The sequence below is a fragment of the Marmota monax genome, unplaced genomic scaffold (genome assembly GCF_021218885.2).
Source record: "Marmota monax isolate L192 unplaced genomic scaffold, Marmota_monax_Labrador192_F-V1.1 WCK01_AAM20220418_F8-fsc00038, whole genome shotgun sequence".
In the NCBI taxonomy this organism is placed as follows: Eukaryota; Metazoa; Chordata; class Mammalia; order Rodentia; family Sciuridae; genus Marmota; species Marmota monax.
In genome coordinates this window covers 9,086,009-9,230,187 of record NW_026692498.1, presented here as the reverse complement: position 1 = coordinate 9,230,187, position 144,179 = coordinate 9,086,009, and the positions used below count along the sequence as shown (strand labels likewise).

Below are 144,179 nucleotides of genomic sequence, written 5' to 3'. Positions count from 1 at the left end.
AGAGATGAAAAGTGGAGTAAGGGAATAAAAGCCTTCCTAGTTGACACTGCCCTCATGCCCCAGCACCCTGCCATTTGGTATCCACACACATTGGGGTACACTGAAAGAGTTAAAGAAGGCAGTAAAAGAGGATGGGCTCCGTGGGCCATTTGCAGAGCAAATACTCGAATCACTCAGTCTTGAACTTAATTGCCCTCAGGACTGGAAAGACATAGCTAGAGTGGCTCTTGAGCCCACAACATTTTTTAAGTAGGAGGCATTTTTCTATGATGAATGTGAAGAGTAGTGGAATTGTAACCACATCATAAATGTTAACCTCCCAGATGAATGCTTGCAAGGAGCAGGAATCTACAGTTCCCCTGTGTAAAAGCCACAGATGCACCAAATTATTTTGATAAGGTGTGGCTCTGTGCTTTAAGAGCCTGAGGAAATTACCAGCTGTCAGAGGTACATTTTCTAATCAAGGTTCAAGACAAAAAGCCACTGAAGTCTTACCACAGTTTATTGACAGAGTAAGCAAGGCAGAAGAAGGGAACATGTCTCATGAAAAAGCTAGGGCAGCCCTAGACAAGGAATTGATCTGAGATGGTCTAAATAAGGAGCATACAGCAGAAGTTGTGCCAGCACAAAATGGCACACTGGATGACTGGATTTTGGCCACCCAGGATATAGGGACACAAGCAGCTCACACCTTCCTGCTGGAATCAGCCATGGCAGTTGCATAAAAGCAGGAATAAGGAGGCTTACAAACAGCTAATAAAAAAATTGGGGAAAAAAAGTGAACATTTTATTCCGATTGACCCTTTACAACCTGCTGGAGGGAATCCCCATGACTTAAAATCTAATGCTTTATGACAAATAGATGTCCGTCATTGTGCACCTTTTGGAAATTTAAAATATGTAGTCATTGATACCTATAGAGGCTGTATAATGGCCACGGCCTCCACAGGAGAAACCACAAAAAAGGCCATTCCCCATTTATCCAAATAGTTCTGGAAGTGAGGGAAGACATTACAGGTTTTCAGCTTTTCCCATGTTTGAACACGTTAACAGAAAAACCAGCATGACCATGTGCAGACTGCACTTCCTCTTAAGGAGCTAAAAAATGCTTGCTGTACTTACGGTCCCAATTCAGCCTTCATTCAAAGTCTGCTTGAATCCTTATGTAATGAGCCCTTACCCCTGCATGATTGGATTTCTCTGGCCAATTCTTGTTTATCAGGGGGTGACTATCTGCTTTGGTGATCTCACTGGACTGATAATTGCACTGAACAGGCTGGGAGAAACCAGAGGCAAGGCTTTGATGCCCCTTTAGACATGTTAACTGGAATTGGAAATTTTGCAGATTTGAAAAGGCACCTAAATTATGATCTGGCAATTTATGATCAAATTGCTGCATGTACCAAAAAGGCATGGAGGGAACTACTTAATAGAGATGAATTAGCTTTGGCTTTTAATAAGATACACCAGGGATCAAAGGAGTGGTTCTCAGATTTCATGGCATAACTCTACCAGGCAACAAACAGAACAATAGGAGTCTTGAATGCCTCTGAGTTCCTGGTCAAGCAGTTAGCATTTGAAAATGCTAATAAAGTTTGTCAGGAGATACTCTGACCCCATGGAAAAAGGGGGACTGTTTCCAAATTAATTTGCCTTTGTGTGGATGTGTGTCCCATGCAGCTACAGGGTTTAATTCTTGCTGTGGCTCTGAAACAGGTACTATGACCTCAGTCTTCAAGATGCCATTCTCAAGGGCAGTTTTTCAACTGTGGTAGAACTGGGCATATCGCTTGGAACCACAGGTCTCTGTGCAACAGGGCAGGGACCTCTCCTGGTTTGTGTAGATATTGCTACCAGAGAGATAATCACATGGCATGGGGGAACTCCAAAAGATATGGAGGGGGCAGCTGGACACCATTTCTAACCTCACTTCTGCCTTCTTTGCTGCCAGGGAACTGGGATCAAGGCCTTCCCTGGCCCAATAAAACAGTAGGGGCATTACAGTATGCATCGGAAGAAAAGTCAAAGACTCAGACGTCATCAGGGCAGGCAATGTCAGCTCGTCATTATTACCAGCTGGCTCTGCAGAGACATTACAGTTACAACCTGCCATGGGAATAACCCTAACCCCTGAATTGGGGCCACAACAAATTTCTACTGGGATTCATGGGCCACTAGCTCCACATACCATAGGCCTGATTTGGGGGCAAAACAATTTACAAAGGGAATCTAGGTACTGCCAGAAGTGCTTGATCCAAACTTTGGAGGAGAAATAAAATCATTGTACAGTCAAATTTCACTACTGAGCTCTCTTCAAGAGATATATATGGGTGCACCTAATATTCTTTACTTACCACTCTATAAATGGCCCAGGTAAGAGCTCAACTTCCCGGTCCCTGGACCAAATGTATTGGGATCAGTTAGTTCAGAAAGAGTGCTGAATATTAAAATAAATATCTGCTGGATATTAAAATAAATCATAAAATAATTCAGGGTATTGTGGATACTGGAACCTATAGGTCTATTCTATCTAGCAGATTCTGGCCTAAGAGCTGTCCTTTCCATATTGTAGGGGATTAATCAGATCTCTCAGCCTGCATAAAGTGCTCAGTATCTTTGATGGAAAAATAAAGATGGTAACTCTGGAATTTTTAAGCCTTATGTCTTAGAAACCTTTCCAGTAAATTTGTGGGGCCAAGATATTCTAAGCAGCCTAGGTTTGTTATTAATAACTCCAAATTCTATCATGCCATCTGAGGGACTTCATAAAAAAAATTATTTCTAGAGAAATTGAGGGAAATTTACAAGAAGGGTATTTACCTATAACCCAGTCCTCCCAGCAAAGACTAATTAATTCACCCAACCAAAATTCTTTGGTAGGGGCCCTGACTTTATCCCTAACCCAGAGAACAGCTGAAAAAGTCAGTTGGCTCACAGAAGAGCCAATCTGGGTTAGTCAGTGGCCCTTAACAGGGGACAAATTAAAATAGCCCACATGCTAGTTCAGGAACAACTTCAGGCTGGACATTTATCACCTACGCTCAGTCCTTGGAACACACCCATCCTTGTAATTAAGAAAAAATCTGGCAACTGGAGGTTATTACAAGATCTCAGGCAATTAATTATGTTACTGAGCCCATGGGAGCCTTACAACAAGGGCTTTCTTCTCCTACAGCTATCCCTTTGAATTATCATTTAATAGTAATAGATTTAAAGATTGTTTCTTTTCTATACTTTTGCACTCAGACAACTGTAAAAGGTTTGCCTTCAGTGTCCTGGCAATAAATTTAAAAGGACCAGTTAAAAGATACTGATGGAAAGTGTTGCCACAGGGGATGTGTAACAGCCCTACTCTATGTCAAAATTTTATGACAAAGGCCATTATGCCTGTGAGGAAGAAAGTTCCTGATGCATATGTTATTCATTTTATGGATAATATATTTTTAGCTCATGCTAACCATATGTACTTTTAAAAGTCCTTTCCCAATTAGAAACTTCACTCACAGTAATGGGCTTGTGCATTGCACCTAAAAAGGTACAGAGGACATCTACTTTCCAATATCTAGGTCTTCTAATTGAAGGACACATAATCCATCCTCAAAATTTACAAATAAGAGTCAAGGAACTACACACTCTTAATGATTGTCAAAAAATATTAGGTGATATGAGTTGGCTAAGACTATCTTGGAAGCTAACTACTGCAGATTTAAGTCCCTTATTTCAAATATTACAGGGAGATCCTTCTCCAACTTCTTCTCATCAGGTCACAACATAACTGAGAACAGCTTTGAGAAAAGTTGAAATTGCTACTAAAAAGACACAGCACAGTAGAATTAACCCACAAGAGTCTATATATTTATTAATATTCCCAACTGCTGATGCTTCTACAGGAGAGATATGGCAATCATTGGAAGTTATTTAATGGATTCGTTTAGTCCCCTCTCCTCAAAAGTCATTAACTCCTTTTCATGATTCTGTTTCTCCATTAGTTACTAGGGGAAGAATGTGATTTTACAGCTGGTTGGATCAGAACCTAATATTATAATCATTCAATTTTCTGCTCAACAAAATGATTGGCTTTTCCAAACTTCTAATACTTGGCAAGTAGCATTTGCTAATATTCCTGGTAATATATAAAGCCATTATCCTCATGATAAAATTATTCAATTTGCCTTGGTAGCTGCATTTGATGATGGGAAGATTTACAGAAACCCATATTACTCCCATCCATGGGACTGTATTTAATTATTCTGGCTATAGGGCTCAACACATTACCTATGTGTTGTTTCTGTGATATACATGCTGGCTGTCAAAAGTATCCTTTGAGGAAAAGACAGCAGTTGGGGAACCTAGACCAGATAATTGTGCTATTCTGGGAGACTCAAAGTCTTAGATCAGATCAGTTATTAAAATGGGACTTCATCATAACAAGCAGTCATTTCAGCAGAACGTCCACTAATACCTCATTGTCCTAACCATTCTGTGACAGAAATTGGCACCTTTCCTAAGTGGATGGATTGTATAAATACTTTCCCAGTACAGCACAAGGTGTCTAGAAATAGTGGGTACTTTGTGGACTGGTCTCCTAGAATTGACAAAAAGTAAGTATGCAAAGGTGCTGCCATTACCCTTGGAGGATTTGTTAGTAACATGCTGACCTTCAGCAAAGGTGGCATTCAGAAAGATGTCTGGTGCTTAATTGCTGCCTCAGAATTCTTACATTTTACTGACAAGACTTTACCGGACTTTGTAGGCAAAAACTCTAAGGAGGGTTTCTATTATGGCCTACAGGCAAGTGTTCAGTCTCCTTATGTTTAAATTATTGGAAATGTGAAAGTTAAAATAAAACATGATAGATATCTTGTAGCATGTAATAAATGCAATTTAACTAATTGCATCACCAGATATAATAGAGGGGAACAAACACTAATACTTCATCAGCCCTCTTTTGTCTTATTGCCAGCTAATATTTCAGAGCTATGGTGCACTGATGCTGGTTTTAAAAAAATACATGCCCACCTAGTGAAATATAAACATGCTCTTGGACTCATATGTAGTATTGGGAGTAGTTGCCTTAGTTTCCTTTATTTCTTCAATGGTCACAGCTTCAGTGGCCATATCTCAAGATACTTAACATGCAGATTTTCTTAATAATTTGGCTAAGAAAAATTTCAAAGATCTTCATAATGCAATAAATATTGATGCAAGGATTGAGACTACACTAAATGTCTTAGAAGCTACTGTCACAAATATTTATAATGAACTTTCAGCTTTGAAATTCAAGAAAGACTTTAATGTCACACTGACTATAAGTATGCATGTGTTACTGCTGCCAAATACAATGCTTCCCAATTGGCTTGGGAGAAGGTTAAAAACCATTTTTTAGGTATTTAGCAGAACAATAATAAGAGCTTGGATCTTTTGGAGTTACATCATCATATTCAATATATACAAAAAAGGAAGATTGATTTTTCAGACCCTATTTCTTTAGCTGACAAAATACTTAGAGAGTTAAATGGCTTTAACCCTGGAAACATTCTTAAACACTCTACATGCTATATCCCTGAATTGTTCTCTTTGCTATTAATTCTGTCTTTTGTTGTAATTGTAGAATGTTGTGCCTTCAGAACAAGAATTCGGAGACTCAAGATTGTGACCCATCACTTGCTTTTTCAAAGAAAGAAAGGGGAATATGTGGGGAGCCACACTGAATGAACACCTCTTCCAGTCCTGATGCCTCAGGCTCTGACCAACCATTGTATTCACTGTGGCTTGGGCAGAGACCCTCTGGTTAGTAAGGAGGTCTTCTTTGTGGGTGTGCCCCTAGGGTTGATTTATATTCACCTGTTCCCTTATAGTCCTGAACCATCTGCCTTTTTATGGTTAGAACCTTCTAAGAACAGAGTCCCTCTAATAAAAGCTTCTTCCCAAAAGTGCTTCCTCTCAATATCACATCATTTCTTAAGAAGATCATCAACTACTTTAATGTCAAATTGATTATGTTAGAGCCTGGCATAGTGTTGTATGCCTATAATCCCAGTGGCTCAGGAGGCTGAGGCAAGAGGATCACATGTACAAAACCAGCCTCCTGGCTTGAGGTGAGGCAGAACATCATGGCTATTTATGGTGGATAGGGGATAGGAGCAAGATGTTTTTTAATTGGAACCTCTGAAACCATAAGATCTCAAATAAACTTTTCATCCTATACAATTGTTCTGGTGAGTTTTTTTAGTTACATCAATGAAAATGCTGACTAAAACAATTACCTATTATGCAGAAACATGTCTAACTCAGGGGCTCTCAACCACTGAACCACATATCCAGACATTTTTTTTACATTTTATTTAGAAACAGGGACTCATTGTTTTCCTTAGGCCACTCCTCCTGGTCTGCTCTTTTTCAGGGTTGTGTTAGCAGGGGTCCTGAGAATCTGAGTTGTTGTGTTTTGTTTCTAGATGATTGTATTCTCTCAGGAGAAAATTTCAGGCAAAACCAAAAATATAGTAAAAGTTTAAAATTTATTAGAAAGGAAAGAAAATATGTTGTTATGGGATTTGGTAGGTCAGCAGAAAGAAAAGGGTGATGATACCTCTTTTCCCTAGTTTTGTATTGGAATCTTGGGGAAGTTTCTAGAGAGTCTTGGTAGGTGCTAACTCTCAACTTTTGATGGACAGGAGGTTTGCCTTAAATTTTTAAGTCCCTACTGTGCATATTTTTACCTAATATTACCCAAGCAAAACCCATGGAGTTTACCTACTATAATGAGACTAACATGACAAAATAAATAACTAAAGACAACTCTCAGTAATATTCCTGCCATGCATGTCTATCTGGTACCTATCAGTTTGGATTGTAATTTTTCTCTAATAACTCATGTTCTTGGTACCCAGAGTTGCAATGTTCAGAAGTGGGGCTTTAGGGAAATGATAAATCACAAAAACTTGGATATCTTCACTGATTATTTAATGAATTGCTACCAAGTGTTGAAACCTGTAGGCAGGTGGCATGGTCAGAGGAAACAGGTCACTGGAGGTGTGTTGAGGGCAGCAAGAGCTGCCCTATTGCTGGACAGTAAAGGTCTATATACAATTGAACACACAGCTTAACATATCCATCATCATCTCAATGGCTCACTGTCATCACCTCTCAACCACTCCCTTCTGGCAAAATGCCATGCATCATCCTGACTCGGCTATGGCCCTCAACATCTCCCCCCTTCTGTTTAATTAATGTGGCCCTCAGAAGAGGTGTACACTTGGGGATTATTATGGTTCAGATCTGAAATGTATCCCTTAAAGCCTATGTGTCCAAAATATGGTCCACAATGTAGAAATGATCAGAGGTGGGGCTTTTCAGAAATGTTTGGATCCTGATGGCTATATTTCATCAAATAATTTGAATGGACTATTGATGGTAACTGTAGACATCTGAAACATTACTGGAGGAAACAGATCACTGGGAGCATGCCTTTTGGAGCTGTCTTGTTCCTGGCCTCTCCCCCACTTGGCTGCCATGTGCCAAGCATCTTTTCTCTGTCTTTCCTTTATTCCATGATGTTTCAGCTTGGAACCCGCTGACCACAAAAAGAAATCTTGGTCCAAAATAAATTTTTCCTCCTCAAAGTTCTTTTTTTTAATCACAGCAATGAAAAACTGACTAACAAAGTCTACTAGACCTGGATTATGAGTACATCAAACTGATTTTAGCAGAGAATGATGATGAGTAACAATTACAGACTTGATTTCACCTTTAGTAGTGAGTATAGAAGTTGATCAGTCAAACTTCTCTTGGAAGTTGTCCTTGAAGGAGCCATCCCCTACTGAATTGAACATTCTATTCTAAGAAAATGCATTCTTTCCCCTAACTGCTAGCCAAAGACTGGCCCCTCTCTGCTCTCTGCCTTTTTGTCTTACTATGTGACTTCTCCCACTGGCATGTGATTTTACTATGATGCCATCTGCATGAAAGGACACAACCTGAGGGATGATCACTAGAGCTGGAACCATTCAGTTAGGATTCTCATTCTCCAAATCTATCAAATGGATAATACATCCTTGGGCATTTTGTTATAATGATGGAAAAGAACTAATAAACTTACATGGCCCAAAGCCCAAACTATACACCATTACTTTTAATAGGTAAGATACTCTGAAGAGGTATATCTACCACAGAGCAGTAACAAGGCTCTCCTTTGCTTGGAATGGGCAGAGTTTGAGGATCCCAAATCACTGAGTTAACACTTCATTACACAAAATTAGAACTTGAATATTATTTCTTCATTTTGTTTTGAAACCATATCAGGTCAAAAATGCTACAAATTTTCTTCTGATTTTACCATGGTGATGAGGATATATTTGGTAGACAGAATTAGCTGATTTTTCTGGAGAAATTTTTGAGTGAATGAATAAAAGAAAGTTAAGGGCTCAACTCTAAGTATATTTCTTGGGTGACTAGATAAACAGGAGTTCAATTTATAATGATATCAATAAAATCAAGCAATAATAAGGGACAGAGTATCAAAAGAGGTTAAAATCATTGGTGATTCTCTTAAAGTATTCTATATATCTATTTTTGTCACATATATATGCATGCATACACAAGGATATGTGTACACATGTTAATAGTATCAAAGTACATTTATATACCTTCACCTTACTGACCTATAAGTTCCTTGAAATTTCTCTTCTACTTACCATATTTCTGCTATTAGAACAGAAAATAGACTCATGAATGCTATCTGACTGAATCATCAAGGCAGTAAAACTGTGAGGTTACCACTGACTGACTCCTTTATGCACAATCACCTTCTCCATTTCACCACTCTGAGAAATTTACTTTCAGTGGTAATTGGTAAAGTGATTTAAAAGTCATTTTTTTTCATTTTATTGTAATTATTAGTGTGTATTAATTATACAAATAATGGGTTTCATTGTGACACTTTCATACATGACTCTAATATACTTGAACATATCCATCCTCACTATTATCTTTCCTTAATCTCCTCTCCCTGACTCCCTTCCCATTCTCTAGCAATCCTTCTACTCTTTATTTATTCCACATGAGAGAAAACATGGGATGTTAGTCTGAGTCTGACTTATTTCCTTTACCTGATGATTTTCAGTACCGTTTATTTTCCTACAAATGGCATGATTTTGTTCTTCTTTATGGTTGAGTATTACTACATTTTGTGGCTACAAAATACAAACACATTTTTACCCATTCATCTGATGATTGACATCTAGGCAGGTTCCGTATATCTTGAATATTGTGAGTAGTGCTGCAATAACATGGGTATGCACGTGTCTCTTTTGTATGCTGGTTTCATTTCCTTCAGGTACACACATGAGTGGTATGGCTGGATCATATGTTGGTTCTATTTTAAGTTCTCTGAGGAACCACCATAGTGGCTACACAGATTTCCATTCCCAACAAGAGTGTGTAAGTGTTCCTTTTTCAAGCACTCTCAACAAATTTTGTGGTTTTGGGTTTTATTTTTTATTTGTTCTTATTAGTTACATATTACAGTAGAATATGTTGCTATATTATACATATATGGAGTATAACTTCTCATTATTTTGGTTGTACATGATGTAGAATTACATTGATTGTATAATCATATGGGCACACAGGAAAGTAATGACCAATTCATTCTACTATCTTTCCTATTTCCATTCCTTCTCCCTTCCATGTGTTCCCCATTTTCTAATTTAAAAAACTTCTATTTTTCCTACTTCATCCCTTATTGTGGACTCATTATTCCAATCTCTGCCTCTATAATCATATGACATTCTCCCCAGGTCTGTATCTAAATCTGAGGTCTTAGTGAATTGGGCACTTTGATATGCAACATAATACAAATTATTCCTTTCCTGAATAGCTAGTTCCTCTGGTAGTTGGCCCCTGCCTCTCTTTATAGCCTCATGCCACTTGCCTCTTAGCAACCCACACACTGGTAATACTTCTTTAAGTTCTTCACATTTACTTGGCTCACCCTCATCCCAGAACCTTCATCAGTCTCTTCTTCCCATGCGACTTTCACTTGTGTTTTTCTTTATACCCACAACTCCCTTGATTTCATTAATTGATACACATTCTTTTGGTTTTAGCTTAAAAATAATTTCATCTAGGAGAGATTTTCATTAACTGATGTGTTAGTTAACTTTTCAACTAACCTGATGTGTTAGTCATCTATGACAAAATACCTGAGATAACTTAAAGGAGGAAAGGCTTATTTTAGCTCATGGTTTCAGAGATTTCAGGCCAGAGTCACCAGGCTTTGTTGTTTCTGGGCCTAGGATGAGCCATGAATATCATGGCTGTACACTTCTGATGATTAGGGAATCATTTCAGGATGTACATGTAAAATTTCAAGCCTTCAGTAGAGAAATATTCAAAATCATGAAAATAGCAGATTAAGAAAAATTTTTGATCTCTAGGTGTTAAACATATTAAGCTTCACAATTACTTTGTATTCTTTCTAAGCATATCATTGTTTACTTTTTATTCTACCTAAAATAGTCTTTCCTCACTCTTTCACCCAACTTTTCTTTGTTTCAGGAAGTCACTTTCGTCCTTCAATGCCTGACTCAAAGTTCACTTTTACAGTAGAATGTTTTGTGTCCTTTGTCATCTACACAGGAAACATTAAATAATTTTTCTAGTACTCAGTGGATATGGTGAATTCACCATATATAACCCTCATTACTATCATTTATCTTTTAATGGGTATAGCATTTGTAAGGACAATGAACTTCTTCTTCATGTTACTCTGTCTCTGAGTAGATTAATATGTTCTTTGAATAATAACCTGGAGAATTAAATTTTCATACCAGTTGAGTTATTCTTTTACCATGACCTTACTTGGCATGACTCTTCTTCTTGTTTTCCAATTTATTGGAACTCAAAATCACTGAGTTAGCAGTGGTTATATTGGCAATGAAGCAGAACCTCTGTTACTAATTGAGTCATTTTTTTCATTACTGTCTCTGCTCCACATCCATCCATCAGTTTTGATTTGTGATCCTGGTGCTGGAAATAAGCAAAGCAAGTTTCTGTTTTTCTGGTTGGGCCCTGTTAGGCATTTCCAGAAAGGAGCTCAGAGGGTTTCCTGACTTCTTTCTGTGGGGTTTCTTCCTGTCTGTTGCTCTTTGATGACTCTTCTCACAGTGGCTGTAGTTCTTCCTTCTAGAAGTAACCAACTCCTGTTTGGATATTTTCCCAACAAATACAGAGTAAGCCTCATCATGCATTATCCTCTCTTCTTCAGAGAAATAAGTACCAGGTGTTAGAAATGCTTTTCCTCATAGATCAGATCATGGTGAGCTTCCTGCATGCTAAGAGGAACAAGCACTATGTACAAGTGCCCAACCTGATAATTTCAGATCTTTCCATTTTAATTCTTATCATTTCAGGTGGTGGCTTCTTCTCTAAATTATAATTTTTTTCTCTCTTTTTATCTTTCTGATTATGTATGACCTTTAACCTAAGAATTCTTCATGATTCTTCTCTGGAAAACCAACAGGAATAATTTCTCTCCATCATTGGAACATAATGAAAAACCAAAAGCTTACACTGAACATTGTACTTTGCTTTATTTTAACTCAATGGTTTCTATAAACTTTAAAAAACAGAATAAATTTTAACTAACATCTGGTTTGGGCTCATTATTCTCTCAAGTGGAAAATCCCATGTCTTCCACACTTTTATTTCTCTTTTTCCTTGAATTTTTAGTTTTATTTTTTGCTTGTGTTTAAGGTGTACTACACAATGTGTTTGATGCATATAGTGAAATGATTGCAAAATAACATATCCATCACTTTCCATGGGTACTTTTTTCTTTCCTGGGATAAATCCCACTTGATCATGGTCAAACTCCTTGCACTGTGCTATTGGATTTAGTTTGCTAGTATTTTGTTGAGGATTATTGCACTGATGTTCATCAAGGATGTTGACCTATAACCTTCTTTCTTGGTTTTCTTTGGTGTAGAGTAATGTTGACATTGTAAAATGAGTTTGGGAGTATTCTCTTTGAATCAGGTTTTTGAAAAGTTTGAGAAGTTTTGGTATTAGTTCTTTAAATTTTTGTTGAATTTAACAATAAAGACTTCAGGTCCTGGACTTCTATTTGATGAGATGTCTAAAAACATTTGTATTTCAATCTCCAAATTCGTTATTGGCCTATTCAGACTTCCCATTCTTACATGATTCAGTCTTGGTAGGTTGCATGTGTCTAGGATTTTATTTCATTTCTTTTAGGTTATCCAACTGGTTGGAATAATGTAGTAGTCTCTTATGCTTATTTTTTTCTGTATTATCAGTTGTAAAATCTCCTCCTTCATATCTGACTTTATTTGAATCTTTTCTCTTTTTATTTGTTTTTTGTCTAGTTAAGAGTTTTCAATTTTGTTTGTCTTTTCAAAAACCAACTCAAAGTCATCAATTCTTTCTATTGTATTTCTAGATTTAATTTTATGTATTTGTATTCTGAACTTGGTTATTATATGTTTTGATCACCATTAGCTTAAGCTATTCTCCTTTTTAATCCTTTAGATAGAAAGCTATGCTGTTTGTTCAAGAATTTTTTTTCTCTTTATTAGGAATTTATTGGTAAATCTTCCCTTTAAAAATGTCTTTTTCTGGGCTGGGGCTGTATCTCAGTGCACAGAGTTGTTGCCTAGTATATGCAAGGCACTGGATTCAATCTTCAGCACCATATAAAAAATAAACACATAAAATAAAGGCATTCTGTCCATATACAACTACAAAAAATAAAAAAGAATGTCCTTTTCTGCATCCCACAAGTTTGGTATTTTGTGTATCAATTTCCATTTATCTCAATGTTTAAAAAATTTCTGGTTTAATTTCTTGTTTGACTCATTGGTTCTTCAGGAGCACATTGATTAATTTTTCTTATGTTCTACTTCTACCACCTTGACATCCCTAAACTCCTAACTCAGATACAAAAATCAACATATTGAAAATCAAGAGATTTCTGTGTGACAACTAGAAATTAACTAAACAAGAAGTAAGGAAAGCAATTTCATTCACAACAGTCTCATGGAAAAACTAAAATAAAATATAAAGTAAAATAAAATAAATCAAATTCTAGGAACAATTCTAACTAAAGATATAAAAGGTATAAAAGACTGAGGGAAGAAATTGAGAAAGAAGTTAGAGTTAGAAAGATCTCCCTTATTTTTGGATAGTCAGAATTTATATTGTTAAAATGGGCATATTACCAAAAGTGATCTACTATTCAATGTGATTCCCCTCAAGATGCCAATTACATTCATCACATAACTAGAAAATAAAACAGTTTTTAATGTTCATATGAAAGAATAAAAGACTCAGAATAGACAATGCAATTATAAGGAGGGCAGGAGCAATGCTAGATGTATCCTAATTTCCTACTTCATATTACACTATACAACTACAGTAACAAAACTTGCATGGTGAGACTGGAGGAAGAAGCCCAGCCCCGGGCCCATGTGGCAGACCTGAGGAGGAAGCACGGCCCCCGGCCCTCGTGCGCCAGACCAGAGGAGGAAGCACTTCCCGGCCAGCATGCACCAGACCAGAGAAAGCCCATCAACCCTTAAAACCCATCAACTGAGGACATGGCTACCAGCACGGTTCTGTGGCTGATTCAGAGATTTTGGAGGTATATAAGAGCCATATAAATATATAATGGGAAGATCATTAACACAACAGTTTCACAAAGCTAGAAAGAAACATGAGCAGTATGAAAAGACAAGGAAAGGAAAGACCACAAACAATGCAGGTCAATTCAACATTAGAAGAGGTAATATCTGCAGCAGATGGAATGTCAGATAAAGAGTTCAGGATATACATGCTTCAGATGATCTGGAGTCTCAAGGAAGACATTAGACAGCAAAATTGGACAATGAAAGATTGCTTTGACAATGAATTACATAAACAAATCCAAGAAGCAAAAGATCAACTCTACAAGAGATAGAGGTTATACAAAACAAACAAACAGAAATCCTGGAAATGAAGGAAACAATAAACCAAATTAAAAACTCAAATGAGAGTATTACCAGCAAAGTAGAACACTTAGAAGATAGAACATCAGACAATTAAGACAAAGTATTTCAACTTGAAAATAACATAGACAGCTCAGTGATAATGTTAACAAACCATGAGCAGAACATCCAAGAAATATGGGATAACATAAAGAGACCAAATTTAAGAGTTATTGGGATACAGGAGGGTATAGAGTTCCAAACAAAAGGAATGAGCAATCTATTCAATGAAATAATACTAGAAAACTTCCCAGACTTGAAGAATGAAACAGAAATTCAAATCCTAGAAGCCTACAGGTCGCTGAATGTGCAAAATCATGAGATCCACACCAAGACATATTATAATGAAGATGCACAACATACAGAATAAGGAGAGAATCTTAAAAGCCACAAGAGAAAGGAAGCAGATTACATTTAGGGGTAAATCAAACAGATTAATAGCTGATCTTTCAACACAGACTCTGAAAGCTAGAAGATCCTGCAACAACATATTTCAAATGCTGAAAGAAAATGGGTTCCAACCAAGAATCATGTATCCAGCCAAATTAAGCTTCAGGATTGAAGATGAAATAAAAATCTTCCATGATAAACAAAAGTTAAAAGAATTTGCAACTAGAAAACCAGCCTTTCAAAACATCCTTGCCAAAACATTACATGAAGAGGAAATGAAAAATAACAATGAAAACCAACAGCGGGAGGTAGTACAGTAAAGGATAAACTAATCATGTTAAATAACATAAATAAACAAATATGGCTGGAAGTACAAACCATATCTCAATAGGAACCCTAAATATTAATTGTGGGAAGCCATTCTCACACATGATTGGGCACCTCCCTGATTGGGTGTGAGGCGTTCCAGCCAAGCTGTGTCAGAACCTATCCCCACCCTTTTCAGGTGCGAGAGCCTTTCCGTATGGGGGTGTGACTGACCATTGACCCTGAGACCAATCACTGACCCTGACCTTGGAATGCTATCCCCCTCAACCTTCATTGGATGGAATTTTCCCCTGAATTTCTTGTTCCCCAATAAAATGCCACTCTCCGGCATGCCCCTTCCTCTGTCCTGCTAGTCTCTCATGTAAACCTCACTACCCCACCAGGTGGCTCGAGGCAGGAGCCAAGGGGTCCATGTCTGACCTGGTCAAGAAAAAGGTAAATTGAGTTTATGTGTGTTTATTTTGAACTTACTAGTTAACTTCTATGCTTGGGACCTCTAGTATGAAGCTAGCGTGCTGGTCGTGCGGCAGAGTTAATGGCTTAAATGCACCAATCAAAAGACATAGTCTAGTAGACTGGATTTAAAAAAGATCCAACAATATGCTGCCTACAGGAGACTCATCTGATAGGAAAAGACATACACAGACTGAAGGTGAAAGGTTGGGAAAAATCATACCACTCACATGGACCTCAGAAACAAGCAGGGGTGTCCATACTCAAAACAAATAAAATAGTCTTCAAGCCAAAGTTAATCAAAAGGGATAAAGAAGGACACTACATACTGCTCAAGGGAATGATACACCAACAAGACTTAATGGTCAGTAATATATGTGCCCCAAACAATGGTGCAGCTACGTTCATCAAACAAACTCTTCTCAAGTTCAAGAGTCAAATAGACCACAACACTATACTCATGGGAGATTTTAACACACCTCTCTCACCACTGGACAGATTTTCCAAACAAAAGTTGAATAAAGAAACTATAAGACCACAGAGGAAGCCAGTGGCCACCATCTTGGAGAGCTGACGTCACCATCCCTGTTTTCAACTGATCGCAGCTCATTCAGCTACAGAACAGGTAATTTCAGGCTGCCACTCACCTGCGTCTTGCAGACAAATTACTCAGGCTCAGTGCTAAAGAACCCATGGAAACTGCTTCTTGGAGCCTGCTCCTATCAGAGCATACACCAAGCCCGGAGCGGCCGAATTCTGGTTCCCGGAACTGCTCTGGCCCAGGGCTAAAGAACCCGCGGAAACTGCTTCTCGGTCCGGGTCCTGCTGAATACTGTGGAGGTAAATACCAACCAAGCCTTCGTAGGCAGTGGCAACAGGATTGAGACGGGGCTTGTGAGGGCCGGTCAGGACCCACCCGTTACTTTGGTCACCCGGCAAAGGGAACGAAATGCTGCCATTCACATGGGATACCAACATGGCAGAGATGTGATGTCATCAGAAAGCGGGGAGGAGATAACTTCATCGATACCAGAGGGGACAGAAACAGTTGGTCTCCTGGTAAAGAAAGTGAGTCACAAACACCTGAGTCTCTCTCACCTTGTCATCAAGCCAGAGGGGCAGAGCAGAGCCGCCACCCGCGCCTGGAACAGGCCCAGCGACCCGCCGGCGTGGTAGTCACGTCACCCCCATTGGAGTAGGGGCAGAGCAGAGCTGCCGCCTGCGCCCACAACATAGGAAGACCTGCAACTGACCAGCGGAACAGGTCCAATGGCCTGCCAGCGTGGTAGACACATCACCCCAATTGGAGTAGGGGCAGAGGAGAGCCTTTGCCCATGCCCAGAAGAGGCCCAGAGGCCTGCCAGCGTGGTAGTCACATCACCCCAATTGCAGTAGGGGCAGAGCTGAGCCACCACCCGCACCCGCAAGGTAGGCAGACCTGCGACCGACTGGCAGAACAGGACCAGGGGTCCGCGGGCATGGTAGACATGTCACACCAATTGGAGGAGGGGCAGATCAGAGCCTTCACCCGGGCCCGGAACAGGCCCAGCGACCTGCCGGCGTGGTAGTCAAGACACCACAATGGGAGTAGGGGCAGAGCAGAGCCGCCGCCTGCGCCGACAACATAGGCAGACCTGCGACTGACCAGCGGAACAGGCCCAGCGGCCCACCTGCGTGGTAGTCATGTCACCCCAATTGGAGTAGGGGCAGAGCAGACCTGCCGCCCGCGCCTGGAACAGGCCCAGAAACCTGCCGGCGTGGTAGTCACGACACCCCAAAGGGAGTAGGGGCAGAGCAGAGCTGCCGCCCGCACCCGGAACAGGCCCAGCGACCCGCCTACATGGTAGACACGTCACCCCAATTGGAGTAAGGGCAGAGCAGAGATGCCGACTGTGCCTGCAAGGTAGGCAGACCTGCGACAGACCAGAACAGGCCCAGCGGCCCGTCAGCGTGGTAGACAGATCACCCCAATTGGAGGAGGAGCACAGCCAACGCCCGACCCTGCAAGGGAGACTTTTCAACTATACAAGAGCAATATAAATATACAGGGGGAAAATTTCAATAACACAACAGTCTCACCAAGCAGAAAGAAACACGAACAGTATGAAAAGACAAGGAAAGAAAGGACCACAAGGAATGCAGTTCAACTCAACTTTAGAAGAGGTAATAGCTGCAGCAGATGGAATGTCAGATAAAGAATTCAGGATATACATGCTTCAGATTATCTGGAGTATCAAGGAAGACATTAGACAGCAAAATCAGACAATAAAAGATCACTTTGACAATGAATTACATAAACAAATCCAAGAAGAAAAAGATCAACTATACAGGGAGATAGAGGTTATAAAAAACAAACAAACAGAAATCCTAGAAATGCAGGAAGCAATAAACCAACTTAAAAACTCAATTGAGAATACTACCAGCAGAATAGAACACTTAGAAGATAGAACATCAGACAATGAAGACAAAGTATTTCAACTTGAAAAGAACACAGACAGCTCAGCAAGACTGTTAAGAAACCATGAGCAGAACATCCAAGAAATATGGGATAACATAAAGAGACCAAACTTAAGAGTCATTGGGATACAGGAAGGTATAGAGGTCCAAACCAAAGGAATGAGCAATCTATTCAATGAAATAATATGAGAAAACTTCCCAGACTTGAAGAATGAGACAGAATCCCAAATCCTAGAAGCCTACAGGATGCCGAATGTGCAAAATCATAAGAGATCCACACCTAGACACATTATAATGAAGATGCCCAACATACAGAATAAGGAGAGAATTTTAAAAGCTACAAGAGAAAGGAAGCAGATCACATTTAGGGGTAAACCAATCAGGATAACAGCTGATCTTTCAACACAGACTCTGAAAGCTAGAAGATCCTGGAATAACATATTTCAAACACTGAAAGAAAATGGGTTCCAACCAAGAATTGGGTATCCAGCGAAATTAAGCTTCAGGATGGAATATGAAATTAAAACCTTCCACAATAAACAAAAGTTAAAAGAATTTGCAGCTAGAAAAACATCTCTTCAAAACATCCTCGGCAAAACATTACAGGAACAGGAAATGGAAAATAACAATGAAAACCAACAGTGGGAAGTAGGACAGTAAAGGGGGGAAAAATGATCAAAGAGGAAAAAAAAACATGTTTATTAACATAAATAAACAAATATGGCTGGAAGAACAACCCATATCTCAATAATAACCCTAAATGTTAATGGCTTAAACTCACCAATTAAGAGACACAGGCTAGTAGAATGGATCACAAAACAAGACCCAACAATATGCTGCCTACAGGAGACGCATTTGATAGGAAAAGACATACATAGACTGAAGGTGAAAGGTTGGGAAAAATCATATCACTCATATGGACTTCAGAAACAAGCAGGAGTGTCTATACTCATATCAAATAATATAGATTTCAAGCCAAAGTTAATAAAAAGGGATAAAGAGGGACACTACATACTGCTCAAGGGAACCATACACCAACAAGACATAACAATCATAAATATATATGCCCCAAACAATGGTGCAGCGATGTTCATCAAACAAACTCTTCTCAAGTTCAAGAGTCTAATAGACCACCATACAATAATTATGGGAGACTTCAACACACCTCTCTCACCACTGGACAGATCTTCCAAACAAAAGTTGAATAAGGAAACTATAGAACTCAATAACACAATTAATAACCTAGACTTAATTGACATATATAGAGTATACCACCCAACATCAAGCAGTTACACTTTTTTCTCAGCAGCACATGGATCCTTCTCAAAAATAGATCATATATTATGTCACAGGGCAACTCTTAGACAATATAAAGGAGTAGAGATAATACCATGCATCTTATCTGATCATAATGGAATGAAACTGAAAATCAACAATAAAATAAGGAAGGAAAAATCATGCATCACTTGGAGAATGAACAATAGGTTACTGAATGATCAATGAGTTATAGAAGACATCAAGGAGGAAATTAAAAAATTCTTAGAGATAAATGAAAACACAGACACAACATATCGGAATCTATGGGACACATTGAAAGCAGTTCTAAGAGGAAAATTCATTGTTGGAGTTCATTCCTTAAAAAAAGAAAAAACCAACAAATAAATGATCTCATACTTCACTTCAAAATCCTAGAAAAAGAAGAGCAAAACAACAGCAAAAGAAGTAGAAGGCAAGAAATAATTAAAATCAGAGCTGAAATTAATGAAATCGAAACAAAAGAAACAATTGAAAAAATTGACAAAACAAAAAGTTGGATCTTTGAAAAAATAAACAAAATCAACAGACCCTTAGCCATGCTAATGAAGAGAAGAAGAGAGAGAACTCAAATTACTGGCATACAGGATGAAAAAGGCAATATCACAACAGACACTTCAGAGATACAGAAGATAATCAGAAATTATTTTGAATCCTTATACTCCAATAAAATAGAAGGTAGTGAAGTCATCGATAAATTTCTTAAGGCATATGATCTGCCCAGATTGAGTCAGGAGGATATAGACAACCTAAACAGACCAATATCAATTGAGGAAATAGAAGAAACCATCAAAAGACTACCAACTAAAAAAAAGCCCAGGACCGGATGTGTATACAACAGAGTTTTACAAAACCTTTAAAGAGGGACTAATACCAATACTTTTCAAGCTATTTCAGGAAATAGAAAAAGAGGGAGAACTTCCAAATTCATTCTACGAGGCCAACATCACCCTGATTCCTAAACCAGACAAACACACTTCAAAGAAAGAAAACTACAGACCAATATCTCTAATGAACCTAGATGCAAAAATCCTCAATAAAATTCTGGCAAATCGGATACAAAAACATATCAAAAAAATTGTGCACCATGATCAAGTAGAATTCATCCCTGGGATGCAAGGCTGGTTCAATATACGGAAATCAATAAATGTTATTCACCCCATCAATAGACTTAAAAATAAGAACCATATGATCATCTCAATAGATGCAGAAAAAGCATTCGACAAAATACAGCATCACTTTATGTTCAAAACTCTAGAAAAACTAGGGATAACAGGAACATACCTCAATATTGTAAAAGCAATCTATGCTAAGCCTCAGGCTAGCATCATTCTGAATGGAGAAAAATTGAAGGCATTCCCTCTAAAATCTGGAACAAGACAGAGATGCCCTCTCTCACCACTTCTGTTCAACATAATTCTCGAAACACTGGCCAGAGCAATTAGACAGACGAAAGAAATTAAAGGCATAAAAATAGGAAAGGAAGAACTTTACTTTACTCAAACTAAAAAGTTTTTTCTCAGTAAGAGAAACAATAAGAGAGGTAAATAGGGAGCCTACATCCTGGGAACAAATCTTTACTTCTCACACTTCAGATAGAGCCCTAATATCTAGAGTATACAAAGAACTCAAAACATTACACAATAAGAAAACAAATAACCCAATCAATAAATGGGCCAAGGGCCTGAACAGACACTTCTCAGAGGAGGACATACAATCAATCAATAAGTACATGAAAAAATGCTCACCATCCCTAGCAGTCAGAGAAATGCAAATCAAAACCACCCTAAGATACCATCTCACTCCAGTAAGATTGGCAGCCATTATGAAGTCAAACAACAACAAGTGCTGGCGAGGATGTGGGGAAAAGGGTACACTTGTACATTGCTGGTGGGACTGCAAATTGGTGCAGCCAATTTGGAAAGCAGTATGGAGATTTCTTGGAAAGCTCGGAATGGAACCACCATTTGACCCAGCTATTCCCCTTCTCGGTCTATTCCCTAAAGACCTAAAAAGAGCATGCTACAGGGACACTGCTACATCGATGTTCATAGCAGCACAATTCACAATAGCAAGACTGTGGAACCAACCTAGATGCCCTTCAATAGATGAACGGATAAAAAAAAATGTGGCATTTATACACAATGGAGTATTACTCTGCATTAAACAATGACAAAATCATAGAATTTGCAGGGAAATGGAATGCATTAGAGCAGATTATGCTAGGTGAAGCTAGCCAATCCCTAAAAAAGAAATGCCAAATGTCTTCTTTGATATAAGGAGAGTGACTAAGAACAGATTAGGGATGAAGAGCATGAGAAGAAGAAAAAAAAGAAAAAAAAAAACAAAGAAACCACTGAGCCACATTCCCAACTCTATTTGTTTCTTTTTTTATTCATCCACTTTTTTATTTGTTTTGAGACAGGATCTTGCTAAGTTGCTTAAGGGCTTGCTTATTTTCTGAGGCTGGCCTCAGTCCTGCAATCCTCCTGGCCTACCTTTCCAAGCTGTAACACCCAACCTTTGTGCCCTTTTGTACATACTCTCCTTCTATCACTCTCAGTCTCTGAATCCACTGATCTGATTCTTGTTCCTAGTTTAACATTTTCCTGAATGTCAACAGATCATGTAGTATAGAGCACTTTGTGTGTCTGGTTTCTTTTTCTTTGCACATGGTCTTGAATTTCACCCATACTGTTGCACATATTAGGAGTTTTATTCCTTTAAATGCCTTCATAATATTAAATTGTATGGATGTAAAAAAAAGAAACTATAGTGCTCAATAATACAATTAATAGCTTAGACTTAATTGACATATATAGAATATACCACCCAACACCAAGTGGATACACTTTTTACTCAGTACCACATGGATCCTTCTCAAAAATAGACCATATATTATGTCACAGGGCAAATATTAGCAAATACAAAGGAGTAGGGATACTACCATGAATTTTTCTGATCATAATGGAATGAAATTGGAAATCAATGATAAAATTAGGAAGAAAAATTCTTACATCACATGGAGAATAAACAATGTGCTACTGAATGAACAAAGGGTTACAGAAGACATCAAAAAGAAAATTTAAAATTTCTTAGAGGTAAATGAAATCTCAGACACAACATATTGAAATCTCTGGGGCACTAAGAATGCAGTACTCAGAGGAAAATTCATTTCATGGAGTTCATTTCTTAAAAGAAGAAAAAGCCAACAAATAAATGACCTCACACTACATCTTGAAGCCCTAGAAAAAGAAGAACAAATCAGCATCAAATAAAGTAGAAGGCAAGAAATAATTAAAATCAGAGCTGAAATCAATAAAATTGAAACAAAAGAAACAATTGAAAAAATTGACAAAACTAAAAGTTGGTACTTTGAAAAAATAAATAAGATTGATAGATCACTAACGATGCTAACAAAGAGAAGGAGAGAGAGAATCCAAAATACTAGTTTATGGGATGAAAAAGGCAACATCACAACAGACACTTCAGAAATACAGAAGATAATTAGAAATTATTTTGAAACCCTATACTCTAATAAAATAGAGGATAGTGAAGGCATCGATAAATTCCTTAAGTCATATGATCTACCCAGATTGAGTCAGTTTGATATACACAACCTAAAAGATCAATATCAAGTAGGAAATAGAAGAAGCCATCAAAAGATTACCAACGAAGAAAAGCCGGATGTACAGCAGAGTTTTACAAGACCTTTAAAGAAGAACTAATACCAATACTCTTAAATCTATTTCAGGAAATAGAAAAAGAGGGAGTACTTCCAAATTCATTCTACAAGGCCAACATCACCCTGATTCCAAAACCAGATAAAGACACTTCAAAGAAAGAAAACTTCAGACCAATATCCCTAATGAATATATATGCAAAAATCCTCAATAAAATTCTGGAAAATTGGATACAAAAACATATCAAAAAGATCATCCACCATGACCAAGTAGGATTCATCCCTTGGCTGCAAGGCTGGTTCAATATATGGAAATCAATAAACATAATTCACCACATCAATAGACTCAAATATAAGAACCATATGATCATCTCAATAGATGCAGAAAAAGCATTTGACAAAATACAGCATCCCTTTATGTTCAAAACACTAGAAAACTTAGGGATAACAGGAAATTACCTCAATATGGTAAAAGATATATATGCTAAGCTTCAGGCTAGCATCATTCTAAATGGAGAAAAATTGATGGCATTCCCTCTAAAATCTGGAACAAGACAGGGATTCCCTCTCTCACCACTTCTATTCAACATTGTTCTTGAAACACTACCCAGAGCAATTAGACAGATGAAAGAAATTAAAGGAATAAATATAGGAAAAGAAGAACTTAAATTAGCACTATTTGCTGATGACATGACACTATACCTAGCAGACCCAAAAAGTTAAACCAAGAAACTTCTAAAACTAGTAAATGAATTCAGCAAGGTTGCAGGATATAAAATTAATACCCATAAATCAAAGGCATTCCTGTATATCAGTGACAAACCCTCTGAAATGGAAATAAGGACAACTACCCCATTCACAATATCCTCAAAAAAATAAAATAAAATACCTGGGAATCAACCTAACAAAAGAAGTGAAAGATCTATACAATGAAAACTACAGAACCCTAAAGAAAGAAATAGAAGAAGACGTTCATGGATAGCAGAATTAATGTTATTAAAATAGCCATATTACCAAAACCACTTTACAGATTCAACGCATCTCCCATCAAAATCCCAATGGCATTCCTTGCAGAAATATAAAAAGCAATCATGAAATTCATCTGGAAAAATAAGAGATCCAGAATAGCTAAAGTAATTCTAAGCAGGAAGAGTGAAGCTGGTGGTATCGCGATTCCAGATTTTAAACTATACTACAGAACCTATTTTGGTACCAAAAGAGGCAGGTAGACCAATGGTACAGAATAGAGGACACAGAGACCAATCCACAAAATTACAACTACCTCATATTAGACAAAGGTGCTAAAAACATGCAATGGAGAAAGGATAGCATCGTCAATAAATGGTGCTGGGAGAACTGGAAATCCATATGCAACAAAATGAAATTGAATCCCTTTCTCTCACAAAAGTTAACTCAAATGGATCAAGGAGCTAGGAATCAAACCAGAGACTCTGTGTCTAATGGAAAATAAAGTTGGCCCTAATCTTCATCACGTGGGGGCAGGCCCCAAATTCCTTAATAAGACATCTATAGCACAAGAGTTAAAACCAAGAATCAACAAATTAGATGAATTCAAACTAAAAAGTTTTTTTTTCTCAGCAAGAGAAATAATATGTGAGGTGAATAGGGAGCCTACATCCTAGGAACAAATTTTTACCCCTCACACACATCAGATAGAGCTCTAATCTCTAGAGTATATAAAGAACTCAAAAAGTTAAACAAGAAAAAAACAAATAACCCAATCAACAAATGGGCCAAGGACCTGAACAGACACTTCTCAGAAAAGGATATACAATCAATCAACAAATACATGAAAAAATGCTCACCATCTCTAGCAATCAGAGAAATGCAAATTAAAACTACTCTAAGATACCATCTCAATCCAATAAGAATGGCAGCCATTATGAAGTCAAACAACAGTAAGTGCTGGCGAGGATGCAGGGAAAAAGGTACACTCATACATTGCTGGTGGGACTGCAAATTGGTGCAGCCAATTTGGAAAGCAGTATGGAGATTCCTTGGAAAGCTGGGAATGGAACCATCATTTGACCCTGATATTCCCCTTCTTGGACAATACCCAAAAGACCTAAAAAGAGCATACTACAGGGACACAGCCACATCAATGTTTATAGCAGCACAATTCACAATAGCTAGACTATGGAACCAACCTAGATGTCCTTCAAGAAATGAATGGATTAAAAAATGTGGCATTTATACACAATGGAATATTACTCAGCACTAAAAAATAACAAGATCATGGAATTTGCAGGGAAATGCATTGCATTAGAGCAGATTATGCTAAGTGAAGTTAGCCAATCCCTAAAAACAAATGCCAAATGTCTTCTCTAATATAAGGGGGGTGTCTCAAAATAGGATAGGGAGGAAGGGCATGAGAAGAAGATTACCACTAAATAGGGAAGAGAGGTGGGAGGGAAAAGGAGGGAGAATGGGAGTTGCATGGAAGATGGAAGGAGACCCTCATTGTTATACAGAATACATGTATGATGTTGTGAGGAGAAAAAGAAAAAAAAGTGTGTCACATTAGATTGGATAGAGAGAAGTGATGGGAGGGGAGGGGAGGGGAAGGGGGGATAGAAAAGGCAGCAGAATACAATAGACATTATGATTGCTGTATGTATATAAGTGACTGTATGACCAATGTGATTCTGCAATCTGTACAATCAGAAAAATGAGAAATTATACCCCAATTGATTCAAATGTATGAATTGCCAAGATCATTGTAATGTCCATGTGTAGCTAATTAAAAAAGTACTGGCATTTGGAAGGAAGGTGAAAAAATACTTACTCTACAAGTAATAATATATGTTGGGAAGGATGTGGGGAGAAAAGAACACTCATACATTGCTGGGGAGACTGAAAATTGGTTCAACCACTCTGGAAAGCAATATGGAGATTCCTCAGAAAACTTTGAATGGAACCACCATTTGACTGAGTTATTCCACTTCTCAGCATATACCCAAAGGAATTAAAAGCAGCATACCACAGTGACCTGGCCATATCAATGTTTATAGCAGCTCAATTCACAATACCAAAGATATGGAATAAACCTAGGTGTCCTTCAATGGGATGAAAGGATAAAGAAACTGTGGTATATATACACAATGGAATATTACTCAGCCTTAAAGAGCAATGAAAATGTGGCATTTGCCAGTAAATGGATGAAACTGGAGGCTATCATGCTAAGTGAAATAAGCCAAACCCAAAAACCAAAAGGCCAAAGGTTCTCTCTGATATGTGGCTAATACATAATAAGGGTCTGGGGGGTAGAAGTTCACTGGATTAGACAAAGGGGAATAAAGGGGAGGAGTATGGCAATAGGAAGACAGTATAATGAATTGGACATAATTTTCTTATATTCAGATATGAATACATGAGCAGTATACCAGCACATCATATACAACCACAATAATGGGAAGTTTTACTCCATGAATATATAACATGTCAAAATATACTCTACTGTGATGTATATCTAAAAAGAACAAATAAAAAAATACATTGTCATCAACAACAACAAAAAAGTGAGAGGGGGCTGGGGTTGTGGCTCAACGGCAGAGTGCTTGCCTTGCAAATTTGAGACACTGAGTTCAATCCTCAGCACCACATAAAAATAAGTAAGCAAAATAAAAATATTGTGTCCATGTAAAAAAAAAGTTGCATGGTACTAGCACAAAAAAGACATGTATGATGGAATAGACTATATGACACTGAGACATACACTGATAGTTATTTGATTCTTGATAAAAGGGCCACAAGAACAGTTTGGAGAAAAGAAAGAATTTTAAACAAATTATGCTGGAAAACTGGATAGCTATATATAGAAGAATGAAACATGATTCCTGCCTCTTAGTCTGCACTAAAGTCAACACCAAGTGAATCAATGACTTAAAAATAAGACTAGAAACTCTGCAATTGATAAAAGAAAAAAAGTTTCAAAGGTCCAACATATAAGTGCAGGCATCAACTTCCTCTAAAGACTCCTAAAGCTCAGGAAATAAACACCAGGAGTAATAAATGGGATAGCATAGAATTTACAAGTTTCTTCACAGAAAAGGGGAAAAAAGCATGAAGAGAGAATTCACACAATTGGGACAAAAATTTTTTCCAGTCAGATTTTTCACAAGGGATTAATATCCAAAATATAAAACGAACTAAAAAGAAAATGCCACCAGAAAACCATATAATCCATCAATATATGAACAAAATAAACAGACATTTTGCAAAAGAAGAAATACAAATAAGTGATCAAAAAATAAATGAAACTATGTTCAACATCATTAGCAATCAGGGAAATGCAAATCAAAAGTACACTGAAATTTCATCTCACTCTAGTTAGAATGGTAATCATTAAGATTACAAGAACTAATACTGATGAGGATACAGAGACAGAAAGGGGAACTTATTCAATGTTGATGGAACTTTAAATTAATATAAGCATTATAAAATTCAATATGGAAGTTCTTTGTAAGTAAATTAAAAGGAGACAGAGAGGCAAGATGCAGAGGCAGGAAAGAAAGGTGGCAGAGTGGCAGAAGGGCCAAGCTGCCAAGTATTATTTATGTCAATTGGCTACTTTAGGTCATTGGCATCATTAGTACATATTGTTCATTGTATTAATAGGCAGCTTACAGACTTAGCAACATTATGCAGCTTATTGCTCATTTACATACTAAGTTGCAATTTGCAATGTTAAGAGGCTTGTGTATCTCTCAAGAAAGTCCATTGTATAAAGTTCTGGTTATGTGGACAAATTATGTTCTGTGAAACATTGTGGTTTTCTAACAAGAGAGACCCTATATCCCAGAAGATGTGTGCCTGAGATCAAAGTTCAGGCTGATAGGACTCTAACATGGAACTTCATCATGAAGGACATTGCTACAGTAGTCAGGTGTCCTGTGTCTTTGCACAGAAGTTTTTCCTGCAGCCAGGTATACTGTGTCTTGCACAGAAACTTCCTATCAGCCAGGTATTCTGGGTCTTTCCACATAAACTTCCTAGCCACCAGGCATTCCACAGTCATGAAGCTATCAGAGACCTCAATCCCAAACACAGAACCCCTACACTTCCTCAAAAGATTAGGAATGAAACCACTGTGTAAGCCAGCTATACTACTTGATATTTATCCAGAAAAACTAAAGTTAGGATATTATAGTGATATTTGAATACTTATGTTTTAGCAACACAATTCAAAAAGCCAAATACCATAGCTTGAGAATGAGGCACAGTCCACCCCAACACTGATACAATGCCCACATATGATTTTCATTTCAGACAAAGGTGGGCCTTTAAAATTAATTTCAGTAGATGTCCACTTACCGAGCAAACTACTAATGGATATGATAGTCAAGGCCAAAAATTCTGCCAGAAAGAAGAGAGAGCAGTAAATGTTAAGTGTGGAAATAAAGGTCTCAGTGATGTCCAGATGGAGAAAACACCTTTTAGACATCAATTTCTGCCCATTGCTAAGAAACAAGCAAACACAGTAATTTCAGTAATATTCTACCTTTTCTTCCTTCTGTCTCTCTAACTCTTTATTCTCAATAAAGCAGCCAGAGTAATGCTTAAAAATTATATCATAAACTTTGCAGCAGAAATCTTTTGGCTTTCCAGTCTGCTTAGAATACAACTTGGACTCCTTATGCCCTACAATATCTTAGTATTCATGCATCTGGCCTCTCCATTCAATTGTCTCATCATCTCCTCTTCCCCTCTCCTCTGATCACACTTTCTCTTTCTGCTTCCATCATGAAGCTGGTCCTTTCCTTGGAGAATGTCCATCTGCTGTTTCCTTTGCCCCTTGTTGTTTTAAGCTATCAAGTTAGTAGCACTTAAGAAATCAATGTTGAATTTAGTGGTGAGAATGCTGTTATAAAAAATTCCTAAAAATGTGAAGATGTAATTGGAATCCAGTAAGAAGTAGAGGATATAAGAGTTTTGAGGTTTATAGTAGAAAAATTCTAGATTCTCTGGGAGAAAAACAAAGATGTTAAATTTGGTCTTGATGAAGGCTAAGATAGATGTAAAGAGAACAGAGAAAGCTTCCGTCACCATAACCAGAATGTTGGTATCTAGAAATATGAATAGTAAAGCTTCTGCTTGGTGAGGTTTCTTCTTTACTTGGTCAGTCATGCAGTGATCCTGCTGGTAAAATTATCAAAAACCTTCTTAGGTCTCTATAAGTGTCAAGGAGTGCCATATTATTAGACATTATCCATAAACACTGTTTGGGTAATGCCATTTCTATTTCTGTCTTCTGCTGAATGTCTAATGGATCCATTAATCACACATTAATGCTAAACTACTAGAAGGCAATCATTTTTATAAAGTGTCAGAAAATTTGGCCAAGTTGAGTTCTACTGTTGGGGTCAAAGTAGAATTTGTAAGGGATGGACTTGGATATTTAGCAGAAGAAATTTCCATGCTATGAGAAGCTTGTTTTGTTTTTGCTACTTAAGGCAAAATGTGAGAAGAAAGAGGCAAATCAAGGATTGACCTTTTAGATCCAACATGGCGGCGGGCGCTGAGAGATCAATTCTGTGACCTCTTCAACTGCACGGGCAAAGGGAGTCTTAAACTGACTGAATGCTGTTTGCTCAGAATCAGTTGGCAATGCTGGGCTGATGTGGACCTAATGCGAGCAGTTTGCACCCCTCAGAGCCCACACCGAGCCTGGAGCAGTGAATTCAGGCTCCCCGTATGCAGTTTCTGGCTGATTGTCTGCGTCTAGCCGCCAAACCGCCGTGACTCACTGCTACAGACGCTCCCGTGGAATAGAGAAACAACTCTTTGGTTCCTCCGTGAACATTTTGAGGTGATACCAACTGAACCTTCACAGGCAGCAGGCCCAGAATTAGGATGGGACCTGGGAGAGTCGGACCAGACCCACCCTTCACATTGAACACCCAGCAAAGAGAACAAACGGCCGCCCTTCACATTGGACACCATCATGGCAGAGAATTGACATCACCAGAATTCAGTGGAGAGGATACCTTCATTAAAACTGGGGACTGCAGGTGTGTGACCCCCAGGCCCATCATCTCCACACAGCAGGGAAATCTCAAGGGCCCCCCCCAGCTATCCCATGAGCACAATTGTCAGACCGAGGGAGTCTGGAGTGGCACCTGACCCCCGGCTACTGCTCCCACCAGTGCTGACAACCGAGGTCTCTTGTGCCAGCTCCCCAGGGTGTGGCTACCTGAGGGTAGGCAGAATAAGCTGATGGTTCCCAGCCCTGTGCTGCACAACCTTAGGGTCTGGGGGAATGGCAAACAGAGAGAGTGTGCCCATTCATTCAAGAAAATAGGGCTCCCGGGTACAGCAGACCTGGCGTATAGCCAGTTTTGTGGTGAACATCACTGGTGAGTGGGGCCTGGCTGGAGGAAAAGTGGGTAAGTGACTGAGACCAGGAAAGGCCCTGGGCGCCCAGGATTAGAGAACCACCCAGTGGGGGAGGAGGAGCCGCCTCATAGGGATTGGTTCCTGCCTATGAAGGGGAGAAGCTTGGCCCGGTTGGCACAGCACCACCTACTGGAAGAGAAGTTAATCAAACTCTAAGACTGCATTTTTTAAATTTTTTAAAATTTATTTTTATTTTATTTTATTTTTTATTTTTTATATTTTTTATTTTTTATTTTTTGTCTTTTCATTTCTTTTCAATTTCCCTATTCCACTTTTCTTGAATTCTACCTATTTACTCTCATTCTCTTTAGTGACTTCTTCCCTCCCCTTCTAATACTTTTCCTCCCAAGCATTATGATGCTGTTTATGTGTAATTTACTAAATGTGTATAGGTAAATGTTCCTAGGCATTATAGAGTGCTACCAATTCCCTAGCTATCCCCAAATACTCTGGACCATTCTCCTGTTAATATCCCTCTTCAGTAGAGCAATCTTCCAAGGTTGCCAAGATATATACTATCACATCACTTGACCTAAACATAAGTCCCAAGACCAAACTGCAGATTGCTATATGCCATCAGAATCCGTGCGCATTTTGTGAAATTAATGAATCTGCTTTAAAGTGCAATAAAATTCATCATCTCTAGTCATAGTCTCCTGCTGGTAGCAGGCCCGCCCTGGCCCCTGGGGACTCAACCCCCAGTTCTTTGTTATGCATGTCAATGTGGCCAGCTCACAAGGCCGTGATGCGGGCTTGTGGTTCCCTTTTTATCTGCCTGGAGCATATGTGTCTCTCGGGAACATCTTGACCTGTTCGAGCCTCCTGATAGGGAACGGTGACGTGATGGTAACCCAAGGACGCAGTTATTACTCTTCCCTCCTCACTTTTGAGTAATTTCTCGCAGCTGTTAAAAAGATATATAAGGGGAACAAATTTGGCAATAAAGCGCACACACGCTCCCTCCTGGATGAAGAACCTTGGTGTCCCATGTATTTTTAACCCCGCCGTCCCTCACCGGACTCAGCTCCGTTAGCTGGATGTGGCATCTGGAGGTTCCAACTGAGATCTGGAAAGTAGGGGTAAGCATACGGGGCTCACCTTCTAAAGGTAGAAGGGGGAGGATTGGTTTAAAGATAATTTAAAGAGACAAGGTATGTACCATGGGTAACTCAACAGCAAAGGTTCGTCTGGCCAACAAACTAAAAGAGCTGTTAAATACACAAGGAACAGGAATAAAAACTAAGACTGCAACCGAATTCGTTGAAGTTATCGCCCAGGCTTGTCCTTGGTTTCTGACAGGAGGCTTTCTCAATAACAATGATTGGGATTTGGTTTGGCAACAGCTTTGCAGGGCTGTGTTATCTGGAGGGGATTTCTTATTGTGGAAAAGTGAATATCATGAAAGGTGCTGCGAGCTGGCTCAGATTAACCTGAATGCGGGCCATCAACGGCGTAACCTTGAAATGTTAACAGGCTTGGGACAATATGCTGTCATAAATCAGCAAATTAATTATGACCCTGGGATCTATGCTCAGATAGCCACAGCAGCTATTCAGGCCTGGAAGGCTCTACCTGTTTCAAATGCTGAAACAAAAATTTCCAAGATCTCTCAAGGGCCCTCTGAACCTTATTCGGACTTTATAGCCCGCCTAATGCAGGCGGCTGGAAAAATATTCCCTAATCTGGAACAGGCTATGCCACTTATTAGACAACTGGCATATGAAAACGCTAACACTTACTGCCAAAATGCTATTAAGTCCTCCCGGGCCAAAAGTATAGATGACATGATTCGAGCATGCAAAGATATAGATGGGCCTCATATTACTGGTCAGGTTTTGGCTGCTGCCCTTAAGACTGGAATGCAAAAATCTGATAACAGGGGAACCCGCTCTAAGGGGTGTTTTAAGTGTGGGAAAGAGGGACATATAAGGAGAAACTGCCCGGAAAGGAGCGAGGGTGCTGGCAGAGGGATGCTTGGAATTTGTCCTCGATGTCATAAAGGAAATCATTGGAGTAGTGAGTGCAGGTCAAAATTTGACATCCAGGGTAACCCAATACCGTCGGGAAACGGGAGCAGGGGCCCACCCTGGGCCCCGGAAGCCAAAGTGTACGGGGCAGTACAGGGACTAAACAGTGCCCCGGGGAGTGGGCGTCTCCACCATCTCCCCCTGACCAACCCCTTTCTATCTGGGAACTCCCCAGGGGAACGCCGGGAAGTGCAGGATTGGACCTCAGTTCCACCTCCCGAGCAGTACTGACTCCGCAGATGGGTCCCCAGACCCTGCCGACTGGAGCCTTTGGCCCTTTGCCGGAGGGAATTGTGGGACTGATACTGGGAAGAGGCAGCACTCTGCATAAAGGGCTCAGAATTCTTACAGGTGTGGTTGATGGTGATTACCACGGGGAGTTAAAAATTGTTGCCAAGGCTACCCAAGGGATCGTTATTATTCCTCCCGGAGAACGCATAGCACAATTATTGCTGCTGTCGGCGGCGTCCCTACCCAGCCGCGCCCTACAGGCAGCCCTGGGTAATGGCAGTTTTGGTTCCACCGGCACCCCTCAAACCTTTTGGGTAGCACACTTGGACTCCCGACCACAGTTAACCATTAAAATACAGGATAAAATCTTCAAGGGGATATTAGATTCAGGAGCTGATGTCTCTATTATCTCTAAGAAACAATGGCCATCTGCTTGGCCTCTCCAAGATCCCTCAGCTGTATTACAGGGGATTGGGCAGACAAGACCAGAGAAAAGTGCCTCCTTTCTAAAATGGAGAGATGAGGAAGGACACAGTGGTTATTTTCAGCCTTACGTAGTGGCTGGACTCCCCACAAACCTTTGGGGAAGGGACCTACTTCAACAAATGGGAGCTATCCTCACCACTCAGACCCTAAAAGGGAGTAATAAATTTGTTAATGACATCATGTTAGATATGGGATGGCTTCCCGGAAAAGGACTGGGGAAAAGACATGAGGGAAGGGCAATGCCTGTGGACCCTACAGAAGAAATTACCAGAAGTGGAGGAGATCGGAGGGGGCTAGGAATTTTATCCTAGGGGCCACTGAAATGCGGCCACGTCCTCTATCTATTACTTGGTTATCAGATGACCCTGTGTGGATAGAACAGTGGCCCCTAACTAAGGACAAATTGCAGGCCGCGACCCTTCTGGTTCAGGAACAGCTTAGGGTGGGGCATATAGTGCCTTCCACTTCCCCCTGGAACACTCCTATTTTTGTCATAAGAAAGGGGTCTGGAAAATGGAGGCTTCTCCAAGACCTGCGGGCTATTAATAATACCATGCAACCCATAGGACCTTTACAGCCAGGACTACCCTTCCCCACAGCTATCCCTAAAGATTGGCATCTTATTATTTTGGACCTAAAAGATTGCTTCTTTTCTATTCCCCTGGCCCCCCAGGATCGCAAACGTTTTGCTTTCTCTTTACCTTCAATAAATTTTAGGGAACCCTATCAGCGGTTTGAATGGACTGTCTTACCTCAAGGAATGGCCAATAGCCCTACTATGTGTCAGTACTTTATAGCAAAAATTCTGCAACCCTTTAGACAACAATTCCCAAACTTTTACCTCGTCCATTATATGGATGATATATTGTTGGCAGGCCCTGATAGGAAAGCACTTTTCCGGTCTTATTAAGTCCTCCAGTCCCTGTTAAAGGGGGCCGGACTGATTATAGCCCCAGAGAAGATGCAGATTCAGTATCCTTATAACTATCTAGGATATACTATTCACAAGGTAGGGATCACTTCCCAGAGGCCTCAATTTCAGGTGAACCAGCTCAAAACCCTGCACCAATGGCAGACATTTCTGGGGGAAATCCAATGGCTGCGGCCTTCCCTCCATGTCCCTACTCGTGAACTTAAACCCCTGTATGACCTTTTGAGAGGAGACCCCTCACCCACCTCCCCATGAAAACCTACTCCAGAAGCCTTGAAGGTGCTTAGATTGATAGAGACAGCCTTACAAGAAATGCAGGTGATGCAGGTGGACTACTCCCAGTCCTTGTTATTCATTGTTCTGCCGTCAAAACTCACCCCGACTGGAGTCTTTTGGCAGACTGGTCCTATTTATTGGATTCACTTACCTGCATCCCCCTCCTGGGTCTTGATACCTTTCCATGATCTGGTAATACAATTAGTTTGGAAAGCAAAATATCTAGGAGATGCCTTGTTTGGGAAAACCTTTGATGTTCTCATATTACCATATAATCAAGACATTCTTTCTAAATTAAGACAGGAACATGATCTCTGGTGTCTTTTCTTCTGTAGTTTCATGGGACAGGTTGACAATCACTACCCTAAAAGCAGGCTCCTTGAAAGTCTAAAATAATTTTCCCATAGATCCTAAAAAAGGATCCTCTCCCGGGGGCACAAACCGTCTTCACTGACGGGGCCAAAAATGGGTTTGCTTTCGTTCCAGATGGGACCCAAGTCATCCACAAGAAAGTGGCCGATTGTTCAGCCCAAAAAGCGGAGGTTGCAGCCTTAATATTGGCCTTACAGACCTATAGCTCGGTGCCCCTTAATGTTTTCACAGTCTCTATATCGCCAGGCTCGCATCCGCGATTGAGATGGCACCTTATATTGGAAAACAATCCACTATCATGGATCAACTACAAACAGTGCAGCTTCTTATATGGGCTAGGGCAGACCCCCTCTTCATAGGTCACATTAGAAGTCATTCCAGACTTCCAGGTCCTCTGGTGGCGGGCAACGCCATGGCAGACACTGCCACACATGCCACTAATTTTATATATACAATAACTGAGTATGATAAGGCCCTACAACTTCATAATAAATTTCATCTAAACGCACAAACTTTGCGCTTCCGCTCAGGATGTTCCCAGGATCAAGCTTTAAAAATTGTCTCCCTATGTCCTACTTGTGCACCTTTTATCCATTCCCCTTATCTGGGAGTCAACCCAAGGGGCCTTCAGCCAAACGACATCTGGTAAACTGATGTAACTCATATTCCTAGTTTTGGAAAACTGTCTTATGTGCATGTCAGTATAGACACGTTCTCTGGTTTTATCTCTGCTACTTTACATTCAGGAGAAAAGGCTAAGGACATGATACAGCACTATGTTAAAACCTTTTCCTTTATGGGAACCCCTCGATGTATAAAAACAGATAATGGCCCAGCTTATATTAGTCAAACCTTCCAAAAATTTTGCTCACAGTGGGATATTATACGCAAAACAGGAATCCCATATAACCCCCAAGGACAGGCCATTGTTGAATGGGCCCATCAACATCTTAAAACCTATTTGCAAAAAAAAAAAAAGAGGGGGAGATATACCAGAATTGTCAGGGACCACAAGCACTCCTAAGCATAACTCTATTCACTTTAAATTTTTTGCTCACTGATGCCAAAGGCCATGCAGCGGCGCAGCATCACTCTTCCCCTCCCACCATACAAAAAGCACAGAGAAGATGGAAGGATCTGGCTACAGGGAAGTGGCAACCCCCTGCTCCACTCTTGGCTAGAGTGAGAGGAGCTGTATGTGTCTTCCCTCCAGGGACGGAAAAACCCATTTGGATCCCGGAGCGCTGCACCAGACCGGTGAATGAAAATTCAAGACAAAATGAAGTTCCCAAGATGGCTGATTCTGCCGCTGTTGTTCCCACCCCTTCAAGTGAGTGCCGAGACACACCTCATGAGCTGGACCCCGCTTGTGGCATTCCTTCTGGACAGGTTTGTTGAAGGAGGGCTTGACCCCCCACCTGGGAATATTCATGAATATCTTTTTGGAGCCCCTTGTGAGTGTAAGGGAGGGCCCCGGCACTCGGCCCCCTCTGGTTATATCCAGAGCGTTGATTGTGGAACTAAAGTAGCCTATATGGCGGCTGAACTCAATCAAAACATCGGAGGATTTAAGCAACCAAAATGGGTATGTGTTAATAAGCCCGGACTTGTTGTCCCTAATCTGACCGAGACTCTTGGAAGCTGTTCCGCCACTTGTCATTACACACCGGCGATGCACATCTCCTGTTATACATCAGCCTCAATTTGTGTTAATAATCAAGGAAAACAGTATTTTGAGGCCATCCTAACTAACACCCGTGGAGAAGGGGGGACCACTTATAATTTTATTCCTTTTCTTGGTGACCGGGGAGGAGAAGGCATCACGACTCAGTTAACGGAGGCATGATGTGAGGGCGTCGTGGGTAAACCCTCCTGCTGGACCATGCAGGCCCCCATCGGAGTCTCTGATGGAGGGGGACCCACTGATGCTATCAAACACCTTCAGGTGATTAAGCTCTTAAAGCCAGAGATCCCTAAGCCTACATACCACCCCTTGATATTGCCCAAATCCCAGCTTCCTGATTTAGATGACAATACATTAGATATCCTAGAAACTACCTTTTCTTTACTTAACAGTTCCAATCCTACCCTTGCTGGTGATTGCTGGCTCTGCATGATGGCAGGTGCAGTCATGCCATTGGCAGTCCCCATTAATTATACCATTGATGATGACAACACATGTCAATCTGGGCTACCCTTTAAGGTGCAGCCTCTAGGTGGTTTTATGTCTTGCCTTCTGGGCATGATGCAAAATAATACCTATGATGTTGATGTTGGAGTCTCTTCCTTTGGGAACTGCTCATTAGTAAAGAATTATTCTTCACCTACTCCGCCCATTTGCCCCCCTAATGGTACAGTTTTTATGTGTGGTGGAAATTTAGCTTTTCCCAGGCTCCCAGCAAATTGGACTGGCGGTTGCGTTCTGGCATTACTGCTTCCTGATATCACGATTATCTCAGGAGATGAACCCCTACCCATTCCTAGCCTAGACACCCTAGTTAGAAGACACAAGAGAGCTGTTCAGGCCTTACCACTCCTTGTTGGCCTTGGAATAACCACTGCTGTGGGCACAGGCATGGCGGGATTGGAAACGGCTATACATTCTTACCGCCGTCTATCTCAGCAGCTTATAGATGATGTGCAGACCCTATCTGGCACTATTAGGGACCTAAAAGACCAAATTGACTCTTTGGCAGAAGTGGTCCTCCAAAATAGGCGAGGTCTAGACTTACTGACTGCTAATCAGGGGGGAATCTGTTTAGCCTTAGGAGAAAGGTGCTGCTTCTATGCCAATAAATCAGGCATAGTTCGCACTAAAATCAAGGAGCTTCAAGAAGACCTAGAGAAAAGGAGAAAAGAATTATTCGAGAACCCTCTTTTGACTGGGATGAATGGGTTCCTGCCCTACCTTCTTCCCCTCCTGAGGCCCTTACTGGGTCTTCTTTTGATTGCAACCTTGGGACCTTGTGTTGCAAATAGGATAACTCAATTCATTAAGGACCAGATTAACATTTTAACCTCCAAGCCAATACAGGTTCACTACCAACGCCTGGAGATGGACGACTCCGCCCACGAGGTGTACTTACGACCCATCCGGAGATGAGATGTAACTGGACAGGAGCCAATACCCGAGCCCTCCTATGTATGCCTGCTTTTTCCCAGGTCCCTAATTACCCTGCCGACTTGGTGCCGTCATCCCAGACCCTTATGTTCAGAAAGCTCCCTGGTCATAGCTATCCCACTGGCAAAGATGATGACTGGGATCCGCAGTTGTGTCCTGCTGGCCATGACAGCCTAACTGAAAAGTTCCGTTTACGTAGGACAAGAGCTGATCTTGTAGTACCCAGTGACGGGCAACTTCCACGCTTGCACTGCAACCTAAGCCAGGGGAATGGGGCCTCCCCAGAGACGGATAAGCAGTGCAGGGGCGGTGGATGACCTAAGACAGGGGCTACTTGATTCCCATTGACATGTAAAAACAAAAAAAGGGGGACTTGCTGGTAGCAGGCCCGCCCTAGCCCCTGGGGACTCAACCCCCAGTTCTTTGTTATGCATGTCAATGTGGCCAGCTCACAAGGCCATGACGCGGGCTTGCGGTTCCCTGTTTATCTGCCTGGAGCATACGTGTCTCTCGGGAACATCTTGACCTGTTCGAGCTTCCTGATAGGGAACGGTGACGTGACGGTAACCCAAGGACGCAGTTATTACTCTTCCCTCCTCACTTTTGAGTAATTTCTCGCAGCTGTTAAAAAGATATATAAGGGGAACAAATTTGGCAATAAAGCGCACACATGCTCCCTCCTGGATGAAGAACCTTGGTGTCCTGTGTATTTTTAACCCCGCCGTCCCTGGCCGGACTCGGCTCCGTTAGCTGGACGCGGCAGTCTCCCATCACAAAGGAGAGACCCTGGAGATACACAAAACCAAAATAAATTTATAGGAGTAAACAGTAACTAAGCAGTCAAACAGAACAAGAAGTAACATGAGCAGCATGAAAAAGCAAGGAAGAAAAGGAGTACAAACAATGCAGGACAGCGTAAATGTACAGGAAAACCTAGAGGCATCAGAAAAATGGTCAAATAAAGAACTCAAGGAATACCTTATACAGATGGAATAGAATCTTAAGAGGACATGAGACAGCAAATTCAAACAATGAAAGAACACATTGAAAATGAATTACATAAACAGATAAAAGAAGCAAATAAGCATCTTTATCAGGTGATAGAGATTATAAAAAAATCAAACAATAATCCTAGAAATGAAGGAAACTATAAACCAAATTAAAAACTCAAATGAGAGTATCACTAGCAGAGTGTAGCAAGTAGAAGTCAGAACATCAGACAATGAAGACAAAATATATCATCTTGAAAAGAATCTAGCCAACTCAGAAAGGCTGGTAAGAAACCACAAGAAAAACATCCAAGAGATATGGGATAACATAAAAAAACCAAACTTAAGAGTCATTGGGATAGAGGAAGGTACAGAGGTCCAAACCAAGGGAATGAGGAATCTGTTGAATGAAATAATTTTAGGAAATTTTCCAGATATAATAAAGGAAACGGATGTACAAATTCTAGATGCATACAGGACACTGACCATACAAAATCACAGTAGACCAACACCAAGACACATTATTATGAAGATATCCAATACACAGAACACAAAGAAAATATTAAAAGCTACAGGAGAAAGGAGGCAGATTACATTCAGTGGTAAACCAATAAGGTTAATGGCTGATTTTTCATCACAGATGCTGTAAGCAAGAAGATCCTGGAACCACGTATTTCAAACACTGAAAGACAATGGATGCCAACCAAGAATTTTGTTTCCAGCAAAAATAAGCTTCAGGTATGACAACAAAATAAAAATCTTTCATGATAAACAAAAGTTAAAAGAATTTGCAGCCAAAAAACCAGCATTGCAAAGCATCTTAAGCAAAACACTACACAAGGAAGAAATGAAAAACAACAACCAAAACCAACAGTGGGAAGTGCTTTAGTAAAGCCAGAGTGGAGGCAAAACAAAAGCTAATCTTGGAGAAACAAACCAAATTTAAAAAAAAGATAAATAATCAAACATGGCTGGAAGTACAAACCATATATCAATAGTAACCCTAAACGTTAATGGCTTAAACTCACCAATAAAGCAACATAGGATGGTAACCTGGATTAAAAAAACAGATCCAACAATATGCTGCCTTCAGGAGACACATCTGATTGGAAAGACATACACAGGCTAAAGGTGAAAGGTTGGGAAAAATCATTCCACGCACAAGGTCCTTGGAAGCAAGCAGGGGTGGCCATCCTCATATTGAATAAAATCAACTTAAAGACTAAGTTAATCAAAAGGGATAAGGAAGGACATTTTATACTGTTAAAAGGAATCATTCACCAACAAGACATAATAATTACCCATATTTATGCACCATATAATGGTGCTGTAGTGTTCATAAAACAAACTCTCCTCAAGTTCAAGAATCAAATAGACCACAACACAATAATTATGGGTGACATCAACACACCTCTCTCACCATTGGACAGATCCTACAAACAAAAGTTGAATAAAGAAACTATAGAACTCAATAACACAATCAATACCCTAGACTTAACACACATATCTAGAATATATCTACCATCATCAAATGGATATACATTTTTCTCAGTAGCACATGGATCCTTCTCAAAAATAGACCATATATTATGTCATAGGGCAACCCTTAGTAAATATAAAGGTGTGGAGATAATACCATGCATCTTATCTGATCATAATGGAATGAAACTGGAAATCAATGGTAAAAGAAGGAAGGAAAAATTCTACATCACTTGGAAAACGAATAATATGTTACTGAATGATCACTGGGTTATAGAAGACATAAAGGAGGAAATCCAAAAATTCTTAGAGATAAATGAAAATATAGACACAACATATCGGAATCTATGCGACACAATGAAAGCAGTTTTAAATAAATGAGCTCACACTTCATCTCAAAACCCTAGAAAAGGAAGAGCAAAAGAACAGCAAATGTACCAGAAGGCAAGAAATAATTAAAATCAGAGCAGAAATCAACAAAATTGAAACAAACAAAAAAAACTATTGAAAAATTTGACAAAACTAAAAATTGGTTCTTTAAAAAAATAAATAAGATCAACAGCCATACTAATGAAGAGAAGAAGAGAGAGAACTCAAATTACTAACAAACGGGATGAAAAAGGCAATATCAAAACAGACACTACAGAAATACAGAAGATAATTAGAAATTATTTTGAAACCCTATATTCCAATAAAATAGAAGATAGTGAAGACATCGATAAATTCCTTAAGTCATATGATTTGCCCAGATTGAGTCAAGAGGATGCACACAATTTAAATAGACCAATATCAATGGAGGAAATAGAAGAAGCCATCAAAAGACTACCAAGCAAGAAAACCCAAGGCCGGATGGGTATACAGCAAAGTTTTACAAAATCTTTAGAGAAGAATTAATACCAATACTTTTCAAGTTATTTCAGGAAATAGAAAAAGAGGGAGCTCTTCCAAATTCTTTCTATGAGGCCAACATCATCCTGATTCTGAAACCAGTAAAAGACACTTCAAAGAAAGAAAACTACAGACCAATATCTCTAATGAAACTAGATACAAAAATCCTCAATAAAATGTTGGCAAATTGGATACAAAAACATATCAAAAAATTTGTGCACCATGATCAAGTAGGATTCATCCCTGGGATGCAAGCCTGGTTCAATATATGGAAATCAATAAATGTTATTCACCACATCAATAGACTTAAAGATAAGAACCATATGATCATCTCGATAGACACAGAAAAAGCATTCAACAAAGTATAGCATCCCTTTATGTTCAAAACACTAGAAAAACTAGGGATAACATGAACTTACCTCAACATTGTAAAAGCTATATATGCTAAGCCTCAGGCTAGCATCATACTAAATGGAGAAAAACTGAAGGCATTCCCTCTAAAATCTGGAACAAGACAGGGATGCCCTCTCTCACCACTTCTATTCAATATAGTTCTCGAAATACTGGCCAGAGCAATTAGACAGATGAAAGAAATTAAAGACATAAACATAGGAAAAGAAGAACATAAATTATCACTATTTGCGGTGACATGACACTATACCTAGCAGACCCAAAAGGGTCTACAAAGAAACTACTAGAGCTAATAAATGAATTCAGCAAAGTGGCAGGATATAAAATCAACACGCATAAATCAAAGGCATTCCTGCATATCAGTGACAAATCTTCTGAAATGGAAATGAGGACAACCACCCCATTCACAATATCCTAAAAAATAAAATAAACTACTTGGGAATCAACCTAACAAAAGAGGTGAAAGATTTATACAATGAAAACTATAGAACCCTAAAGAGAGAAATAGAAGATGATCTTAGAAGATGGAAAAATATACCCTGTTCATGGATAGACAGAACTAACATTATCAAAATGGCAATATTACCAAAAGTTCTCTATAGGTTTAATGCAATGCCAATCAAAATCGCAACAGCATTTCTTGTAGAAATAGAAAAAGCAATCATGAAATTCATATGGAAAAAAAGACCCAGAATAGCAAAAGCAATTCTAAGAAGGAAGAGTGAAACAGGCAGTATAGCGATATCAGATTTCAAAGTATACTACAGAGCAATAGTAACAAAAACAGCATGGTACTGGTACCAAAACAGGCAGGTGGACCAATGGTACAGAATAGAGGACACAGAGACCAATCCACAAAATTACAATTATCTTATATTTGACAAAGCTAAAAGTATGCAATGGAGAAAGGATAGCATCTTCAACAAATGGTGCTGGGAAAACTGGAAATCCATATGCAACAAAATGAATCTGAATCCCTTTCTCTCGCCATGCACAAAAGTTAACTCAAAATGGATCAAGGAGCTTGATATCAAAACAGAGACTCAGTGTCTGATAGAAGAAAAATTTGGCTCTAATCTACATATTGTGGAGTCGGGCTCCAAATTCCTTAATAGGACACCCATAGCACAAGAGTTAATAACTAGAATCAACAAATGGGACTTACTCAAACTAAAAAGTTTTTTATCAGCAAGAGAAACAAAAAGAGAGGTGAATAGGGAGCTCACATCCTGGGAACAAAATTTTACTCCTCACACTTCAGATAGAGCCCTAATATCCAGAGTATACAAAGACCTCAAAAAATTAAACAATAAGAAAACAAATAACCCAATCAAAAAATGAGCCAAGGACCTGAACAGACACTTCTCAGAGGAGGACATACAATCAATCAACATGTACATGAAAAAATGCTCACCATCTCTAGCAGTCAGAGAAATGCAAATTAAAACCACCCTAAGATACCATCTCACTCCAGTAAGAATGGCAGCCATTATGAAGTCAAACATCAACAAGTGCTGGCGAGGATGTGGGGAAAAGGTTACACTTATACATTGCTGGTGGGACTGCAAATTGGTGTGGCCAATTTGGAAAGCAGTATGGAGCTTCCTGGGAAAGCTGGGAATGGAACCACCATTTGACCCAGCTCTTCCCCTTCTCGGACTATTCCCCCAAAGACCTTAAAAGAGCGTACTATAGGGATACAGCTACCTCGATGTTCATAGCAGCACAATTCACAATAGCTACACTGTGGAACCAACCTAGATGCCCTTCAATAGATGAATGGATTTTTAAAAATGTGGCATTTATACACAATGGAGTGTTACTCAGCACTAAAAAATGACAAAATCATGGCATTTGCAGGGAAATGGATGGCATTAGAGCAGATTATGTAAATGAAGCTAGCCAATCCCTAAAAAACAAATGCCAAATGTCTTCTTTGATATAACGAGAGCAACTAAGAACAGAGCAGGGAGGAAGAGCATGAGAAGAAGATTACCATTAAACAGGGACGAGAGGTGGGAGGGAAATGGAGAGAGAAGGGAAATTGCATGGAAATGGAAGGAGACTCTCATTGTTATACAAAATTACATATAAGAGGAAGTGAAGGGAAAGGGAAAAAACAAGAGAGAGAAATTAATTACAGTAGATGTGGTAGAGAGAGAAGATGGGAGGGGAGGGGAGGTGAGGAGGGATAGTAGAGGATAGGAAAGGCAGCAGAATACAACAGACACTAGTATGGCAGTATGTAAAAACGTGGATGTGTAACCGATGTGATTCTGCAATCTGTATACGGGGTAAAAATGGGAGTTCATAACCCACTTGAATCAAATGTATGAAATATGTTATGTCAAGAGCTTTGTAATGTTCTGAACAACTAATAATAAAAAAGATGGACCTTTTAACCAAAAAAGGAACCAGCACTTGATAGATAAAAAAAAAATCTGAGCATGTTCACATAGCATGTTCTGGAAATAGAATCCTGGATGTGGCTGAACAATCTTTGTCAAAGAGAATATGCATGTGACTTGTTGATATAATCAGACTTTCAGCAGAAGCCAGGAATAAAGCTGTGTTTATCTGGGAAGTATTTGTGAATAACACTTTTGTCTGATGATGTGAAACTTCTTGACACCTGTGCAAAACCACAAGGGGTTTTTTGGGGGGTGGTAGGGTGGGGATTTGACCAGCAGGAAAACTGTCAGATTGGATGGAAAGGAACAGGATCAGGAAAAAAAGAGAAGTGAACAAAGGGAGAGCCACTAATGTGAAAGCTAGGGTTTGGACTGCTGCAATGAAGGGATCAGAGGACAGAGGACTGAGCCCCCAGAGAATTATTCTCAGGCCTTAAAACCTAGTAGAATTTACTCTTCTGTATCCCAAATATATTTTAGATTAGTAATAGCTTCATTCCTCTCATTCTCTGCCTTTTAAAAAATGTTTCAGTTGTAGAAGGACCTTTATTTTATTTATTTATATGTGGTGCTGAGGTTTGAACCCAGTGCCACATAGATGCTAGGCAAGTGCTCTATCACAATCACAGCCCCTCATTCTGATCCTTTTGGAATGAGAATATCTATCCTGTGTCTGGTCCATCATTGTATTTTGGAAGCAGAAAACTTTTCCCCTAGTCTTTCAGGTCTCTCCCCCATTTCTAATTTAGATGATAAAATGATAAAGTTTGGGACTTTTTGAGTTGATGTTTAGTTAAAATTTTGGAAATAGAGTTGACTCTGTAATGGGTCATGACATTTGGGGATATCAAAATGGGATGAATGCACATGGAAAGAATATGAATTCAGGGATGTCAGAGGGTGGGTTGTTGTGAATTCAACTGTACAATCTAAAGATATATGTTGAATCCTAAACTTGGGGACCCATGAGTGAGGCCTTGTTTGGATATAGGTTTTTTGCAGATAGAATCAAATTAAGAAGTCAATACTGATTATATTATACCCTTCCAAAGACTGTTGTCCTTATTGGAAGAGAACTTTGGACACTGATATATAGGTAGAACATCATGAGATGATGGAGGTGGAAATTTGAGGTTTTGTACAAGCCAAAGGAATCCGATAATTTTCAGTTAAGAAGAGGCAATGAGTGATCTTCCCATAGAGCTGTCAAAGGGAGCATCACCCTGATGACACCTTGATTTTTGACTACTCAACTCCAAAATCATGAAGGAATGAATTTACATTGTTTAAAGTCACTAAACTTGTAGTACTTTATGACAGCCATAGGAAACTAAGATGGCCCCATTTCTTCCCATCCTTTTCTTTGGGTGCTTTCTTGGGAATACCACACTCAAAAAATTACTGAAATTCTATCAGATTTTAAACTGCTCCAGACTCTTTCTCACCTACTGGGTTTTAAGCAATCTTCTTATCTCATCTGAATAGCATATTTTGTTAGTTATTACACAATTAACTCTCAGTAGTTCAACAATTGATAAACATCCATTAAGTGTCACCTGAAACATAACATTCTCCAGGATGCTCTCTTGACCCTGTACATTATAATAGGACTCCTGCTTCACCATTATTTTACTCTCCTTTCATCATTTAGTACAATGGCTCTTAACTTGGCACTCAAGTAAATTCCCAAAGTTCAAATTCCTGGGCCATGCACAGAATTACTTATTTAGCTGGTCTGTGTGGAATGATCTGGTTTCTTTTACTCATTCATGTGTGTGAAAAATCCCCAGCTGGGCTGGGGTTGTGGCTCAGTTGTAGAGCACTCGAGTAGCATGTGTGAAGCCCTGGTTTCAATCCTTAGCACCATATAAAAATAAATAAACAAAATAAAGGTACTGTGTCTAACTACAACTAAAAAATAAAATATGAAAAAAAGATGTAGGAGATGCTCCTGAGTGTGGAGGATATTATAACAGTCACATGACTCCAGTTTTTTATTGAGTGTGATGCAAATTCACTTGAGGGCATTTGGGATTATGATCCCAGTGACATTAGCAAAAAAAAAAATCATGGTCCAGGAAGTGAATTCTGTCAGCAATAACTAGGAAAGTTTTTGCTGCAGTTCTTCAAAAAAATGTGAGGGCACATTACCTTGATAGAGGTAAGAAGAAAGCCATTTGAAGGTTTGGAATTTTCCTATGCTTCCAGCTTGATTTAGGGGCTGCTTAAAGTCTATCAGGTTTGAACAGGTAAAGAATGTCTTTATGGAGATAGAACATATCTCCTGCCACTAATGCACAAACCCAGCATGAATCCTAACATCACTTATCCATCAACATTTCCTTCCCCAATGCTTTAGAAAAGTAGTGTTAACAGTTTCTTGGGTTTTTTTTTTTTTTAGTTCAGGCAGAGACATTTTTCAATAGAGTCACAGGGGGAATTATTTAAAATGTTTTTTCTAATAACTGATAAATGCACATATTAAATTCCCCTTCTGGAAATTTCCCTGACTTCAGGGGACAACTAGAAAACCAGAAGGAACTTGTAGTTTAATAAAGTAAGTAAACAAAAGTATACCTGCTTAAGGGTCTATAGCAGTATACTATAGTTTTTGTGCCAAGCTCAGAACTCCCAGGTCAGCCCTGGACCTAAGAGATTCTCCTCCTTCCCTATCTGCAATAAGTCTTATTTGGGCTGGAAGCAGGCCTCCAGCTTTCATAGCAGCTTCTTGGACTCCAAATTCCAAGATCATAGAGGAAAATAAAGCCTGTTTCTGGCTGCTCTATGACATGAAACCAAGAAAGCAGACAGGCAAGTTCCCCACAAGGTCTTGCCTAGGTAGAATACAACATCTCAGAGAGTGTGAGAAGACCCCTATACAGTGGATTTTAGCAGAAATCACAAGTGCTGCAACCACCTGCACAGAAATCAGAGCCTCTGGGCTCAAATAAGTCTCCAGACTCCAGACCCAAAGCCTGCAGTTCTAGCTCACACAGGACTCACAAGCAGATTAGCAGAAACACTTACCAGCACTTCTGCAGAACTCCAGACTGTGCTCAGCTCCCACGCAAGTCACTCAGATGCTACATATCCGCAGCACAAGGCCATTGCCCAGCTCCCCCCCCCACATCAACAGACACCCCACTACATAAAAAATCCAAGATGCAAAAGATCACCTCAACAGTGAGATAGAGGTTCTAAAAAAATGAAAGAACTAATAAACCAAATTAAAAACTCAAATGAAAGCATCCCCAACAGGGTAGACCACTTAGAAGATAGGACATCAGACAATAAAGATCAAATAGATCATCTTGAAAAGAACATAGACCACACAGCCAAAATGATAAGGATCTATAACAATTTTCCTCTAAAGTGAAAATGTTGATACAGGTTCAAGCTTTTTTGTTTGTTTGTTAGAAAGAATAAAGGGTGAGTCTTTAGTTAGTGTTACATTTTGGTTAAAAGACTTAGTTAAAACAATTAATTAAATTAAATCCAGATGGAATGCTTAACATAAAATATAAATTTTATTAACTGAAGATTTACCTCAATGGACATCTAACCAGGAGCTCAGAATGACTTTAAATTTATGGAAATTGGGAAATGGATTTGGGGCTGAGAGTGGAGGCATGGGAGAATTAGTATTCCTTCTGATAAAGCAGTCTACTTTCTTAATCATATTTTCATTTATTTAACATATTTTTAAAACATCATCTGTGCTTGCTAGGAACACAGAGTTCAAAGAACATATTAAGGATTCATAATGGTCTCATATTTCTTCAAAAAAGGAAGAGTTCAGTTTGTGAGGGCAGGATGTACAACATGCTATAGAAGAATAAATAAGATGGTGTTTGTAGTACTTAGTAAATGCAAAGTAAGGAAGTCTCAGCTGTAGAGATGAGGATTCAACCAGGTATCCAAGGATGAGTGAGCCCTCCAGAGTAAAAGAATGGTGGGTGGAATTAAACACTGGGAAAATATCATTCCAGGCAGAGTAGGAACAAGCACAATTATGAACAGAGGGGCAGAGGAACATGGGATCATTGTGCAATTAGTGCTTTCTTAACATAGTCAGATATTCAAGAGGGTACATATCTGGAGAAGAGATTTTAAAGGAATAAACAAAAGAATCAACTTTATCCTGAAGATCACATGTTGATTCCTCAGTTTCTTAATAACTGCCCAAATTGAGGAAATGGTAATGAGCCTCTGTTCTGGAAGTGATTATGAGGCAGGGCTCAAAATTCAGATGTGAAGAATCTTGTATCATGGATTGGCAGATGTTTTCTGTAAGGTCTAGGAAATGACCTTTAGATAATAAATAGTTTAAGATCTGTAGGCCAAGATGCAAAGTTGAAGCTATTACATAGGTATTTATTTAACAAAATAAAAAGCAAATTTCCATATTTTTTGTTATTTTCCATAATTCATTTCCCTAATTAGTTTTAAAAATTTATTTATTTATTCTAATTTGCAATATATGACAGCAGAATGTATTTCAATTCATTGTACATATATAGAGCACAATTTTTCATGTCTCTGGTTGTATACAAAGTAGAGTCACACAATTTGTGTCTTCATACATGTACTTAGGGTCATGACATCATTCTCATTTCACCCTCTTTCCCACCCCTTTCCTCTACCTAAAGTTCCTCCATTCCTCCCAAACTCCCCCTCCCCTTCCCCATTATGGATCAGCATCCTCATATCAGAGAAAACATTCAGCATTTGTTTGTGTGTGTGTGTGTTTGGCTCACTTCACTTTGCATAATATTCTCCAACTCCATCCATTTACCTGAAAACACCATAATTTTATTTTCTTTTAATGCTGAGTAATATTCCATTTTGTATATATACCACATTTTTTCATCCATTCATCTACTGAAGGACATCTAGGTTGGCTCCACAATTTAGCTATTGTGAATTATGCTGCTATAAACATTGATGTGGCTACATCATTATAGTGTGGTGTTTTTAAGTCCTTTGGGTATAAACCGAGGAGTGGGATAGCTGGGTCAAATGGGGGTTCCTTTCAAGTTTTCAAAGGAATCTTCAAACTGCTTTCCAGATTGGCGGTAACAATTTGCAGTCCCACAAGCAATATGTGAGTGTGCCTTGTTCCCCTCATCCTCACCAACAATCATTATTGCTTGTATTTTTAATAACTGCCATTCTGACTGGAGTGAGATGAAATCTTAATTTTCATTAGCATTTCTCAAATTGCTAGAGACGTTGAACATGTTATTCAAAAATTTGCTGATTGATTGTATATCATCTTCTAAGAAATCTTCCTTCAATTTCTTAGCCCATTTATTGATTTGGTTATTTGCTTTTTCAGTGTTAAGATTTTGGGGTTCTTTATATATCCTAGAGATTAATCCTTTGTCTGATGTGCATATGGTTAAAATTTGCTCTGATTTTTAGGCTTTCTATTTACCTCACTGATTGTTTCTTTTGCTTAGAAGAAACTTTTTAGTTTAAATCCATCCCATTTATTGATTTTTTTATTTTATTTCTTTATCTATAGGACTCTTACTAAGGAAATCAGGGCCTAATTAGACATGATGAAAATTTGGCAGTACTTTTTTTCTATTAGGCACAGGGTCTTGGTCCTTGATACACATTGAGTTGAGTTTTGTGCATGGTGATAGATAGGGGCTTAATTTCATTTTATTGCATATGGATTTCCAGTTTTCCCAGCACTATTTGTTGAAGAGGCTGTTCTTTCTCAAATATATGTTTTTGGTGGGCTTGTCTAATATGAGATAACTGCATTTATGTGGTTTTGTCTCTGTGTCATCTATTCTGCACCATGAGTCTACAAACCTATTTTGGTGCCCATACTGTGCCTTATTTGTTACTGTTTCTCTGTAGTATAATTTAGGTCTGATACAATGATGCCACTCACTTCACTCTTCTTGCTATGAATTGCTTTAGCTATTCTGGGCTCTTATTTTTCCAGGTGAATTTCATGACCACTTTTTCTATTTCTATGAGGAATGTCTTTGGGATTTCAATTGGAAATGCATTAAATCTGTATAGTGGTCTTGGGAGTATGGTCATTTTTACAATAGTAATTCTGCCTGTCCAAGAACAAGGGAGATCTTTCATCTTCTATGACCTTCTTTAATTTCTTTATTTACCATTCTGTAGTGTTCATTGTAGAGGTCTTTAACCTCTCTCATTAAGTTGATTCCCAAGGTTTGTTTATTTGTTTGTTTGTTTGTTGAGGCTATTGGAAATAGGGTGGTTTTTCGAGTTTCTTTTTCAGAGGGTTTGTTACTGATGTACAGAAATGCCTTTGATTTAGGAGAGTTGATTTTATATCCTGCTACTTTGATGCATTCATTTAACAGATCTAGAGGTTTTCTGCTGGAACTTTTTGGATCTTCTAAGAATAGAATTATATAATTAGAAAATAATGACAAATTGAATTCTTCTTTTTTGATCTATGTCCCTTTAAGTTTTTTGTTTTTTCAACTATCTAATTACTCTGGCTAGAGTATAAGTGTTCTCATTTACCTTTAGAAATTTTTAATCTACTCTTTGATGTCTTTTGCAACACATTGTTCTCTTTTAAATAGAAGTGATAAAAGAGGGCATCCCTGTCTTGTTCCAGGTTTCAGAAGGAACACTTTAAATTTTTCTCCATTTAGAATGATGTTGGCCTTGGGCTTATCATAGATAGATTTTATGGCACTGAGATATGTTCTTGTTATCCGTAGTTTTTCTAGTATTGTGAACATCAAGGGGTGCTGTATTTTGTGAAATGTTTTCTCTGCATTTATTTAGATGATCATATACAAATGATCATACGGTATCTCTATTTTCTTGTATTTGCTAGGAGTTAATTTGTGGCATAAAATATTGTCTGTTTTAGAGATGAATTCATGTGCTGCTGAGAAAAAAGTGTATTCATTTGTTGATGGATGAAATATTCTGTATATGTCTCTTAAGTCTAAATTATTGATTGCATGATTGATTTTTATCAATTATTGGTTTAGATTTGTCTGAAAGATCAATCCAATAGTGAAAGAGGTATGTTAAAATCAGCCAGAATTATTGTGTTGTGATCTGACACTTGGACTTGAGAAGAGTTTGTTTGGTTAATATAGATGCTCCATTTTGGGGGGATATATATATATATATATATATATATATATATATATATATAATTGTTATGTCTTGATGATGAATGGTTCCCTTAAGCAGTGTGAATGTCCTTCTTTATCCTTTTTGATTAACTTTGGCTTGAAGTCCACATTATTTAATATGGGGATGGAAAACCCTGCTTGTTTCCACAGTCCACATGAGTGGGATGTTTTTTTCCAACTTTTTACCTTCAGTTTGTGGATTTTTTTCCTATGAGATCAGTCTCTTGAAGGCAGCATATTGTGGGGTCTTTTTTAAAATCTAGACTGCCAGTCTATGTCTTTTGGTTATTGAATTTAGGCCATTAAATTAAGGGTTTTTATTGAGACATGATTTATATTCCTGGTAATATTTGTTTATTTTGGGTATTTAACTTGACTTGGTTTTTCCTTTGATTAGTATTTTCTTTGGTGTAATACATACCTTTGCTGATTTTCATTGTTGTTTTTCATTTCCTCCTTATGGAATATTTTGTGATGAATGTTCTGTGATGTATGCTTTCTAGTTGTAAATTTTTTAATTTTTGTTTATCACAAAGGTTTTTATCTCATCATCAAATCTAAATTTTCATTTTGCTAGATATAAGATTCTTAGTTGGCATTCATTTTCTTTCAGAGCTTGATATGTGTTTTTCCAGGATCTTCTAGCTTTCAGCATCTGAATTGACAAATCTGCAGATATCCTAATTGGTTTCCCCCTCTATGTAGTCTGACTCATTTTTCTTGTGCCTTTTAAAATTCTCTTCTTTTTCTGTATGCTACTCATTTTCGTTATAATGTGCCTTGGTGTAGATCTGTTGTGGTTTTGTACATTTGGTGACCTGTAAGCCTCTTGTATTTGATTTTCCAATTCATTCTCCATTTTTGGAAATTTGTCTGATATTATTTTATTGAACAGATTGTTGATTCCTTTGGTTTGGAACTCTATAACTTCCCCTATCCCAGTAATTCCTAAATTTGGACTTTTTTATCATCCCATAATTCTTGAATATTCTGCTTATGGTGTCTTACTATTTTCACTGTGTGGTTAACATTCTTTTCAAGATTATATATTTTGTCTTTATTGTCTGAGATCCTGTCTTCCAAGTGATCTAATGTGTTGGTGATGTTTTCTGTTGAGCTTTTAATTTTGTTTGTTGTTTGTTTCATTTCAAGAATTTCTGTTTGAGTTTATTTTCAGAACCTCCATCTCCTATTGAAGTAATCTTTTGCTTCCAGTCTTGGCTTATGTTTATTTAAATGATCCTTTTTTCTGTATTTATTCTCTTACAACATCATTAATTCAGAGAACATTTTAATTATGTACATCCTGAACTCCTTCTCTGTCATTTTTATCTGTAGTTCTGGCCTTGGATTCTAATAATGTAATATCTTGGTTTGTTTAGGGTACTATCTTCCCTTGATTTTTCATGATATTCTTGTGTTTTCCCTTGTGACACTGTGGATCTGAAGTGTTATAGTGTCTGAAGGCTAATAGTGTCCCTTCAGGTTTCCAATACCTCTCCTTCAAGGAGGGAACAATAAAAACAGACCCCAATACAAAGAATACACAGCCTTAAACCACATAGCTGCTATTAAGACATTTACAGTTTTGTCACAATAAACAGAAATGGTAAGTCCAAATATTATCTATAATAAAAACAGTAGGTTTGCAAAAGGATCTACAGATTCTGATGGAGAACAAAGAACCATGGATGAGGTGTAGGTTGAGATGTTGAGGAGGAAGGAGGTAAGGATATAGAGTTATTATATCTTAGAAAGCATGAAAGATTACATATTTTGCCTTCATTGTCTGAGGTCCTGCCTTCCACGTAATTTAAAGCGTTGGTGATGCTTTCTGTTGAGCTTTTAATTTGGTTTATGGTTTCTTTCATTTCACGAATTTCTGTTTGAGTTTATTTTCAGAACCTCTATCTGCTAATTGAAGTAATATTCTCTGTCATTTCTTCTATGGCACTGGCCTTGGATTCTAATAATGTAATATCTGGTTTTTAGGGAGCACTATCTTCCCTTGTTTTTTTTTGTATTGTTTTTGTGTCTTCCTTTCTAACACAAAAGAAGTTATTAGTAGCAGGAGAAGATAGAAAAATTAATTTGGGGGAAACAAGTAAGTGGGAAGACAGTAGAATACTAAAAATAAACAAACAAATATTTAGAAACATTAAAAATGTAAAAATAGGAGATAAAGAATATACACACCATTGCAATATATTATTTTGACATCCCAGTCCTATAGAGCCTAATTCATGAAAACTATTTGGTTTCAGAAATTTAGGGGATATGAGATCAGGAGGAAAGAGAAAAATTCTCAAGGGAAGATACAAAGATTGTTTTTGTTGGAGATCAGTATCTTTCCAGCTTCCCTTCTCATCCAATAGGTGGGGTTGTCTGTTGCTTGCTGGTTTCTCCACCCTCAGGATGGTGAAGGTTATTAGGGTGAGAGGATTGCTTTTGGGGGCATGGCTTCTGGAGGTAGGGTTTAGCACTTGCCCATCCCCGATAGAAGACTGCACACCAAGGATCTTCTTTAGGACCACTCTTGTGATGTGGGCACTTGGTATTATCTCCTTATATTGTCTGTAGACCTCACAATTCCTGATCTCTAATTATGTCTCTAAACTGTATCTTTCTCTCCTCCACCCTTTCTATTTCCCAATCATGAACTTTTCTCTCCAGAGGTCTTGTGGGCTGTGTTCTAGGGGATGCAAACATGTTAAGAAGAGATGTTTTATACTGGACAGTTCAGGACCCAGTTTTGTGAGCTACAGATCAGCCTCATAGCTGAAAGCACTGTGCCAGATTAGCAGCTGCCAAGGAGAGGGGAATTGGCGAGTTTTGGCACCTTGAAATTGCTTCTAAGACCTAGCCAGTGTTACAAGCTGGGATTTCACCCAGGTAAATAAGGTGATGAAGGTGTCCCAAGATGCAGGTGGCTGCTTTCAGCAATGGGGTGTCAGGTCAGGTGGGGCTAGGCAGTGGCATTGAGCAGCATGTTCAGAGATGCAGCTCTGTGGCAGTATTCTGACTGGCAGCTGTCTCCAGAAAACAACTCCGGTTGCAATGTACCAAGATGGAGGCAACTGGGGGATCCCGACATTACTAGACGGGGGTCCACACAGGAATGGTGGCCAGATTTCCAGCCCATGGGCTATGACCAGGTTTCTTGCATGGGTGCTAATGCTGGTGGTCCTACTCGGTTACCAAGAGGTCCTCTGCAGACAAGTAGCTGGGAGTCCGCACTGACACTGAGGCCTAGAGACATTGTTCAACATGGCAGGTATAATTCCTCTCTAATTAGTTTTTTGACAAGACTAAACTATAACAATAATTGAGTATGAATTTTTGTATTAAAAGCCTGACAATGAGAATTAAATTATTTTTCTTTTGAGACATTTTATTTATTTATTTGCATATTTAATCTTTGAAATTGTCTTTTCACATAAGTAGGTAATACTAAAAACTGATATTAATTCATGGGCATATCTATTGCATGAAGTCACTTAAAGAATTTTATTAGAGTTTTCTCTAGATATTAGGTTACACAGAAGCTCCTGGATTGCAAAGCAGCATATTATTTGCATAAGAAGAGACACATTGATCAATGGAACTAAAAGGAACTCAGAAATAAATCAATGCATTGACTGTCAACTAATCATTGTCAAATGTGCCAAGAGCACACATTAGTAAAAAATGAAAGGAAGGAAAGAAAGAAAGAAAGAAAGAAAGAAAGAAAGAAAGAAAGAAAGAAAGAAAGAAAGAAAGAAGAAAGAAAAGAAAAAGAAAAATGTCTTCAATAAATGCTGCTGAGAGAATTAGATGTCCACATGTAGAAGAACAAAACCAGATCTCTCTCTCCTATCACACAAAAATATCAACTCAAAATGAATTACAGACATAAATGTAATACCAAAGACTAGGTAGTTTCTAGAGAAAAACATACATGAAATACTTAAATATGGAGTTGGGGTTCTAGCTCAGTGGTAAAGTGTTTACTTAGCCTGTATGAGACTCTGGGTTCGATCCTTAGCACCACATAAAAATAAACAAATAAAATAAAGGCATTATGTCCATCTACAACTACGAAAAATTTAAGAAAGAAATATTTCAATATGGTGGACAGGACAAGAAGTTTTTTGGATATGATCCCCAAAGCACAGGCAACAAAAGCAAAACTAGACAAACAGCAAAACATCAAAGTGTAAAGTTTCAGCACAGCAAATGGAACAATCAACATCCTGAAGACAACTTACAGAATGGGAGGAAGTCTTCTCAAGCTATACACTGGACAAGGGGCTGATGTCTATACCACATTAGGAACTCCAACAACTCAAGAGCAAAGCAAACAAACAAATAACACAAACCTAAATAAAAACTGGCAATAGATTTTATTATGGATTTGGTGTTGTCTGTCTCCCCAGAGTTTCTTCTTTTACGAACTTGGCTGTAGTATTGGGAGGTGGTGGACCCTTTAAGTTGTGAGGTCTAGTAGGATGTCGTTAGCTCACTGGGGACCTGTCCCTGGAAGGGAATATTGGTCTCCTTGAGTGAATTCTCACAAGAGTCAAAATGCTTTTTGTTGAAAATTTGTGTGGTATTAAGGTTCTTGCCTTTTGCATGAACATTAGACAGTACAGGAATTATATAAAGCAGCTGACATCGCTTTTTATTCAAAAAATACTATTTGTAATCTGAGTGACTTTGGTGTATTATAAGGTTCACCTCTCAGTGATATTTTGACTTATAATTTTAGACTGAACTCATAAAGAAACATTATAGAGTTAAAAGCACAATCTACTTTCCAAGCCATTCTGTGTATGATAATAGAGGATGGTTCTTTGCATTCAGAAAAACATTAATCCTGCCTCTGACTTCAAAATAATCGTAATAAAATTTACTATGGTTAATATTTGCATTTTAAAATTCTTAATGAAGACAAAAATCACTATGAAAGAAGTAGACAATATTAACAGTCTCATATATCTACTAAAAATAAAGTTTGTAGATAAAACAATCTTAATTCCACCTTTAAAAAAAGACAAATGAAATAAAATTAAAAACTACAGTGGCAGATAGATTCACTGGTGAATTCTATGAAAAAGAAACCCAAACATCATGACCAAGTTTGTGTTATTGTAGAATTACAAGGGTGCTTCAACATTTGAAAAGTCATCGCTGTACTTTTCCATACTTGGAAAGTAAAAAGAAAGAAAACATATCATCTCAATAGATCTGGCAAATTATAGCATCTGTTTTGTAAAAATTAATTTTATTTTTTATAATTGGCATGTATTTGTGCTCATTATGGTGTACAGTATTGTAACTCTCTCTCTCTCTCTCTCTCTCTCTCTATATATATATATATATATATATATATATATATATATATATATATATATATATACATACACACACTGTATGACAATCAAATCAGGTAGTTAGCATTTTCATGGCTTTGAATATTGTCATATTTATGTGTTGGAACCTTCAAATTCTTGTTCTCTAGCTATATTGGAATATGTACCTAATTGCCATAGACTGCATAAACTGTAGTTGTCCTATCACACTACATGATATTAGAGCTACTCCCCCAGTGTAGTTTATAACTTAGGTGTTCCCCCACAGCTCATGTGTGAAGGCTTGCACTCTAGAAGATGGAGGGGAGGGAGAGGTGGCTATTTGGATGGTGGCTTTAGGAGGTAGAACCTAGTTGAAAGCAATTGGGTCACTGGGACTGTGCTCCTAAAGAAGATTGGGATCCCAACTCATTTCTATCACTTTCTGCTTCCCAGTCACCAAGAGATGAGCAGCTTTGCTCTACCAAGCACTCCCTGCCATGGTGAACTACCGTGCTGACAAAGCAACAGGAACAAGCAACCATGGAAAAATTGTGAGCCAAAATATATATTTTACCCACTTAAGTTGATTTTCTCAGATATATTTTCACAGTGACAGAAAGGTGACCAAACTTCCCCTTCCTAACCTTTGGTGACTTCTATACTCTCTACTGCTATGGGATTAACTATTTTTGGTTTTCACAAATGAATGAAAACATTCACAAGTTGTCTTTCTTATTCCAGTAATTGCCTGACATATTTCACATAACCTCATTTTCTCTAGTTGCTGGAAATGACCAGAGTTCATTCTTTTTATGGCTGAATAATATTCCATTGTGTATGTATGCATCTTTTTCTCAAGTTTTTTCCTTTTTATTTCCTTCTTTATTAAGAGTCACTAAGTGATTTTGGGTCTTGATTGGTATATTATAGAAAGTCTGAGGAAAAGAACAAAATGGAACTTCCCACCAATGACAGTACCTATCTTTTTAGGGTTATAACAAAGGAAATTATTAATTTTTTGTTATCTGCTTTTCTTTAGAACATAAATCAAAGCCACTAACTTGAATTTGAGGTGTATACATAATACATACACAATAATATGTGAAGTACTTTATATATAAATAGTTACTACATTTTCAAGTACTGGAAACAATATCTGTGCTAAGATTTATTTTGACTGAATGGAACAAGAAGGGATCAACCTTCAACTAAATAGGGTTATACTGATAACAAATCTCTTAATGTAAAAAATATATTCCTTTCAATTTTTATTTGCTGCAGGCTACACCATGTCCTGAATAGATTCATTATGGGGAAACTGTCAAACACAGCTTTACTATCTTACTTTGAAAGGAAATAAGAGAAAATAAATTGGAAGGTAAGACTTCATCTTTGTTTTCATATAAGTAATGTTGATTTTTCTTCCTATCAAAAAATTTAAATCAACTTATAATAAATATATCCACCAAAAAATTTAGATCAGTTTATGATAAATATATCTAAACCATTAGATAAATATATTTAATTTTGTTTGTTGGTGGGGATTGAACCCAAGGCCTTGTGCATGTGGGGAAAGAACTCTACCAACTGAGCTATATCCTCAGCCCAGATAAATATATCTAAGCCATTCATCTATATATATGTATTTATCAACTTCTAATAAGAGTCCCCATTGACATGGTGATTCTTGAATGGATGATATCACGTACAAAGATGAGAAGTTCTCTAGTGTCCTATTTCCAAAGACTTTTTTGTGTGGTGCTGGGTATTGAGTCCAGATCCTTGTGCATGCAAGGTAAGCACTCTACCAGCTAAGTTGTATACCCAGCCCTTTCCATAGACTCTTTATCCATAAAAGGCTGGGCTTTACCAAAGGGCTGCAAAAGTTAATGGTTTACGTATATTTATCATAAACTGTTCTAAACCTTTTCAAAAGGAAGAAAATTTAATCTCACTTATTTCAAAAAGTGAGAGATTTATGCTAAAGCCTTGAATTCTTTAACATCTTGATTGTTAACAAAAATTAATAATCCTAGTTATTTTTAGGTTCTGATGCACTGAACATTTTTATGGAGTTCTTCTCTAGTTATAGAAGTCCTCTTTATGTCCACAACAGCTATTACAAACTCCATGTTAACATAATAAGTGTTCCAGGTAAAATGAATTGATCATCTGGTCATCAATATCCAACATCGGTAATGTGTATTTTTAACCATCCTCTCTTCTACATTACCTTTTATGGTAATATTTACAACTTAACTCACAGAAAATTTGTAAAGAATGTTGGTTTTCCCTGCACTAGCCAACTCAACAATGATAACAGTGCTCCTGGCAATTAAATTATCTCCATGTCTGAGTGAATAGAATTCCCATTCTTGAGCAGTGGACCCCTCTCCAGCCACCCGACTTGCCTGTCCTCCTTTGGCCCAGGCTGAGGTTGGGGAGATACACCTCTGATTTTCTGCTTCAGTGCTAGGTGCCACCTGCTTCTAAGGAAGCAAAAGCCTAGGCCACCTTGCTTCTGGCCAGACCCCATCTGTAGCATCCATCTGACTCAGGGACATCACTGCTACATGGTTGGCAGTGAGCCTCATAGACCACCATACTTCCCCAGATCTCCTCATTTAAAATTCCATTCAAATGATTATCTTTGACATCTTGCTAAGTCCATAACTTGTCTATTGTGAATAGTGTTGTAGTAAACATAAGCATGCAGATATCTCATTGATAGAATGATATCCTTAGCTTTGGATATATATTCCTAGTGGTGAGATTACTGGATCATGGGATAATTCTACTTTTAGTTTTTGAGCACTCACCACGCCATTTTTCACAATGGCTATACTAGTTAATATTCCCATCAACAGTGTATGAAATTTAACCCTTCTCTGGATCTTGGCTAGCATTTGTAATTTTTGTCTTTTTGATAATATCCACTTTAACTGGGATGAGATGATATCTTATTGTAGTTTTGATTTGCAGTTCCTTAATGACTAGTGTTGGCCATTTGAAAAACATCTATTTAGACCATTTGCCTATTTTGAAATCAGTTTTTTGTTGTTATTTAGTGGTTATCACCCAATCATCACTGTTGGGTGTGTGGGAGACTCCCCACCGAAGTTAAATTTCAGTCTTGCGTAATCCCTTACCCCTCCCCTCCTCTCTGAAGGGTGCAAAGCCAAAGAGCAGTCAAATTTAAACATTTCCTCCACCAATCCCCATAAGACACAGTGTCTGCTAGCAGTTTCTGAGTCACCTTGCCAATCAGCACCCACCATGTCACCTATGCAACACTTCTTAGGCCGAGGCTTGCAAGCTCACACTCCCTGGCCTCTTTCTCTTCTTTATCTCCTCTCTTTACTCTCTTTCTCTGTCTCTGCTCTCTTCCTCTCTGCCCTCCTCCCCTCCTTTCTCTGCTCTCTGCCTCTCCTTTTCTTCCCCTTCAGCAGACCCCAATAAATCTCTTGGTTGAATCTCCGTCTCAGATGCGTCACTCACCTTTCAATCATCACTTTTTTGATGAATAGTTTATAAATATTTTCTCCCATTCTGTAGGTTGCCTTGACTCTGTTGACTGATTCCTTTCCTGTGCAGAAACTTCTTGGTTTGATATTATCTTATCTAGTTTTGTTTTCACTGTTGGTGCATTGGGAGGATCTATCAAAAAATTGGGTTTTTTTTTTCAGTTTCAATGTTTTCAAGTGTTTTCCTTAAGACTTCTTTTAGTAGTTTCATAGTTTCAGCACTTACATTTAGATCCTTGATCCACTTTGAGTTGATTTTTGTGTGTAATGAGAAGTAGGATGTAGTTTCATTCTTCTATATGTGTATATCCAGTTTTTCCAGCATGGTTTGTTAAAGTGATGATCTTTTCTTCAAGGTGTGTTCTTGGTGCCTTTGTAAAACATCAGATGTCTATAAATATGGGAATTAATTTCTGGATTTTCTGTTCTGTTTCAATGCTGTGTGCTTCTGTTTTTATACCAGTACCATATTCTTTTGATCACTATGGCTTTGCAATTTGTATTGAGATAATGTGTTGTATGAATTTTTATTTACTGTAGCAGAATAAATAATAGGATTAAGAATTTTTGTTATTTTGGCAAGTGAAAGTTGGTATTTCATTTTAGTGTATATTTATTTGATCACAAATTTAGAAATATTTTCTTATACTTATTTTTATGTGGCTTTTTCCCTCTGAGAATTATTTGCTCTTGCTTTTGCCCACTTTTGCATTGAAGTATAATTTTATTCCTAATTATATGTTAAACACATATATATATGTATGTGTTGAATTCATCAATCATATAAATAGTGATTTAGTGTCTGACAATATTTATAATATTATAAAGTGATTCATATTAGTGGTTTAAAGTGTGAAGCCAGAAAGATTCCAGGGGAAAAACAATAAAATATTATCACAAATAGAGTCATTGCAAATATTTTTGTAAATTTATTCCCAGATAGCTAATCAATACTATTTATTACAGAATATTTCAATTGATAAGTGTTTTTTTGGTGCCAAAAATTTCATATATTAAGTGTTGATTTATACACAGTATGTTTTTTGGAATTATTATGATTTGTGGTGGCATTTACTATTACTCTTTGGATTCCTGTAATTTGATAAAATGTAGCACATGTTTCATGATATATGAGCCAGCCTCTTTGTTACTCCTTTTCCTTTTCTTGCTTTCAAATTTTATCTATTCAAAGTGACATACAAAATTATATGTATTTATTTTGTGCAACATGATGTTTTGCAGTACATGTGCATTGTGTAATGGTTAAATGTAGCTTATTAACCCATGCATTGCCTCATTTATTTGTGGCAATAGCACTCAGCCATCCTTTCAGCATTTTTCAAGAATACAATATGCTGTCATTAACTATAGTCAATATGTTGCACAACAGATCTTTTTTACTTACTTCTCCTACCTAATTGTAATTTTGCATCTTTTGAACATCTTACATTCACTCCCCCTACCCAAGTGCTCCAGTCTCTAGAAATCACCAACCTACTGTATTTTGAGATCAACATTTTCAGGGTTCATATATGAGTGAGTTATGTGGTATTTGTCATTCTCTGTTTGTACTTCCTACATCCCTTATCATAATCTCCTCCCTGTTCATTTGTGTTATTGCAAATTGCAGAATGTTCTTCATTTATATGGTTGAGTAGTGTTCCATTTCATGTAATATAAAACACTTTCTTAAAATATTCATCCTTTGAAGGACAATGAGGTGTGCTACAATTAACATGGAAGTGCAGGTATCTCTTTGGCATACAAACTCTATCTCTTTTGGATGTATTCAAAGTAATGGGATTGCTGGATCATGGAAACAAGGCTTCTTTTTCTATTATTAATTTCAAGATGAACTTCAAACTATTTGCAATGTCTTCCTTCAAACCAACAATTGTTTGGTGAGATTACAAAATCTCATAAATTATTTTGAGAAAATTTGTATATTGAGAGATTTTAGGTGGCATCCATTTGTCCATTAAATTTTTGACTAGTTTCATTGGCATAAAGAAGAATCTTGACTTTTTACTTCTTATTTTATTCTTCTTTGGATCAACTCTTGGGAAGTTGTTAAAACTGTGTTACTTTTGTGGAAGTATCTTCCTGCTTTACATTTCTTGAATATTTTGTGCTGGGAAGAAGAATAAAAAAAGAAGCAAAGGTGTAGAATAAGTGCACATATCCTCCATGCTAAATGATGAGCTTTGTAACAAGTTCTACTTGATATTGTTCTATCTCAATACTTGCTAGACACCATTGTGCTGGGAAAGGCCTTGATATCTGGGAATGCCTGGGAAGACAGTGTTGAGTATTGATACTCTTACCTTGTCAATTTATACATTTGGTTAATGACATTTTGGGGGGAAAAAGTCAAAGTGAAATTAAGAATTTCTGAGGGCATTTTTTCATTTTTCCTCATTTCAAATTCTGTCATTCCACTTTTTCAATTTCTCCTTAAAATTTTCACTATACATGGCTTTAAATTGGATTAAATCTTATAGGATCTACTTCCTTTAGATATATTGTCATATTTATAAGTAAGGTTGTTCTGTTTTAGTCCTATAATCCTTTCAGACTTAAGCAGTAATCAACTTTGTATCTTTGAGGCATGCCATTTCCTCCCCATAATATATTGAGCACTCATTGGACTGATGCCTGATAACACCAAAAGTATGAGAATTAAGTATTTGAGTCTTCACATATTTACAAGAAAACACCAGAAGTGTGCTTTCCTTAAGGGCAGAGAGTGTGTGCCCTTCACCGTAGGACTAATTTTGACCTTTTCACTATTAAAGGACTGGTGCAAGATGGTCTGTGTGATGTAGTCTCAAAAGGAGTGATACAGCTTTGTGGGTAGAGGAGAGCTACTACTGAATTAAAGACATGGGTCAAGCAGAAATAGCTCAGATCTGAGTCTATGTGTAGGACAGATGGCTGCAAATGGTCATTTGCTTCTTCATCACAGAGCTATAGAACATAGTCACTTCCTACTCAGGTGATGACCAGGACATTTGCTTACTTATTTTCCACATCCTGGATGGTGTTAGCAAGAGGCTGATTCCTGGTTTCTGGAAGGGGCAAGATAACAAGGCCAGCAAGGAGGGTGATGACTCCATAGATGATCCAGGGCAGACGGAGAGAATACCCCAGTAAGGTCATCAGGAGAGGAGCCACTATTGCCCCTATTCTGTGGAATCCTGAAATGATGCCCATCAGTATTGACCTTAGGATGAAAATAACAAAACAAAGGAAATCTTTTACAAATCTGTATATATGTTGTCACTTGTCAACTCCATTTTCATTTGGGAAGACAAAACGGCAGTGTTATTGAACATATGGGCTTTGACAACCAGGTCTTAATTGTGATATTGACCACTATTGATTTCTAATTAATCATTTTCATCATAATTAAAACAAGAATATTAATAGCACCAATCCTGTAGAGTGGCTCTTCAGATTAAGTGAAAAACTGCAGTAAAAGACTTGGCACATTGTGAGGCATAAAGTCTGTTTTAAATAATTGTGGATTATTAGTTGCTTTTAAAATTTGTATTACAATTCATGTCTTGGACACATCAGCAGCCTCATTTTTATTCCTGTATTAAGTGTCAATTAGTTCAGAAAGTCCTGTTTGGAAAGCAGATAGAAGGTCTTTGAGCTCTTGTACCTGAATACAGTGGGGAGGAGCTCAATTTGGTGAAGAACATAACCAGTCATGGCAGCAGAAACAAATCCAATTCCCAAAGTTGCTAAAGATACACGCAGAGTCTGCATTTCTGGAGAGAAAGGACCAGGAAGAATAAAAAATCTTGGCTGAAGAAATATGCTATCTCTAACTAATTGTGAGGTGATTCTGTTGTAGTGTTTGCAGGTGAGAAACAAATGACAGACAAAATGCAACCCCTCAGAGATGATGGAGAGGTTGATGAGCATCTGAACACTGGGCTGAAACACTAAACAAAAGGATCTAAATCTCTTGCCTCAATTTTCTCTGCACATGTGTGTATTGCTCATAATGGTGGGAATAGAGAAATCAGGAAATATTTGTTTTATTAATTCTGTCAATGTTTTTCAGGGCATTTTCTGAAGGGCCTAGAACTATATGTGAACAAAAACTGAGGAGTTTATGACCCATGTCTTGAATAGCTTAGAACTAAGGTTATGAGAACAATGTGTGATGTGGGGCAGGTCCTCCTCCACATAGGGACAACGAGATTGGACAATCTGAAAAGAGGCAAGTTCTAGGCAATAATTCAGGATTTTAAAGGCCTGGTATTAGAAAGTCTGTTCAGAAGTGAATAATGTCATCCTGGGTATTAATCACATACTTTTGAATTACAGAATTAACAGAGGTTAAACAGATTATCTTTAATTCACTAAAATAATCAAAATAGGACTTTAAAAGAATACAGATTGTTCTCCTGTATGGCAGAAAACTTCTTTTGGGAGAAGAATGGAAACTTCCAGTCTGAAATCCTACAAAATATTTTCCTCCTCTGGGAACATGGTGGAGCATGGTGACCACAGAAATCCTACAATCATTAATGAGATCATTTGGGTAAATTAGTAAAATAGGTTGGGTTGTATTCTTAATCTGTTTCTAGTGTTTTTCCTAGTGCATTATTGCTATACATTATAGTGGGGTTCGTTGTGATACATTCATAAGTGCATATGACATAATTTGTTCCATTTCAACCCCTAGTACTTCCCCTTTCACTCTCTTCCTCCATCTCCCTGATCCTCTATTCTACTGATCTTCCTTTCATTTATTTATTGTTTTTAATTGGTGCATTATAATTACATGTAAAAGTAGAAGTCATTATTCATTTCTTCTCTAAGGACAAATTACAAAACAGATTAGAAGACATATTAAGATTAAATGATTCCCTTACTCCTGCTGTGCTCTTGCTTTCTGTCTGAAGACAAAGGATTTTTATTTCACTGAATACAAGAAACCTTTCCTAATAATATTATGAGTTAGGGAGGCCTTAAAAATAAGGAAGAGTCTCAGGGAGAGTATCACATGCCCACTTGGAGATGCAGTTGCAAGGCCTACATCCTCCAGGATTATTATGAAAATTGTCATTAGCCAGAGGCATTAGCTCCTCTTCTAAAGACACTGTTTTGTACCATTGGAACTGCTGTTCAGGTTCATCTTGGATGTGGTCAGGACAGCTTTGTGTCTGAACCATACCTTAAGGACATAGGCACAGTTGGAGCCTAAGTCCTTCCAAGAGCTTGCCATAATCCATTTCAAATCTTCATATTAACTACAAAGAATCCTTGGCTTTTAATGATATTCTTGTGCATCAGGCAGGTAACATAATTTAATTCCTAAGGAATGAGGGAAACACTTTCTTTCCCCAAACCTTGTTCTCTCTCACCTTGGGGCAAAAATGTGTTGACTAGAATGGAAACTCCAGCCAGGAATGAGAACAATATCTGGTTTGTCCGACGACCCATGTAATTCAGAGTCCAAAGGGAAAGAAAGCTGGCTGTGAGCATGATGGCTCCAAAGAGAACCTGGAACAGGAAGATATTGCTCCCCAGGTGCTGCAGGTTGAGTACGAGGCCATAAAAGGATACAGCATTTGAAAATCTGAAGTGAAAGGAGAAGAGACATCTAATAACATTTAGAGCCTAAGGAACATTCCCTAAGATTTTGAAGGAGATTCCTACATGATAATTATATTGGCTCAAGATGGTAAATATTCAGTGATAATTGTAGAATGGAATAATAGAACAATTGTTTTTAAGGCAGTGATCTTAAATTACCATAGATTACCATGGGCTCTTTATTGTATAATTTTTACTGAGGCCACAAAAGAATATATAGCAGATACACACATATTCCAGTAAAAGTTAATTTTTGAACTGCTTAATTCTAGGCAGAAAAAGGTAATTTGAAATCTGAGCTAATCATTCAATTTAAGGGGATAAAGGAATGAACATAGATAGGGGTAGACATTCGAAATTAGGTAAATTGTTTCTTTGCAACAGTGAGTCTCTCTAGTTTGATCCCTGGTATGGAGTCCTTTTTCACCTTAATCCTAGTAAGTAAGGGTGCAGGGCACTAGGGAGAAGAGTTTTCCATGTGTTTCCTGGTTTTTAAGAGTATAACGACCTAGGCAGCTGCAGAGGTGTCCACCTAGCAATCCCAGTGACTCAGGAGACGAAGGAAGGAGCATTGCAAGTTCAAGGCCACTTTGGGCAACTTAGTGAGAGAATTACATTTATTGATTTGTATATGCTGAAACTAATTTGCATCCTGGGATTAATTCAACTTGATCACAGTGTACAATCCCCTTAGTGTGTTTTCAAATTCATTTTTCTAATATTTTTAGTAAGGATTTTTGTGTCTATATTCATCAGAGATGTTGGTCTGTATTTTTTCCCTCATGGTTTTGGCATCAGGATAATACTGATACTGGTTTCAAGGAATTAATTTGGAAGTATTCCCTCACTTTCTATTTTATGATATAATTTGATGATGATTGACATTAGTTGTCTGTTGAAAGTTTCCTTTATGTCTTCAATCTCATTCCCTGATATTGTTCTATTCATGTTTCCCATATTCTCTTTTCTCAGTATGAGTAAGTGATAGATGTCTAGAAATTGTCATTATCTTCTAGATTTAAAAATTTATTGGAATATAAATTTTTAAAGTAGTCCCTAATGATCCGCTTGATTTCAAAAATGTTTGTGGTGATATCGCCTTTCTCATCTCTAGTTTTATTAACTTGGTCTCTAAACTCTTTCTTTTGGCTAGTTTGCCTAAGGGTTTATCAATCTTTGAACTTTTTAAGGAATGAAGTATTTGTTACATTGATCCTCCCCCCACTCAACCCCACACTATTTCATTTATTTGTCTCTAAACTTTTTTCTCATTTTGGAGTTAGTTTTTTTTCCTGATTTTATGGCACATTGAGATATAATATTGGATCATTTATTTGGGACTTGTTTCTCTTTTTTTAATGTAGGCATCTACTTCTATAAAATTCCTCTCAGCAACAACTCTGCATAATGTCCCAGAACTTTTTAATGTTGTATTACTATTCTTGTTTGATTCTAGAAATTTATAAACTTTCTCTTATCATTTAATCTAAGACCCTTTTCTTTTCAAAAGAGAATTATTTATTCCCCATGTGCTTATGTAATTTCATGTTTATTTCTAATTGAATTCCATTATGATCTGATCAAAGGGATTATATTGATTATTTTGTATTTTCAAACACCTATAACTTAAAATATGGTCTATTTTGGAGAATGTTCAGTGAGCTATTGAGAGAAGGTGAATTTGCTTGTTATTGGATGAAATAGCCTATAATTTTCTGTTGGGTGCATTCAATTTATGGTATTATTTAGATCAGAAGGGTTGTGTTTGTTGTTTTTGTTGCTGTAAGCAAAATACCTGACTAGAAAAATTTAGAGGAATAAAAGCTTACTTAGTCTCATAGTTTCAGAGGTTCAGTCCATGGTCAGCTGTCTCCATTGCTCTGGGCCCAAGATAAGGCAGAAAGAACATTATGACGGAATATTGTTCACATTGTGGTAATCAGGAAACACAGAGAGACAAAGAGGGGCCAGGGAAACCAGATATAGTTTCCAAGGTCACACCCTCAGAGATCTACTTCCTCCAGCCACATCCCATCTACCTATTAGTAACACCCAGTTAGTCCATTCAAATTATTACCCAGATAGGGGGGTGGCACATGCCTATAATCACAGCTGCATGGGAGGCTGAGGCAAGAGGATCATGATTTCAAAGCCTGCAAAAGCAAAAGCAATGTACTAAACAACTCAGTGAGACACTGCTTCTAAATAAAATACAAAATAGGGCTGAGGATATGGCTCAATGGTCAAGTGCTCCTGAGTTCAATCCCCAGTACCCCCAAAATAAAAAAAATTATTAATCCATCAAATGAATGAATCCTATGATAAGGTTACAGCTCTCATAATTAAATCATTCCACCTCAGAACATTAACACAAGAGTTTTGGCGGGGCACCTCATCCCCAAGCCATAACATATCTGTTGATTTTATATCTTATGAGAGGGACATGTTGAAATCACCAGTATTATTCCATTCAGGTCTATCTTAGACTTAATGTCAAGAAGAATTTATTTCATGTAATTAGGTGCACTGATATTTACTTTAGCCATAAATATCGCTATGATTATCTCTTCTTATTGGATTGTTCCCTTTACAAGTGTGTACTAACCTTCTTTGTCTCATCTGATTAACTTTTGCTTGAAATCTCTTTGTTACACATGAGTATAGTGACAACTACTTTTTTAACCCCATTAGCATAGAATATAATTTTCTTTCTTCCTCTATCAGCTTATGGCTATCTTTGTTGATGAATTTGCAAACAGCATATACCTGGGTCTTGTTTTTAAATACATTCTGTTTGTCTACAACTAGCAGAAGTTGAGCCCTTTTATTCAGAGTTCTTATGAAGAGATCATAATTATTTTCTGCCATTTTGATTTGTTTCATGTATTTAAATTTAAAAATTAGTAACTGCTCCTCTAGTGAGTGTAATCAATTGCAGAGCTTTGTAGTTTGTTTGCAAGTTCTTTTGTGTGTAGTATTTCTTTTTTAAAAAATTCTAAGTTGTTATATATGACAACAAAATGCATTACAATTCATATTCACATATAAAGCACAATTTTTTATATCTATGATTGTATACAAAATATATTTACACCATTCCTGTCTTTATACACGTACTTAGGGTAATGATGTTCATCTCATTTCACCATCTTTTTATACTGCCGTATGCCTTCCCTTATATCCATTCCCCTTTTCCCTATCTGGAGTTTGTCTAATCCACCCATGTTTTCCCTCCCAGCCCCACAATTAATCAGTCTCCTTATATCAGAGAAAACATTCAGCATTTTTTTGAGATTTGTTTACTTCACCTAGCATTATATTCTCCAGCTCCATCCATTTTCCTGCAAATGCCATGATTTTATTCTCTTTTATTGTTGAGTAATATACCATTATCTATATATACCACATTTTCTTTATCCATTCATTTATTGAAGGGCATCTAGATTGGTTCCACAATTTAGTTATTGTGAATTGTGCTGCTATGAACATTGATATGTCTATTTCCCTGTAGTATGTAGTTTTTAAGTCCTTTGGGTATAGACCAAGGAGTTGGATAGCTGGATCAAATGGTGGTTCCATTCCCAATTTTCCAAGGAGTCTCCATACTGCTTTTCATATTGGTTGCACCAATTTGCAGTCCCGCCAGCAATGTATGAGTATGCCTTTCCCCCCACATCCTCACCAACACTTATTGTTGTTTGTCTTCTTAATAGCTGCTATTCTGACTGCAGTGAGATGAAATCTCACGTAGTTTTGATTTGCATTTCTCTAATTGCTTCAGATGTTGAACTTTCTTTGTATATTTGTTGATTGATTGTATATCATCTTTTGAGAGGTGTCTGTTCAGTTCCTTGGCCCATTTATTCATTGGGCTATTTGTTTGTTGTTGTTGTTGTTGTTGTTTTGTTTTGTTTTGTTTTTGTTTTTTGGGTTTTTTTTTTTTGGTGTTTAGCTTTTTGAGTTCCTTATATACCCTAGAGATTAGTACTCTATCCATTGTAAGAGTGGTAAAAATTTGCTCCCAAGATGTTTCTTTTGCTCAGAAGAAGCTTTTGAATCCATCCTATTTATTAATTGTTAAATTTTAATTCTTGCATTATAGGAGTATTATTAAAGAAGTTGGGGCCTAATCTGACATGATAGAGATTTGGGCCTACTTTAACTTTTAATAGGCACAGTGTCTCTGATTTAATTCCTAGGTCCTTGATCCACTTTGAGTTGAGTTTTGTGAATGGTGAGAGATAGGGCTTTAATTTCATTTTGTTGCATATGGATTTCCAGTTTTCCTAGAACCATTTGTTGAAGACACTATCTTTTCTCCAATATGTTTTGGCAACTTTGTATAATATAACGGTAATTATGTGGGACAGTCTCTGTGCCCTCTATTCTGTACCACTGGTCTACCATTGTATTTTGGTGCCAATAGCATGGTGTTTTTGTTAGTATTGTTCTGTAGTATAGTTTAAGATCTTGTATATTGATACCATCTGCCTCACTCTTCCTGCTAAGGATTGCTTTAGTGATTCTGGGTCTCTTATTTTTTCCAGATGAATTTCATGACCACTTTTTCTATTTCTATGAGAAATTTCATTGGGGTTTTGATTGGAATTCCATTAAATCTGTATAGTGCTTTTGGTAATATGGTCATTTTGATAATATTAATTTTGCCTATCCAAGAACAATGGAGATTTTTCCATCTTCTAAAGATTTCTTTAATTTCTTTCTTTAGCCTTCTATTGTTTTTGTTGTAGTGGTCTTTAACCTCTTTTGTTAGGTTAATTCCCAAGTATTTTATTTTGGGAGGAGGCTATCACAAATGGGGTAGTTTTCCTCATTTCCTTTTCAGAGTATTTGTCACTGATGTACAGAAATCCCTTTGATTTATGATTTTGTATCCTGCTACTTTGATGAACTCATTTACTAGTTCTAGAATTTTTCTGTTTAAATTTTTGGTCTTCTATATGTAGAGTCATATTATCAGCAATTAGTGCTAATTTGAGTTCTTATTTTTACTATCCATATTCTTTTAATTTCTTTCTTCTCTCTAATTGCTCTGGCCAGTTTTTCAAGAACCATGTTAAAAAGAAGTGGTGAAAGAGGGCATTCCTTTCTTGTTTCAGTTTTTAGATGGAGTGCTTTCAGTTTTTCTCCATTTAGAATGTTGTTGGCCTAGGGTCTAGCATAGATAGCTTTTACAATGTTGAGATATGTTCCTTTTATCCCCAGTTTTTATAGTGCTTTGAATATGAATGGGTTCTGTATTTTGTCAAATGCTTTTTCTGCAACTATTGAGATGATCATATGATTCTTATCTTCAAGTTTATTAATGTGATGAATTACATTTATTGATTTCCATATGTTGAACCAACCTTGCATCCCTAGGATGAACCTCACTTGATAAAGGGGCACTATCATTTGGATATGTTTTTGTATTTGATTTGCCAGAATTTTATTGAGAATTTTTACATCTATGTTTATTAGAGATATTGGCCTGAAGTTTTCTTTCCTTGTTGTGTCTTTGTCTGGTTTTGGTATCCGGGTGATATTAGCCTCATATAATGAATTTGGAAATTCTCCCTCTTTTTATATTTCACAATATAATTTGAAGAGTATAGGTATTATTTCTTCTTTATAGGTCCTGTAGAATTCAGCTGTGTATCCATCTAGTCTGGGCTTTTCTTAATTGGTAGGCTTCTGATGGTGTCTTCTATTTCACTGCTTAAAAATGATCTGTTTAAATTGTTTATATTATCCTGATTCAATTTGGGCAAATCATATGATTCTAGAAATTTGTCAATGCCTATAATATTCTCTATTTTATTGGAGCACAAGTTTTCAAAATAATTTCTAATCGTATAGTGTATTTCTGTGGTGTCTGTTTTAATATTTCTTTTTCATGAGTATGTTAGTGATTTGAGTCTTCTGTCTCTTTCTCTTTGTTAGCATGGCTAAGGGGTTTTTTCAGTTTTTTCTTTTGTTTAAATTTTATTGATTTTAGCTCTGATTTTAATTACTTCTGTCTTCTACTGCTTTCAACGTTGATTTGTTCTTCTTTTTCTAGGGCTTTAAAATGCAATGTTAGGTCATTCATTTGTTGACTTTTTCTTCCTTTAAGGAATAAACTCCATGCAATGAAATTTCCTTTTAGTACTGCCTTCATAGTGTCCCAGAGATTTCAATATGTTGTATGAATGTTCTCATTTACTTCTAAGAATTTTTTAGTCTCCTCCTTGATGTCTTTTGCAACCCATTGTTCATTCAGTAGCATATTATTTAGTCTCCAAGTGTTGGGGCAGATTTTATTCTTAATTTTACCATTGATTTCTAATTTTATTCCAATGATGTGTGATAGAATGCAGGGTAGTGTCTACTTTTTGTATTTGTTAAGAGTTTCTTTGTGGCATAATATATGGTCTATTTTAGAGAAGGATCCATGTGCTGCTTAGAAGAAAGTGCATTCACTCAGTGAAGGATGAAATATTTTATATATATATATATATATATATATATATATATATATATATATATCAATTATGTCTATGTAATTCAATGTATTATTGAGTTCTATAGTTTCTTTGTTCACCTTTCTTGGAAGATCTATACAATGTGAAAGAGGTATGTTAATGTCACACAGAATTATTGTATTGTGGTCAGCTTGACAATTGAGCTTGAGACGAGGTTGTTTGATGAACAATAATGGAGCATATATATTTATAATTGTTATGTCTTGTTTGTGTATGGTTCCCTTGAGCGGTATGAATTGTCCTTCTTATCCTTTTTGATTAAATTTAGCTTAAGCCTACTTTATTTGAAATGAGATTAGAAACCTCTGCTTGCTTCTGCAGTCCACATGTATGTTATGATTTTTCCCATCCTTTTACCTTCAGTCTGTGTATGTTTTTTCCTATGAGATGAGTCTCTTGGGGACAGGATATTGTTGGGTTCTTTTTTCTTTTTTTTCTTTTTGGATCCAATCAGCTAGTCTATGTCTTTTGATTGGTTAGTTTAGGCCACTAAAATTCAGGGTTATTATTGAGACATGATTTGTAGTCCCAGCCATTTTTGTTTAAATTAGTTCTTTAATTTGACTTGGTTTCTCCTTTGATTAATTTTCCCTTTCGTGTAATACCTCCCTCTGTTTATTTTCATTGTTGTTTTTTTATTTCTTCTTCATAGAATATATTGCCAAGGTTGTTATATAGTACAGGTTTTCTATCTGTAAATTATTTTAACTTTTATCATGGAAGGTTTTTGTTTCATCATCAAATCTAAAGCTTAAATTTTCTGAATACAAGATTCTTGGTTCGCATACATTTTCTTTCAAGGCTTGATATATATTGTTCCAGGATCTTCTAGCTTTCAGGGTCTGGGTTGAAAAATCTGCAGATATCCTAATTAGTTTTTCCAATATGTAATCTGATATCTTTCTCTCATGGTTTTTATTATTCTCTCCTTATGCTGTATGTTAGGCATTTTCACTATAATGTGCCTTGGTGTAGATCTGTTATGATTTTGTACATTTGGCATTCTGTAAGCCACTTGATTTTGGTTTTTCACTTTGTTCTTCATGCTTGGAAAATTTTCTGCTATTATTTCATTGAGTAGATTGTCCATTCCTTTGGTTTAAAACTCTATGCCTCCCTCTTTATCAATAACTCTTACATTTGGTCTTTTTTGCTATCTCATGTTTCTTGAATGTTCTGCTCATGGTTTCTTACCATTTTCACTGTGTGGTCTACATTCTTTTCAAGATTACATATTTTTCTTCATTGTCTGAGGTCCTGTCTTCCAAGTGGTCTAATCTGATGGTGATGCTTTCAATTGAACTTTTAATTTGGTTTATTATTTCTTTCATTTCAAGGATTTCTGTTTGGTTTTCATTTAGAACCTCTATCTCCCTATTGAAGTGATCTTTTTGCTTCCTGTATTTGCTTATGTAGTTCTTTGTCAAAATGATCTTTTGCTCGCTGTATTTGCTCTCTTATATCATCCTTTAATTCACAGAATATTATAATTATGTACATCCTGAACTCCTTATCTGTAATTTCTTCTGCTGTATTGGCCATGGATTCTAATAATGTGGTATCTTGGTTTGTTTGAGGCATTTTCTTCCTTTGTATTTTCATGTTGCTTGTGTGTCTTCGCTTCTAGCATTGTGGATCTAAGGCATTACCATTTTACCTTATAATCTTATAGTGCCCCTGTAGGATTTTAATACCTCTCCTTTGATGGGTAGTACAACGTTAACAGATACCAACATAAACAATATACCAAGCAAAAAAAAAAAAATAGCTGCAATAGATGTTTACAGTTTGGTCATAATTTACAGAAATGGTGAATTCAATTATTATTTATGATATAATCAGTAGATTTGTAAAAGGGTTTACAGATTCTGATGGTGGAAAAAGAACTGGAGGTGAGGCATAAGATGATATGCTGAGGAAGTATAAAGTGAGGATATAGAGTTATTATATCTTAGGAAGTGTGAAAGAGAAATCTAAGTAAGAAGTTAGTAGCAGGTGAGTAGAGGGAAAATAATTTTTGGTAGACAAGTAAATGGGAAGACAGTAGAGTACATGAAACAAACACACATAAATATTAAGAAATATAAAAAATGTTAAAATAGTAAAAACTGCAGAAAAAGAAAAAGAAAAGAATATACAACATAACTGTAATATCCTACTATTCAGTAATCTCATTTTTCATATCCTTTTTTTAATATTTATTTTTTAGTTTTCGGGGGACACAACATCTTTGTTGTATGTAATGCTGAGGATCGATCCCGGGCCGCACATATGCCAGGCAAGCGCGCTACCACTTGAGCCACATCTCCAGCCCTTCATTTTTCATATCCTAATTCATGCAAAGAACTTGGTTTCACATATGTGGAAGATATGAGAGCAGGAGAAGAGAGAGAGAAGAATGAAAAAAAAATTTGAAGGAAGGAATACAGATTGTGTTGGTTGGGGATCAGTATCTTTCCTGTTTCCCTTTTCATCCAAATAGGTGGGTTTCTCTGTTGATAGCTGGTATCTCCACCTTCAGGATGGTGAAGGTAACCAGGGGAGGTTGAGTTGGTCCTGGGTGTAGGGCACCTGGAAGTGGGATGTGACACCCACTTGTCCCCAAGGGGAGACTGCACCAGAAGGATCTCTTGTGGGGCCTGCTCCTGTGATGTGAGGACCTGGTCTTATTTCCTTATCTCACCTGAAGGCCTCCCAGTTCCTAGTCTCTTTATCTCTAAACGTATCACACTCACCCTCTCCATTACTGCTTCCTAATACAGGACATTTCTTTCTGGGGCTTTGAGCATCCTGTGCACCTGCCCTGCTAAGAGCTGCTTTGTGTTGGGCAGTCACTATGCCAGGTAAGCATCTGCTGGGGAGCAGGAGGAGTTAGAAACTGAGAACCTGGCTAGCTGGAGTTGCCCCCACTAAAGATGCTCATGAAGGTGACCCAAAATTGAGGCATTTGCTTTTAGCCATGGGGTGTCGGGTTGGGTGGGGGGGGGAGAAAGGCAATGGTTTTGGACAATGAGTTTAGAGACTGGATATGTGGCATGCAGTGTGTGGCTGTGGCTTTCTTCAGAGCCTAGGTGACATTCCCTTGTGCAGGCAGGCTATGGTGCATAGGGGACTATCTCTGTTGCTGCAGAATCCCAAGATGGAAGTAACTTGGGGGTCCACACAGGGGTGGTGGCTTCAGATCCAGTGTTTGGGTAGCTGTCAGGTGTCCTGTGTGGGAGCTGCATCTGGGACTTCTGCTCAGGTGAGTGGATGAAAGTTTTATGTGGGTGCTGATGCCTATGGTCACTCTCAGGCACCTGGTAGTCCTACATTTTTTCTCATTACTCAATGTCTATGGGCCTTCAATTTCTCTCATAATGTCCTAGAGATATTGTATTTTGTTATTGTAGTTTCATTTTTTTCTTAAATACTGTCTGAATGATGACATTATCTCTAAGGTTTGAGTATCTACTACCTGCTCTAATACATTAAAAGGATTTAATTTCAGCTGTATTTTTTATTTGACTCACTGTACCTTTTGTTTCCAAGATTTCTTTTCAGTTTTTTTTTAATATCTGTATCTTATTGTTGAATTTCTCATTCATATTCTGTAATGTCTTCCTTAGTTTACTCAGTTTTCCTGACTTTTCTTGGTATTCAATCCTCTTTTTTAAATAGTTATTATTTTGAATTATTTATCCAGCATTTTATATACTGCAATATCTTTTGCTTGTGAGTTATTAACCTTTGGAGATTTTATTGTACCACAATTTTTCATATTTCCAGTTTTGAGGTTAGTGCATCTGTTGGGGTGGATTTCTCTTCCAATTTTATGTCAAGAACTTTGCAGGGTACAATCTTTTCTTGTTGAAGTGTTTTTTGATATCAGGGTGTTGTAAATTGTTGAATACATTTCCAGGTGTGTTTAATAGTATAGCTTTCCTGATACTTGTTTTGCAATGTATTTTAGTATCTCCCCTCCTCCCCAGTGGAGGTAACCCAACACAATAGCTGCCCAACACAGGTGTGCAGTATGATCAGGGAGCCACCCATGGGAGCCCCAGGGTGAGCATTTCCTCAATTGGGAACAGATAAGGGAGAGGGAGATGGGGCTAAAGTTTGGAGCCTAACAGAGAGACCAGGAACTGGGAAATCTCCAGGAAAGATAGGGAGATAGGACCAAGCACTAAAGTCATATGAGCAGTCCCAAAAGGAGACCCATGAGTTGCAGTCTCCATGCAGGGACTGGTGGGTGCCACTCCCCACTTCCAGGTGCCCTGAATCAGGACCAGGATTCCAACCCAGGTTACCTCTACCATCCAGAGAGCAGAGACACCAGCTTACAACAAACAACCCCACCTATTGGATGAGAAGAGAAGTAGAAAACTCTAAAGCTAGCAACAAACCTGGTTTCCTCCTTCAAGTTGTTGTTTTTTTGTTTTGTTTTGTTTTGTTTTGTTTTGTTTTGTTTTGTTTTGTTTTACCCCTCTATCCTCTGGCACTCACATCTCCAACATAGGTGAAACCAAGAACTTTGCATGAAATAGAATTTGAGGATTGAGTCATCTGAATAATATAATATAGAGGTGTTGTATATTCCCTTTTTCTTTTCCTTTTTCTTCTTTCATTTTTCTTTTCTCCTCCAAATTTTACTATTTTAACATCTGTATTTTTCTAAATACATATGTGTGTTTGTTTTATGTACTCCACTGTCTTCCCACGTACTTGTCTACCCTAAATTACTTCCTGTCTATTCTCTTGCTACTAACCCTTTTCATTAGATTTCTATTTTGCACTTCCTAATATATATTAGCTCTATATCCTCACTATACTACCTCCTCAGCATATCGTCCTACACCCTACCCCCAGTTCATTCTCCACTGTCAGAAACTGGAAACCTTTTTATAAAACTACTGATTATATTTTAGATAATAATTGAATCCAACAATTCTGGACATTGAGATTAAATGGTAGAAATCTTAATAACAACAAATTGTTCATAAGTGGTATACTGTTGATATTGGGATCTGTTAACACTGCCCTTCCCCACAAAGGAGAGGTCTTGGAACCCTACAAGAGCACTCCAGACCCATAGAGATGGAAAGGAAGACACACGAGCAACATGAAAAGACAAGGGAAGAAAGTGCCCCAAACAAATGAAGACACCACATCATTACAATCATTGGAAGCCACAGAAGAAGAATTTACAGAGAAGGAGTTTAGGATATGCATGGTTAGAATGTTCTGTGAACTCAAGGAAGAGAGCAAATACAGGCAGTGAAAGATCACTTTGACAAATACAGGAAGCAACATGGAGATAGAGGTCCAAAAAAAAAAGAACAGAAATACTTGAAATGAAAGAAACAATAAACCAAATTAAAAGCTCGAAAGCATCACCAGCAGAGTAGACCACTTGGAAGATAGGACATTATACAATGAGAATAAAATATATAAAGTTGAAAAGAACATAGACCACACAGTGATAATGGTAAGAAACCATGAACAGAAAAGTCAAAGAAATATGGGATAGCATAAAAAGACCAAATTTAAGAGTTATTAGGATAGAGGAAGGCATAGAGGTACAAACCAAAGGAATGAATAATCTATTCAGTGAAATAATATTAGAAAACTTTCCAAACATGAAGAATGAATTGGAAGTCCAAATTCAAAAAGCCTACAGGATGCTGAATGTACAAAATCAAAACAGATCCACACCAAGTCACATTATAATGAAAATACCCAACATACAGAATTAGAAAAAAATTTTAAAAGCCACAAGAGAAAGGAATCAGATTACCTATGGGGGAAAACCAATTAGGATAATGGCAGATTTTTCAAACAGAGCTTGGAAGCTAGAAGATCCTGGGAACAACATATATCAAGCTTAGTATATTCTAATAGTGTGTATTGCATTGGAGCTCGAGAATTCCACTTTCTATGAGATCTCAAAACAGGGAGGTCATTTTGGTAAGTCAGGAAATTGTGTTATATATGGAAGGGCATTAGTAGTATACCCTCTGTGATTGCTTTTCTAGACTTGATAATTCTGTGTATATTAAAGGGGTATGGGAGCAATCTATTTTGAAACACTTCATAGATGTGGTATTCACAGTCTTTGTGTTATTTCTCTTTGCTTTTTCTATAAGAAAAGATATTAATGAGTGACCACTGAGTCCCTCTAGTCATTCCTGGTTGTCAATTTGTCCTATTCTTTGTGATGTTGTGTTGCTAAAGTTTGAGTGAGTTAGGTAATATATGGAGGAAAATGTGCTGTCTCCTAAATGGGTAGAGTGTGTGGTTCAGAAGCATAATATCTACCCAATAAAGTTAAAGTGTTATACCAGATCTCTAGCATCTCACAGAAAAAGAAAAATAAATAACAGCAACAATAGTAGCAAACAATACATAGCATTAAAATGAATACCAGATGCCAACTGACATTTTCAGCACTAATAGCCACAAAACAGAAATAGTGGGGTCAAAAGTTAGCAACAGCAAAAATTACAATCAGCCTATATCACTAATGGAAATACCAGGTGTCAACTATGACTTCCAAAATAATAATAACTGTAACAATGTGAATGGTGTGAGAATAAATTACATAAAATAGTGTTAAAATATGGGAAAACTTTAGTTCATTAAGAGAAAAAATGGAAAAAAGTGAAAAGAAAGATTGGAATATTATAAAGGACAGAAATAAAGCAAAATAGAGGGATAAAGTGATGCCAAAAAAAGAGGCAAATATGTAAAAAATGAAATAAAGTGGAGAGAAAGAGGGATGGGGTACAGAGTGAGAGAAAAAGAGAGAGAGAAGAGAGAGAGAGAACAGAAAAATTTTAGTATTAGAAGGAGAATATAGGAGAGAAAGTCACATAAAAAAAGAAGAAAAGAAAAGAAAGAGAAAAAACCTCATTAACCCTAAAAAAACAAAATAATAAAAAAAGAATCTGATAAAATATGAAAAAGATAATGTATATACATACATACATTCACACATACTTATTTATACATACAAACCAAACTGCAAATACAACTGGAAGAACAAAAAATTTGTTAACAACGAATGAAAGAATTATCTTCATTGTGGTGGTTGAAACTGACCAAGGATACATATTTACTACAAATGCCGGACTACTCTTCCTTCCATTTCTTCCTGGGGTATGTGCATCTTATAGCAAAGATTTGGGGATTATTTACCCTTTCTCCTTTTTTCTTAATTTAAATACCTGGAACCAAATATGGAGTGGTCTGACTCAAAGCTCATTGAAATGACTCTCAGGTTTTCAGTTCATCAGTACAAGGTAGTATGTATGAGAAATACCATCTGTTGGAAAATTGTCTAGAAAGTCTAGGTCAATGTACGCTTAGGGCAGAGATGAGGCAAAGATCTAAATGGAAAGTTCCCACAGTTGGGATCTATCCATTATTTGTCATATTCTTTGTCATATTCTGGAGATATTAGTAAAAGAAACCAATAAAACCAGGTAGATGGCAATCTATTCTGGTTGTCCCAATCCCGGACACTTTTTGATAATTTCACTCAGAGGGTAACCAAGTTCCCTGGGTGGAGGGGGCACAGCAGGTCACAGCACACTTCACCACCCAGGACTATGGCCTTCCAAGGCTCAATCCTTGAATGTAATCATGCCTGCCTATTTGGCTTCCTAAATATCTTCAGCTGATTAAATGAGTTGCCAGACTCCATGGGAAAGTAAGTCACACTCCTCTCTGTATCCCTGAACTGAATTCTCCTGGATGAAATCTTCTGTGTACCTGTTTCAACAGCATGTATTCTAGACCTTATGGTAGATACCATTCAGGATTCTGTGCCAATATTTTCTAATGGTTCCTGTAGCAAAGGTTTTCCCCACATCTAGTATGACTTCCATGAGTTGGCTTCCCACTTTTCCCAACTTGAGAAACACAGAGCACTTTTCAATCACCAACTCCAAGTGTAGACTCAGAGTAAGATAATTTCAGGCTACCTTTCTATTCTATGGGTACCTCCATGACAATTTTTTCTGATTTTTTAAAATCTTTTTGTGACACCCCTCCCCTGTGTCGTGTAGACACCACTGTCATGGCACTGATGTACTCTTTCATATCCTCTATTTGAAATATCAGTACTTCTGGGCCTCTCCAAATCTCTGACTGTCCAGTATTGAATTTTAGTGAATTCCCTTAATATCTACCTCACTGAGACACAGTATTTCCGTTAATTCAATTCAAAGCCACAGAGAAACTGGAAGGTGCAACCTTTCTCTACTCTACCATATTTGTCCCTCATGGCTAATATTTTTTGAAAGGAGGAATGCAATTACATCTTAAACATTTTGAAGTTACTAAACACCAGATGGAATTTACCTGAAAAAGCACAAGCAGCAGGTTCTCATAATCACTTTGGGTGCATGGAACAATTGAAAAATTGATGGTTTGACCTGGACTGCATCCAACTCCTTCTGTATGGTAGATTTCACAAACTTAAACAACAAAAACAACAAGCATTTATAATATGTCAATAATGGTCTGATATAGTGGTAAGTACTATAGGATGAGATAAACATGCTCATTATCGTTGAAACCTCTGACTCATTGGGAATATGGATGCTAAATGATCTACCTCATGTAGGGAGAGCTACAATGGGATTGGGGAGAATGAAAACTATCTATGAATAAAGCCAGTTTAAAGACTTAGTTTATGAGAGGTAAAAAGGATTAACCAAAAGATTTGCACTGTAAATTGAAAACAATGAAAAGGTACTTGTTTAATGATTTGGACTTTCTTCACTATTCACTGGAAATGAGACTTTTCCCTCATTGTTAGAATTAAAGTTTATCTCTGTAAATCAATGAATTTTATAAAGCTAGGTCCACTTTATGATTTGGTTCCAAGTAGACATTTTCTAGGTATTGTAGGCATGCTGCCTCCACTCATGATTGGAGAGTACAGAGTTACAAGAGTATAAAAAGTAGGGTATCTGTCAATGGAGTATGATTTACACCCAGGCCAGATGTTATAGCAGATTAAATTTGGTGAAATTCCAAGTGAAATATAATAGTTGCAAAAACATTTGGTTTCAGAGTTAGAACTTTTAGGCCTGACACTATTGTTACTTTATATTTTAGAGAAGTTTGGTCAATAGGTACCTAAATGTTCTATTCTTGTGTTCTATGGTACAGCAGGTATCTATTGAAAATGATAACATATTGTGTATTTCCAGAAATGCTAGAATAAAGAATTTTGAATGTTCTCAGTACAAAGAATAACTGTTTGAGATGATAGATATCCTTACTCCAAGTTGAACATTACACAATGTATCCTTGCATCAGAATGTCACATAATATCACCAAGTATGTAAATTTATTACACATCAGTTAAAAAGTGAATGTAGCCCATCACTTCTTACTGGAGTTATTAAAGATTACTCAATGTCACAATATAAATATCATCACAAGAGAAGGCACTTAATAATTTTTAAAATAGTAATACATTATTTCTGATAATAAAAATACAGTGATCTGTGCATGGTGGCACATGCCTGTAATCCCAGCAGCTCAAGAGGCCATGGTTGGAGAGTTGCAAGTTCAATGCCAGCCTCAGAAACTTGGTGAGACACTAAGCAACTTACCTAGACCCTGTTTCAAAATAAAATATAAAAAGGGCCTGGGATGTGGCTCAGTGGTTAAGTTCCCTGGCTTCAATCCCTGGTGCAGAACAAATCAACTCCCCCAAAGCAGACCAAAACAAAACAAAAACAATCAAATGAACAACAAAAAAAAACACCCTCCCCACAACAACAACAAAAAAAACTATATTGACTTAGCACAGGATACCACAGATAATTTTTCCCCTGAGCTCCAGTAAATAAATATTTTAGGCCATACAGGCAATGATTTTTATTTCAACGCCTTAATTATGATGCTGTAGCACAAAAAAAGGCATTCATTATACAAGATGAAGTGGGTTTGGCTATGTTCCAATAATATTTTATTTACAATAATCTCTGGTTAGTGGATGCTGTTATATCCTACTCACGTGTTTTATTCACTTCTCCAGTTTCTGGGAGTGTTGATGGCTGGTTCTTGTGGCCCCCACTGGGAATTTCCCTTAGATAAAGAAAACCTCTTCACCCAATGCCATACTATTGTCCTTATCCAATAACTGAAGGATTCAAGCATATTAGAATCATGCTTCCTTGCTTCAAGGCAGAGGAATTCTCATGGGCAATCCTAGTTCTAGTATTTCTTTCAAGATCTCCTGGGTTCTCTATTACAACTGCATTATACTCTGACTTTTATTTCTGCCTAATTCCACTTTTTCTCCTCACAGATAATGTTCTGAAAAAACACCTCAATAAACATTCTGCACACAAATCTCAGATTTCCCAGTTTTGGGGAAAGCATATCTATAATACTTGTAATTGTATGGTAGTAGTCAAATAAATTGATGCTATAATGAGAATCTAGAACTACATCATCCAATAAATATCCCATAGTGGTGGTAGCTGGTACATGCTGTTGTAATTCAGGTATTAAAATTTTCACTGGTGATAAACTGGGATGGGTTGTTTATGATCCCAGGATTTCAAAAGCTTTTATAAAAGGAATAATTTTTAGGACTTCAGAATTCAGTAGCTCTTGTAAAGTGCTATGAATGCATTTAAGAAAGACAATGGAAGACTAGTAGTGATTGACTACCAATCTAAAGTGGAATGTGAAAACCAGAAGATGTATATAAAGAGCAGTGTATAAGGAGACCCTCATCTTCCACAAGTAGAGGACAGAAAAATCTGAAGACCAAGACCCAGGACTAATGCTTAAAAATAATGTCAATAAAATCTGAAGATATGAACCTTGTATTGTTTCTGTGTGAAAGGACCTGGCCTTAATTGAGAAATAGAACTTATTTTGGGATGGTTATACCTGAGTTGAGGCATTTGATCCTTTTGAATCCCTTCATTCCTGAGTACTACTTGGCATGAAAAAATATTGACCCCTCCTCCCTGCTAAAATCTAGTACTACTGCCTGGTTTAAAGATAGTACAGAGGTTTATGCTTGCAAGAAAATACATAATTTCCCTGCCATGATTTATTACTATATTCCTCCTACCAGATGACTAAAAGAAAATATAATGTGTTTGGGAGGAGTTTTGTCTACTGAGAGGAAAAGTGCCTATATGCTCAAAGTGCTCAAGTAGCAAGCTAAAATCATCAGCTTGAGAGCACACATGGGGAATAACTTTTTAATTTCAAAATTTTATTGGTGCAAATAGAAATCATACAGAATAGTGGGTTTCATTGTGGCTTATTCCTACATGCACATAACATAATTTGGTTAATTTCATTTCCAAGTAACACCCCCATTACATTTCCTCCCACTTATAATTTTCTTTACTCTGACAGTCTTATTCAATTTTCATGAGATTCTCCTTTTTTCCTTTTTTCTATCCAGCTTCCACATATGAGAGAAAACATATGACCTTGAATTTATGAGTCTGGATTATTTCACTTAACATAATGATCTCACATTCTATCTATTTTTTTGGCAAATGACAAAATTTTATTCTTCTTTATGGTGAATACAACTCTGTTGTGTATAAGTATAGCATTGTCTTTATCCCTTCATCTATTGATGAATACCTGCTCCATAAGTTGGCTCTTGTGATTTCTGCTGCCATAGACATTTCTGTGAATGTATCTTTAGTGTATGCTGAGAGCCATTGCCAAGTAGGTATGATGCATGGCATGACCCAGGTCATTTGCAGTGACATTGCATGTAAGGTGACCTTGCTCAAGGACAAGGGCGGATCCAAGTTTAGGGTGTATCCTGCTGGGATTAGGGAGTATCCCCCTCCTTGGGTTTAGGGCGGTTCCAGGTTTAAGGTGTACCCTGCTGGGAATAGGGCATATCCTGCTGCCTCAGGCACACCTGCTCCTTGAGTTCCCATTGAGTTCTCACGGGATTCAGAGAGTATTTGGGATTCAGAGCCCGGTGGAGTGTGTGGATTTTGCACAGAATGTGAATTTCCCCAGAACGTGTTTCTAGAGTGCCGGTATGAGTTGGGGAATAAAGAATTGCTGTTTGAATCTACAAGGCTGTGAGTGGCTCATGATTTTGTGCCCAGACAGACTGCAGCATTTGGTGGCCTGTACGTGGAACGTCTGAAACTTAAAGGTAAGTGAAATTGCTCGCCCCTGAGGGAAGGTGAGAAAATGGGTGACCATTTCAAAAAACAATGTGTTCTTATTTTGATTTATTTTGTTTTTGTTTCAAGCTGCCTATCCCTAGAAATTTCCCAGGCAACCTGGGAAAAATGGTTAGCTAAAGGTTTGAAGTTTGTCGGCCCTGAGGAAGAGAAAATTGATACAACGATTTTTTATTCCGTTTTTGTTTCATTCAGTTTTGGTTTTGTTTTGTGTTATCTTATTGGGTTGCGGTATCTTTATAGTAGATTAGAAATTCATAAAAAACAAACCAAAAAGGTGTTAGGTAAATTGTTAGAGATTCAGACCATGGAGAAATGTGGTGAGCCGCTTCTGCCGTTTCTGTAGACTATGGTCACCATTACAAGATGGTGCTGGCTCTGCTGTGGTCTGTGACAAACAACTCCTTATTTGGGAGAGTTGGCGCATGGTTTTTCACCACCCTATGAGAAAGCTCCACGTGGCAGCTTCGCATTGGGGCTTGAGATGCTTTATTAAGGCTGGGAGGGGCATCCGAGAGGGAGAAGAAGAAATATCAAGGGCCTGAATAAACTGCTGAAAGAAGATTCCTGAGTTGCGTCTTCCTTGTGGGCAAGGGGTCGCGACAGAGAAAGACATTTTAGAACAAGCAAAAGAGAAGGTCTCTCGAGCTAGTCAGACAGAGGAAGAAAATTTAAAGGAAAAGGGGTTATTAGGAAAAAGGCTACAACAGGAGGCTGTTACTAACTCCGTTTTATCACCAGAGGGTGTAATTCAACCAACAGCCCCACCTATGGAGACAGCTGAGTGGCCCTCAAACCCTGTAGATGATAAATGGGATCCTGAGACAGGACCTCAAAGATTAGCATGCCCTGTACTTGAACAGGTAGGAGGTCAGCGAATTCACCGTGCTTTAGATTTTAAAACAGTGAAGCAGTTAAAGGAGGCTGTAACAACCTATGGTCCCCAAGCACCCTTCACAATAAGCATGGTTGAGTCCATTACTAACTTGGACATGACGCCAGCAGATTGGGCTAGCATATGTAAATCTGTACTAAATGGAGGACAATATTTGTTATGGAAGGTTGCCAATGAGGAATTTTGCACGGAGACAGCTAGGCAAAATGGAGCAGCCGGTTACCCTCAAAGAAATCTAGATATGTTGTTAGGAAAAGGACCTTATGAGGGTCAACAGCAACAAATTGAATATGATCCTGCTATATATGCACAAATTGCTGCAGATGCAGTTAGGGCATGGAAGACTTTACAAGGACATGGAGATTTACAAGGTCAGCTATCTAAGGTAATACAGAGAACTAATGAACCTTATGCTGAATTTGTAGATAGGCTTATTCAAACAGCTTCCAGAATTTTGGGGGATACAGAACAGGCAATGCCATTAATAAAACAACTGGCTTATGATCAAGCAAATCATTGCTGCAGAGAGGTCATTAGACCATGGAGACATGAAGATTTAAACACATATATTAAATTATGTAGACACATTAATGAACAAGGGCAAGTCTTGGCAGCTGCAGTACAACAGGCTTTAGATGCCAGGCCAAATACATGCTATAATTGTGAACAAACAGGACATTTTAAAAGGAGTTGCCCCATAGGAGGAGGGTTTAACAAAACTAGGTATCAAAGGAATAGAATACCGGGTATTTGCCCACGATGCCATAGAGGGAGACATTGGGCTAATGAATGCCATTCTCAAACCACCATAGAGGGCACTCCCTTATCAAAAAACGGACAAGGACCAGGTATTTACCCACGATATCATGGAGAAAGGCATCAGGCTCCATTGCCATAAAATGGACTGGGGGGCCCAATGCTCCGGGGCCCACAACCACAAATATATGGGGCAGTAGAGGAACCCAGCAACACCATCAGGCTAGTGCCCAGGACACATTGTCCATGAAATCCCTCATCAGACAAACCCAAGGGAGCACAGGGTTGGACATCTGCGCCTCTGCCAGAGCAGTACTAACTCCAGTGATGGGAGTTCAAATCATTCCCACAGGAGTAAAAGGACCTCTTCCCCAAGGAACAGTAGGCTTATTATTGGGACGTAGTTCATCTACACTAAAAGGACTTATGATATATCCTGGGGTAATTGATCCTGATTATGTAGGTGAAATAAAAATTATAGCTAGTTCTCCAAGAGGTATATCAGTAATTTCACCAGGAGATAGAATAGCACAGTTGTTAATAATACCCAGCCTACATAATAAATTTTCTAGTCATAGTGTAGAAAGAGGTTCCAAGGGATTAGGCTCCACAGGTGTAGACTGGGCTATTCTGTCTTTAAATTTAGATTCTCGCCCAATGCTAAAACAAAATATTCAAGGACATGAGTTTAATGGGATACTGGACACAGGTGCTGACCTTAGCATCATATCTCGTCGAGAATGGCCAAAACATTGGCCATTAAAACAAGCCACTCAAATGCTTTGAGGCCTAGGAGTGGCAACTAATCCCCATAGAAGTGCAATGATATTAGACTGGAAGGATCCTGAAGGATGTGAAGGAACTATACAGCCATATGTATTGGATCATCTTCCTATAAATTTATGGGGACGAGATGTCCTAGATCAATTAGGTTTGACATTAACAAATAACATCAATCCTAATGTTCCCACTACTAGGGCTAGACAAGGTTTTAGGAAAGAAAAAAGATTAGGAGAACAAGAACAAGGTATAGCAGCACCAATACAGATAGATCAAGGAACAGAGAGACATGGGTTGGATTTTCAGAAAGTGCCACTGAGACAATCAAAATTACTTGGAAATCAGAAAGACCAGTGTGGGTTCCTCAGTGGCCCCTGACTAAAGAAAAGATACAAGTAGCCCATGATCTCGTCAAACAACAATTAGCGGAGGGACATATACAACCTTCCGTATCTCCCCATAATACTCCCATTTTTGTCATCAAAAAGAAATCTGGTAAATGGAGATTATTGCAAGATTTAAGAGCCATTAATAATGAGATGGTTATTATGGGACCTGCTCAATCAGGGATTCCTCAATTGTCTGCTTTGCCAAAAACCTGGCATGTTTTAGCTATAGATATTAAAGATTGGGTTTTTTTTCAACCAATTCATCCTGAGGATAGTCCATGTTTTGCATTTACTATCCCTGCACTGAATCATGAAGGTCCTGATCAGAGATATGAATGGAAAGTACTCCCTCAAGGGATGGCTAACAGTCCAACTATGTGTCAAATCTATGTTAACAAAGCAATCCAGCCACTTAGAAATCAAAATCCTGAACTACAAATATTTCACTATATGGATGATGTGTTATTAGCACATAAAGATAAAAACACATTGCTGGAATGTTATGCCACACTTACAAACTTATTAAAAAACTTATAATCTAGAGATAGCAATAGATAAAGTACAATTAAATTTTCCAATTAATTATTTAGGAGTTCTATTATCCTCAACCATGGTCCGTCCACCAAAAATTCAAATACGAGTAGATCAACTCAAATCACTTAACGACTTTCAAAAGTTATTGGGAGACATAAATTGGATAAGGCCTTATCTAGGCATACCAACATGAGAGTTGGGACCTTTATTTGATATTCTAAAAGGTCCATCAGATCAAAATTCACCCCACATGTTAACTCCTAAAGCAAGAAAGGCATTAAAAATTATTGAAACATATATGGAAAATATGCATTTGGATAGAATTGATATAAGTTTGCCTTTATTATTTATTGTACTACCAACAAAAAATATTCCTACAGGAGTATTTTGGCAAGAAGGTCCATTATTGTGGATACATTTATCTTATTCTCCTAACACTATTCTTACTAGGTATCCTGAGGCTGTAGAACAATTAATACTCAAAGGAATAAAAGCAGCGAAGGGAGTGTTTGGAATTTCTCCCAATAAAATTATTACTCCATATACTATGGATCAAATTGATGAGTTAGCTAATGAGGTAAATACTTGGGCAATAATCATGTGTAAATCTAATGTTACATTTGATAATCACTTACCATCTAATCCTTTATTGTCTTTTGGATCTAAGCATCCTGTAGTTTTTCCAAAAATGACAAGAAAAACACCTATCATGAATGCTCCAAATATATTCACTGATGGGTCAAATAATGGTGCAGCAGCAATAGTTACACCTGATCAAACTTTTACATTTTTAGTACCCAAACAATCAGCTCAAAAGGTAGAGCTTAATTCAGTATTACAAGCTTTTGTGATGTTTAAAGATTCTGTATTTAATTTATTTTCCGATAGTCAGCATATAGTTAATGCTATAGTATCCCTTGAAGATGCTGGTAGGATTTCCCCTTCCTCTACTGTTTTCTCTTTGTTTTCCACTATACAAATTCTAATCTGGGACAGAAAAGATCCATTCTTTATAGAACATATCAGGGCACATACAGGATTGCCTGGAGCCCTTAGTTTGGGCAATGATTTAGCAGATAAAACTACACATGACATACATATTTTCTCTACACTAGAAGAAGCTACAAATTTTCATAAAAAGTTCCACATCAATGCTAATACTTTACAAAAGCATTTTAAAATAACTAAGGAACAAGCTAGAAAAATAATAAAACAATGTCAAAATTGTGTGACCTTTTTACCACAAGTTAATCTTGGAATCAATCCTAGAGGACTGATACCTAACCATATTTGGCAGATGGATGTCACACACTTGCCAGAATTTGGAAAATTAAAATATTGGAAGGTTACAGTTGATACTTCTTCTGGATTTTTGATGGGCTCCCTTCATGCTGGAGAAAAAACTAAAGATATTATAGTGTTAGAGTCTGTAAACAAGTCAAAATAACACCTGGCATTTTTCCAGGGGAATGTTAGAGTTCGTAAACAAGTCTGGATGGTGCCTGGCAAAATGCCAGAGGGAGTGGTTTGAGAAGTAACAAAAGCGAGCCATTAAGTGTGGAGATTTCTTATTGGTTGACTGATGTATCTAGTTTATGTTAATTAGATAAGCTGTGTGGAATGTATAAATACCACTCCTGTCCTACAATAAATGGCTTCCACTCCTGCTGTATCAACGTACACAATTTAATCGTCACCCCCTGGTTATTTTGCTGCAGCCGGACTGCGGCATTATAGCTCATTGCTTACAAAATTTTGCCACTGTGGGCGTTCCAAAACAGTTAAAAACAGATAATGCCCCTGGTTATACTTCTACCTCTTTTAAACAATTTTGCTCATCATTTGGCCTTACTCATATAACAGGAATCCCATACAATCCACAGGGACAAGGCATAGTTGAAAGAGCTCCTCAAACTATTAAAATGTACTTATTAAAGCCAAAAGAGGGAATTGGGAAGGGGTATATATTCCCCAAAGATAAACTTAAAATAACCCTTTTTACTCTAAACTTTTTAAATTTGGATTCATCAGGGCTTATTGCTGCGTAAAGGCATATGTGTCCAAAAAATGTACATAAGCCCAAGGTACTTTGGAAGGATATTCTAACAGGACAATGGAAAGGTCCTGACCCAGTAATTGTCTGGAGTTGGGGGTCTGTTTGTGTGTTTCCACAGGGAGATCAGCAGCCGATTTGGATTCCAGAGAGATTAACTAAAGCGATTTCTACAGACCAAAAAGAAGATGATTTGGCTCAAATCCATAACAGCTGATATCCATAACTCCAGTTTGGCTATACTTACATCTGAGACAGAACCAGGATGCTTTTTTCAACATCTATTTTATTATTACCCTTTCCCACATCATGAAGTTCTATTTTGGTTTTTGAGCTCATACAGACCCAGGTTAATGTTTTGCTGATCAATTCTATTTTTTGACTATAGAGTTTTTAAACACTGCAATGGAGATTTCACCTGTAAAAAGTTATAAGGCCTTTACTATTATGTTATGTGTTGTATGTATTATATTATGTGTGCACACTTGTGTTTTATGTTGTATGTTTGTATGTATGTATGTCCATATATCATATATGATGAGCGCTCATGAAAAAATGGATCCAAATATTTTTTTATTCACATGATTTAAATGGTTTAATTTAAATTGGGTAAACAGCTGTTGAGGATTGTTTTAATATGTGAACAAAAAAGGAGGTTAACAGATCTATTTGTTTACTTTCACCTTTCCTTTTCATTATATTTAATAATTCTGTTCAAGATAATGTAAATTGTTAAGAAAATTGTTTTCTTTTAGTGCCTTCTGGAATGTTACATAATTTTTTCTTTAGCCATTATTGTCAGAATTCCTATCTTCATCCCAGTGCCAGTGAAGACAAAGATAAAACCAATCTACAGCTTCTGCATCTGAACTATTTGCAAAACTTGCCTGGACTATGTATCACTTGTATGCATTGTGAACTCACTTGTATGCATTGTGAACTATCTGTTGGTGCAGCGACTTGTGGTAGTGTTGGGGTATTTTTGCTGATGGTGTCATCGGTGGTACAATTTTTCCAAAAGGAGCAGTCAATTGGCTTGGTGTATCTTCCTCCCTTCTGCTTGTCATGGTCGTTCAACTAAAATTTGGGGGCCAACAGAGGTGAGGCAAAGAACCTCACCCCCCCCCGATGGTACAAAGACCTATACAGTCACAGGTGTGACTGTATGCTGGACCGGTAGTCAATGACGGGTAAGATCCAATTGCAATGGTACCAACCTAAGACAGGAGGCTGAGGCCTTGAGGTCAGCTCATCCTATGAATGGTAAGGACCATATGTACTATTGGACAACCTAAGGTAGGCACGGTCCCTAAGCTACATGCTTGTTGTTTAAACAGAGAGGGGGAGATGTTGAGAGCCACAGCCGTAGGGGCCCCAGAAAACTTCCAGCTGCCAGCAAACTTCCAGCTGCCAACTGATTAGCTCCTCTGCAGTGATGCTCATTGGGCTGTTCCCCGCCCTTTCAGACCATGGAGCTGATAATTGGGGGACTTTTTTGGCTCCGCCCATGTGACCCACCCAATCGGCCTCAAGAGCAGGAGGAGTGGGGGAGGTTGAGAGGCTTGTGGGAAGCCAGTGGTGGCAGTTGGGCTCTGAAGGTTTTCCTGAAGAGCTGTGTGGTTTGGCATGTGTGGTTCTAAAAATAAAGTTCGTTTCTTTTGACAAGTGGCTCCTGAATTGTGCCCAGCCAGACTGCGGCAAGGTTCAAATTACTCCATAACAACAGAGAACTCATTACATGTTGGTACTAGGAGTGAAATGCCAGTGTAAAAAAAAAGGTTAAATTTTTGAAATGGATGTAGAATTGGGCAGTGGGTAGAAATATTCTGATTTCTTGCTAATAATAAAAACAAGGAGAGCAAAGTACATTGAAGTAAAACTAAATAAAAGAAACTAGGATTTTTCAGCCTTTCCATTTCACAATTGAGACTAACGTTGAGGAATAGCTTTGGAACATTTTCAGGAAAACATGACTGGAAATAAGTCCTAATTTACAGATAAAGTCCAGCAAGTGAAAGAACAATATTTCTTAGTAATTAATTATAACTTTAGTTGACATTTATAAAGTACAATGTATGTTTTGTATACATGGACAAATTAGGTAATTAGCATATACATCACCTCCTGTGCAATGTTTCTAAAGATCTTAGAGGGAACAGATCTCAAACAAACAATAGAACTTCTGAGATACTTTAGTGTATTTTCTCTCAGCCATTTCAGGCACACAAAGCAGAGAAGGGCTTATGTCAAAGATATTTGTTGAAGTGTTACAATTTTTTGTAAACCCTAATGAAGTCCATAGGAGCTCCACAATGTTTTTGAGAAATATTTGTCACAAAAAACATTTCCAACTTGACTGAAGGGAACAAAAATAGTATCAAGTGAGAAAGGCTCCCAAAAATGCTACCACTGATAAGCTGCTTAAAACACCTTTTAAATGAAAATATATTTATACATTTTATGAGAGGGAAGAAATTCAGAAGTTGTAGCCAAGGGACAAGCAGTTGTGAGAGCCAGATTGCTTCAATTTTCCAAGCCTTGAAACCTACTCACAGCATTTCTAAACTTTGCCTTTCTTCATTTCATAATTGCTATAGACTCTGTGTCTCAATCTCCTTTTTGAATAGGAATGTGTACAGTAGTTATTCTACACTTGTATCATCTGTATATGTTGGATATGTCTCAGACATGTGCTTTGTCCCTTTAGTTTCATGGATTTACAAATACAGGTTCTATGATTAGAGAACAACACAAAAGTAGTCACATAAGTAGTCTCATCCACACTTGGACCTCATTTAAGTGTTTAGATTCTGGGGGTCAGGGTGTAGCTCAGTGTTAGAGTGCACTCCTATCAAGTGTGAAGTCTTTAGTTCAAATGATGGCAATTAAAAATATTTTGGACTTCAAGAATATGCTATAAAAATAAGACTTTTGGGGAAATTGAGAATGTATCAATTTATTTAGTGGGTCAGAAAGATAGAATAATTTTGTAGCCAGAGAATCTATCCCTTTTTATCTGTTTTCCTTTATTAACAATTTCTTCACTAGGGCATTTACTCTCTTTCAGAGTTAATGTGGGAAAGTCTATCATTTGTCCTTCCACCAAGCAGTTTGTGTGATGCCTGAAATGCTTTTTAGCTTTCTTTTTATCAATCATCCCCGAATACTTTTTGGTGATTAAAGCTAAGATTCTCTGTGTTATCTCAAAAATTCTTTTCATATGACTTGTCATAACACTCTTTTTGTAATTGTCTCTTAATTTTTGTCCCAAATTAAAATGTATGTTCCTTAAAGGCAGAGATTCTGATTTATTTGCTTATTAATATATATTAAAATGCTGGCACACAGTAGATGCATAAGTATTTTTAAATGGGTTAATGAGAGTATTTTTGAATAAGCCACATCAGAATCTGGCTCCTATGAGGAGGGAACTTCAGAGAGAAAAAAAAGAAAACAAGATTTGTCCAAAGATTTTTCACAGAGGTAAAATTTTATTACTCTCTAGTGAGAATAATGTTAATGTCAAAAGAAGTAGGAGAGGACTTTTGTATATTGTACGAGGCCATCCTCGCATGTGATTTGAGGTACCTCCATGGCTGGGTGAGAGGTGCTTAGACACAGGTGTGTCAGAGCTTTCCCCACCCTTCTCCAGGTCCAAGGGCTTGTCAGTGCAGAGGCTTGTCTGGCCACTGCCCCGAAAACCCAATCATCGCCCGTGACCTTGGGATGCTGCCCCCCTTAACCTCAATTGGATGGGATTTTCCCTGGAATTTTTCATTCCCCAATAAAAGCCCACTCTCTAGTATGCACTCTCTCTCTCTCTCTCTCTTGCTAGCCTCTTCAGTAAACCTCACTACTGCATTAGGTGGCTGGAGGCTGGAGCTAGGAAGAGCCATCCTGGAGCTGGTTTTAAAGGTAATTAGAGTCTTGTCTCTTTAATTAAAAACTCCCTAGCATTTTCTCATGAATAGAACCTTCTTTAATGAAGCCAGCACTGGACACTTGGCAAAGTGGCACCCAACATGAGGCATGAGTTAAATTGACTAGGTTGAGTTAGAAAGCATGCTATAGAAATGCAGAATTTGTGACAATTTTTAGGGTCACGAAACTACCAGGCAGTTTTTGGAGCAAAGAGACGTTAAAAAAAAACTTTAATGATGGGAAATTTAACTTCTACCAATAAAGACATGTATTTGACTATTTTAGAGACAATAATTAATCAGAAGGGAAAGCAGGTCAAAAAGACCCAGTTGCTACAATTCTTAAAGATTGTAGGTGAATTTTGCCCTTGGTTTTGTGACCAAGATTCACCAAATTTACATACATGGGAAAAAATTAGGAAGGAAATTACATAAAATTTGCCTTTCTAATGAATTACCTGGAAACATTGACAATATTCAAAAGGTTTGGACTGCATTAGAGATCTGTCTTTTTGATTACATGGGCCATAGTCTGTGGCCCCCTGAAGATCTATTGGAAGGTATTCAGAGAGCCATTAAGTCTATTCAATTGGAAAAATTGCCTGAGGCTTAGGAAACCTCTTTTCCTCTAAGTTGGTTAAAAACTAAAACAAATTATATTCAAACAAAAAAAACCTCAGAACAAGACCAAAAGTAAAATCTTTGCCTTGCCTGAGCCAAACCGGAGTAATCTGGAGGAAGACCACAGAGAGGAGTGTCATAGAGAGGAGGCCTCCAGGGGGATAGAAGGGCCTTCTCCTGGAGAGGAGGATCCAGAGGAGATTCACAGGGAGACAGGGAGTTCTCCTCCATGAGACTTACAATCTCAGAGTCAACATGGCAACAGGGAAGGGTCCATGGAGGAATCGCAGTCTGAGGGAGAGGAGTCAGACAATGAAGTCCAAGATTTTCCAGGGAATTTCAACAGAATTTGCTTAACGGCACTTGCCCTAGCCATTCAAATTCAGCTGCTCTCTGTTAAAAGGATGAATTTTAATAGGTATTCTGAACTGGTGATGACTTTCCTTACTCCATTCCAGAGGGAAATTAGAAAGGTGCAGGAAGCTGGGGAAGACACTAGTGACTTCCAACTCTTCCCGGTTTTTGAACAGGTTAATAACCAAGACCAGTGTGTTTGCATCCATGCAGTAATTCTATTTAAAACTATTAAGAAATTAAAGAATTCTTATGACGTTTACGGTCCTAATCTGCCACTTGTACAGAGCTTGCTTAAGACAATTCGCAGCCAGCCACTCCCTTCCAGTGACTGGGGTGCCAATAAACTCTATTTTAATTTTATCTGGTGGATCTATCAGACTGCAAACCGATCTATTAAAGACCACGTGGTAGGCCAAGATTGCACTGATCAGCCTACATTCTGGCCTTTACTTCCACCTAGTAGGGAGTCAAAAACTTCCAATCTGCCCATTCCCAGGCTGGAAAAACAGGGGAACCAAAAGAAAGGTTGCACAATTTAACATCATCACAGCCAACCATGGGGAGCCGACATTTCTACCAGAGCAGATCTCAAAGACAGTTTATTTACAACCATCAATGATAATTGAATTAAATCCTGAATTAGGGCCACAACCAATCCCTACTGGTATTTTTGGTCCATTTCCTAGAGAAAGTATGGGGTTAATTTTGGGACCTAACAATTTAAAAGAGGCCATTGAGGTGATACCTGGAGTGGTAGATTCTTGTTTTGAGGGAGAATTAAATGTTACTATAAGGCAAATTATGCCCTTTGGCTATTGCTTAATTAATTTTATAACCCTGTAATTCGGATGAACACCCACAAGTAAATTCAGTTTCCAAACCACCAGACAGAGTGTACTGGTCTCAACTAGTGAGGCAGGAGTGCCACCTACTGGAGCTTAAAATTAATCATAAAAGGTTCATAGGTGTAGTGGACACAGAATCAGATATATCAGTCTTGTCCAGTCACTTCTGGCCTAAGAATTGGCCCTTACATATAGCACCAGCTAACTTAGAAGGAATTGGACAAATCTCACAGCCAGCTTAAAGTGCTAATTATCTCCACTGGGAGGATCCTGATAGGAACAGTGGAGTTTTTAAACCTTATGTGTTAGAGTCCTTAACAATAAACCTATGGGGAAGAGACATATTAAGCAAAATAGGATTATTAATAGTAACTCCAAATTCCATGAGATCATTTGAGGAAATTAATCAAGGGCTTCTTCCTGAAGATAATGAGGGAAATTATCAGGGAGAGTATCTGCTTATAAACCAGTCTCCTTGACAGAGATTAGTAAATACACCAAACCAAAATTTTTACTAGGGGCCCTGAGTGTCTCCCTGATCCAAAAAACAGCAGAAAAGATCACCTGGCTCACAAAAGAGCCTATATGGATTTTTCAGTGGCCCATCTCAGGGGAAAAACTTAAGATAATTCACATGTTAAATGAGGAACAACTTTAGGCTGGTCATATAGAATCAATTATTGGAACATCCCCATTTTTGTTAATGCAATTCAGCCTATGGGATCATTGCAGCCTGGACTTCCTTCCCCCAGAGCAATTCATTTAAATTATAGGTTAATGGTAATAGATCTAAAAGATTATTTTTTCTCAATAAGGTTACATCATGAGGATAGTGAAAAATTTGCTTTCAGTGTCCCAGAAATTAATTTTTAAAACCTGTTAAAAGATATTGCTGGAAGGTTTTGCCTCAAGGGATGTGTAATAGTCCTACTTTATGTAAAAAAAAAATTGTGGGTCAAGTGATAGCTCCTATAAGAAATAACTTTCCTGATGCATATATTATTCATTTTATGGATGATATATTATTGGCTCATGCTAATCCAGAAGTACTTTCAGAAAATTTTACTCAGTTAGAGGCTTCACTTACAGCAATGGGTTTTTGTATTGCTCCTCAAAAGATACAAAAGATGCCTCCCTTTCAATATTTGGGTCAAATAATTCAAGGATATACAATATGTCCACAAAATCTACACATAAAAGTTAAGAAGTTACATACCCTTAATGATTTTCAAAAACTATTAGGAGATATCAATTGGCTGAGGCCATCCTTAAAACTAACTACTTCTGATTTAAATCCTTTATTCCAGATATTACAAGGAGATCCTTCTCCAACCTCTCCTCATCAGCTGACAATAGAGGCTAGAGAAGCTTTAAAAAAGGTTGAAAGTGTAATTAAAAATGCACAGCTTACCAGAATTAATCCTCAAGAGCTAGTATATTTATTAATATTTCCAACTGCTCATGCCCCTACAGGAGCCATATGGCAAAGATTGGAAGTCATTGAGTGGATTCATTTAGCCCACTCTCCCCAAAAGACATTAATTCCTTTTTATGACTCTATTGCTCAATTAGTAATTAAAGGTAGAACAAGAGTTTTACAATTAATTGGATCTGAACCTGATATTATAATTATTCCATTTTCTATTCAACAAAATAATTGGCTTTTTCAAGCTTCAAGTTTATGGCAAATAGCTTTTGCTGATTTTCTTGGTCAGATAGAAAGTCTTTACACTCATGATAAAATTATTCAATTTGCATTAATAGCACTGCTTATTTTTCCAAAAATTGTACATGCCGAGCCCATAGATGGGGTCCTAACGGTGTTCACTGATGGCTCAAGTTCAGGTAAAGCAGGTTTTTATAGCCATGTTCACACAGAGGTGATACAAACCTCATATAGTTCTGCCCAAAGAGCAGAGTTACAAGCTCTCATTTGTGCCTTAAATTACTTTACAAATGAGCCTATTAATATTTATTCTGATAGCTTATATGCAGTCAGAGTTTCCAAAAATATTGAAACTTCAGTTATTGGATATACCTCATCACAAGAGCTATTTAAATTATTTCATTATCTACAAAAGATGGTGCAAATGTGAAAACACCCATGTTTCGTAGAACACATACGGGCTCACACTAATCTTCCAGGACCTTTAACTTCAGGTAATGACAAAATTGATAAATTGGTAGCCATTTGTCAACAGATGTCTCCATATTATTGTGCACAAGCTTCAGATTCTTTACATAATCAAAATGCTTCTAGCTTATGTAAAAAATTTAATATTACCAGAGAACAAGCTCATCAAATTGTAAGTCACTGCCCTAAGTGTGTTGTTAACACTCCATCTCAGCCATCAGGGGTAAATCCCCATGGATTAAAACCAAATCAAATATGGCAAATGGATGTAACTCATATTCCTCAATTTGGAAACAATATTATGTACATGTAATAGTTGATACATATTCCAGATTTATTTTTGCCATAGCACATACAAAGGAAAATACTCAACATGTAATTTCTCACTGTCTAGCAGCCTTTGCTGTGTTAGGTTGCCCTTTACAGATTAAAACAGATAATGCACCAGCTTATGTGAGCTCTTCTTTTCAACAATTTTACCAAGAGTTTCAAATTGACCACAAAACAGGAATTCCTTATAACCTCCAAGGTCAAGCCATTGTGGAACGAGAGCTGCAATTACAAAAATTAAAAGGGGGGAATAGGTTTATGATTCCCCAAAATAGCCTCAACCATGCCTTGTTTTTTTTAAATTGTTTAAATTGTGACACAGAATGTCACACTGCAGCTGAGAGACATATGTCTTCTGCCACAACTGGCCCTTTAGGCAGAGTTTTGTGGAAAGACTTATAGAATGATCAATGGAAAGGCCCAGATCCAGTGATTATGTGGGGCAGAGGTCATGCTTGTATTTTTCCAGAAGGTACTTTCCATCCTATCTGGGTGCCTGAATGCGCAATCAGACATGGAAGAGAGAGAGCCGGGATTCAAGTGACTGAAAATCGACCTGGAGAAGCCTCCGCTCAAAAGGAAGAGACATTGAAGAAGAATAAAGAGGAACCAACATGACCCAGCTGAAAAGCTGATCTCATGGGAAAATGTGAAGGAGCTGACAACACACACTTCGTGAATAATTTGACTCTAGAAGAAATAAGACCCCATTGATGATGGTAGCTACAGTGATTGCCCTGCTGGGCTATCAGGTAAAAGGGAGTTGAGAAGACACTTACTGGACATATTTGCCAGATCCACCCCTGGTACATCCAGCTGTGTGGACTGGAGAATCTATTCCAGTGATTACTAATGGCTCATTCATGATGGGAGGAATTACAGATACTCATATTACTCCCAATCATGTGACTAGATTTAATTATTCTGGCTACAATGCCCAATTGCCTTTGTGTTGGTCCTCTGATAAACATGCTGGCTATCTGAGAGTATCATTTGAGGAAAAGACAGCACTTGGGAAACCTAGACTGATTAATCATACCATTTATGGAGACTTAAAACATTACACTAGATCAGTGATCAAAATGGGACTTTCCTATAACAAACCAGTCATTTCTGCAAAATCTCCATGAATACCTCATTGTCCTAATAGTTCTACAATTGAGATTGGCACCTTTCCTAGATGGATAGATTGTGTAAATACTTTTCAAGTATCCACATCTTCCCATAAGATCAGTTTTCCAGTACAACCTAAGGTGTCTAAAGATAGTGGTTATATTTTAGACTGGTCTCCAAAAATTGATAAAAGACAATTATAAAAAAGTTCTGCTATGACATCTGCAGGATTTGTTAGCAATATTTTGACTTACAGTGAGGGTGGTATTCAAAAAGATGTTTGGCCCTTAATTGTTGCCTCGAAATTCTTATATTTTACAGACAAGCCTTTACCAAAATTTGTTGGCAAGAGCTGTAAGGAAGGATCTTGCTATGGCTTATGAGCTTGTGTCCAATGTCTTTACATTTTAATAATTGGAAATGTAAAAGTTAAATGGATAGATGACAGATATGTTGTAACATGTAACAAATGTAACCTAACAAATTGTATTACTAGATATAATAGAAGAAAAGGAGTGCTGGTACTTCATCAGCCCTCTTTTGTTTTATTGCCTGCTAATATTTCAGAGCCATGGTATGTTGATGCTGGTTTTCAAGTCTTACAGCAAATTCATACCCAGCTAGTAATACCTAGACATGCCATTCTAATTATAATTGTGGGAGTTATGGCCTTAGTTTCTTTCATTGCATCCACCATCACAGCTTTGATAACTTTATCTCAAAATATTCAACATGAAAAATCTCTTAATAATTTATCCCAAAATACTTCCAAGGCTCTGTGCAATCAAGTAAATATTGATGAAAGGATTGAGACTAAGTTAAACACCTTAGAGGTGACTGTTATAACTATAGGTAATGAACTTTCAGCTTTAAAGTTTAAAGAAGGCTTAAATGCCATGCAAGTTGTGTGTGTGTTACAACTGCCAAGTACAATGCTTCTCTCTGGGATTGGGAGAAGGTTAAGAACCATTTGTTGGGTATTTGGCAAAATAATAATAATATCTTGGATCTTTTGGAACTCCATCATCATATCCAAGATATTCAAAATAATAGAGCTGATTTTTCGGATCCTTCGTCTTTAGCTAATTAAATATTAAAGGAATTAAATGGATTTAACCCTGGAAATATTCTTAAACACTCAGCCTGGTACATTATTAGATTGTTCTCTTTGCTGTTAATTATTTTTTGTGTTGTAATTATAGGATGGCGAGTCTTCAGAGCAAGAGTGCAGAGACTCGAGAGAGTAAATCATCGCTTGCTTTTTAAAAGAAAAAAGGGGAAATATGGGGGAGGCCATCCTCACATGTGATTTGAGTTACCTCCCTGGCTGGGTGAAAGGTGCTTAGACACAGGTGTGTAAGAGCTTTCCCCACCCTTCTCCAGGTCCAAGGGCTTGTCCGTGCAGAGGCGTGTCTGGCCACTGCCCCGAAAACCCAATCATCGTCCCTGACTTTGGGATGCTGACCCCCTTAACCTTTATTGGATGGAATTTCCCCTGGAATTTTTGTTCCCCAATAAAAGTCCACTCCCTGGCATGTTCTTTCTCTCTTGCTAGCCTCTTCAGTAAACCTTGCTACCACATTAGGTGGTTGGAGGCTGGAGCTAGGAAGAGCCATCCTGGAGCTGGTTTTAAAGGTAATTAGAGTCTTGTCTCTTTAATTTAAAACTCCCTAGCATTTTCTCATGAATTGAACCTTATTTAATGAAGCCAGCACTTGACACTTGGCAGAACATATTTTACTGTCATGTTTATATTGTGTAGAAGAGTATATGACTCGTTTGTTGCACAATAAATATTTGTTGAATTGCTAAGTAAATGGATGGAATTAAAATAATTTTAATGCTATCTTTTGCATGCTCAATTACTCTTTGTCTTACTGGCTTTATGATTTTGCTTAAAAGGGATCATGATTTACTTAAATAGTGAGCAATGAAGTAGTATACAATTAGTGTATTTCCATCAATGAATTGCAATATCTATGTCCAAATACTTGATATATTTTTTCATTGTCTTCTCTCTACAGTGAATCCATGGAGAACCAGGACAGAGATGTAAGAGCTCATTCAGCATTCTCATTCAGGCCCTTTAGTCACCCCAGAGGCCCAGGAACATAGCCTAACATGATTATGAGGTCATTTCATTTCATCCCAGGTCCCCCTTCCAGATCACCTCTATGGTCAGGGTCTCTTCAGTATTCTTTTTTCCATTTATGTGTGCAACTCTTCTAAGTTCCTTTACACCCTTTTCTAGCTGATTTCTGACAATCAGCCACCGGAAGGACTCCACCAGCTTCCTGATTAAAGAAGATAAGGAAGGTACAGTAAATATTCAACTACTTAATTTTCACACAACCTTGAGATTCATTTGCCTTTCCATTTATTATTACTTTATTATTGTAGCAGTGTAATTTCTAACCAAATCTTCCTTTTCCACTGGACTTGTCTTTCACTAAGATGAGGGACATATCTGGCCATTAATGTGTGAAAATAATTATAGAGATCAGTAAACAAGGATCAAAAGGTATAAATCATCCATTTCCATTTCAATTTTTTATATATAATTTTTATCTATAATTCACACATTATAATGTTTTTGTAGGACCCAAGTCAGTGACCATTATACTTAATGGTGAAAGACTAAAAGATATTTCTCAGAGATCAGAAACAAGGCAAGCATGCCCACTTTCACCACTTATTTTCAACATAGTACTGAGAGTTATAGGTGGATTAATTAGGCAAGAAAAAGAAATAAAAGACATCTATATTTAAAAAAAGGAGAAAGTAAAACTATCTGTTTGCAGATGGTATGGTCTTCCATGTGAAAAATCCTGAAGATTCCAGAAAAAAAAAAGATATGTTAGCTAATGAATAGAAAATGCAGCCAAATAGCACAATACATATACACTAATAATGAAGAACATGAAGAGATAATTATAAAATAATTCCATTTATAATGTCAACAATCAGAATAAATTGTTAAAAAGTTAACCAAGGACTTATAAAATAAAAACTGCAAAAAAATTGCTGAAGGAAAAAAGAGAACAAAAATTTAAAATCAATAGATACACATCTCATGTTCAAACCATGAGCTGCGAGGCTGGCCTTCTATGGAATAAGGCCTATGAAACCAAGCACTCAAATAAACTTTTCCTCCTCTACAATTGTTCTGGTTGGTCTTTAAATAACAGTGGGGAAAAAACTGAATAAAATAACATTCATCATTGGTAGGACTGCAAATTGGTAAAAATCACTTTGGAAAGCAGTATGGAGATTTCTCGAAAAACTAGAAATGGAACCACCACATGACTCAGCAGTTCCAGACTTAGGAAATTTATGCCAAAACCCCCAAATCTGTATACTCTAGTGATACACGAATTTAAATGTTTGTAAGAGTGCAATTCACAATAGCCAAGTTATAAAACCATTGTTAGTGTCAATCAACAGATGAACAGATAAAGAAAATATGGTATATACACACATAGACTTTTATTCAGCCATAAAGAAGAATGAAATTATGTTATTTGCTGGTAAATAAATGGAACTGGAAAGCATAATGCTAAGTGAAATAAGCCAGACTCAGAAAGTCAAAGATTGAATATTTTCTTTCATATGTGGAATGTAGAGAGGAAAAAATGGATAAAATAAAAGGAGCTCATGAGACTAGAAGGGAGAACAGTATAGCAGAGAAAGGCAGAAAAGGATGAGGGAGGAAAGGATGCCAAGGAGAGGTGCTGGCATTGAAATTAACCAAACTGTGCTATGTGCATATATAAACAAATCACAATGAATTCCATGTTTATATATGATCATTGTGCACCAATTAAGAAAATAAATATGTAGAAGAGAGACCATAAGGAAGACAATCAGAGGAAGTGAGAGGGCAGGCAAAAGGGAGGTAAGGGAAAATGAGATATAGGAAATTATAGTATATGCATTTATGAGTATGTCACAATGATCCTCACTATTATGTATTATTATACTGCCCTCATAAAAGTATAATAAATGTTTGATTTTTTAAATATTTAGTTTTTAGTTTTAGGTGGACACAATATCTTTATTTTATTTTTATGTGGTGTTGAGAATTGAACCCAGTGCCTCACACATGCTAGGCGAGCATGCTACCACTTGAGCCACATCCCCAGCTGTGACTTTTTTCTATTACAATTATTTCATGACAATTTTCTGTCTATTATACAAAAATGGTGACATATAGTGCCAACCTCCACTTAAATTGCCATCCTATTTCCTCACCTTGGATGGCACAAAGGGTGTTAATGGGGACCAGTATTGGGACCAAAAACATACCCAGTGACATAGCTCTTCTGTTATCACCTTGGCCTCTCTTGTAAATAATTTGGAGATTGTTCATACCTGGAGGGATAGAGGAGGACAAGCAAGGGTATAGACACAGCCAGGTGCAGTGTGTACCAGCTTCCAATGGCAAAAGCCAGTCCTCCGAGGAACATTTGCCCAATATTGTAGGAAGACATCATCAGGACTATTCCCACAGACTTCCTTTGGGATGTTGTCCATTCCGACACTGGAAGAAAATATGTACATAATTGTCATTCCAGGCAAAGGGTAATTTCACAGTCAATTCAGGCATGGAGAAAATGAAAGTTTCAAATTATTGACTTACTAAGACAAAAAGAATTTATCATAATAGTCGCGACACTCAACCCAGCCCAGAAGCGTAATATGCAGTAAATGAGGAAGGTGGGGGCAAAGGCTGCAGCGGTGTCAACGATGCCCAGCTGGAGTAAGCACCACAGGTACACCACCTTCCGCCCAAACCTAAGGAAGATCAGAACAGGTAAGCTTATTTCAGAACAAAAACAATATGTGGAAAACAAGAAAAGATAAAATAACTTGAGATTTAGGGTAAAATGTTTAACAAGTAGGACATTGTACTGTGATCTAGCAGAATCACAATACTAGTCAACAACAAAAATCACAGATGTAAGCATCCCTGCTAATCTGAGAGTGATGCCAGAATGTGCAGCAAAGCACATGGTAGAGGACTTTGATGCCATGTGGAACCATATCAAGAAAAGTAATAAAGAGATTAGACAAAAAAGATACATCTTATATAGACTTGAAAACTATCATACTCAAAACATTACATATTTCATATCATGTAGAAAGAGAAATAGTAAACACATGAGACATTTCTCTGTCATGATGGATGGGAATGGAGATTAATGGGAATTCATGAATATGAATGGGAATACACAAGGAAAAGGGTCTTTGCCCAAACCAATAAAGACATTGTAGATGAGAAGAATGACAAGACAGTATCCTCGAGTAAAATGAAGAAAAGTATAGATGGATACTGAACTGTACATAATAAATAAATTTGTATGTATTTGAAATCTGAAGAAGAAACATGTCAGGACTGGAAAACTTGCCTGATCACCTGAGACCTGTTCAGTTACAGTGATGTAAAATGGTGCACATGGTGTGTTATTGCTTTAGGCAGGTTTAAACTACTTTGTATCACTGTGCTGTATTGATTTTTTTCCTATCCTCACTCCTCTAACTAAATAAATATTTGTGTGATAGAAAATTTCAAGATATTCATAACCTGGAACTCTTCTATGACCCAAATGTACGTGTACAACTAGATACCTGAATTTACATGTATATGTCCATTATGGTTTAGATGTGAACAAATGTGAGCTGTTCCCAAAAAGTTTTTTTTTTTTTTGATGGATACAATACCTTTATTTTATTTATTAATGTGGTGCTGTCTTAGTTTTTTAAAATTATAATTATTAACATATTTATCATTAAACCTATTGAGATGTACTATGATATTTCCATACAGATATATATTGTGTATTAATCATGTCCATCCATTTCTTTAATTCCCTCCCTTTCCTGTTTCTGCTCCCCTGGCCCACTTCCTAGTCTGTAATAGTTCATCTTCTGCTTTCAGATCATCTTTTTTCTTTTTAGTTTCCACATCAATGATACATAGGAATGACTTCTTTTTTCTCACATTTTTAATTGGTGCATTATATTTGTATATACTGATGGAATTTGTTGTTAATATTCGTACATGCACACAATATAACGATATAATTTGGCCAATAGCACTCCCCAGTGCTTTACTCCTCCAAACCGTTGGTCCCTTTCCTCTATTGATCTCTCTATAATTTCCATGAGATCCACCCCATTTTTTTCTTTTTGCCTTTATAGCTTCTGCATATAAGAGAAGATGTAAAACCTTCAACCTTCTGAATTTGACTTATTTTGCTTAATGTAGTGGTCTCTAGTTCCATCCATTTTCTGGTGGTTGACTCAATTTCATTTTTTTATGGTTGAATAAAGCTCCATTGTGTATGTATGTATATATATATATATATATATATATATATATATATATATATATATATCACATTTTCTTTATCCATTCATCCATTAATGGACACCTAGGCTGGTTTCATAGTTTGGCTATTGTGTTGCTGTAACCCTGGGTATACATATGTCTCTGTAGGAAGATGGCTAATTCTTCCTGCAGGATAAATACTGAGGAGTGGTATAGTTGGATCATATAGTGATTCCATTCTTACTCTTTGAGGAGCCTCCATACTGATTTCCATAGCAATTATACTAATTTATGGTCCCACAAACAGTGTAAAAGTGTTCCTTTTTCTCCATGTTCTCTCCAACTTTTATCATTATTTGTATTCTCAATGACTGCCATTCTGACTGATGTGAAATGAAATCTCAGTGTAGCTTTGATTTGCATTTTGTAATTGCTAATGATGTTGAACTTTTTTTTCATTTATTTGTTGGCCATTTGTATTTATTTTGAGAATTGTCTGCTTACTTCATTTTCTCATTTACTAGTTGGGTTATTTGATTTTTTTGGTGTACAGTTTTCTGAGTCCTTTATATATTCTAAATATGAATCCTCTCTCAAAAAAGTAGCTAGTAAAGATTTTCTTCTATTCTGTAGGGTTTTGCTTCACATTTCTAATTCTTTCCTTTTATGTACAGAATTTTTAAATTTGATGCCATCCAATTTTTAACTCTTGGCATTATTACATGAGCTTTAAGGATTCTACTGAGAAAGTTCTTGCCTTTGTCTATGTATTAGATTGTTGACCTTATGTTTTCTTCCAGGAGTTGCATAGTTTCTGATATAATTCTTAGATCTTTGATCCATTTTGAGTTGATTTTTTTGTGCAGGGTGAAAGTTAAGGGTCTAGTTTCATTCTTCTACATATGGATAACCAGTTGTCTCAGCACCATTTGTTAAAAAGTCTGTCTTTTCGCCAATGTTTGATTTTGGCACTTTTTTTATTAGTTGTTCAAAACATTACAAAGCTCTTGACATATCATATTTCATACATTTGATTCAAGCAGATTATGAACTCCCATTTTTACTCAGTATACATATTGCAGATTCACATCGGTTACACATCCACTTTTTTACATACTGCCATACTAGTGTCTGTTGTATTCTGCTGCCCTTCGTATCCTCTACTATCCCCCCTCCCCTCCCCTCCCCTCCCCTCCCATCCCATCTTCTCTCTCTACCACATCTACTGTAATTCATTTCTCTCTCTTGTTTTTCCCCTTTCCCCTCAATTCCTCTTATATGTAATTTTGTATAACAATGAGAGTCTCCTTCCTTTACCATGCAATTTTGCTTCTCTCTCTCTTTCCCTCCCCCCTCTCATCCCCATTTAATGGTGATCTTCTTCTCATGCTCTTCCTCCCTATTCTATTCTTAGTTGCTCTCCTTGTATCAAAGATGACATTTGGCATTTGTTTTTTAGAGACTGGCTAGCTTCACTTAGCATAATCTGCTTTAGTGCCATCCATTTCCCTGCAAATTCCATGATTTTGTCATTTTTTTAGTGCAGAGTAATACTCCATTTTGTATAAATGCCACATTTTTTATCCATTCATCTATTGAAGGGCATCTAGGTTGGTTCCACAGTCCAGCTATTGTGAATTGTGCTGCTATGAACATCGATGTAGCAGTATCCCTATAGTACACTCTTTTAAGGTCTTTAGGGAATAGTCCAAGAAGGGGAATAGCTGAGTCAAATGGTGGTTCCATTCCCAGCTTTCCAAGGAATCTCCATACTGCTTTCCAAATTGGCCACACCAATTTGCAGCCCCACCAGCAATGTACAAGTGTACCCTTTTCCCCACATCCTCACCAGCACTTGTTGTTGTTTGACTTCATAATGGCTGCCAATCTTTCTGGAGTGAGATGGTATCTTAGGGTGGTTTTGATTTGCATTTCTCTGACTGCTAGAGATGGTGAGCATTTTTTCATGTACTTGTTGATTGATTGTATGTCCTCCTCTGAGAAGTGCCTGTTCAGGCCCTTGGCCCATTTGTTGATTGGGTTATTTGTTTTCTTATTGTTTAATTTTTTGAGTTCTTTGTATACTCCTGATATTAGGGCTCTATCTGAAGTGTGAGGAGTAAAAATTTGTTCCCAGGATGTAGGCTTCCTATTTACCTCTCTTATTGTTTCTCTTGCTGGGAAAAAAAACTTTTTAGTTTAAGTAAGTCCCATTTGGTGATTCTTGTTATTAACTCTTGTGCTATGGGTGTCCTATTAAGGAATTTGGAGCCCAACCCCACAATCCGTAGATCAGAGCCAACTTTTTATTCTATCAGATGCAGATCTCTGATTTGATATCAAGCTCCTTGGTCCATTTTTGAGTTAACTTTTGTATGTGGCGAGAGAAGGGGATTCAGTTTCATTTTGTTGCATATGGATTTCCAGTTTTCCCAGCACCATTTGTTGAAGATGCTATCCTTCCTCCATTGCATGCTTTTATCCCCTTTATCAAATATAAGATAGTTATAACTTTGTGGATTAGTCTCTGTGTCCTCTATTCTGTACCATTGGTCCACCCACCTGTTTTGGTACCAGTACCATGCTGTTTGTGTTTCTATTGCTCTGTAGTATAGTTTGAAATATGGTATCGCTATGCCGCCTGATTCACACTTCCTGCTTAGAGTTACTTTTGCTATTCTGGGTCTTTTATTTTTCCATATGAATTTCATGATTGCTTTCTCTATTTCTACAAGAAATACCATTGGGATTTTGATTGGCATTGCATTATACCTATAGAGAACTTTTGGTAATATCGCCATTTTGATGATGTTAGTTCTACCTATTCATGAACAGGGTATATTTTTCCATCTTCTAAGATCTTATTCTATTTCTCTCTTTAGGGCTCTGTAGTTTTCATTGTATAAATCTTTCACCTCTTTTGTTAGGTTGATTCCCAAGTATTTTGTGGTTTTTTTTTTTGAGGATATTGTGAATGGGGTGTTTTTCCTCATTTCTATTTCAGAAGTTTTGTCACTGATATACAGAAATACCTTTGATTTATGCATATTGATTTTATATCCTGACACTTCTCTGAATTCATTTATTTTTTCTAGTAGTTTCTTTGTAGACCCTTTTGGGTCTGCTAGGTATAGAATCATGTCACCGCAAATAGTGATAATTTAAGTTCTTCTTTTCCTATTTTTATGCCTTTAATTTCTTTCGTCTGTCTAATTGCTCTGGCTAGTGTTTCGAGAACTATATTGAATAGAAGTGGTGATAGAGGGCATCCCTGTCTTGTTCCAGATTTTAGAGGGAATGCCTTCAATTTTTCTCTATTCAGAATGATGCTAGCCTGAGGCTTAGCATAGATAGCTTTTACAATGTTGAGGTAAGTTCCTGTTATCCCTAGTTTTTCTAATGTTTTGAACATAAAGGAATGCTGTACTTTGTCTAATGCTTTTTCTGCATCTATTGAGATGATCATATGGTTCTTATCTTTAAGTCTATTGATGGGGTGAATAACATTTATTGATTTCTGTATATTGAACCATCCTTGCACCCCAGGAATGAATCCTACTTGATCATGGTGCACAATTTTTTTGATGTGTTTTTATATCCAATTCACCAGAATTTTATTGAGGATTTTTGCATCTAGGTTCCTCAGAGATATTGGTCTGTAGTTTTCTTTCTTTGAGGTGTCTTTGTCTGGTTTTGGAATCAGGGTGATGTTGGCCTCATTGAATGAATTTGGAAGAGCTCACTCTTTTTCTATTTCCTGAAATAACTTGAAAAGTATTTGTATTAATTCTTCTTTAAAGGTTGTGTAAAACTCCACTGTGTACCCATCCGGTCCTGGGCTTTTCTTGGTTGGTAGTCTTTTGATGGCTTCTTCTATTTCATCCATTGATATCAGTCTGTTCAAATTGTGTGTATCCTCCTGACTGAGTCTGGGCAAATCATGTGACTTAAGGAATTTATTGATGTCTTCACTATCTTCTATTTTATTCAATATAGGGTTTCAAAATAATTTCTAATTGTCTTCTGTATTTCTGTAGCATCTGTTGTGATATTGCCTTTTTCATCCCATATGTTAGTAATTTGAGTTCTCTCTATTCTTCTCTTCGTTATCATGGCTAAGGGTCTGTCAATCTTATTTATTTTTTCGAAGAACCAACTTTTAGTTTTGTCAATTTTTAAAATAGTTTCTTTTGTTTCAATTTCATTGATTTCCACTCTGATTTTAATTATTTCTTGTCTTCTGCTACATTTGCTGTTGTTTTGCTCTTCCTTTTCTAGGGCTTTGAGATGTAGTGTGAGCTCACTTATTTGTTGGTTTTTTCTTTTTTTGAGGAATGACCTCCAGGCGATGAATTTCCCTCTTAAAACTGCTTTCATTGTGTCGCATAGATTCCGATATGTTGTGTCTGTATTTTCATTTATCTCTAAGAATTTTTTGATTTCCTCCTTTATGTCTTCTGTAAACCATTGAGCATTCAGTAACATATTGTTCATTTTCCATGTGATGTAGGATTTTTCCTTCCTTCTTTTATCATTGATTTCCAGTTTCATTCCATTATGATCAGATAAGATGCATGGTATTATCTCCACCCCTTTATATTTACTGAGGGTTGCCCTATGGCATAATATATGGTCTATTTTTGAGAAGGATCCATGTGCTACTGAGAAAAAAGTATATCCACTAGATGATGGTTGATATATTCTATATATGTCAGTTAAGTCTAGGTATTGATTGTGATATTGAGTTCTATAGTTTCTTTATTCAACTTTTGTTTGTAGGATCTGTCCAATGGTGAGAGAGGTGTGTTGAAGTCACCCATAATTATTGTGTTGTGGTCTATTTGATTCTTGAACTTGAGGAGAGTTTGTTGTATGAACGTCGCAGCACACTTATTTGGTGCATAAATATTGATAATTGTTATGACTTGTTGGTGAATGGTTCCTTTTAACAGTATATAATGTCCTTCCTTATCCCTTTGATTAACTTAGTCTTGAAGTCGATTTTATTCAATATGAGGATGGCCACCCCTGCTTGCTTACGAGGACCGTGTGCGTGGTATGTTTTTTCCCAACCTTTCACCTTCAGCCTGTGTATGTCTTTTCCAAACAGATGTGTCTCCTGGAGGCAGCATATTGTTGGATTTGTTTTTTTAATTCATGTTACCAGCCTATGTCGCTTTATTGGTGAGTTTAAGCCATTAACGTTTAGAGTTACTATTTACATATGGTTTGTACTTCCAGCCATGTTTGATTATTTATCTTTTTTTTAATTTGGTTTGTTTCTCCACGATTAGCTTTCCTCCTGCCCTCTGGCCTTACTGAGTTACTTCCCACTATTGGTTTTGGTTATTGTTTTTCATTTCTTCCTCGTGTAGTGTTTTGCTCAAGATGCTTTGCAATGCTGGTTTTCTGGCTGCAAATTCTTTTAACTTTTGTTTATCTTGAAAGATTTGTATTTCGTTGTCATACCTGAAGATTAATTTTGCTGGATACAAAATTCTTGGTTGGCATCCATTGTCTTTCAGTGTTTGAAATACGTTCTTCCAGGATCTTCTCGCTCTCAGCGTCTGTGATGAAAAATCCATTCTTAACCTTATTGGTTTACCCCTGAATGTAATCTGCCTCCTTTCTCTTGTAGCTTTTAATATTTTCTCTTTGTTCTGTATATTGAATATCTTCATAACAATGTGTCTTGGCATTGGTCTACTGTGATTTTGTATCTCGGTGTCCTGTATGCCTCTACAATTTGTACATCCGTTTCCTTTTTTATTTCTGGAAAGTTTTCTATAATTATTTCATTCAGCAGGTTGTTCATTCCCTTGGTTTGAACCTCTATACCTTCCTCTATCCCAATGACTCTTAAGTTTGGTTTTTTTATGTTATCCCATATATCTTGGATGTTTTTCTCATGATTTTTTACCAGCCTTTCTGAGTTGGCTAGACTGTTTTCAAGATGATATATTTTGTCTTCATTATCTGACATTCTGGCTTCTACTTGCTGCACTCTGTTAGTGATACTCTCATTTGAGTTTATAATTTGGTTTATAGTTTCCTTCATTTCTAGAATTATTGTTTGATTTTTTTTATAATCTCTATCTCCTGATAATCTGCTTATTTGCTTCTTTTATCTGTTTATGTAATTCATTTTCAATGTGTTCTTTCATTGTTTGAATTTGCTGTCTCATATCCTCTTTAAGATTCCATTCCATCTGTCTAAGGTTTTTCTTGAGTTCTTTATTTGACCATTTTTCTGATGCCTCTAGGTCCTCCTGAATATTTAGGCTGCACTGCATTGTTTGTACTCCTTTTCCTCCTTGCTTTTTCATGCTGCTCATGTTACTTCTTGTTCTGTTTGACTGCTGAGTTACTGTTTACTCCTATAAATTTATTTGGTTTTGTGTGTCTCTGGCTTCTCTCTTTTGTGATGGGAGACTATGACTAGAGATGATGAGTTTTGTTGCACTTTAATGCAGATTCATTCATTTCCTAAACTGTGTACGGATTCTGATGGCATATAGCGGTCTGCAGTTTGGTCTTGGGACTTTTATTTAGGTCAAATGATGTGATGGTATTGAGGGTGGTATCTCTTGGCAACCTTGGAGGGTTGCTCTACTGACGACGGATATTAACAGGAGAATGGTCTGGAGTATTTGGGGGTAGCTAGGGACTTGGTAGCACTATATAACACCTCGGAACTTTGACCTATACATATTTAGTAAATTACACATAAACAACATCGTGATGCTTGGGAGGAAAGGTATTAGAAGGGAAGGGAAGAAGTCACTAAAGAGAATGAGAGTAAACAGGTAGAATTCAAGAAGGGGAAATAAGGAAATTGAAAAGAAATGAAAAGACAAAAGAAAAAAGTAGAAAAGAAAAAAATTTAAAAAAATAATAAAAAAAATAAAAATAAAAAATAAAAAATAATAATAAAAAAATATTTTTAAAAATTTAAAAAATGAAAAAAACAATTTTAAAAATGCAGTCTTAGAGTTTGATTAACTTCTCTCCAAGTAGGTGGAGCTGTGCCCACTGGGCCAAGCTTCTCCTCTCAATACGCAGGAACCAATCACCGTGCAGCAGCTCCTCCTCCCCGACTGGGCGGGTCTCCAATACTGAGTGCCTAGGGCCTTTTCTTGTGTCTAGTCACTTCCCCACTTTTCCTCCAGCCAGGCCCCACTCACCGGTGATGCTCACCACAATACTGGCTACATGCCAGGTCTGCTGCTCCCTGGAGCCCTATTTTCTTGAATGATTGGGCACACTCTCCCTATTTGCCATTCCCTCAGACCCTAAGTTTGTGGAGCTTGGGGCTGAGAACCCTCAGGGTATTTTGCTTGCCTTCCGGTAGCCATGCGCCCAGTAGCTGGTGCAAGAGACCTCAGTTGTCAGCACTGGTGGGAGTGGTAGCCTGGGGTCCCCCGCGGCGGGTCCCGCGCCACTCCTGATTCCCTCGGTCTGACCTTCGCGCTCACGGGAGAGCTGGGAGGGGCCCTTGAGGTTTCCCCGCTGTGTGTAGAGGGAAGGTTAGGGGGTTACACACCTGCCACTGCGGGTTTCAATGAGGTTATCTCCTCCACCACATTCTTGTGACGTCAGTTTTCTGCCATGGTGGTATCCCATGCGAATGGCGACAGTTCGTTCCCTTTGCTGGGTGACCGATGCAACGGGTGGGTCCTGACTGGCTCTCCCAAGCCCTGTCTCAATCCTGTGGCCACTGCCTATGAAGGCTCGGTTGGTATTTACCTCCGCAGGTTCAGAAGGGCTGACCAGTTGTTTCAGCAGGATCGTTTAGCGCTGAGTCACAGTGGTTTGTCTCCGAGATGCAGGCAAACGGGAGCTTGAATTCAGCTGATCTGGGCTCCGTGTGTGTTCTGAGAGGTGCAAACTGTTCGCCCCAGATCCATGTCAGCTCAGCATTGCCTAGTAATCCTGAGCAAACAGCATTTAGATGGTTTAAGACTCCCTATGCCCGCGCAGCTGAAGAGGTCAGAGACTTGATCTCTCCGTGCCCACCACCATGTATTGTTCCCAAAAAGTTGATGTGCGTGAGACAATCCAAGAAATTTCAGAGGTGAAATGATTGGGTTATGATAATATTAACTAATTGGTGCATAAATCCAGTTGAGTGGATTAACTGGGTGGTAACTATAGTTGAGTAGCATGTGGTTAGAAGAGATAGGTCACTGGTGGTATGCCTTTGGAGATTATATTTTGTCTTGGTGAGGAGAGTGTTTTCTATGTCTCTCTCTCTCTCTCTCTCTCTCTCTCTCTCCCTCCCTCCCTCTTTTGTGCCATGTTCCTGGCTAATACTTTCCTCCACCATATTCTTCCACCATGATACTTCAAGGAATGGAGTCAGCCACCTATGGACTGAGAACTCTGAAACTGTGAGCCCTAAGAGCCTCTAAATTTGTTTTTGTTGGGTATTTTAGTCACAGCACCAAAAAAGCTGACTGAAACAATGCCAAATAGCCTCCACTCAGCAAGTCAAAAACAGACTTCTTGATTTTCTCAACCACATTTCTCCACTTCTTCTCTAATTGTCTTCCATCTTCTATAGTGAATTAAGTCTGGAGTCTAGTCATATTTTGGGGTTAGAAGCTTATATCCTCTTTGATTCTTCCATTTCTCTCACTAGAAGCTCTATAATAATGGAAAATAATCTTAATCTCCAGAAGTTCTTGATTCCTCTACTTCTAAAACATTCCCCAAATCCATCTCCATCATTCCATCTCCATGATATTTACTTACTTTATACTCCTATCATTTTCTTCTGGGATACTTCAATAGGCTGAAAATGGTCCTTGTTACCACTCAGTGGAGAAATAAGACATTTAAAAGGCAAAGTAATAAAATTCCCATTTGTGGGGATAAATGCATGGAGTACTGCATACATCACATACATTAAGGGCATCTGAGTGGCAGGCCACTTCCCTCATGCTAGGCATGTGAGTGGAAAACTGTTTACCCTGTAGGCACAGATCTGAGTTTGAGGACTTAGGTGTGAGGCCTGTGCTTGCTCCATGGCCCACTCCTCAATTGGTTGCTGCAAGGACAATTATCAGAAATTGCATTGGTGGCTACCTGTAATCTACTTAGCTATTGCCCGAGTATAAATACATGGTAACTGTGCAATAAAATCAGACCTGCTTCCTGCTTGGTCTCTGGAGAACTTGTTTAGTGACTCCACAGCCACACACTCCTCTACCCTGTTTTATGGACCTCCTTGCTGGACAAGAGAGAGCCCACACACCCATTAAATTTAAAGGCTGGGAATTGCAACAAGAGTAACTTGGGTAGAGGTACCATTAAATAGGGAGTCAGGGAAGAGATGTTTCAGAAGGAAAGATTTGAATCTGAGTACCTAGAAGTGGGGCTGAACAGTGTACAGGGAAAAGAAATAGGCAGAAGGAAGAGAAAATGTAAATGCCATGTGGTAGAATCCAGCTAGATGTTCTGAAGACTAGCAGAGAATGGAGAAGTAGGTAGACAAGGTGATGAAGGGAGGCAGGAACCATATTGCAGAATGGCAAGACTTGAAAAAAACTCAGGGTTTTATTCCATGTATGACAGAAAATCACTGGATATTACCTGGGTAAGAAAAGCAGAAAATTTTCAAGGTTGAGAAGACACAGGTCAACATAATGTGTGGATGAAATGTGTGTTATTAACGCATGTCAAATGCTAGCTGCAAATGTGAGCTACACATTCTCTAAAGTTTTCTAAGAGAATCTGGGTGGTTATTTGTCAGGAATGCAGAGGTCCCTTCATTTGATAGGGGTGTTGAACTCCATAACTTCTGGTACTAGAAGCAGAGAGAGGTGGGGGGGGGGGGTAGAAGGTAGTTGAATAATTGACACCAAAGAGCAAGTGGATGGCAGTAATAAATTCTAATGTTCTACAGCAAAGCTGGGTGACTATACTTCACAATAACCTATAGTATATTTTATGCATCACTAGAAGAGAGGAGCTTGAAAGCTGTATACCAAAATATTGATAAGGAGATGGAAATAAACGTTCATTACCTGGATTTTATCAGTATATATGGTATACTCATAATGAAATATCACATAGTACTTCATACTACAATTATTATGTGTTTATATATATTTTTAAATGTTTAAGGTGATGGAAATATTAACCATATTGTTGTGATAATTACACACTGTTTGTATGTATTTAATGTATATAAACACACCAAATTAATGTACTCCCTAAATTTGTGAAGTAAAATAATTAATAAAGTAAGTTTCTTTACTGCCTTCCATCATTTACTACTTTAGATCTGAAAGGGCCATCTTACAAATCTCTGTCATCAGTACTAAAGTTAATACTTTTACAACTGATTTCCTAGCTGCTACTATTGCCTTCTATCAAATTATACTCCTAATCCAATAGTCACATCCCTACCATTGTTACATCCCTTATTAAGCATTTCACTGAAATTTACATTAAACATAAAAGTGTAGATAACAAATGTTTACAAGTTTAATTATTTTCACAAAACCACTCTATCTATTTAACCAGTCCTAAACCAATAGAACATCAGTCTCATGAAGTACTTGTTGTTCTCAAACATTCTCCTGGACACCATTCTCACCAAAGATATCTAATATCATGAACTTTAATGCCATATATTATTCTGTATGCTTTGATCTTCATGGAACTTGAAATCATGTGTTATGTAGTCCTGGGTTATGTAATATTGCTCCAGTTATTGCATGTGGCAGTAGTTTGTTCTTTCTTGTGGCTCAATAGAAATTTATATGAATATAGTATATTTTTATTCTACTGTTTATGGATAGTAACCTGAATCTATGCTCAAAGAAAACTTACTTATTCGTATTTTTCACTTAATGGTATTGTTTATTCATTCTCCAGTATAAATTGGTAGTACAGAGACTTGAAAACCAGGGGAAAATGAACTCTCTGATCTAGAAAGCCATACAGGCACCCAATTATCTGTTGTATGCTCAAAGTCACAATTTTGAACTGAGAATACTAGGTGGCTTTCAGAATCAGCACCCCCATCAGTGTTCCTGTGGGAGACATGCATGGATGAGAGCCATGGTTGACTGCCTTCTGTAGCTCTGCCAGGGAGCTAGAAGCCACAAACTTCTCACCTCCAAGTTTCATCCTCCTAACTTCTTAATAATTAACTTTTCTGGTTACAAATGTTACCTATTAAAGTCATTTCACAAGGACCAGCATCCAGGTTACAGGTCCAGTGACTTACCATCCCATCAGGGCCACAGTGCTACTCAATCCTCAGATTCATATTTTATAATGATGATTACCTCTGTATGTGTGCCTACACTGCATGTGTGAAATGATGGCCAGTATAAAAGTATCTATGCTCATTTATTTTACAGGATCTAGATGGTTCAGAATATTGCCAAGACCAGGAACATACTTTTAATCATGGAAGTGCCTTCTCCCTGACTCTCCTTTCTTTCCCTTTGTTGAACTAACTGTTAATCATACACCTCACATTCTGGATTTGCTCTGAAAATTGCTCCCTGAAACTAGTATGATAGACATACCCTTTTCTGTCCTCCTTAATGCAGAACAATTAATTTTTCACAACAAATTTTTACTTCCAGTGTATGTATTAAGCGCTAATACTTAGTTTCCTGGAGTCAGAAAGTGAGTCCAGTACACAGTTCAGTGTAAAGCACAGAGACCTTATCAAGATTTCATAAATAAAGAAATAAGTATGTACTGAATACTTAATTTTACCAACAGTCCAAAAGAAAGTGAGGTGACACTCACCTGTCTGAAAGAAGGCTATATATCAGACTTCCCAACAGTGACCCAGTCATAAACAGAGTTTGAACCACTGATTTTAATGACTGGGATTCACAAACCAGGTCCCACTGGAGGAAAATAAAAAAGCACAGTGGAGTTTTAGAAGGTTTTGAGCCTTTAAAATCTTTGCAGTCAGTGAAAACAGAGTGCAAACTCCCACATATGATCTCTGCTTTGTGGATCCTGCCCAATATCCAGCTTCACCTACAGTCACTCTCCCCTGGTCGCCCTTCCTCACTTATTTTAGCGCTTCAAGTGCACTTGCCTCTCTCTTGCCTAATAACCTTCCAATATTCTGCACCTTTTTTCTTCATGTCTTTATTCATATTTAGCTTCAGGCCGCCAACTCTCTTTATTCCATTACACACATTCTTCAGCTACTATAATTAAAACATATAAAAATACAGTTACCAAAAATTTTTAAACCCTATCTTTTTTTCTCATCATGTAAGTGACTTAGGGTCTTGCATTGACTTTTCTTAGCAGTCCATACTTCAACTACTACAATATCTCTCATCCTCAGCCACACATTGAATCACTTATAGAACATCAAAAAATTAGTGTTTGGATCCTATGCCCAGATTTGCTCTCAGGGTCAGTTTTTCAGCAAGTATTGAGAACCACTGACAGTGTAACATTTGAATACTTTTAAAATTATAGATCTTTCTCACTAGATTAAATGATAATTATAGGTATATGTTTTGTTTGTTCAATTCATTAACTCCAATACTGTACATTCTCCACAGCATCGAAGAGTAAGTAGATAAGCAATTGCTACCTGCAGAAGGACTAAATGTATAAAGCAAGCTTTTTCTTGGTATTACCTCCAAACTCTTTGATCATACAAAGAGTATATTTGGATGAGGCACCTTACCTCAGTTATGATGGTGGAGGGGAAGTAGCTTCTGTCATACACCCAGCCATCCACACAGGGCTCTGTGTCTGCCTCAGCTGTGTTGGTGACAGTTTCATTCATATGGAGGAGCTGCCACTGGGGATGGATGAAGCGATGGCATTTCTCTGGTTTCAGGTTTGAGTCCAGTGGAATGGAGATCCTCAGGAGGGCATCTTGGCTGAGATTTCTGGTTTCATTACCAGAGATAGTGTCATTGTCGAGAATCTGGACCCAGCAGCGATGATCAGGAATTGCTGCAGTGAAATTCTCCAGTACAATGTGTGGGTATGTTAGGAGGTTGGTGATACAAAAGAGAACTAGCTGAAAGATTTGGAATCTCCCCAGGCCTCCAGCTTGATCCAGGAGCTCTTCAAAGGGCATTTAGGCTGAACAGGGGATCACCTTAAGGAACCACTTTATGAAGGCAAATTCGGAAAGAGAAAATGCTTCCTTTTCCAAGACCTATAATGTGTTGATCCTCATTCAACTTTCTCCTTGATGGGCTGTGACTCACTGCTGCAGAATAATGGGTTTAGGCAGGCAGATTGTTTCAATAAAGCTACAGAAATATTTGGCAAAGAGACTTCTACTTGCTGACAACTGAACCTGCTTAAAAGATTACTCTGTGAATGATTCTGATCTTTGAGCTTTCTGAGAAGTCAACCATGGACTTTCAGTGGGTGTAATCTCCACATGACCCTAAATATACCTTTCAATGATCTGTCCTTTTTAGAAAAGGAATGTTGGAACCTCAAAAGTAAAAAGCTTTCTGATATTACTGTGTAAAGAATAGAGCATGGCTTTTCTTAGTTAGGACTGAATTTTCACTAGAAGTTACTGATAAATATTCTTGGTTAAAATAAAGGAAAATGAGATATTGAATGTAAATGCTGACTGTTGGTAACTGAAATTCATTCTGTTTCAGTTTAAATAGTGACAGTGATTTTAAAGTTTTCAAAATATGGAAACAAGTATAAGGGACAGGGAGGAAGGAAACAGTACTTTTATGCCATAGTTTATTTTGTCAGATTTATTAATTTATTCAAATAGCATTTTTGGCCTTTTATATCAGTATATTTATGTGCTTAATTACAAATTTGGAACCAGTATATGAGTTTGCTGTTAGAAGGTCTTATGTTCCAGTTAGTGAGAGATAGATACATAAAAAATTTCACCGAAAATGTTTAATGATTCCTTGGTAGAATGGGACAGGAGAGTCATCCCTCTAGAAGTAAAACTTTGAACTTGTGAAGGAGAATTCCTGAGACAATGAATGATTAAAAGAACAGTTTCTGAACAAGAAAGTACATAATTATAAGTACCTAATTATTCTAAAAAGGTTTGACATAACTGTACCTGCAGGATATTCCAAAGGTGAAGAACATGCAGGGTAATAATAGGAGGAGTTGGACTGGTTGAACAAAACCAAAACAAGCAACCAAACAGAATATCTGGAATTAATTATGCAAACTAGAGGTTTTTATTCTTTAACTTTAAATCCATCACCTGTGCAACATCTTAAAATGCAGATTTCTGTCCAGAATGCACAAATTCTTTCAGGAAATGACTTTTTGAGAATTTAAATGAAATGTTTTAAGTCATATATAAAAGCATTAATAATGTACCTATTTTGTGTACCCTTTTGTGTTTTGACACATGTATACATTGCATGGTATTTAAATCAGGCCAAACATCTGTTTCCTTAAACATTTACCATTTCTTTTATTAAAAATATTTTTAGTTGTGATGGACACAATACTTTTTGTTTATGTAGGTTTTTTTAATGTGGTGCTGGGGATCAGCCCCAGTGCCTCACACATGCCAGGCATGTGCTCTACCACTAAGCCAGAGCTCCAGCCCTTATCATTTCTTTCATGGTGAAAACTATTAAAATTATTATTATTATAACTTTTAAAATGTACAGCACATTATTGTGTGCTATAGTCTTCCCACTGTACAATAGCACACCAAAATTTTATACTCCCATCAAACTGTCATTTTGTACACATTGATCAGACTTTTGCCATCTCTCCACTACATTCTCCCTACCTTTTGGAAACATCATTGTACTCTCAATTTTTAAGATTCTCTATATGTATGATATGCAATACTTGTCTTTCTGGGCCTGTTTTATTTAACTTGACATATAGACCTCCAGATCCATCCATGTTTTTGCAAATGTCAGGATTTCATTTCTGTTTTTTCATTCCACTAAGTTTTAGGCTCTTGCATTTAAAAAAATTCAAATATTTTTTATCAGTGCCTTATACATTGTAGTGGAGTTTATTGTGACATATTCATACATGCATGAAATGTAATTTGCTCCATTTCAATCCCCATTACTCCACATTCCATTGCCTCCCCTTCCCCCACCTTGAAACCCTCCTCCTTCACATTTTCTTAATGAATACATATGTATATATATGAATATATATTATATTTATACATTCATTCATCTATGAAGACCTAGCTTGTTTCCACTTCTTAGCTATTATGAATATGGCTGCAATGAACATGAGCACGCAGGTATCTTTTTCCACACTGATTTCATGCGCTTTGGGTATATTCTCAGTAGTAGAATTGCTGGATCATATGGCTTCTCTTTTCAATTTTTTAAAAATGTTTTTATTAGTGCATTATACTTACATATAATAGTGGAATTCATTTTCACACAACCATAGATGCATAGAAAATAATTTGCTCCTCTTCAGTCCCTACTACCTCCTCTTTGCTTTCTTTCCACTGTCCCATATTCCCCTTCCTTTGTTCTCCTGGTCTTTCTTTGATTAATTTATTGTTTTTAATGGATGTTTTATAGATATACATAAAGGAAAACTCTACAGTGTTGTATTTAAATTTATTTTTTTGGTTTACTGAGGATTGAACCCAGAACTGTTTAAACACTGAGCCACATTTCCAGCCCTTTTTAAAATATTTTATTAAGAGACAGAGTCTCACTGAGTTGGCTTTGGACCTTCAATCCTCTTTCTTCAGCTTCCCGAGTTTCTGGGATTACAGGGGAGTGCCACCATGCTCAGCCACTGTGTTGTATTCAAATACATACATAGAATAATGTCGTCCATTTTATTCCACATTCTCTTACTTTTACTCTCTTTTCCTTCCCCTTCTATTCTTTTATACTACTCCACTCTCTTGCCTTTTATTTTCAAGTTACTGCCCTCCACCTATTTTTTTCTCTTATTTTGCTCTAGCTTCTGTATGTGAAGGAAAATATTCAATCTTTGACTTTATGAGTCTAACTTATTTTACTTAGTGTTATGTTCTCCAGTTCAATTCATTTCCTAGCAAATGCCATAATCTCATTCTTCTTCATGGTTGAGTAAAACCCATTGTGTATGTATGCCATATCCTATTTATTTATTTATTAATGTTTATCTGTTCTGGGCCCATAACTTGTTATTATTCATGAGTGGCACTGCTATAAATATTGATGTTCTTGTATCACTACACTGATACAAGATACAATGGCCTAATTTTATTTATTTATTTATTTATTTGTTTGTTTGTTTATTTATTCATTTATTTATTTTTCATGTCTGACAAGGAACAGGATAGCTGGGTCATAGGGTTGATCCATTCCTGGACTTTAGAGAAATCTATAAACTACATTCCAAAGTGGTTGTACTAGTCTTCGGTATCACCAAAAATGTTTGAGTGTACCATTCTTGCCAGCATTTATTATTCTTTGCATTCTCAATGATTTACATTCTAAATTGAGTGAGATAAAATCTCAGTATTGCTTTGAGGTCCATTTCCGTGATTTCTGGAAATATTGAGTATTTTTTCATTTATTTGTTGGCTTTTTATATTTCTTCTTTTGAGAAATATCTATTTAGTACTTCTTCCCACTTGTTGACTGGGGTTTTTCCTTTTTGTTAAGTATTTTGAGTTCTTTACATATTCTGGGCATTAATCCCTCTATGAGGAGTAGCTGGCAAAGATTTCTCTCCCATTCTGTAGGCTTTCTTTTCATACACTTAATTATTCCCTTTATTGTGCATAAGATTTCTAATTTGATGCCATCCCATTTATTGATCTTGGATTTGTTTTTTGAGCTTTAGGCGTTTTGCTAAGGAAGTTGCTGCCTGCTCCAATATATTGGAGTGGTGACTTTATGTTTTCCTCCAACAGTTGAAGTTCCTGGTCTAATTCCTAGGCATCAGATCCACTTTGAGTTGGCTTTTGTCAGTGTGAAAAGTAAGCATCTACTTTCATTCTTGTACATATGAATATCCAGTTTTCATAAGCACCATTTGTTAAAAAGATCATCATTTCTCCAACCTATGTTTTTAGCACCTTTTTGAGTATCAAATGACTATACATCTGCGGTTTTGTATTTATATCTTCTATTCTGTTCTATTCATGTTTTAGTTAGTTTTTTTGCTGCTGTGACTAAAAGACCTGAAAAGAACAATTGTAGAAGAGAGAAAGTTTGTTTAGGGCTCATAGTTTCAGAGGTCTCAATCCCTAGACAGCAAAGTCCAGTCCTCAGGGCTCCATGTGAGGCAGAATATCATGGTGGAAGAGTATGATGGAGGAAAGCATATCACATGATAATCAGTAAGCAGAGAAAGACTCCACTTGCCAGGCAAAATATATACCCCAAAGGCATACCCCCAATGACTCACCTCCTCAAGCCACATTCTACCGGTTTCAGTTTTCATTCATTTAGTCCCATCAGGGGATTTATCCACTAATTGAGATAGGGCTCTCATAACTTAATCATTTCTCCTCTACACATGCTTACATTGTCTTACACATGAGCTTTTGGATGACAACTAATATTTAAACCATAACATTCCACACCTGACCCCCAAAAGCTCATATTCATCTCATTATGGAAAATACATTTAGTCCATTTCCAAGAGTTCCCATAGGCTGAACAGTTCAAGCTGCCCAAAAGTTTATATATTAAAAAAATCTCCTCTGAGACTCAGGGTTAAGCTCATATCATGAGCTCCTGTAAACAAATCAAAAGCAATGTACATGCATCCAAAATATAAATGTACAGGGAGTTCAGCAAGTCTGAAATCCAGCTGGGCAAACAAGTCATGTAGTTCCACATCTGGCATCTGGGGCACATAGCATGATGTTCTGTCCAAAGGGCTTGTTTAACTCCAATCTGTGGCCTTGTTGATTGTAGCCCATGTGGCCTATCTGTTGGTTTGACTCACCTCGGTTGCTGCAGCCTTTCTCAATGGATATTCCATGGTACTGGAATTTCTTATTCTTGATGGTCTCCACTGCAGCTTTTGCTTCTTCCTCACATTCTGTATGCATTGCCCTCCTTGCTTGCAGGAACTATGATGCTGGTGCACTTTTTCTGGACTCCCACACCTTCATTTGAAATCTCGATGAAGCCTTCCCTGACCTCCAGACTCCACCATGTAACATTCCTGCAGAACTAAGTGGTTGACAGCAAGGTCTGCCACCATGTTGAACATTAGCCAAGCCTCCAGGGACCCTGGTTGCGGCAGCCTCTGAGTGCCTGGGTATATTACTCTGTTAAAAAAACTCCTAGGTCCCCTTCTGCAAGAAGGGGTCCCCACTGGTCTCTTCTCAAGAGAAGTTTTACTTTGACTTTCTTGAGTCTGAGATGGATATGATCTTGCCATTTTCTGTGATGCTCTGTAGCCATCTGCAGAAGGCCGGCTGGCTGCAAAATAACCGGGGGGTGACGAATAACTTGTGTATGTTGATACAGCAGGAGTAGGAGCCGTTTATTGCAGGACAGGAGCAGTATTTATACATTCCACACAGCTTATCTAATTAGCATAAACTAGATACATCAGTCAACCAATAAGGAATCTCCACACTTAATGGCTTGTTTTTGTTACTTCTCAAACCACTCCCTCTGGCATTTTGCCAGGCACCATCCAGACTTGTTTACAGACTCTAACATTCCCCTGGCAAAATGCCAGGTGTTATTTTTGACTTGTTTACAGACTCTAACAGCCATCTTTCTTATTGTCTCTAGGAAAACGTTTTAGCATTTTAGTTAGGTAATGTTTTTCACAACAGCAACTTCCATAGACCCAGTTTTACTTCCACCTTACAAGTCAAAATTTTTCAAATATTTCTGCTCTGCTTTCTTCTCTTGATTATCACAATAAATGTGGTTAAAGCCACCAGCAACATGTATACCACCATCCAAATTCTATGCTGCCTAGATACTTCTTTCACCATATTAGAGAGTACAATCCTTTTAAATCAGCCTCATAGATATGGGCAAAATGCAGACAACTTCTCAGACAGAACATAACACAAATGGCCTCTACTGCAAATTCCAATACAGCTCTCTTTCTCTGAACCCTCTTGAGCCCTGTCTTTACAATCCATGGTCATATTGGCATTCTGGTGTTCTGAAATCCCATCAGAATTAGCCATTAAGCTTTGCTTACAACAATCTAAAACATTTCCAGCTTGCACTGTTAAACATCTCAAATTCCTACTCAATAATTTTCTGAAATTTCATAATTTTCAGAAAGTCCCAAAAACTTCCAAATCACATGGTCACAGAAACCGCCCCCCTTCTCAGTACCAATTTTTGTTTTAGCCAACTTTTTTTCTACTGTGACTGAAAGACCTGACAAGAACAAATTTAGAAGAGAAAAAGATTTTCTGGGTCTCACAGTTTCAGAGGTCTCTATCCAAAGATAGCAAGCTCCATTCATCAGGGCTCAAGGTGAGCACAATATCATGGCAGAAGAATATTGTGGAGATAATCAGCACACATGATAATCAAGAAGCAGAGACAGACTCCACTTGCCATATACAAAATATATACCCCAAAGGCAGGACCCCAATGTTCCACCTCCTCCAGCCACAAAATACTCACCTTCAGTTTACATTTAGTTAATCCCATCAGGGGATTAATTCACCTATTGGGTTAAGACTCTCATAAATCTTAACTCTATCATTTCTCCTCTAAACGTTCTTACAGTGGGTCACACATGTGCTCTGAGGGGACACATAATATCTAGACCATAATAATTGGTCATCATGTCTGTTTTTTGATGGCAATATTCCTTCCTGATAAAAACTCAGAGCAAAGTAGGTATAGATTGAACTTACCCCAATACCATAAGGTCCAGGTGTACAAGCCAACTACTCAGATAAGACTGAATCAGGAAATGTTGAAATCTTTTCCTGTAAGACCTGAAGTAAAAAAAATGTTCAATGTCCAATCCCCATACTTTTATTTAACTAGTGTTCAAATTCAGAGTCATAGAAATTATGAGGATATAAGTTGGGAAGTAATACTCAAAATGTGCCTATGTCCTCATAAACAAATATACAGCAAAACCAAGAGTCTACACCAAAAAAAGGTCTTAGAACTGATAAACCAATGCTGTGTATTATGTTTTTTGTTTGTTTGTTTGGTTGGTTATCTTCTGGTACTGAGGATGGAACCCAGGTGCACTTAACCACTAAGTCACATACCCAGCCTGGGTTTTTTTAAAGCTTTTTATTTTGAGACAGGACTTCACTAAGCTGATTAGGGCTTTGCTAAGTTGCTGAGGCTGGCTTTGAACTTGTGACCCTCCTGACTCAGCCTCTCAAGTTGCTGGTAATAAACCAGTTTTGTGAATGACAGGAGACACATCACACACACACACACACACACACACACATATAATGATCGAGATTGGGGGTCTTTGATGACCTCATGGCTGTGACATGCCTGGTACCTGAAAATGTTTCTGTGCATTCTGTGCAAGGGCACAGGGCACAGTTGCTATGGTAACACCCTGCCTAATGAGGCTCTGTGCAAGAGTCTTATCAGCTTTGACCTTGATTTCAGGCACATAGCTCCCTAGGAATAGAGGAATTCCCATGCTAGACAATCACAATGTTTCACCAACTTTGCTACTCCTGAGCTTGCCTGTTTAACAGTAAATTTGAAAAATGGATTTCTTGAGCACTACACAAAGCTTTTAACATTATGCATTGTGGAAAAACTGTATAGGTGTTTCTATTTCTGTAACTTTCCTGAATACAAAGAATAATGCTTGCATAATCTTTAACCTGATAATGAGTTACACATGAATAAAGATTGCTGGTATAACTCTTGAGATCTGCTTCTCCATCAGAGAGCAGCACTCCACCTGACCCCAGCTTTATTTTCAAAATTTTCATGTGTTAGTCTTCATTTTACTAATCCCCCTTTGACCTTCACTAGAACTGCAAGTTTATTGTTGCCTATATTCTTGATGATTGCCATTCTGACAGGAGTGAGATAATATCTTAGAGTAGTATTGGTTTGCATTTCTCTAATTGCTAGAGATGTTGAACATCCTTTCATATATTTGTTGACAAATTGTATTTTTCCTTCTGTGAAGTGTCTGTTCAGTTCCTTAGCCCATTTATTGATTGGGTTATTTGTTTTTGTTTTTGGTTGTTTTTGGTTTGTTGTTGTTGTTTGTTTGTTTGTTTTGTTTTTTGGTGTTAAGTTTTTTGAGTTCTTTATATATCATAGAGATTAATGCTTTATTGGAGGTGCGTGTGGTAAAGATTTTCTCCCAATCTGTAGGCGCTCTCACTATTGATTGTTTCCTTTTTAGAGAAGAAGCTTTTTAAATTTAATTCATCCCACTTATTGATTCTTCATTTTACTTCTTGTGCTTTAGGAGTCTTGTTAAGGAAGTCAGATTGTAGGCCTACATGGTGAAGGTTTGGGCCTATTTTTCCTTCTATTAGGTGCAGGGACTCTGTTCTAGTGCTTAAGTCTTTGATCCACTTTGAGTTCACTTCTGTGCAGGATTAGGGTTAGAGGTTTAATTTCATTTTGCTAAGTATGGATTTCCAGTTTTCCCAGCACCATTTGTTGAATAGGCTCTCTTTTCTCCAGTAAAGGGTTTTGTCACCTTTGTCTAGTATGACATAACCATATTTATGTGGATTTGTCTCTGTGTTCTCTATTCTGTACCATTGGCCTACAACTCTATTTTGGTGCCAATAACATGCCATTTTTGTTACTGTAGCTCTGTAGTATAGTTTAAGTTCTGGTATTGTGATGTCTCCTGCCTCACTTTTCTTGCTCAGGATTGCTTTACTCTTCTGGGTCTCTTATTTTTCTAAATGAATTTCATGATTGATTTTTCTATTTCTACGAGGAATGACACTAGGATTTTAATAGGAATTGCATTGAGTCTGTTTAACACTTTTGGTAGTATGGCCATTTTGGCAATATTAATTTTGTCTATCCAGGAGTATGGGAGATCTTTCCATCTCCTGAAGTTTTCTTCAATTTTTTTCTTTAATGTTCTGTAGTTTTCATTGGAGAGGTCTTTCACCTCTTTTGTTAGATTGATTCCCAGGTTTTGTTTGTTTGTTTTAGGCTATTGTGAATGGAGCAGTTTTCCTAATTTTTTTTCCAGTGGATTCATTTTCCTCCTATTCTCTATCACTGCTCCACACCACACACACACACACACACACACACACACAATACATATATATGTATGTATTCTGTGTGTGTCTCCTGTCATTTACAAAACTGGTTTATTACCAGCAACTTGAGAGGCTGAGTCAGGAGGGTCACAAGTTCAAAGCCAGCCTCAGCAAATTAGCAAAGCCTTAATCAGCTGTTGTATATAAATGTGTTTGATTTATGGGTATTGATTTTATATACTGCTACTTTGTTGAATTTATGTATTAGTTTTAGAAGTTTTCTGGTAGAAATTTTTATATTTTCTATATATAGAATCATGTCATCAGCAAATAGTGATTGTTTGGGTTCTTCTTTATCTATTTGTATTCCTTTAATTTCTTTCTTCTGTCTAATTGATCTGGCTAGATTTTCAAGGATGATATTGAAGAGAAGTGGTGAAAGAGGACATCCTGTTACAGTTTGAGACTACACTTTTGAACAAGAAATAGAAATTAGAAAAAATGAGAGGAAATATTAAAAACTCCTAGAACCAAACAAGTATAATGATACAACATATCAACTATCTGGGACAATTAGAATGCAGTTCTACAAATATATATGTATGTATGTATTAAGTGCCTACATTTAAAATACAGAAATATCCCAATAAGAAAAATCTAATGTTATATCTGTAGGCCATAGACAATGAGGATTAAACCAATTCTATATCCACTAGATGATAGGAAATAATTAAAATATAAATCAATGAAGTAGAAAAATGGGGGGAAAAAGTAATTCAATGGATCAATGTAACATAGAGTTGGTTCTTTGAAAAAATAAACAAGACTGATAAAATCTTAGCCAATTTAAGTATAAGAAAAAGAGAAAAGAGCCATATCAACAAAACTAGAGCAGAATGCAGAGATGTAAATACAGACATTTCTGAAATACAGAGGACTATTAGGGACTATTTTGAAAACATATTTTTCTATTCAGAAATCTAAAAGGTTTTGACCAATTTCTAGAAATATGTGACTTACCCAAATCAAGCCAAGACTGCATAGAAAAGCTAATAAAAAAAAAAACAAGGAGATTGAAGCAACATGAAAAATCTTTGTGACAAAATTTTTAGACCAGTTGGACTTGGGGCTGAAATCTATGAGATCTTTAAAGAAGAAATATTCTCAATTCTCTCCAAATTGTTTCATGAAGTCGAAAAGTGGGTAACATTTACAAATTTATTCCATGAAGCCAGTATCACCCTAATACCAAAATCAGATAAGAATAAATCAAAGAACAAAAACTGTAGACCTACATCCTTGATGTATCTCATAGCAGATAAGATGAACTTCAAGCCAAAATTAATCAGAAGAGACAGAGAATTTTATTTCATACTCCTTAAGAGATGTACAGATTCAATGCAATCTCAATCAAAACGCCAATGACATTCTTCACAGAACTAGAGAAAACAGTCCTAAAATTCATATGGAAATAAAAGACCAAGAATGGCCAAAGCAATTTTGAACAATCAGAGCAATGCTGGAAGCATCACAATGCCCTTCAAATTATATTACAGAGGTATAGTAACAATACCAGCATGGAACTGGCAAAGAAATAGACATGAAAACAAATTAGACAAAATAGAAGACACAGTGACAAATCCACATATAGTCATGATCCTTGTTCAAAAGTGCTGAACACATACAGTGGAGAAAAGATAGCCTTTTGAATAAGTGGTGCTGGGAAACGTGGATGTTCATATGTAGAAGAATGAAATTAGATTGCTATTTCTCATTCATAATAGTCAACTCAAAGTGACTCAAGGATACCAAAATTAGACCAGAAACTCAGTAACTGCTTGAAGAAAACATGAGGTCAACATGCCAATATATTGACTCCTACAGCATAAGAGGAAAAAAAGAATCAATAAAAGGGTTGGTATGAAATTTAAAAAGTTTTGCAGAGCCACATGAAACAATAATATGAATAGAGAGATTTTAAAATGGGAGAAAGTATTTGCCAGATACTCTTGTGACAGGGAATTAATATTCATAATACATAAAGTTTCAAGGATGATATTGAAGAAAAGTGGTGAAAAAGAACAAAAAAACTTAACATCAGAAAAATGTATAATCAATAGATGAGCAAAAAACCTCAACAGACATTTCTCAAAAGAAGAAATACAAATACATAAAAAAAATCAATATCCTTAGCAATTATGGCAATGCAAATCAATACTACACTGGGATTTCATCTCATTCCACTTAGAATGGAAATCATCAGTATACAAATAATAATGAATGTTGATGATGATATGGGGGAAATTTACACTTATACAATGTAGGTATAACTGCAAATTCATATAATCACTATGGACAGCAGTGTGGAAATTCCTCAAAAGACTTGAAATGGAATCACCAGGTGACTCAGATATTCCACTCTTTGGTATGTATCCACAAGAACTAAAGTCAGCATACTATAGTAATACATGCATACCCATATTTATGGCAACACAATTCATAAAATTCATAATATCCAAGTTATGGAACCATCCTAGATGTCATCAACAGATAAATAGATAAAGAAAATATGGTATGTATGTGTGTGTGTATATATATATATATATATATATATATATATAGAGAGAGAGAGAGAGAGAGAGAGAGAGAGAGAGAGAGAGAGCAATCACTATGCCATATATTTGTATGTATAGATTCTCAAAGAAATGCCCAAAAGAAAAGATTTGGGTGATTTTCAACTTTGGAGATGATATTGGATGAGACAAAAGAAATTTCCATCCACAGCTATTTAGTGAAGGAGGAGTACTAATTATCATGTTGAAATGACTCTCAGGCTGAAATGTAGGCAACCTGGACACCTTACAGCATTTGTTACATGGCTCTTCTCCCGTTCTTCTCTTTAGAAAACCTTAAAACACACACACACACACTATATATATATATATATTTTGTTGTTGTTGTTGTTGTTGTTTGTTTGTTTGTTTTTACTTAGACAAAATAAGTGAATTATGTTCTTTGCTGATAAATGAATGGAACTGAAGAGCATCAAGCTAGTGAAATAAACCAGACTTAGATGACCAGGGGTCAAATGTTTTCTCTCAAATACAGAAATGGGAGAGGAAAAAAAAGGAATAGAAAGGGGATCTCACATAAATATAAACAATCCCAATAGAGCAGTGGAAGGAAATCTAAAAGTAAAGCAAGGGGAGGTGGGTACTAGGAAATGAAATCAACCAAATTATGGTATTGCCATGATAAAGGCACCACAATTAATCCATTTTATATATATAATTATAATCATTGATTAAAATACAATTAAAGAAAGCTGGGGCTGTAGCTTAGGGGCAGAATGCTTGAATGGCATGTGTGGGGCACTGGGTTCGACCCTGAGCACTGCATAAGAAATAAATAAAGGCATGTTGTCCATCTACAACTATAAAATAATTTTTTTAAAAAAAATACAATTGAAGAGAGATCAGTAGAGAAGAGAAAGGGGAAGAGGGTGATGGAATAGGGAATGGAGAGGAGGAGAAACTGGGAAAAAATACTGATCAAATTATGCTCTGTGCATGTATGTGTATGTCACAATGAATCCCAGTATTGTATATAATTATAATTAATTTTAAAAAAATTAAAATTGTACATTTTAGTTTGACCCTGCCAGTTTCTATTTTAGGGACCTGAGAAATTAATATTATTTTTAGTACAATTTATGGTAACCACCCACTGTTATCTCTATGCCTGTACTTTTTTGAAGATTGAAATTACATAGTGACTATGAAGTTGCTTAGTGAAAATTGAAAGTATTGAATAAATATAAAACAATGAAACAATAAAAACACTTTCCATCACACGGGAAAGAATTTGAAGATTAGATAGCAATAACTATGCCATGTACTTGTGTGTATAACTTTGCAAAGAAATGCTCAAAGATAATATTTGGGTGATTTTCAAATTTGGAGGTGATATTCGATGGGACAAAGAAAAATTTCCATCCATAGCTATTTAATGAAGGAGCAGCACTGTTCATCATGTTGAAAATGAAGGCAGCCTGGACACCTTACACCATTTGCTCCATGAATCTTCTTCCTTTCCTCTCTTTAGAAAGCCTTAAAACAGGCTTTGCTATTCCTCCTCCCAAAAGGCTGGCTCAGTGGAGGAGACCTATTTGGTGAGGAATGTCTCTCAGAGAGATGATTACAGAGAGTGAGATGAGTTCAGGCCAACAAGAGGGTTTACCCTGTGGTGCACTCATACATAATGTCATTCATCCTCATAACAAATTTGCAAACTGGTGATGTTACTGTACCCATTACATAGATGAGAGTGTCCAGGCAGACTGAGCTGCTTGTGTATCCAGATTCCATCACAATGACAGGAGCAGGAGTGCTTCCAGTCTGCATGGATCCTTCAGTAAGCAAAACTATTTTGGGGGTGCTTAAGTTAGGAAAATAACACTTTATGAACAAGCATTTCTTATGCCTCACAAGGAACTTGGAAAGTTTTGAAAAGCCAAGTTTTCCTCCTGCTCCAGTGCTGAGTGTCATAGTCAATGTGTATCCAACCAAGAGGGAAGTTAATAGGTCTCCATGTCTGTCATCCCAGCTGTACAGTGGTACTGCATGAAAGTATCATTTCCCATTTGCCCAGGTATCATACTAGGCAATGTGACAGTAGGTTTCTTGCCTTAATTGAGCAAGTGGTAGGTATCAGACTGAAGGACAATGAAGGTGATGTGGAAAATACCATGTGAGAATTGACTACATTTCCATCATCTTTGATCAGGTGGGTGTCAGAGTCAGCTCAGTGGTTCATTACCAACTACAAAGCTGAGGAGGGCTTACAGGAATTTTAAAAGGTTGCACAGAAATGGAATGAAGACTTCTGCAGATGCCCTAACCATGGAGGTGAGCAGGATGGAAGGTGCTTATGAGACAGGGAAGACATAGCTGGACATACTATTAATTTGTATCTAAAGAATCAATGTGCTGTTGCTGAAAAGACTGGACATGATTTTATTCAGAGGCAAAGGGCCCCAATTTTTTCTTCCTTGCTCCTCAAATCTGTATTTGAAAGTGTTCCAGGTGATTTTGAAGATTGTCTTCCCATTTTAAAATCAAATTGGTTTTATTATTTTTTGTTGTTGTTTTTTTTCCATTCATTGTTGGTTATTGAATCATTTGAGTGATCATACATGTTGGAGAATTGCTGCCACGGACCAGCATGGGCAGCTGAACTTAAGGTCACTCATGTGAATTTCCAGGGACACCAAATAAAACATAGACACATACTTTACCTTTAAACAAGCTTCAGGACAACTTCTTCACTCTCAGCCTCAGGCCCCCCAAATGGGAGAGCAAGAGAAAGTCATGAGAGGCTGGCAAGGGAGAGCAAGCACATTCATCAGTGGGCTTTTATTGGGAGGACCCTTGTTCTTAGAAAGTTCCACCCAAAAAAAGGCCAGAAGGGGCAAGGTTACAAGGGACAGGTGAGTGTAATTCAACCCAAGGGGCATCACCTACATCTGAAGACACACCCTCAACTTCCTGAACCAGAACAATGCCCAGATCTCTACAAAAGGTAGTGATAGTCAAAGCCTCTCCCTTCAGGATGGAAGGCACATGTCATTTAGAGTGGCTACCCACATTCCCCTTTTCTTTGAAAAAGCAGGAGATGGGTCACTCAAGTCCCCAAATCCTTGTTTTGAAGGCTTTTGATTACAACATAAGAGAGAATTAGTAGCAAAAAGGACAATACAAGGATCTAACATGCAGAATGCTTAAGCATGTTTCCAGGATTAAAGCTATTCAATTCTTTAAGTATTTGATCAGCTAAAGAAGTAGGATCTGAAAAATCAATCTTCTTTGTATATCTTGAATATGATGATGGAGCTCCAAAAGATCCAAGCTGTTATTATTATTTTGCCAAATGCCCAACAAATGGTTTTTAACCTTCTACCAATTCCATTGGGAAGCATGGTATTTGGCAGCAGTAACACACACATACTTATAGCTAGCATGACATTTAAGCCTCTCCTTGAACTTCAAACCTGAAAGTTCATTACCAATATTTATGACAGTTGCCTCTAAGGCATTTAGCTTAGTCTCAATCCTTTCAATATTTATTTGATTATGAAGAGCCTTGGAAGTATTCTGAGCCAAATTATTAAGAAAATTTGCATGCTGAATATTTTGAGATATGGCCACTGATGCTGTGACCATTGAAGCAATAAAGGAAACTGAGGCAACAACTCCCACTATTACAAGTCCAAGAGCACACTTAAGTCTCACTAGCTGGGCATGTATTTGCTGTAAGACTTGAAAACTGGCATCAGCATACCATGGCTCTGAAATATTAGCTGGCAATAAGGCAAAAGAGTGCTGATGAAGTATCAGCATTCCTTTCCCTCTATTATATCTGGTGATACAGTAAGTTAATTTACATTTATTACACGTTACAAGATACCTATCATTTTTCCTTTTAACTTTTACATTTCCAGTAATTAAAACATAAGGAGATTGAACACAGGCCTGTAAGCCATAACAAGAATGTTTCTTACAGTTTTTGCCTACAAAGTCTGGTAAAGGTTTGTCAGTAAAATGTAGAATTCTAAGGCAGCAATTAAGCACCAGACATGTTTCTGAATGCCACGTTTGCTGAAGGTCAACATGTTACTAACAAATCCTCCAGGGGTCATGGCAACACCTTTGCATAATTGCTTTTTGTCAATTCTAGGAGACCAGTCCAAAAAGTACCCACCATTTCTAGACACCTTATGCTGTACTGGGAAAGTATTTATACAATACATCCACTTAGGAAAGGTGCCAATTTCTATTGCAGAATGATTAGGACAATAAGGTATTAGTGGATATTCTGCTGAAAGGACTGGCTTGTTATGATACAGTCCCATTTTAATAACTGATCTGATGTAAGGCTTTGAGTTTCCAGCAACAGTAAAATTTGCTGATCTAGGTCCCCCAATTGCTGTCTTTTCCTTAAAGGACACTTTTAGACAGCCAGAGTGTTTATCTTTAGACCAACACAAAGGTGATTGAATAAATATAGCCAGAATAATTAAATCCAATCACATGGATGGGAGTAATATGGGTGTGTGTAAATCTTTCCACATATATAAGTCATTAATAAATACTGAAATGAATTCTCTAGTCCACACTGCTGAGTGTACTAAAGGTGTATCTGGAAAATATGTCCAATAAGTCTCTCCCTGATTCCATTTACCTGACAGCTCAATAGAGCTAATATTTCAGCAAGTATCATTGTTGGAGTAACAACATTTGTGCAGCCTGCAGCATCAATCTCCTCAGGTCCTTCCATGTTGGTTGCTTCCTCATTTGGCCTCTCTGGGCCATCTTTCTTCTTCTCTTCCTTCAAGACTATCTCTGGGTCAATCTTCAGTCGTTTGAATCTTGGTTCTATTTCCTCCATGCCTGATGAAGCATTCAGGTACCCAAATGGGATGAAAAGCACCTTCTGGCAAAATACAAGCATGACCTCTACCCCACATAATCACTGGATCTGGTCTTTTCCATTGACCAGATCTGCACAGTCATACAAAGACATTTTTTGACAAACAGCAACCAATTTATCAATCTTATCATTGCCTGATGTTAGAGTCCCTGGAAGATTAGTGTGGACCCATATGTGGCCTATAAAACATTGGTGCTTTCACATTTGCACCATGCTTTGTAGGGTATGAAACAAATTGAATAACTCTTGTGGTGCTGTATACCCAATAATTGAAGTTTCAATATATTTTGTAATTCCAACTTCATATAAGCTGTCAAAATAAATATTGATGGGTTGATTTGTAAAATGACTTAAAGCATAAATTAGAGCTTGTAGTTCTGCTCACTGGGTAGAAGCATATGAGGTTTATATTACCTCTGTATGAGCATGACTATAAAACATGTTTTACCTGAGCTTGAGATCAGTGAATTCTGTTAGTGCACTATCTATTGATTGTGCATGTACAATCCTTGGAAATATAAATGAGTTACCAATGCAAATTGAATAATTTCATCATGAGGATAATGATTCTCTGACTAGGAAAATTAGCAAATTTGCCAAAAATTAGAAGTTTGAAAAATCCAATCATTCTGTTGAACAGAAAATTGAATGATTATAATATTAGGTTCTGCTCCAACTAGCTGTAAAACTCTTGTTCTGCCCTTTATCACTAATTGAGAAACAAAATCATAAAAATGAGTTGATGACTTTTGAGGAAAGTGGGCTAAATGAATCCACTCAATAACTCCCAATGTTTGCCATATCTCCCCTGTAGGAGCATAAACAGTTGGAAATATTAATAAATATATCAGCTCTTGTGAATTAATTCTAGTAATTTGAGCATTCTTATTGCAATTTTAACTTTCCTCAAAGCCATTCTCACTTCTTCTGTGAGCTAACAAGAAGTTGGAAAAGGATCTCCCTGTAATGTCTGGAATAAAGGACTTAAATCTGAAGAAGTTAGCTAAAGATGGCCTCAGCCAATCAATATCTCCTAATAATTTTTTTAAATCCTTAAAGGTGTGTAGCTCCTTGACTCTCATTTGTAAGTTTTGAGGACGGATGGTATGTCCTTCAATCACATGACCTAGATATTGAAAAGGAAATGTCTTTTGCAACTTCTGATATGCAATGCACAAACCCATTGCTGTGAATGAAGTCTCTAATTGGGCAGAAATTTTTAAGAGTACATTTGAATTAGCATCAGCTAAAAGTATGTCATCCATAAAATGAATAATATATGCATCAGGGAATTTTTTATCATAGGCATAATACCCTGTGCCACAAAATTTTGACATAGGTCAGTACTATTATACATTCCCTGAGGCAACACTTTCCAGCAATGTCTTTTAACTGGTTCTTTAAAATTAATTGCTGGGACACTAAACGCAAACTCTTTACACCCATCTGGGTGCAAAGGAAAAAACAATCTTGTAAATCTACTACTGTCAAATAATAATCTAAAGGAATAGCTGCAGGAGAAGGCAGCCCAGATTTAAGGCTCCCATGGGCTTTATAACAAGATTAATAGCTCTAAGGTCTTATAATAATCTCCAATTACCAGATTGTGTTCTTAATTACAAAGATGGAAGTGTTTCAAGGGCTGAGTGTAGGCTCTAAATGACCAGCCTGAAGTTGTTCCTCAACTAACATGTGAGCTATTTAAGTTTTTACTCTGTTAGGGGACACTGACTAATACAGATTGTCTCTTCTGTGAGCCAGTTAATTTTTTCTGTTGTTGTTTAGGACAGGGAAAAGATCAGGGGCCCTACCAAAAATTTTGGCTGGGTGCATTAATTAATCTCTGTTGGGGAGATTTATTTATAGGTAGGTACACTATCTGTTAATTTCCTCACTTCCCTAGGAATAAAACTTTGATTAAGACCCTCAAATGACATGATAGAATTTGGAGTTACTGATAATAATATAACCCCCCTCTTTGTCATTAAATGAGAGTGGGTGTCGACTCATTCTGGCTGCTCCCTGCTGAGATGGGGCAGTATGGGAGAAAGAGAGGAGGGAAATAAAGAGCCCCCACAGGAGGGCAGAGAAGACCAATATCAATGAAGGTTCCTAGCCACCACAGATCCATGATATTGTCAGTCCATTTGGCATAGGTCTCAACTGGAGGTATCATCAGTAGCCAGGAGTTGGTAATTTCTGAGGAGAAGCTGGTTAAAAGCTTGATTTGAAATTTTACCCACCTGAATATGAATGAACTTTATGATAGGGGGAAGGAACAGGCACAGGGAGTTTTTGTTCTTATAGCCCAAATCCAATGGGGTCTCTGAGTCTGCAAGCTGCCTTGTTGGCCCAAGGGGGGTTAAGTGTTCAACCCTGAGTGGGGTGTACAGTGTTCAGCCTTGAGCAGGGGCTTGGGCATTTGGGCTTGAAGCAAACAGGTGATATAGAACCAGACAGAGGGTTTGAGAAGCCAGGTCATTCTGCAGCTAACTTTGTTTGGCATGACCTGCAGACCAGCCTGTCCTGCACCTAACACCCTCAATTCCACTCTTCATTACTAGTCCAATCTAGCTCCCTCCCCTCTCTATTAAGGCTGCTCTTCAGCAGCGGAGCACAACAGACACTAGTATGGCAATTTGTAAATCAATGGATGTGTAACTGATGTGAATCTGCAATCTGTGTATGGGGTGAAGGTGGGAGTTCATAACCCACTAGAATCAAAGTGTGGAATATGATATGTCAAGAAATTTGTAATGTTTTGAACAACCCACAATAAAAAATTAAAAAAAAAAAAAAAAAAAAAAAAGGCTGCTCTTCAAACTTTTTCCTAACTGAGTGTACCAACTTGCTTCTCTCTTTGCTTTTCTGGAAGGCAGCCAAGGGAGGACAGTGGTCCATTGGTACCATATTTCCTTTTGAGAGCAGTCAGATCTCTCCAGGTTTTATGTGAAACACCTCAACTTTAAATACTGATACTTGAAATTCTTACAAAACTGGGAGGGTAAACAAAACACCCATGTTCCTCCTTAGGCCCAAAAGGCAACTGGTAAAGTGCTCTCTTATGATCACACTTATTCAGGGGTCACCATGCTCTGGACACCTAAGTGGTTTGTCAGAAGGACAACACACAATGGTCCCACTACCAGCCAGACAAGCAAGTAGGGGGTCTGTAAGGAGGAGAAGGGGGTCTGGCTGGAGGGGGCCCTTAGGGTCACTTGCCTTGAATCTTCAGACACAGGGCAAAGAGAGGACCCAAGAGGGGCCAGAAATTAGGGGGAGCATTGACAAGAGTACTTGATGACAGGTGATGATCGTTGGCTCTTCTGATGAAGGTGTAGGAGTGCCAGGCTTAATCCTGGAAATGTGAATCCATGGGGTAAGTTGGTTATTAGATAGCTTGAGTTTGGCTGCCAAGGGAGTGCACATCACCTGAGCAGGACATTCACATTTTGGTTTTAGAGGGGGGCTTTTCCCCCAGTGGGCAATAGTAAACAAGTTGACCAGGTGTTAAGGAGGTAGGATTTTGAAAGAGACTGGGATCAGGAAGGAACCAGTCTTGATAGCGCCAGAGTTCAGTGCGAAGATGGAAGAGGAGGGGCAGGGCATAGGCTTTGGAGATGGGTAGGGGTTCTGTAGACAGTTCGGGAGGAATGAGGGGATGGCCATACATGACTTTGTAAGATGAGAGATTAGAAGGCTTCTTTGGCAAGGATCTAATGCTCAATAAAGCAAGGGGAAGGGGAGCATCTTTACCCAGTGAACTTGGTGAGCTTGGTGAGGGTCTCTTTAAGGGACTGATTGGTCCTTTCAACTTTTCCAGAGGCCTGGGGGTGGTAAGGGCAATGGAAATGCCAAGGGAGTGATAGCATATGAGCCAGTCCCTGAGTTACCTGCGAGGTGAATTCTGGGCCATTGTCTGATTGGATAGAAGTGGGCATCCCTAAACGGGGGATTATGTGAGTTAACTGCCATGGAGGCCTGCTTGTTAGAAGTGGGAAAGGCTTGTTTTTTACTCAGGGAATGTTGGTGAAATCAATCTGCCAGTCTGCAGCTGGGGTATGACCGTGGCCTGATGAGAAGGGAAAGGTTTAGGTTTTAATGGAGTATTGGTATTGGTTCTCTGGCAGTCTGACAAGTGGAAGTGATCTGCTGTAGGAGGGTCTTATCGCATGGGGAAAGGGTGAAAAAGGAGGCAAGGAAAGTTAGTGAGACTCTGTGGACTAGAATGGAATAGAGAGTGAAGAAACTGGAAGAGTTGTTGGGGATCTTTGGGCCAATCCCCAGTGGTAATGAAGAGTAGCGGAGAGGAGGTAAAGCTCTGTAGGGCGGCTGATTGAGCCGCTTGATTTGCCTTGGAATTCCCCATAGTAGTAAGGGAGGAGTCAGTTTGATGGGCCTTGCAATGGATTATTCCCAGTTGAGAAGGCAGCCTGGAGACTCGTAGTAGGCCAGAAATAAGTGTGGAATTAATGACTGCCATCCCTCTGGTGATCAATAGCTCTCTTTCTTCCAAATGGCTGCATGGGAGATCTGTATATAGGGAGAGGGTTTTTCCCTCTGCTAGCTCACATGCTCTTGTGGCAGCTATGAGTTCAGCTTGTTGGTTGGTGGTATTGGGTGGGAGAGGTTTTGCCTCTATGATGGATGAGAGGAAAACGACAGCATACCCCGCCACTTTAACCCCTTCGTGTATAATGGAGCTACCATCTGAGAACCAGACGATGCCCAAAGAGGGTAAGGGTCCCGCAGAAATGGTGGTAGGGCAGGGTAAAATTGTCTCTGATACCTCCAGGCATTTGTGGATGGGATCTTGTGAGGGAGAAGATGGGAGGAGGGATGCAGGGTTTAATGGAGAGCAGGGCTGAAAAGGTATGGAGGGATTTTCAAGGAGAGAAAAGGAGGGATAGAACCCTGGAAGGGGGAAGTGACTGTAGCCCCTTGTAAATTAGAAAATCCTTTAGATGGTGAGGAGATTAGATGGTTATCAGGGAGCCAAAGGTAAGCTTGTGAGCTTCTTTCTGGAGGTCATGGGCCGCTGCTAGGGCTCTGAGGCATGGGGGCCAGCCCCTGTTGGTGGGGTCAAACTGTTTGGATAGGTAGGCCACTAGTGCAAATGTGGGGCCATATTCCTGACCCAGAATGCCCAGACTTTGTCCCTGTTTTTACATAGAGGTGAAGGGTTGGGAGAGGTCGGAGAGATGCAGGGTGGGTGCCCAGAGGAGAGCCTTTTTAAAGGGCTTCCCTACTGCTGAGAGTAGGGGTTCATCTTGGGGGCCCTTGGCCAGATTATATAGAAATCCAGGCCCTGAAGTACCCAGCCAAACCCAAGAAGGAGAGTCATCTTTAGTCTTTGGTGTAGGTATAGACACAATAAGCTGTTTTCTGCCTACTGTAATGGCCTTTTTCCCTTGAGAGATAGAGAACCCTAGATACATGCTATTTGGGCCTTTTGTGGAGAGGCCCGATATCCCTTTAAGGCCAAGAAATTAAGTAGGAGAACTGTGTCATCTGTTGAGCGCCCTTTGTCGGGCTAGAAGAATTTGTAGAGGTTTGCAAGAAGTGCAGAGAGCAGGATTGGATTGGAGCAAGAAGAAAGCCTAGAAGAGATCCCTTAGAATGGAGGGATCCAGGGACCCAAAAAAGGGCCATCTGCTTTGGTTGTCTAAGGTATAAGTGGGCCAGGCCGGGGTGCTATATTTGATCCAAGAGGCATTGTAGGGGAGAGTCAACCAGCAGAAAGGACACATTATCCTGGTAAGGAGGAGGGAAGAGGACACAGAGAAGGAGGAAACTGATTTATTGGCAAAGAGGTGTCCCCGCTAGAACCAAAAAATCAGGAGTGCCTAAGTGGCAGGTTCACGCTACAGAGATTGGTCGTCACCGAATCCTGACAGTTGAAGCTCTCATCCTGGACAGAGCCGGAGCTGTGGGAGACCTTAGCCAAGGCTTTTCGGGACCCCTCCTGGAGAGGCAGGATACTCCCAGGGCTGGAAAGAGGGGAGAGGAAGGGATGGGTAAGTGTCTATCTAGCTGCCGAGTTTTAAAGGTGAGAGGACTAGGACTTTCAATCTGCCCAAGGAAGGAGTCCCTGAGGACCACCATAGCCTTAAAGGCTGTGGTGGGGTGCTTTCCTGCTGATAGTAGGCCCGCCCTGGCCCCTGGGGACTCAACCCCCAGTTCTTTGTTATGCATGTCAATGTGGCCAGCTCACAAGGCCATGACGCAGGCTTGCAGTTCCCTGTTTATCTGCCTCGCACATATGTGTCTCTCGGGAACATCTTGACCTGTTCGAGCCTCCTGATAGGGGAAGGTGACGTGACGGTAACCCAAGGACACAGTTATTACTCTCCCCTCCTCACTTTTGAGTAATTTCCCGCAACTGTTAAAAAGATATATAAGGGGAACAAATCTGGCAATAAAGCGTGCACACGCTCCCTCCTGAATGAAGAACCTTGGTGTCCTGTGTATTTTTAACCCCGCTGTCCCTTGCCGGACTCGGCTCCGTTAGCCGGATGTGGCATCTGGAGGCTCCCACCGAGATCCGGAAAGTAGGGGTAAGCGGACGGGGCTCACCTTCTAAAGGTAGAAGGGAGAGGATTGGTTTAAAGGTAATTTAAAGAGACAGGGTACGTACCATGGGTAACTCAACAGCGAAGGTTCGTCTGGCCAACGAACTAAAAGAGCTGTTAAATACACAAGGAACAGGAATAAAAACTAAGACTGCAACCGAATTCTTTGAAGTTATAGCCAAGGCTTGTCCTTGGTTTCTGACAGGAGGCTTTCTCAATAACAATGATTGGGATTTGGTTTGGCAACAGCTTCGCAGGGCTGTGTTGTCTGGAGGGGATTTTTTGTTGTGGAAAAGTGAAAATCAAGAGAGGTGTCGCGAGCTAGCCCAAGTCAATCAGGACGCAGGCTTCCCACGGCGTAACCTCGAAATGTTAACAGGCTCAGGACAATATGCTGTCATAAATCAGCAAATTAATTATGATCCTGGGGGTCTATGCTCAAATAGCCTCAGCTGCGGTCCATGCCTGGAAAGCCTTGCCCGTTTCTAAGACTGAAGCAAAAATTTCCAAGATCTCTCAAGGGCCCTCTGAACCTTATTCAGACTTTATAGCCCGCCTAATGCAGGCGGCTGGAAAAATATTCCCTAATCTGGAACAGGCTATGCCACTTATTAGAAAACTGGCATATGAAAACGCTAACACTTACTGCCAAAATGCTATTAAGTCCTCCCGAGCCAAAAGTATAGATGACATGATTTGAGCATGCAAAGATATAGATGGGCCTCATATTACTGGTCAGGTTTTGGCTGCTGCCCTTAAGACTGGAATGCAAAAATCTGATAACAGGGGAACCCGCTCTAAGGGGTGTTTTAAGTGTGGGAAAGAGGGACATATAAGGAGAAACTGCCCGGAAAGGAGCGAGGGTGCTGGCAGAGGGATGCTTGGAATTTGTCCTCGATGTCATAAAGGAAATCATTGGAGTAGTGAGTGCAGGTCAAAATTTGACATCCAGGGTAACCCAATACCGTCGGGAAACTGGAGCAGGGGCCTGCCCCGGGCCCCGGAAGCCAAAGTGTACGGGGCAGTGCAGGGACGAAACAGTGCCCCGGGGAGTGGGCGTCTCCGCCGCCTCCCCCTGACCAACCCCTTTCTATCCGGGAACTCCCCAGGGGAACACCAGGAAGTGCAGGATTGGATCTCAGTTCCACCTCCCAAGCAGTACTGACTCCGCAGATGGGTCCCCAGACCCTGCCAACTGGAGTCCTTGGCCCTTTGCCGGAGGGAATTGTGGGACTGATACTGGGAAGAGGCAGCACTCTGCATAAAGGGCTCAGAATTCTTACAGGTGTGGTTGATGGTGATTACCACGGGGAGTTAAAAATTGTTGCCGAGGCTACCCAAGGGATCATTATTATTCCTCCCGGAGAACGCATAGCACAATTATTGCTGCTGTCGGCGGCGTCTCTACCCAGCCGCGCCCTACAGGCAGCCCGGGGTAATGGCAGTTTTGGTTCCACCAGCACCCCTCAAACCTTTTGGGTAGCACACTTGGACTCCCGACCACAGTTAACCATTAAAATACAGGATAAAATCTTCAAGGGGATATTAGATTCAGGAGCTGATGTCTCTGTTATCTCTAAGAAACAATGGCCATCTGCTTGGCCTCTCCAAGATCCCTCAGCTGTATTGCAGGGGATTGGGCAGACGAGACCAGAAAAAAGTGCCTCCTTTCTAAAATGGAGAGATGAGGAAGGACACAGTGGTTATTTTCAGCCTTACATAGTGGCTGGACTCCCCACAAACCTTTGGGGAAGGGACCTACTTCAACAAATGGGAGCTATCCTCACCACTTAGACCCTAAAAGGGAGTAATAAATTTGTTAATGACATGATGTTAGATATGGGATGGCTTCCCGGAAAAGGACTGGGGAAAAGACATGAGGGACGGGAAACGCCTGTGGACCCTACAGAAGAAATTACCAGAAGTGGAGGAGATCGGTGGGGGCTAGGAAATTTATCCTAGGGGCCACTGAAATGCGGCCACGTCCTCTATCTATTACTTGGTTATCAGATGACCCTGTGTGGATAGAACAGTGGCCCCTAACTAAGGACAAATTGCAGGCCGTGACCCTTCTGGTTCAGGAACAGCTTAGGGTGGGGCATATAGTGCCTTCCACTTCCCCCTGGAACACTCCTATTTTTGTCATAAGAAAGGGGTCTGGAAAATGGAGGCTTCTCCAAGACCTGCGGGCTATTAATAGTACCATGCAGCCCATGGGACCTTTACAGCCAGGACTACCCTTCCCCACGGCTATCCCTAAAGATTGGCATCTTATTATTTTGGACCTAAAAGATTGCTTCTTTTCTATTCCCCTGGCCCCCCAGGATTGTAAACGTTTTGCTTTCTCTTTACCTTCAATAAATTTTAGGGAACCCTATCAGTGGTTTGAATGGACTGTCTTACCTCAAGGAATGGCCAATAGCCCTACTATGTGTCAGTACTTTATAGCAAAAATTCTGCAACCCTTTAGGCAACAATTCCCAAACTTTTACCTCGTCCATTATATGGATGATATATTGTTGGCAAGCCCTGATAGGAAAGCACTTTTCCGGTCTTATTAAGTCCTCCAGTCCCTGTTAAAGGGGGCCGGACTGATTATAGCCCCAGAGAAGGTGCAGATTCAGTATCCTTATAACTACCTAGGATATACTATTAACAAGGTAGGGATCACTCCCCAGAGGCCTCAATTTCAGGTGAACCAGCTCAAAACCCTGCACCAATGGCAGACATTTCTGGGGGAAATCCAATGGCTGCGGCCTTCCCTCCATGTCCCTGCTGGTGAACTTAAACCCCTGTATGACCTTTTGAGAGGAGACCCCTCACCCACCTCCCCGCGAAAACCTACTCCAGAAGCCTTGAAGGCACTTAGATTGATAGAGACAGCCTTACAAGAGATGCA

At 38.0% G+C, this 144,179-nt stretch overlaps 1 protein-coding gene across 6 annotated transcripts; it reads right to left on the bottom strand.

Moving 5' to 3' along the window:
• Window positions 1-60,620: 60,620 nt before the first annotated feature.
• Window positions 60,621-118,454, bottom strand: LOC124093178 (steroid transmembrane transporter SLC22A24-like). 6 transcript variants are annotated; one of them, XM_046445465.2, is made up of 10 exons: window positions 117,786-118,449; window positions 116,876-116,979; window positions 103,409-103,563; window positions 103,141-103,309; window positions 100,940-101,063; window positions 80,201-80,316; window positions 65,099-65,313; window positions 63,382-63,490; window positions 62,734-62,937; window positions 60,621-61,845 (listed from the first exon to the last, which is right to left on the bottom strand). In XM_046445465.2, the coding sequence occupies exons 1-10, from the start codon at window positions 118,185-118,187 to the stop codon at window positions 61,785-61,787; spliced, it is 1,659 nt and encodes a 552-aa protein (XP_046301421.1). In that variant the 5' UTR covers window positions 118,188-118,449; the 3' UTR covers window positions 60,621-61,784. The 6 variants fall into 6 exon arrangements, with proteins under 6 accessions (XP_046301421.1, XP_046301422.1, XP_058435533.1 ...); XM_046445466.2 differs by lacking the exons at window positions 100,940-101,063; window positions 103,409-103,563 and having other exon boundaries at window positions 117,786-118,454; XM_058579550.1 differs by lacking the exons at window positions 63,382-63,490; window positions 80,201-80,316 and having other exon boundaries at window positions 117,786-118,450.
• Between the last annotated feature and the right edge of the window lie 25,725 nt (window positions 118,455-144,179).

Coding starts and splice junctions, on each gene's coding strand:
- LOC124093178 (XM_046445465.2), bottom strand. CDS start 118,187: ATGCCCTTTGAAGAGCTCCTGGATCAAGCTGGAGGCCTGGGGAGATTC. Junction 103,564..116,875: donor TATAGCCTTCTTTCAGACAG/GTGAGTGTCACC, acceptor GATCTTCCTTAG/GTTTGGGCGGAAGGTGGTGT. Junction 61,846..62,733: donor ATCCAGGATGTGGAAAATAA/GTAAGCAAATGT, acceptor TCTTCTTCCCAG/CACAAAATATTCAAGAAATG.